We start from the raw sequence: 144,179 nt of genomic DNA, 5'->3' as shown, positions 1-144,179 counted from the left end.
CGGGTTGGGGGCAGAGGACAGGCTGAGGCCGCTGGCTCTGGCTGGCCACGTGGACAGAGGGTGGAGTCCTGGGTTGGTGGAATTCCTAGGCAAGTGCACGCAGTGACGCGGCTTCCTCCTCTGGCAGTTCCTGACGCCACCGTCTCCCTGCCCTGACCCCTCCTCTAAGCTCCAGACTTGTCTGTACGTCTAGTTGTCTGTCCGACGTAGCTACTTGGATGGGGTTTAATACACCCAAAGTACAACTGTTCCTCCTGACTATTAACAACCACCACAAACAACAACTACAACACCAAGAAATGAGCCCATACTCTCAAAATGTCATTCATTTACTGAACAAATGCTCCTCGAGAGCCCACCCAGTGCCAGCCAGTGGACTAATCTCTGGGTGCAGCAGTGGACGTGACGGGGATGGTCCCCTCACCATGGGGCTACGTGGACAGAAGCCAAGCGTCTGTAACAAGGAAGCTGACTGTGCTGCTCTCCGTGCACGGGTGAAAAAAACAAAAACAAGAAAACTTGGGGGTGTTGTGCTGGCTTCTGGTACATGTTTGAGAAGGGCTATTGTGAAATTATGACACTTCCAGCAGAGAGGGATCAGGATGGTGGAGGGGCTCAAGACCATGAGACGCAGAGAACAATTTGGGTCTTGGTTTGGCAAGATTTGGTCTCAAGAAAAGATGTGCCCATGTGCATGCGTGTGTGTGTGTGTGTGTGCGCGCGCGCGTGTGTATGTGTGCTGGGGCCTGATAGGTGCAGCGTGATGGCATTCCTCAACTGTCTGAGGCCGGTCCTGAGTGTGGAGGAGGATGGACTAATGAGGTATGGACCCAGAGGCAGATCTGGTTGCAGGAGGATCAATGTGGAGAGGGCCATTTACGGGTGTGACGTCCCAGCGTGCAGTGAGTCGCCTCCGGAGAGGTGAATCGTCTTTCACTGGAGGGATTCCGGCTGGATGAACCTTGGCGGGGAAATTGTAGAGAGAATTCTATCACATAATGGGACATTGAATTTCCTCCCACCCTAAGGTTCTAGGAACTGGCAGATGGGTGACATGGAGACCCAACGCGAGTGCATTTACTGTGACCCGCCTGGTGCCAGCGGGCTCTCAGCACCTCTGAGGTCTGTTCCTTAGTGTCCTGTAGATGAGGAGACTCTCGATTCCATAACATTGCGCTGATTCAAAGAGAGGAGCAGCCGGATCTGAGGGCCCCCGGTGGTGAGGCTGAGCCGGAGCTCTGCTCAGACCGATGTGTTAGTTTATTGGTGCAGTCTTGCCTCCTCGGTCCCCACCTTGGTCTACCTCCACCACCTGACCGATGTTGCCAGGCCCGAGCACACCTGGCAGGGGCTGCCGTGTCATCCTGATCTCGGATGGCACATTCACTTTACTGCCCTACTCCCTCCTGATGAGACCCTTAGCTGCCAATTTCTTGGGTTCTCTCCTTGGTAGACAACCTATTTGGAAGAGATTTTAACAGAAGTTTTAAGAAACAAAGTGTGTGTGACTAGGCCGTCCTTAGTCCCCATCTGGTGAGGCCCCGGGGTTACAGGGGTTTGGGCTGCTGTTCAGAGTGTAAGGAGGAGCAGGCCACGCAGGCCCTGGGGTTCCGGGTGGGCCCGGAGGTCATGAGGGACGCCTCTCCCCGTTTTGTCCTTCCCGCTCTCCTCCCTTCCACCACGCGCTTCCTTCCTCTGTTTCCCCTGCATCACCTTAGGCCCAGGGACTAGGACCCCTGCCCGTAGTAAGCCTCTCTCCCTCCCTCAAGCCCCTCTGGCTTTGGAATGCTTTCCTCTAAAGTCCTCGTGTTCAAATCCCTCCCTGGGGCCGGGACGAGTGGGGCTGGCGATGCCCTCGGGCAGGGTGTCCGGAGGCTCATGGGGTTGTCCTGTGGCCGGTGGCCAGGCCCTGGTTCCAGGAGGGACCTGTCTGGTGAGCAGATCACTCCTGGGGCCCATGTGGTTTATTCCTCCTTTTTGTTTTTGTGAGCAATTGGACCTCCAGAAAGGACATGGTCATTTGGAGTGACTCAGATTGTTTACACAGACAGGGGCCCCGCACACCCTGGGGGTGGCTCTGATACCCTCCTCCCCCAAGCCCTGTCTGTGTCCCAAAGCTCCTCCCCAGAGGCAACTTCAAGTGCACCTGAGAGCCTCCGGCCACCCTCGGGATGAGCATCGCTTCCACCCTCGGTTTTAGAAGGATGCAGCTGGAGGGGAGGGTCTGATCTGGGCTTTTCAAGCACCACATGCTGAAATGCTGCTGCCCGGGAACCCCACGTCCGCCCCCTCTGGCCTTTGCCGCCGCAGGGGAGATTGGTATGTGCTGTTTCATCTTACGGTCTAAGGCAGGAAATTTCAGAAATTATGTACCTAGATCTCTGACTCAGCAAAAGAATCCTTTTCATACCTTCAGGAAAGAAACCTGAAACATTCCCAAATGTTACTTTTGCCGTAAATCAGGCCCATGTCACTAACTAATAATAGAGATAGTTAACAATTACTGAGCTGTAACTTCCGTCAGACGTGTTCTTTGCTTTCCATACACTATTTCCTTTAATTTGTAAAACACCCGACGAGGGGCACTGGCATCAGTGCTGTTTCACAGCCAATGGAGCTGAGGCAGGGCGGGTGATGTGCCCTCGGACATAGCTGGCGTCCCAGCCCACGGAACCCAGGCCGTGTCTTGCTCACCTTGATGTTTAATGCTGCAATGGTATAATAATGACGGCAAAGGGGGTGCTCACTCTCCGACGGGCCGCACGCCGTGAGTTTTATGTGTATTGGCTCAGTCAACACTCAGAATAACAAGTATTACTGTTATCCCCGTTTATCTGTGGGGAAACCTCGCCTCGGGAAGGGGAGGGAATCTTCCCCAGCAGGGTGGAGCTTGGATTTGCACCCACGCAATTGAGCCCAAAAGCTCACCTTGTTACCTTATGTTCAGGGACTTCTCCCCTTGACGAAGACTGATCATGCCACGTTTGAAGTTTGGTTTTTCAGTGGAACATAAAGTAAAAACAGGAGCTCTCCCTGCCTTCCACCTCGGCACGCTGTGGACCTCGGAAGACTTGGTTCATCTCCCGTAATCTTCGCCACGGACCAGCAGAAGCACATGCCGTCTGCGGAAAGCTCATCGGACAGGTGTGCTCCTGGCGCCCAGCCGGCATCGAGTCCTGGGTGCGGGTGGCATGGGGGCTGCACGAGCCCCATCTGCTCTGTTTGATTCCTGGAGGGACGGGATTGTGCATCAGCAGCGTTGAAATTCTACATGTCGCCACCACCTCTGGACAGCTCTGGATCTTAGGAGCTGTGTTTGTATCCAAATCTGACGGTGTGTTTAACGGGGTAACTACAGATCGGGGTTTGCGAAAGCCGTGCTTGGGTGTGGCGTTGACCTTCTTGGCCTCAGGTCACAGAGGCCAGGCAGCCGCAGCGTCTGCTCCGGCAGCTGGGGGCCGGTCCGCACGGATGCCGGTGGACGGCCGAGGGGGAGGGTCATTTCTAGTCGGGCTTCCTACTCTTGCTTCTCACACTCCCCGGGCTCCTCCCACAGGCCCTGTGAGTGTCCCCTGAAGGATATTCTGAGGACAGAGACTCTGGACTTGATGTCCACTGAACCTGAAGCCAGTGCCCGTCGGAGAGAGGACCCACGAAGGCGGGAGCGTTCTCGCCTCTGTGTCTGGTGTCTCTCCTGTCATTCGGTCTTTTACCAGCTCCTGGTCCCTTATGGCTTCTAGAGGTTTTATTTCCCGAGCAGTGAGTGGGTTTGCGCCTCTTCCCGGCCTCTCTCCCCACGCCGACAGGGTTCACCCCCTCCAGCTGTTTCTCCTCCTCCACTGTCTGACTCGCCCTTTCCTTAGGAGAGGAGCTGGCTTTTAAAAATTACACATCCTGTCATCTCCCTCCCCTGCGGAGTGCCCCTGTCATTCAGTGCTCCGAGCCACTTGCTGTGGAGCTGACACAGAGTGACTGATGGACCTGAGGTTGATGGCTGGAAACGGCAGGAGGCCCTGCTGCCCCACCGGCTGCCCGACCGTGGCAAGAACAACCAGCCTGCCAGGAATTATGAGCAGCAGCTGTGGCTGCGCAACCCGAGGGCAGAGGCTCGAGCTACCCGAGTGGGGACGACACAGAAAAGACATGCTGTTCCTGGTTCTCTGAGATCTGACGTCCCTGCAAGGCCTGCTGCCAGGAGGGCCTGGTCAAGTGAGGTTGGTGAGGGCCCGGAGTCTATGTGTCTCCAATGATGGGCACTGTCATCGAGCCAGGGAGAACGCTGAGATGGTACAGTGCACCAGAGAGGCAGCTCAGACAGAGGAAAGAATGCGGCTTAACAGGTCTGGGTGGTCGCGTGGCGCTGCTGGGAGGTTATAGCAGTAAGTAGAAAGATGATCTGAGAACTTTAGCTTTGCATCTTCTTATTCTTTCCCTCTTTGAAGAGTTTAGGGAACTCACAGAGGTTGAGGTCTCCATGGAGCTGGTGATGCTTCTATAAAAGAATTGCAAACTCAAGATACCCACCAGGGTCAAGCAGGCCACACCTGAGTGAAGCAGGCCCATGTGGGATGATAGGGAGTGGTGGAGACTATGGTAAATTGGAGGATCCTGGCCAGGCAGGAGCTATCAGAAAATCAGAATCAGACTACCAGCCACCAGTTTCCCACTGCAGACCAAAGTTGTATATTTAACTTTGTCTCAGACTGCTAAGCAAAGGAACTTGTTGGTAAACATTATTCTGCTTGATGTGGAAAAAAAAGAAAGACAAAAAACCAGATTCGGTAAAATTGCTTTAAGTGCGTCTACCATTGCACTTTTCCTTCATGGAAACTGGTTCTTCCAGATGCCTCGTTTTCCACCCTTGGGTGATGAACACCTCACCCCTGTGACCTTAGGCGGGTCAGGGCCGAAAGTCTCACGTGCCGAGGAACTTGGTAGAGTGAGACTTAGCACTGGAAAGCTCTTAGGAAGGTGCCGTGTTCCTCTCTCAGGACGTCTGTGTGCCCGGATGCTAGACATTGTGCGGGATTTTCAGTTGAGCTGCAGCGGAAATGCTCAGCTCGTGTTGCAGAGCCGACTTGGAGAAATTCTGGGGCCGTGACTTCAGGAACCAGACTCCCTCTCAGCACACCAGCACTGAGGCTGGTGGAGGGGGGTCAGCTCTTCTATTTCCCACTCCCCTCGAGGCCCCGTGCTCCCCGGGGAGGAGGTGGAAGCGAGGGGGTCTTTCTTTACTCACCTATGCAGTGCTTCTCTGTCCTTTGCCAAGCTCACGTGGTTGAAGTCGTGCAGGTCACACACACTTTTGTGACTCCGGTGTTCTGAAGGCTGTGCCTGTATCCCTCACGTGCACAAAGACAGGGACGTGGTGGATCCACGGCCGTGTTCAGGCACCAAACCAGCTCTGACTGATGGCAGAGCACCGTCCTACGTTCTACCCAAGAGTTAGCTGTTCCGGGGAAGGAATGCGGGGAGCAGGTGTCCCTGTGGCGGGGTTCACAGAGGGCTGGCTCTAGGCTGGGCCGGCTTCCGGGAAACGGTCCATCTGCCTCCTGGTTCACCTGCAGACCCGACTGGAATCGCAGCCCAGCCCCTTGTCAGCTCTGTGAGGTCTCTACACTGTCTCACTCCCCTGAACTCAGGTCCCTCCTCTGTGAGATGGACGTGACGACAGCTCGCAGTTTGTCACGGGAACGAAACGTGATAACGTATGTGCAGCTCTGACACCAACAGAGAGTCACTAGGTGCCGGGTCCCCACCCGACGTCCAGGGCTGAGTCAGTGGAGCTGGTCGACTGGTTAGTGACCGACTGCTACTCCGTCAGGCTCTGCACTCAGAGATTTCTCCCCTGTCCCAGCTCAGCATTTGTTGGAGGCAGTGAGAACAGTAGAATCAGCAGTGACCTAAGAGACCCGGGTTCAAATCCCAGACGGACATCTAACTGTGGCGAAACCTTCAACAAGTCAGTCAACTTCTCTTTTCCTCCTGTACACTGGGTGAAGTACCCTGCGAGCGCCGACTGAAGTGATGTGTGGAACACCTGGCACACCCCAGAACCCAGCAGGTGTTATTCTCCCCTCCCCACCCCACTGCCTTTTTGTTCTTTCTGCCATTTGGGTCCATTTTCTCAACATTCATCATATCCGTTTCTTCCTTCCTCTCCTATGTGCAGAATCTCCAGAAATGTTATTGGAACCAGCATTTGAGAGGGGCCTTAACTCATTTAGTCTAACCTCTCATTTTAGAGCTCAGCAAGATGAAGCCCAGAGAGTTCAAGTAACTTGGTGTAGGCCACACAGCTAAGGTTGTGGTCACATTTGATCGAGATTTCCTGGTCTCCTAACTTTGGATCTAGATCTAATTTGCTTTATTCTTTCTTCCTTCCCTTCTTTCTTTCAAGCATTCATCATCTAATATTCTTTTGAGACGTGTCAGGCACTGTCCTAAGCACAGGGGATATGCTGGTTGCACAGGACAGTGAATGAGCTTCACCCCAGCGGGAAGGTCGTGGCTGCCTCCTGGCACAGGAGGGCGTGTGCCCTGCCCCACTGTGCCTACCTACCCTCACAGCTGATCCTGGACTTGCCTCCTTGGCAGAGCAGCAGGGGCACGTAGCCTCTGACCCGGGGCCTGGAGGAGCAAACAGCCTGAAGGAGGTGAATGTGCTATTGCCTGTGTTCTCTCCTTCTTTAGTGATGAAAGTAATCAAAATCCACTTTTACTGGAAAAAATATGACTGATCCCTTGTTTGAAAGTGTTTTCTAATCTTTTTTTTTTGTGAGGAAGATCACCCCTGAACTAACATCTGCCATCCCCCTCTTTTTGCTGAGGAAGACTGGCCCTGGGCTAACATCCGTGCCCATCTTCCTCCACTTATATGGGACGCCGCCACAGCATGGCCTGACAAGTGGTGCGTTGGTGCTCGCCCCGATCCGAACCTGTGAACCACGGGCCGCCGCGGCAGAGCACGCGCACATAACCACTACGACAGTGGGCCGGCCCCAAGTGTTTTCTAATCTTGGAAGTGCTTTCCTTCTGGAGTTTGTAGGGTCTGATGACCGTGTTGGATGAATAACCAGTTTATCATTCGTATCAAGGACGCAGCCCATTTCAGAAAGTGTTGTTTCTTGAGGAATAAAGGGAAGGTGAGATCAGTTCTCTTCCGAAACCACCACACTGTCCCAGCACGGCGGTCGACACCTGACAGCCAGCGTCCTTGAGCACAGCCCGCAGAGTCAGGATGGTGGGAAAGACCAAAGGCCCGGGGCAGGTGTCGGGGGCAAGAACAGCCATGCTGGCCTCCCGGTGTGACGGCTCCCCCGGTGCAGATCCTGGGCCTGAATATGTGTTGAAGGTGGACCCCCCCTCCGGGTTCAGCTCTGCCTTCCTCTGAGTGTTGCGGGGTCCCGAGCTACCCCGTAACAAACACCGTCACCGTTTGTTCTGAGCGAGAGCTCCGTGTGCGTCAGGCTTTCCTCCTGCGGGTTAGTCTCGGCCTGACCAGAGAGGTGGGCTTGTGTGCACGGATGTGTAACAGTGTGCACACACTCCAGGCACCGAAGGGGGACAATCGCCTGTGGGGAGACAACAGGCAGGACGCGCTGTGGAGGGAGTTTGTGTTCAGCGGGAGGAGCTCGAGTCTGTGAGGTCAGGGCTCAGCCTTCTTTCTTCCACTCACACTACCCTACCTTTCACTCCTCTCAAATGCTGTTTTGTTTCACCCCAGTGCATCTGATTTGCAGAAATACAAGGAACTTACAAACTGGTCATTTAGTAGGAGGTTCTGGGGGGGAAACTGGCTCATTCTAAGGAGAAAAATAAACCCGGATGCCTACCCAACATTGTAAAGATAGAAAGAATGTGGAGAATATCGTGACATAGGGGTGGGGAAGGATGTCGTGTTCAAAATTTCAGAAGCATAAAACAAAAAATTGATGAACTTGATTACATAAAAATTAAGGATTTCTATTCAACAAACAACATGATAGACTATTTTAACAGACACATAAAGGGTTGGAAAATTCTGTTGCAATGTCCAAAGCCAACAAGGGTCTACTCTCATTCTAGAATACGGGAGGAACTCATGAAAATCAATAAGAAAAATATAGAGACCCCTTTAGATAAAAGGGCAAAGAATTTTCAGAAGTCAATTTTCAGAAGAAGAGTCCCAAAAGGATTAACAGGTATATGAAAAGATAATGTCATTAGTAAATCAGGTAAATGTCATACAGAAATCGGTAATGTTTAATTGGCAGGTGAATGCCAATTAAACAACAATTAGGTGTCACTTTGCGTCTGTTAGACTGGAAAAATTGGAAATGGAAGTGATGCCCACCTGGGCAGGGTGGGGGATGCCAGTTGGTGCTGTTATTCTGGAGCGCCACCTGGCGATGTGTAGTCGGGTTAAATACGCAGACCCTGTGACGCAGAGTGTGCACCCACAGAAACTCTCCCACCCGGCCTAGAGGAGCACGGGAGGGTGCTCGCTGTGGAGGGGCGGAGGCAGCGGGGGAGGAGGTAAGAGGCTACAAGACACCCTAGATGTGTAGCAGGCAGAGAGTGGACTGGATGTGCGCAGGGAACTTGGGAGGATCTTCAAAACATGGCACCGAGAGGAAAACAGACAGACAGATGAGACCCGTAATATAGAAAGATTTACACAAGTTAAAAACACCGCACACAAAATAGTAATACACATTTTGTAAGAATGTTTACTAACAGAGCTTTACAGGAAACAAATGAAAATAGTTGGGAGGGGACAGGATGGGGGATGAAAGGAAACAAACATCCTGAACCACAGAGGACACTGTCCTCTCCTGGGCCTGCAGAGAGTGACAGGCCATGACAGAGGGTGGAGGGGTCGCACGTCCGCCCCCCCACCCAGCTTTAGCTGAATGCATGACACTCAGCAGTTGCTTAATGTTTCATGAAGGTCTATGAGTATGGGTCCGACTGGTGACCTCACCCGGGCTTCCCCTGTCCCCTGATGTTATTCTCCCGGGAAAGTGGGATCCACGAGCTTGCTTGGCCCCTGGGAGGAGGTAGACTCATCCCACCCATTGTAAGCACGTATTTTCTACTCAAAAATAAAACGCCAAATTGTCTGCCTGGAAGAGGTGGTTTATTTGTTTGGTCCTATGTAAGACGTATACAAAGGCTGATGCTGGATTGGCGTCTCTCCACAGTCTGGCAGTTTATTGGCACAAATTCTTCTATAATATTTGGTATGATGTATTGTTGCCACCCTTTCTGTAAGCTACACTCTCAGAAAATTACAGTCCTGCCAGAGATGGCATTTGACTTCTCTTATGTAAGGGTCACTCAAGGCATTCTCTGCGGGTGAACCTCAGGGTTTGCACCCAGTTTTTCTACTTTTGACAGGTCAGCTCCTTCAGCATCGAGAGAGATATGGCAACTAGCTCACAGCCTGTACCCAGAATAGGAATTGAGCCAGCTGCTGGTTCATCTGCTCTCTGCTAATTCTCTTTCTTTCTCATCTCTCTTCATTAATCCCCTTGGTGGTCGTCTCATTTTTGCCTTCCTGTTGGCCTAAACCAGGTTTCCCAGCTTCAGTATTTGGGCCCGATGGTTGTGTGGGGCCGTCCTGTGCACTGTAGGGTGTTGAGCAGCATCCCCGGCCTCGACCCACCAGATGGCAGGAGCGTGACAACCCAAAAGTGTCTCCAGACACTGCCCACTGCCTCCCGGGCTCAAAATCGCCTGGGTGAGAACCATTGGCCTAGACAGGAATGTGGGACACACCAGCATTTCTGCACAAAACGATGTTAGAAATGTTCTTATTCGTTTTCAGGATACGAGATACAACATGCCATTTGCTGCCTCTCTTGGTAAATGTCTAAAATGAGGAGCCCCAGGAAGATCATTCCAGGCAACTGTCTGTCCAAGTCTACCTGTGGACAAGGGAACTCAGGCCCATTTTCTGAATTAATTCAGAAACAAAACAAAACACAGACTGAACCTCCAGGCTGAGTTAACTGCGTAACTGGGCTCACGTGGTTTCTGTGCCCCTGTTTTCCTCGGCCGTGAGTGGGGAGAGGGGGCTGCACACAGGGTGCTGAAGGGAGAGTGGTGGAGGCCATGCTGCTGGGGTCTGTCTCTCAAGCTTTGCCGTGGGTCGGGATCCTCCTCCTGGGTTTTCTAAGATTTCCAGTAGGAGAACAATGCTGGGATTCTTGAATTGGTTCCTTCTGTTCAGTGGCCATTTCAGTGGAAGAGACTGTCCTCACAATTAGGGTTCCTTGAACTAAGGCAAACGGAAAGTGTGCGAGAGGAAGGAGGGTCTTCCCGAGACGCTGACAGACGACTGAGGATAGTCCTCGGGTGTGGCTGTTACGCCGCGCTCAGCAGAAGGCGCGGTGCGTCGGGGGATGAGGACAGTGGAGAGGGAGGGGCGGGGGAGTCAGATCCTAACTCGGCTCTCGCGTGGCAGTTTTCACAGTTGGAGTCATTATTCCCACTGAACGATCCAGGACCAGCTCTGGGGAGATTGGGTGCCCTCAGGGGTCCTCCACCTTGGAACCAGGGTGCCCAATCCTCCAGCATTACAGTGGAAAAAGAACAAGGGCAATTAATTGTTCTCAGGTCCACCTGAGGGGAATGACACACTTAATGGGTCGGAGGAGGAAGTCACAGCTGGTGACGAGGCCGGGGTCATGGTGGGAGGTGGAGGGACAATGACAAACACTGGAGAGAAGGAAGGCATGGGCGGCGTGGGGAAGCATACGAGAGAAAAAAAGAAGTCGGAAGAGAAATCACGAGCTTCCTGATGAAAGAGGATAGGATCCCGGAGGATAAGGGGTCCTGACCAGACTGGGGGAGACGTCCTTTATTCTGCGGTTGGCGGTGAATCCACGGGGGCTTCAGTCCCCTCACGCCCTCCATCCCCCGGGCTGCCCGGGCTCCAGCCTTCACACACAAACTCCCTCGACTCCTCACAATGGCCAGCGAGACAGTGCAGAGAAGAGCCCGTTTCACAGAAGAGAATGTGAGATTCAGAAGGACGGGCCCTTCAAATTCATAGAGCTACTCAGGGGGAGTTACTGGCAGGCGGTTTTTGCGTCCTCCTTCCCTTCCACCACATGGCAGACCACGGGGGCGACAGGGCCGGGGTTCTCCCCGGAGGGCAGGGAGAGGGCAGCAAAAGGGTTCTGCCGCACTGGCCTCACTGCCCTCTCTGCCCTCTGTGTGCGACAGTTAACGCAGAGCAGAGCCGCCTGTTCTTGGAATGGATGAGCCAGAAAGACTAAGCCACCAGGCCACGTGACCCTCAAGGGGGGTGGGGAATTGGGGTGGGGGGAACCGAGGGGGGTGCGGGGTGGTGGTTTCCAGAGCTCAGGAGAAAATGGGCTGGTAGGCAAAGAAATCAGGCGCCTGAGAAGACAGAGTTTTATTTTTGCAACTTTGTCTGTGTTGGGTAAAAATTCGTTTTAAAATGAAAAGAGAATTTCTTCCTCTGATCTGGGCAATTGTTGGCTTGAGTTCATAGCGGAATTCAACCACACGGGCTTGTTGAAGGAGTCATTATTCAGTTTCTATTCAAGGAGGAAATGGGCGCCACCTCGGATTTTGATGAAATATTGAGGAAATTAAGTAATTCTCTGGACAAAGGTGCATAAGGGAACAGATGAAGCAGAGACACTGGACACTCTCCTAGTCCTCCACAAAGTGTATGATTCCATTTGTGTATAGTTTATCACCGTGGATTTGGGAACAAAAATAGGTTATATTTCAAAAGCAGCTGAGTAGAAACTTATTTGAATTTGAGCAACGGACAGAGCCAAAGAGAGGAGACTAGAGGGACATTAGGAGGCTGGCGACTGAGGAGGCGAGGGTCCCACCTCTCAGCTGTGTTCGGGAGACGTGGTCCCACGTCTCTACCCCGTGCTCTGGGGATGCAGGTGCCTTCCCGGGCGCGGGCACCATCCAGCAACAAAGAGAGGCATCAGAACACAGCATTTCTCTCAATATTGTTTCCTTTCAGTCCTCTGAGAAAAGCCAGTTAAAGTGAATGTCACTGCTGCTGTGCAGCTGGGTGGCCTGGTGGGATGTGATGTTTTCCTGATTATAGCTCAGCACATCGGGAGGAACTGGGGAGCGAAGCGAAGCTCTTGCCAACTGTCCTCTGTCATTACAGTGGGGCGGAGCCTGGCTGGGCTGGGACGCGGAGCCCCGCCCTTCCGCATGCACACACAAGGACGCAGGTGGACTGATGCAGGGAGGACCAGAGAGGCCTCTGAGGCTGGACAGACGGAGGCGCAGCTGCCCTGGGGCAGCCTCTGGAGTTCTGGGCACACTGCTGGCAGACTCGGGGCCTCACAGACAGCCCGGCCCAGGAGGGAGCGCTGGCAAGGTGGGCTCCCAAGTCAGACAAAGCTGGGCTTGGTCCAGCCCTGCCTGCTCCTGGCCACGTGGTTTCAGTCACGTTACTTCTCCAAAGCTCTGTCTCCTCCATCTTTACAATGGAGCTGACAGGGCCTCCACTCACAGGAGTCCCGTGAGCACTGGTGAGGTCTCTACAGAGCACCCAGGGAGGGGAGCTTTCAGGGTCATTTTATTTCTGGAGCTGTGTGTAGTCAAGCTTCGTCGTGTGACAGACACAGCGAGAGCAGCACTAGGATGTGGCCTTTCAGCCCAGCTGGGAGCCCCACAAGCAGCCCTCCAGGAGCTCCTTGGAGGGAGTTAGTCAGGGTCCCATCCCTCCCCCTGCAGTTCTGGACCCTTAACCTCCCAGCTCCCGTATCCCACCTCGGCCCAAACAACCCGGCAGACACGGTCAGTGGTCCCACGTGGCGACGGGACTGGGATTTCTGCTTGAGGAGTATGAGTTACAGACTCGAGCCTGGTTGGTCTCTGGTCCCACAGCGTTCGGTTGGGCATGTTTACGTCCTCTTGGCTTCAGTTGCCTCCCGTGTTCAAGACCAAAGAGCGGAAGCACAAAGCACTGGCCGTGTCTGCGGAGGGTGGGTGGGGTCCCGTCAACTCCCACACCCTCTCGTCCTCCCTCGCCCTCCCACGCCCTCCTGGCCCTTCCCACTATGCACGTGGAAGGTGTCAGGTGGGCCTTGTCGACATCCTTGATTATTCTGTAAGGAGGCTTTGCCCGTGCCTCCTACTGTGAAAACCACGGCCAGAAGTGAGCCACAGAGCCGGCAAGAGAGAATGCCATCACCCAGAGGTGGGACAGGCTGGAGGCACTAGAGAAGGAGAAGGACCAGGGAGAAGGGAAGGACAAGAGGTGAGAGAATAGAGGGGGAAGAGAGACAAGAAGTCCTGAGAGTCGGCAAGGAGACTGAAGAGAGATGAAGCTTTCTGATGCCGACCAGGCTTAGGGATCAGGAAGTGATAACAGTTTAGAAAGTGGGTGTGAAATGGTTAGAAAGCCTCAAATGAAGAATCGTAATTAGAAAGCAGCTTTTGAGGCATTATATGATCCACCTCCTTGTCTTTATGATTGAAGAAAAGAATCAAAAAAAGGGGAAAGAAATAGAGAATCCTTCGTCTCCCTACTGGCAAAACTAGGGGACTGGACTATTGTCTGCAGGCCCTCTCCAAATGATCTACGAGTTTATAGGTCATTCATATATATTTTAAGGTTCCTTATTTGGTTGAGATACGGCCCTGTGGTCCGTGTAACTTCCAGGAAAGCCACGCGGCAATGGATGATGTGAGTGTGCCTGGTTTTCTCAGTTCTCAGAAAGTCAGGATCACAATGCCCTTCAGAGCCTAAGCAGCTTATACAGTGCGACTGTTTTTTAAAAACTGACCAGCCCCCAGGTATGTTCTGGAACCAATGCCGAAGTTTTGGGAAGTAGGGATCTAGGCTAGAACCAGGTCCTGGAACTTCCCGGCATTCCTTTGGGTGATTCCTCCGTCTGCTCATTGTTAAATTCTATGATGTCTGTTTCCTTGGTGTCCAGGTTTTCCACTAAATACAGCACGTCAGGAGACAGCTGAGGGCCAGCCGCCACGTTGACCCCACTGGTCTCTGAGGACGTTTCCGTGTCAATCAGAAGAGCCGGCTCAGGGCTCTCGGGGTCTGGCCTGCGACCCGCCATGGAGGTGCGCCCGGACTCCAGGCTCCCCGGGAAGCTCCACCTTTTCAGGATCTGGTCATTCTCATCAGGGGCTTCCTGAGAGGCCAACCTGGGGACGTTTCTCTCAGACTTGGCTGAGACAGTCTGGGGACTGTGGCCTGCAGGAGGTGTCCCCTTCTCTGAGGGGGACAGGCTCAGTCCCAGGGGCTCCTCCCGCGGCCCAGGCCCGCTTGGCTGCAGCCCGGTAAAGCCGGCGCTCTGGATGGAGGCAGTGGAGTCCCGGTGGTGGCCCTCTGCCCTGGGCCCTGGCGCTGTGAGCGGGACGTCGGGGGCGGGGGGCATCTTGCTGGGGGAGGCCCTCACACTGGCCTGCGGGGTCAGGCTCTGTGAGGTGCTGGTCCGGCTGGTCTCTCTGATGGTGGGCAGCGCCCCTGGGCTGCAGAACAGCTTGGGGCTCCCCTCTGGGGAGCACGACTTCTTCCGGGCGGCCGAGGCGCGGTGGGGGCTCCCGGAGAGCACGTCTAGCAGATCCCTGGTTGGGCTGAGGTCGCTGGGGGGGAGGAACATGGAGCTGTCACTGGCCTGCCTCCCCCAGTGTCTCCTCCGGGGGCTGGGGGGGTGCTCGTGGGCACTCAGGAACCGCTTGACTCTCCTAATCACAGAGCGGCGATGGCTGGGCTCCTCGTAATCCCAGAGCCACTCCTCGCTGGGAAAGTCGGACCCGTTCAACCTGAAACACACAAGGACTACATGAAGGCAGGCAGCCTCAGGGGCCTGGTTCTGGGGGTGGAGTCTCAGCGTGAAGACGAGTTGGCATTTCCACATTCCAGATTTGGAAACGGGGTGGGGAGGGGGACGTGACTCGAGATAGTTGAGCAGAAGTTCTCAGACTCTTTGGTCACAGGACCCTTTTAAACTCTTAAAAATTATTGAATACCCCAAGAGATGTGTCTATGTGGATGACAGCTACTGCTATTCACTGTCTTAGAAATGATAACTGAGGAATATAAAAAACACAAGAATGTGCAAACCACATTCCCTCAACTGTTAAGTGATAACATCATCATGTAGTGTGTAGTCTCTGGAAAATTCCACTGCACACTCATGAAAGATGGGAATGAAAAAGGCAAATAACATTCTAGTGCCATTACAAAAATAGTTTTGACCTTAAGGACTTGGGTCTTGGGGATCTGCAGGGGTCCCCAGACCACACTTTGAGAATCACTGATCTAGAGACTTGGACATTAAGAAAAAAGGTATAGTGTGTCTTCTTTCTCCCTTATTACAGGTGAACTAAGGTCATGGTTTCCCAGGACCCAGAAAACCCCCAAAACGATGGCTCATAGCTGAATTCACGACAGTGGACACAACAGCTTAACATTTAGTGACAAAGCCCCTCCCACACATTCATTCATCTAATCACTGGTGTAATCGTGTGAGTTGGTATTGTTATTATTATCCACACTTTACGGATGGGGAAACTGAGGCCCCGAGAGATTCCGGAAGGCTGTGTAGCTGCAGAGGCCAAGGCCAGAGATCAGACTCCAAAGCCTTTGTTCTCAGTCCCTTCCACATAAAGTCGGCTCAAAGGTGTCAGTGGTGAGCTAGAGCCGGGAGGAATGAGGGATCCAATGCAGCCCTTGCCCGGAGTAACTGTAGACATTCCCGGCCCACCTCTGTGCTTCTGTGCTCTCACTCAGGGCTAAGGAGGCAGCACTGTGACCCTGTGGGTAGTAACCTCCATGGAGGTGGTGTGGACTCGCACATGGTTGGGCTCCCCTTGGGATTAAGTTTGTTGGATTTGCTAGGCTAGGAATTCCCTGTAGAATTTCTCACATTTAAGACACAAACCAAATAATCCTACCATTTTTAATCTTCCCCTTCAAGGCTGAAATAAGATGGATAATTGAGATGACGGTAAGAGCTACTGAGCCGTCAGGCCTCCTCCTGCCTCAGATCGAACGGTCACCAGTCTCACACTCTGTGGACTTACGGTCTGAATGAGGCCGGAAGAAGGACTACTTACAGCCCGGCCTTCCACTACAATGCTCGCGCTGGCTCTGGTGGCAGCAGTGACCGACTGTCTGGTCCAGTGTTTGTACCAACATCCATGGTAACAGGATGCTCTAACCGTACAGGTGCATTGTATGTGACATACAGAAAAGTTGGGACAGCATGACATCAGTGTGACCTGGAGGGGCAGAGTGAGCAGCCACAGAAAACGTTGTTCCTCGTGTTTATGAATAAATGATGGATGACTGAGACGATTAACCAGCTAAATGTCCTGGGATGGTGTCCATTTACAACCTGGTGTAGATATCCTAAAGCCCCAGCAGTGCCCTTGGCTACCAGACGGGCTCCTGGCCACCTGCACGGTGCGCGGCTCGGGCTCTGTTACACTGACGTGAGGAGTGCAGATTCGTGCTTCAGCGGCAGCAGTGACCCTGCTGGTGGATTCCCTCAGGCCAGGTCTCTGGTCACACTTCAGGGATCCGGTTAGGTAGGTAGGACACCGGAGGGGCGCCAGCCCAGCGGTTCACTGAGATGGTGTGCTGAGTCTCCTGGAATCTGAGGTGGACTGGCTGTCTCTCTTTATAGGACAGGCCTCTGTCCTCCATTTGGGATCTTGACTTTTTATTTGGGATTTGTTTTCCTTAGCTACGTCTAGACCACACAACTTTGTAAGAATGACAAAATCTTCTAGGAAAAAATGTTGGTATTATTATGACTTCACAACTTCGTGAATCCTAAGGGAAAAACCGACACCATGCTCTGATGTGGTGGATATGTACCTTCGGGGGGGACAAGAGGATTAAGGCCCGGGGTCACAAATTGGAGAAAAACGGACCAGTTGCAAAGACCAAACTGCAGAAAGGCCCATGTTGCTGCCGATGTCCTCCTGGCCCCCATCTGACCCCGGGCAGGGCTGCCAACGAGACCTCCTGTACCTGCCTGCCTCTAGGGACTGCGGTGTGGACACACGAGATTTATCCCCTTACCCGACTAAGTTTACTGAGCACCCGCCGTGAACAAATGTGCTGCATTAAGTACTGTATGACGTAATGTAAAAGGATGGAGAAGACGTGTGTACAAACAGGTAAATTTGGGGCAAAGTAAGTTTTGAGCTGGCCTTTGACACGGAGTGGGACTCGGACAGGCAGGAGAGACAGAGAATTCCAGGTGGAAGGAGTGACTCGAGCAAATAAGGCCACAGGGAAGTTGAGGGTGTTTGTGAGGAACGGGAAATACTCTAGTCTGTGTGAGACACGCCAACTGGCGTTGGGCGTAGAGCTGGGAGGTGGCCTTGGACTGCGCTATGAAGAGTCTCACACGCTGGGTGGAGGGATTCGGACTTCATCCCAGAGGCCGAGGGCAGCTGGGACTGTCTGTGCGAATGGGGAGCGTAACTAGAGTTGTGCCATTTGGTAGCCGTGTCCAAGCTGGAAAAGCTCCATGGAAAGCGGCACTGGTCAGTCTTGTCCTCCAGAAAAGCTTTGGATAGGAACGTGACTGGGGACCTTCCACACCGTTGTCAGAAAGTGGGTCTTTGGAGCCCTGGGTGGTCTGTGACCTGGGGGCTGTTCCATGAATCTCACCCTGAAGCGATGAAGGAAGCCCCCAGGTCTTTATCAAAGAGTGGGTGAACCCCCACGGGATGAACCTAATGAACTTTCTTCCGAATGTTTCCGTGATGGAAGGTCTCATCGCCCACACACAATGCCATCTCCCTCCTCTGACAGTCATGCTCCCAATATGATAGCAGAATCTGTGGTTTAAGAACGAAATGGTTTAAAGCGTAGAGCGTGCAGAATAGAACACTTGAAAAGATTCTTTCCCAGTCAGGAGGCGTGGATGCACCTTTTAGGTCCTTTTAGGCTTTCTGATTCTCCTCATTTGATTTTCAAAGCGTACCCTTAGTACAGGGTCAGTACAGTCCTGAGGCCCAAATGCAATACCACGTCACATGCCCCAAACACTTACAGCAGAAACATTATACGATGGGACGTAAGCACCCTCATTATATTCCCATGTATTAGAGAAGGGCAGCTGAAAAGCCTGGGTCTTATGTTCTGGAATTCACTCGGACTGAGAGAGGCAGGTAATTAGACATGGGAGGACATTCATGGAAAGTGCCACGCAGCCATTAGTGTCTGCGAGAATTGCCTCTGTGGTAAGGAAAGTGATTTATTTTGGGAGCTTGCAGAGCCAGGATTGCTTCAGCCCAGGCTGACACCAACTAGCTGTGTGACCTTAGGAGACCCACTTAACCTCTCTGTGACTTAGCATAATACTTGGCAAACTGGTGACAAGTTTACCTTACTCTGCCTGCCTTGCAGGTTGTCTGGGAGTTCAAAAGGAGCCGTATAGACGTGGACAAGCTTTGAAGAGCAGAAGATATAAAAAGGACTCTGCCGATGAGTGGCAAACTTGCAGAGGCAGTCTCCGAATCCTCACTGACGTCTTGCACATGGTTGGAGGACATGATAGGGTCTGCCTGGAGGTCACTCCTTCTCTCCTTCAAGTGTCCTTTAGGAAATGTCGCTACACCTCAGAGCTGCCGCCTAACAGTGAACACGTTAGAAAGGGTGACTTACCAGCCATTTGATGGTGAGACTAGGGACTGGGTGAATGGAGAGGAAATGTGAGGACGGGAGGAAGCTGGCTTACTCGAGGGAAGGAAGATCCGGGGGTGAGCCTGCCCTGACTTTGCCTCTCAATACTGTGTTTTGTGACTTTGGCAGATATTGCCAAATCCTGCAAGGTGCATTTATTGCACAGTGTAAACCATCAATACAAGAATTTAGGAAAAATGAGGATGAGGAAGTGGTGCCATGTGGGGCTACCCTCCAGAGGGAGGAGGAGGGTAGGCGGGGGAGAGAGCAGGTATGTGAAGCCATCACATAGTTGGTTCTAGCTGAGTCTAGAAGGTGGGAGAGTGTGCATTATTTCTACAGGTCGGACTGATGTCAGGATTTGGGTGTGTTCTTATTTTAATCTCAAGTGTTAAAAAAACCCCAACACCCCAAATTTTCGAAATATCTATTGAGCACCTACACAGCCATCAGCCCCCCAGTCTCCCTTGCCAATGACAGATGTCTGAGGGCACGAGCAGCAGTGGTTTAGGTAAGGGCTGCTGAAGAGAGAGATGCTCGGGGGGTCGGGGTGCAGCAGGGCTGTAACAGAGAGGCAGGAGGCAGGACAGGCCTGCTTTCCTGGGGTGTGGCTGACAGGGAAAGACCAGAAGAGCCCTGAGGACGTGAAAGAGTTAATGCGTTTGTTTTTTTTTTTTTTTTTTTTTGCAAAGCAACCCCATTCTCAATAGGATGATCAGGAAAAGAAGAGCTTCAAAAGATTGAAGGATAAAACTGGATGACGTTTGCCTTGCTTTCTCTGTTCAACTTCTGAAGTGGTATTTTGACAATTTAAATTCAAATAATACCAGGTCATCTTAACAGACCTGAAATGAGGGATTTAGGAAGATGATATTTAATATGACGAGTTCTATTTCTCACGATTTCTCAGATTTATTCTCCTCAAATTGCTGGTGTACTCAAAGGCAGGCGGCTGCCTGGGAGGGGCCGATAATTTGCCTGGAAATCTATCTGGGCAGAGGCTCGTGAGGAGGAGCATTTATTCACGGACAGAGCAAAATGTGCTCTTCAGACCCATTAGAGGAGAATGCTGTTATTTTTAACCTTCTGTGTTGCAGAATCATCGTCAAAGCTGTAGTCAGGATTTATAAGACGGGCAAGGTGGCCTCACGCTGAGCTGGGGGGTGCCGGGCAAGTGTTGTGAGGAAAATCCAGTGGCCGGAGGTTGTCCCCCCAGCCCTCCTTTCTGCTCCCTTTCTGGGGACAGTTTCAAGCAGGGAGCCTCACGGAGGTGTGCTAGCCCAGAGCTGCACGCAGAGCTGGCAAACTCCCGCTGCCTCAGTGGCCTCTCTGCTAGTTTGGACCAAGAATTACGGCAAATCAGTTAAAGAACAGGCCATCCAGGCTCACATTCCCATGCTGGTTATGCTCACCCAGCCTCTGCTGGCTGATACACAAGAAAACCATGGCCCAAAGTGGAGGTTCACTTAAGCCCCCTGCCTTTCAATACTGTTAGGTTCTATAGGAGTTTTGTTAGAAAAGGAAATTAAGCGTCTAGACCTCATACGGTTTAGAAGGTCAAAATTGAGCACCAGTGGTGACCCCTGTTGGCACATAGAAGAATCCCCGAGTAAGTTCTAAAATTATAGACTTAATGCACATGCATTTCCTCAGGAGCCTCTGTCCCTTCCTTTCTGGTACGTTAAGTGAAAAGTGTTCCAAGAATACATTTTTGTTGAAGTTAGTGATTCAGAATTTGAGACTTTTGGTTGTTTATAGCACAAGCACGCAATAGTACATATCAGACTATGTATTTTCCTGTAAAGCTAAAATATTTGAATATCATTAGCTAAGAAAGGATTACTGAAGAAAACACCTATATAGAAGTATATTAAACCACACTTTAATAAAATGTTTGCTTGCTAACACACATATTTTGGTATATTTGAACTAATATCACTAAGAATACTTCTGACTTATTGTACAATCCTAAATGCTTTGTGCACATTGAATACGTATATGTTTAAATGCAGAAAAAGCAATTATTTTATTATTATATGTTCTTAGAAATTTTGGAATGAAGATAGGTAAGTAAAAGTTATTATTTCTGGCTAAGTGGTTGTAGTTTCGCAGTACAAAGTAGATCTTAGATAAATTCCTCAACTCCTAACCAGAAGGAACTCTCACAAACTTGGAATATTTCTCCTCTTTCCTAGGAGGATCCTTAATTGACTTCACAGACCCCTTCCTTAAGATCACTACAAACGTAAAAAGTTTTGACACATTATTTGAATCATGGCGGAAAGATGCTCTTTAAACGAGATTACAGTCAGCAGCCTAAGGTTCACAGGCTGCTCTCAGGTGACAGGACAGTCAGAGCGACCACAGTCCACACCCTTCACGACCACTGGAGTGACCCGTTTCATGAGCAGCGACGGCCTCTCTTCTCTAGAACTTTAACCCTTTAGCTGCTATGGATGGATACTTTTTTAGGGTTTTCCAGGGCGCTTAAGGGATTATTCCCTCTCTACCGTGGGCTGTTTTGGTTTCCACGACAGGATTAAAGGCAGTTGTGAGTCTTCAGGTCTTTAATTTCCGTGTGTTCCATTCCTCAGAGACTCAAAAATTTGTGCTAATGGATAATACCAAGTATTTAAAAAATAATAAGAATTTTGGAGTGCCTCATGATGGTATAATGTGAAGACAAGCATTTTACCCCAAGTTAGCTGTGGTGGGCTAGGCCTGAACCTTATTTTGTGTTCATTTGTTTTAAAAAGAAATTTATTTCCAGCAACGCTGGCTTGAGTTTAAGCGTTCGAGGTTTGTTTGGTCGTCAGGCTTGGCAAGCACAAGTGTTCACTATTGATTCTCTCTGTGGGGCGCGGGTGTGCTTTCCTGTTGTGTGTCTTATGGACAACTCTTCTTTTGGCTGCTTGTGGGTGTTTTCTTAATCTTGGTTGATAGTGTCTCCATGGTGAAGCTAATGAAAAGATGCCTTAATTAAAAACAGCAGCTCGCAAGGTGTACCATATTATGACAACAGAACAAACTAATCAGATTCAACTGAAGTCATCTCAGGTGTGATCATGGGAAAGCTCAAACAGGGAAGATATTTTTCATTGCTCAGTTACTTCTTAGGAGGGTTTATTAAGAGGAGACTACTGGCCATACAGTAACTAGCACTATTTATTAAATGCTCAAGACAGGTGTATCTATGAAAGCTTTTCTATTTTGGGGCTCAGTTCAGATTTTCAGCTGGCCTTTCTTCATTCAAAGTGGTCATTCTGAGGTTGATTTTTAACATGCCCCACACAAAGATTGGGAGGGGGATCTTCAGCTCTCATTTGGTGTTAGAAATTATAAAACACAGTTTTAAAACAGAAGCTCCTTGGTCTCAGATGGGACAGAGAAAGATGGGCCTTCTTAATTAAAACTTCCTTTGGAGAAGACGTGATGGTGATTGAATGGGGCGAGAACGCTGGTTCCTGCTTCACTGGCTGCACAGGCGCTGTCTTCCCTCGCACCCCTGACCACGTCCATGCTCTGCTCTTCCTCCAGCTCAGGCTCGGAGGGTCCTTCCTCTGACAGCCCCAGCCCCTGCCTCCCATGTCTTCTCTAGGCCTTGCTCTGTCAACCCCCCCAGCTCCTGGGTCTTCCCTCCCCTCCAGTGGGCTCCTTTCACTCAGCCCTGTTTCCTTCCTTTTTCAGAGCAAGAAGAATATTACTTGTTTCTCTATTACATCTTGTTTCATCTTATAAAGGATTCGAGGTGGCTTATAAAAATACATACAACGGAATAATGTGTAAAATTAGGCTAGTATATAGATCTAGAATAAGGAACACTAACAAGATGAGACCACCAGACACAGTACCTAGAAATACATACCAAAAAATCCCACAGACTTACTAAGGTGAGCTGCAAATTTGATTTTCAGCTTTCAGCAGCCAAAATGAAAAGGAGACCATGATCAATTATAAAATTCACGCTCCGTAAGGTAAACAGTGTAAGAGTTGCCTGGAAGATGCAAAGCTTTCTTTTTTCCCACTGATATCTGAGATGAATCTTTTCCCGTGGGTCCTCTGTTAAAAGGGACGCTAAATCATGCAGTGGATAGTACTATGGTAACTACCCCAGGGAATCCTAATGGATCTGTCCAGACAAGATCGGGGCACAACGATGAATCCAGTAGAAACGGTTCAAGTAATTCCAGGCCTGGTGCAGGGTGGAGGGGGCAGGCTTCCCTTTCCCTCAAGCCTCACCCATCCTAAAATGCAGTAAAACAAGTGAAAAAACATGTCATTCTCCTCAACTCCAAGTCTCCTTCTGGAGACTGTCTGGTCTATCCCCTCCCCCCAGTCCAGACTTCTCAAAAAAGTAGTCCATAGATAGTAAACAAATTAAGGAATTGTGAGTTTTTGTTTTATTTTTAGGCATGAGAGGGGTTTTGTGGTTATATTTGCCTCACACTGATGCGACGGCTGGAGGGGCAGCGAGGGTGGGAGTGTGGATGAACAAGACTGGCCGTGACCTGAGGACTGAAGGCGGGTGATGGGTATGTGAGGTTTATCAGAGTTTGTTCTCTACTTTTGTATCTGTTTGAACTTTTCCATAGTGAAATTATTTTTAAAAATAGTTTACCCCGGCAGTCTGGGTCTCCCTACCTCCCAACCACTCCTCAACTCACTGCAATTTAGCTTCTGCCCCAACGCTCGCACTGAAGTCTCCAATGACCTTAAATGCAAATGCCTGCCATGTTTTTCAGACTGAATGTTGAAACTTGCATCCTTGGCCTCTAGGACAGGGCGTTCTCCAGTTCTTCTCCTGCCTTTGCACTGACCGTCCCTCCTCTGACTCTTTCAAGGACTCCTTTTCCTTTGGCCGGCGGCGTTTAAGTGGTAGTACTCTACCCTACGCACTTGATAGCATTCCTGGGTGCCCCCCCCACTCCTGTGGTGTAACACACCCCTGTATTGATAAGAGTTAAATGCATCCCCTCACCTGGAAGCTGTCCCTGCGCTCTCTGCCTGCTGGCCGTCTCCAGGTCCTTGCCCACACATGCCTCAAATCCAACGCATGCAAAAGGGAGCTCATGCCCTGTCCTCAGAGCAGCTCCTACCTCCTCCTGTCATCCTTGGTGCCTCACCATCCGCCCATTCTTAGCGCCTTCTCCTTTCTTGAACTGTCTCTTCTGCCATCTCCACTGCCTACACCCCTTAAAAGGCACCCTAGTTCAGGCCCTTATCCTCTCCTGTCTACACTCCACCCACAGCTGCCAACTGGTCTCTCTGGCTCTAGCCTGTTCCCCAGCAACCCATCTTTCAGCAGCTGCTAGGCTAACCGATCTAGGACACAGATGTGACTGTGTCACTTAACAACTTTGGAAAAGGCTGAGGCTCTTTACCTAGACTATGAAACCCTCCATCACTCTCCCTCTCCAGATTCATTTCTCGGCTCATCTGCATATCAAATTGTTACCTAAATATGCTACCACTCTGTTCTGTCTTTGCTCACATTGGCCTAGAACATACCCTCTGCTGATTCCCTCTGCTCCTATCTGTGTGTTGGCTTTGAATTCATTTTTTTTTTTTTTTGTGAGGAAGATCAGCCCTGAGCTAACATCCGTGCTAATCCTCCTCTTTTTACTGAGGAAGACAGGCTCTGAGCTAACGTCTATTGCCAATCCTCCTCCTTTTTTCCCCCAAAGCCCCAGCAGATAGTTGTACGTCATAGTTGCACATGCTTCTAGTTGCTGTATGTGGGACGCGGCCTCAGCATGGCCGGAGAAGCGGCGCGTCGGTGCGTGCCCAGGATCCGAACCCCGGCCGCCAGTAGCGGAGTGCGCGCACTTAACCACTAAGCCACGGGGCCGGCCCCTGAATTCATTCTTAAAGATGCATGTGAGATGCCCCAACTCCAAGAAGCCTTCTCTGATTCACTAGGCTGGAGGAGGCATATTTTCACTGCATTCCCAGAAGACTAAGCATTTCTCTATCGCTGCATTTACCGCATTGTGTTACAACTTGTCTCCTCGTTATGTCTGAGTTTAAGAGGTGGGCTTGTTTGTTGGTTTGTTTGATTTTTTCCTCTCTCTAGCATCTGGTGTAGAACCTACCGTATAGTAAGCCCTGAAAAAAGTTTACCTGAATAAATCAATGAGTGCATCCCACATACGAAGATACAAGGGAAAACATGATATTTTAAGTTCATACTTGAGATAAAAAAGGGAAAAAACTTACTTTATTTCAGTAATATATATTTGGTAAATGCATAGAAAATAGGGCAATATTTTGAACATGTTTCTGAATATAGAGAATAAAGGAATTTTCTCCAAGGAGTTTCCTTTTCATGTGGAAATCAGTGGTGTGCTGAATGTGAAAGGGAATACAAAGCAGAATAATTTCTTGGGTTGCCCTTGAATGGGACTTTTGCTCAATTATCGAAGGGTGTTGCCTTGACTGCAGAATTTCTGGGTCATGGGAATTGTGATTACAAACCTAAAACGTTGATATGAAAAGAAGGGAAACGTGATTTCTGAATTAAATATGCTGGGAACATACACCTTCAACAGAATAAGAAAATAAAAACGTACTCCTCCAGGAAAGGACTCTATATGCTCATCAAGCAGCAAACACTTTTCTGAAATGTCTGCGTCCACACCTGGTCTCCACCCCAGTGCGAAGAGCTCAGTGGCTCAGTCATCGAGAACCACCTGTGCTACGATAGTCCTCACTTCTGCTGCCCCTTTTCCCTGGGCCTGGGTCAGATGGCTCACATGATATTGGCCTTGTATTTGGTGAGTGAACAATTCAATGCTTAGGGAATTATCTTTTACGATTTTAGAGGACATCTATAGGTTTTGCCAGCCCAATAAACCATTCACCTTTCTCCTGGTAATAGCACCCTGGTTTTTCTTGAGACATCACCTATTCCCTAAGGCTGGTTGGTGCTGATCACAGCCCTTGGTCCAAAGATGGACACGTGAACCAGCCTTAGCTAATCAAAATATTGTGTCTCCCTGTTGATAGTGATTGGTTCAGGAACGGGCACGTCAGCCACGCCCAGCCAATCATAGCAAATCCAGCACTTAAGAGTTGGAAAAGAGATGTACTCTTTCCACAGGATTTGCTGAGAACATAGGTTGTACTCCTGGAGCAGCTGGCTGTCATCTTGCCATTTTGCCATTGGGAGGAGAGAGCTTGCCTGAAATCTGAGCCAGCGGAGAGGAGAGAAGAACTGAGAGAGAGAGAGGGCAATGGTGAGGCCTGGAGATGTTTGAGCCTCTGGATCCAGCCACACCCAGAGCTAGGCTGGTCTCTGGATGTGACCCAAGGAAACCCTTTTTGCTTAAGTTAGAGTTTGATTTTTCTGTCACAGGCGACCAGAAACACCGTGTCTAGTAGCACAATCGTGGAAAGAATACACGCTAATGGATCCAAGAGGGCATTCCTGGGAACGCTGGCTTCCAGAGCCCATCTTCCTGAACCATGAGGCTCCTCTTCAATGGTCTTCATTCACGCAGAAAATCAAGATCAGCTGGGCTTCTGCCTGCTGGTTCCTTTAATCAGTTGTTTCCAGTAGAGTCCAGTTAATGTCTCACAACCTCCCCTACGGACTCCAGCCTTGCCCATCCCTGTCCTCGTCGTGCTAGTAGACAGGCCGTCCTCACAGAGGAGGTCTCTCGGACAGCTGATGACTTTTTGCTACATTCTGAAATACCGCATCTCTCGGTTTTCTCTCAAGCATTTTATTTTCTGTCCCAAATTTCCAGGGTTAATTTAATATGAAAAATAGCTTAGATTCATTTCATCTTTCTGTGCCTCAGTTTGACATCCACCAATAAGAAATCTGAACTAGTTGATAATAATAGTCCTTTCTATGTCATATCTAGAGTGTTTTTATGTTTACATCTCCTTTAATCTTCCCAATAAGCATTTGGGGTAGGTATTTTCTCCAAGGTCTTGTAAATCTCTAATTCTGTATTTCTATATTTAGAAATCGGAGAAATACGTAATACTTTCTAAAGAATATGGACACTTACATAGGAAAGTAAAATTAGGACGATTAGGATGAATACGTAGATCAAGATAAAACTCTTGGGACAAAAAAAAAATCATCTTAACCATCATGCAAAAACAACTAAACAGACATTAGGGATGGAGAGCAAGTAGCGAGTATGGTCCAAATGGACCACCACAATGACCCCTGACCCTGTCGATGGAGCCAGTCTCTTCTTTTACAAGTTAGATCTTCAAATACTTCAGATTAATCAGTGATGCGAGTGGAGGCGAAGGTTAAAGCATATTTAATTACCTAAAAACAAACTCACAGAAAAACATCTTCTATTAATTTTCAAAATTGAGAAGGTTGCTGTCATCCATGGAACCATCCACGGAAGGCGGAGAAGAGCAGACATCAGGGCATCAGCTTCGGTGGAGCCTGAGCAGTCGGCTGGGGGAGGGATGAGCCTGGAAGAACCGTGGGAGGAGGGCCCAGGTTTAGCAGCTCTGGGAGCAGAGCGAGGCTAGCCTGGAGCAGGCGGCCTTCTCCAAGGTATGCCCTGAGGGCAGCACGGCACGTCTCCTGGCTCCCAAATCCTCTCATTTTTTGCCACAAGTCCTGAAATTCCACTTCCAGTCATCCTTTTCCTCGGGTCATGAAGGGCTTTCAGCCCCGCAGGCTCCTTTGGAGTAGGAACGCCCCAAACCATTATTTGTGAGGATCAGGAGACGTTTGGCTAAGACTAAAGCCTCGTAGGAATAGGATTGAAGAGATCCTCACAGTGTGTTAAAGACAAGACAATAGGCCCAAAATGGAGTTGCTTGTGCTAAGCCCCATGTCACCAAACTGAGACTTAATTCCAGTTTCAGCTCTGCCAGAAGTGGAATCTTAAACCAGTCCCTCAGGAACTGCCTGGTCAGCACTGGTGAGGTCACCTGCCTGACAGATCCTGCCACCCTCAAAGGACAGCGACCTTGCAGTAACCAACCCGACCTTTGCTTAGAATAACTGCCTGTCCTGCTGCCTTCTACCTATAAGAGTCCTTCATCTGTACAGCTCCTTGGAGCTCCTTTCTCTCTGCTGGATGAGGTGCTGCCTGACGCATGCATCGTTGAATAAAGCCAATAAGATCTTTAAAACTTACTCCATTGAATTTTCAACAGCAGGGAAGGAGCGCCGATCGCTGGGCAAGGAGGGAGAGGAAGGGTCACAGGTGGGGCAGCTACAGGACAGAACTCTTCACAGATCTGCTCAGAGCTGGCCTCAGGGACAAAGAGCCATAGTTTTGCCAAAAGTTATAAGAAAAATTCTGCAAAAGTTTTCCCTTTTTGCAGAACAATTTTTTGGAGGAGTTCTTCTTACTTTTCTAAATTTGTCCACACTCTTCAAGTTACTTGGAAACAGTGGCATCTGCCTTCAGCAAACGAACTGCCCCCACATTCACACATTTCTCCAACATCAAATACACGGTCAGGTTTAATAAAACTGTTCAAGAGCCACGCACGATTTACTCCCGGCCTCAGTCCATTTATTTAAAGCTCACAGTGCACAGGACAGATCAGTATGTTAAAACCACTGAAAAACATAGACTGAATTACAATCTCAGAGAAAACTTTGGATAAAATTTATCTCATTCCTTAAGACTCGCTTGTCTCAAAATAGTCTAACACAGTGCTGCACAGGGCAGATGCTCAAGAAATACTCTTTAAAGGTACATTTAATTATGATAGTCACAATTAAATAATAAATGACTACATAATTAAAGTGCTCTTCAAATTGGAAGTAAAAAAAGAGGATAATTTCACAACTATTGGAAAGTTTGCTGTGGTACAAAAGCAAGGGAAAGTGCAAATTACCCCCCCCCACACACATGCACACATGTACACACACATGCACACATGCGTGCACACACACACCATGTTTAAACCAGAAACTACAGTCTCTTCACTCTCTAACTCTTTTGGGCATAGTAATTATAATCTGAAATTTTGAAAAGGCCACCATTATAAGATATTAATAATTGAGGGTTGTCATGAAAGTGATTTCAAGATGAGAGTATAAAAAATCAGAACAGTGACCTACTTATTTTCTAAATGTTGATGATTAAAAAAAGCACTTACCCCATTTGGATTGTGGACCCCAGAAACGAAGGTATGCAGTAGTCGGCAGCTGCCAGTGTGTACGGTGGCCGAGCAGCAGAATCATCCCAGTAAATGTCCCTCTTCATCTTGGGTAGGCTCATGTGCATCTCATCCACAGCTAGAAGAGAGACCTGCAATCATCGTCACACGGTTAGAATAACTCAGGTGTGAGTTGTATAGAGAAAGAGAACGTGTTCTGGTGGGTGGGTGGGACTTGGAGTGAATGAGTGAATACACGATGTCTATGGTTTGTATTTGCTGCACCTGGGCTGCGGCAGAGAGCAGCACACGTTGTTCACTGCACAAGAGGACTTGGCTTTGGGGGTGAGTGGGCGATAAAAGTGCCCACACTGGGTGGTCAGGCCACGTGCCCTGGGCAGAGCTGCATCCCCCCTGGAGGCAGGAGGGGCACTTTCTCCTCTTTGCTCACAGCTGTTGTGTTGCCTAGTGGCTCTGCTGACAGCAGCCTCATAGTCCCGGATGTTACCGGGAGGTGAGGATTCTCCACACCCCGTTCTGCTGATCCCATAAACACGTTTATACTTGATATCACTGCTCTAGTGCCCTGAGTTTTGGTTTGTCTGTTTGGACAAGTCTGTCAACGAGCCTCTCCTGCTTGGGGCTGCAGTGGTCTCTCCTCTTGACTCTGATAAACTGATGTGCGGATGAATTATTAATCCTCTGGGAGCCCAATCTTTACAGAGAGTGAGTGCCCAGGCATTACTCCTCCTCTCTAACAGACCAAAAGTGTGATTGCTGGAGGCGGTCATCGAGAGGACGTGACTGTTGGCTGACCCTCGAGCAATGGGAGGCTCCTCACCCCGTCCCCTGTCCTTGGGCTGTACGTCCTGCCCACCGTTCCCACAGTGGGAGCCAGGTTTGAGGATGCAGCCTTGAGAGAATAAGATGAGACCACCTGGATGGTCTATGTGGCTGAGCCCGTTGAGGCCTCTGTATAAACTCTTTTTGGGGAGGGTGGTTATTTTATTTATTTATTTATTTATTTTTTCTGTGAGGAAGATCAGCCCTGAGCTAACATCCAATGCCAATCCTCCTCTTGTTGCTGAGGAAGACTGGCCCTGGGCTAACATCCGTGCCCATCTTCCTCTACTTTATATGGGACGCCGCCACAGCATGGCCTGACAAGCGGTGCGTCGGTGCGCGCCCAGGGTTCCGAGTTCTCGAACCCCGGGCTGCCGAAGCAGTGTGCGCACACTTAACTGCTGTGCCACCAGGCCGGCCCCTGTGTAAACTCTTCACATTCTGGTGGGCAGGTGTCGAGATCTACTCATCTTGCAGCTGCTCAAGACAAGCCTCGTAAGTAAGTTCCTTTGCACCTGTCACCTACCAGTCTGGAGCAGCCGGCCTCTTTCTTCAACCTCTCCTGGCTCTCTGTGTATGGGGGCTGGTTTGCTAACCAACAGTGGTCTACGGTGAAGTGCTTGAACCCATTTAAGTGCTGAGTAAAGGCTTGAAACAAGTTGAAGGCCTTTTGTCAGTCTGTGGTTCTCTGGGTAGAGAACAGTCTGGGGAGAGTCTTCCCTAAGAGGGAAATTCTCTCATGCTGGTTCTTCATGAAAAAGCTCTCTGGAATAATGCTTCAGGGTGAGGGCACGGGGGTCCATTTGGGGCGATTCAGGCAGATTTGAGACATAGGCCGGTGGTTGCCCCATGCTTCCCATGTCCCGCTGCTGCGTGTCTGACTGCAGGGAACTCACATCCGATTGTGTCTCGCTGCCATTTTATGTCACTGTTAATCTCTCTGGGTGGCAACAGAAAACAGATTAAAGAACAAATTAAAATATTGTTCTGAACTGAGATGGAAGCCAGCCCTGGTGGTCTAGTGGTTAAGATCTGGTGATCTCACTGACATGGCCTGGGTTCCTGTCCTGGTCAGGGAACCACCCCACCATCTGTCAGTTGTCACACTGTGACAGCTGTGTGTTGCTGTGATGCCGAAAGCTATGCCACCAGGATTTCAAATACCAGCGGGGCCACCCATGGTGGACAGGTTTTAGTGGAGCTTCCAGACTAAGACAGACAGGAAGGACCTGGCCACCCACTTCTGAAAAAATTGGCCATGAAAACCCTATGAATAGCTGTGTAGCATTGTCTGATATAGCACTGGAAGTTGAGAGGATGATGCAAAAAGACCAGGCAGGGCAGGCCTGGTGGCTTGGCGGTTGGGTGCGCACACTCCACTATGGGCTGCCCGGGTTCCGATCCCGGGCGCGCACCGACGCACCACTTCTCCGGCCATGCTGAGGCTGTGTCCCACGTACAGCAACTAGAAGGATGTGCAACTATGACATACAACAATCTACTGGGGCTTTGGGGAAGAAAAAAAGGAGGAGGATTGGCAATAGATGTTAGCTCAGAGCCGGTCTTCCTCAGCAAGAAGAGGAGAATTAGCATGGATGTTAGCTCAGGGCTGATCTTCCTCAAAAGAAAAAAAAAAAAAAAAAAAGACCAGGCAGGGTTCTGCTCTGCTGTCCACGGGGTCTCTAGGAGTTGGAATCTGCTCCACGGAACGAACAACAACAAAAACTGAGACAGAAGAGGCTGTGTAAAACTAACAAAGAAGCTTAAAAAGAAAACTGGCTTGAAATTCTATTTAAAAGGGACTAAATTTCACTGGAACTGAGATCCAGGACCTGTGAGGTTCCAGAAGGACCTGAGACAAGACACTGAATAGCCAAACCTCTTTCATTTGTGGTTAAAGCTCTGAAGTTAAGGGGCCCGTGTTCAGAGTCTGTTTAGATTTGAACATCACAAGTGATTTATTATTAATGTTTGTAAAGGAAAGAAAAACTCCTCTAACCTGCAGATTTCTGTCAATGCACCAGTTAGTTTCAAAATCATCATCATCTTCTCCAAAAGGGTTGATGAGCTGCTCAGCTACCTGCAGAGGAGAATGTAGAATAAGTCCATCACGATACTTGTGAAGACTAGAATGCCTGTTTCATGCTCCGTTTTATTCCCCCCGAGAAATACTTGCCCTGCGCTAACATCTGTTGCCAGTCTCCCTCTATTTTGTATGTGAGCTGCCACCACAGCATGGCCATTGACAGATGAGTGGTGTAGGTCTGCACCCAGGAACCAAACCCAGGCCGCAGAAGCGGAGTGCACAGAACTTAACCTCTAGGCCACCAGGGCCAGTCCCTATGATCTGTTTTCGTTTGTCATCTTCATAACATGAACCCTAGAGGGGGGTGGGTTGTTCTACGTGCACAGATGTTTATCAGCAAGCGAGACTCAACTCTCAGACTGTGAGTGAGGCACCTGCATGGGTGTGCTCTCCAGTGGCTCTGACTGTGCCAGGAGATGCCACATGCTGTTTAGGAGCCAAGTGATGGGTTTTCAGGGTAAAACCCAACCAGCGAAATTTGAAGGAGCACTGACAATGTGCAATGCGCCGTGCTAGGCACTACGAGGGAGGTCGCCTGTGCTCTTACAGGATTTACAAAGGCCCAGGTGACGAGACAAATGCAAACAGGGAGGTTTAAACAGCAAAGAAAGACTTAAAGAACAATTGAAGGGAATAATACAAGGAGTTTTCACAATTATTGGACATAACTGCCAGATGAATGAGTCAGAGAGCTAGTAAATCATAAAGCTAGAATTTGTGTCTTACTTAGTTTTACCCTAAAGAGTTTACTGTTATCTGGTAAGTTAGTTTTCTCACTGGGAAAATTTCAGGTAGCTTCTTATCACACATCTTCTAACAGTTGGTCAACATGAAATGTTCTTACCGTGTTCCTGAATTGAATAGCCTTTTTGATGAGAGATTTATATGCCAAATATGACTCACCTGTTATTCTCCTTTTTGAATAATTCTTTTGATTTTTACTATCTGGGCGTGTGTGTGTATGTGTATGTGTGCACACGCGCGTGTGTGTGATTTTTTCATTGGGCCTAGATGGGAAAAACTTACAAGTGTATAAAATAAAGGCACCATTGATTCATTGACCGTCTAGGTTCTGACACTATTTGGTAGAAAATCTACCTACTTATTTCTTAGGATTTAAGTCTAACCACTTAGAGCAGTTGTCCTCAACTTCGGTTGAACATCAAAACCACTTGGGGAGCTTTTTAAAAAAAATGATGCCTGGGTCCCTCCCTCAGAGGTTCTGATTTAGAGGGTGTGAGGTTGAGCCCAGGCATCAGAATTGGGTAAACTCCCAGGAGGTTTTAATGTGTGGCCAGGGTGGAGAACCACTGACTTCGAGAAGCGCATCTCCCTTGTATAAGGGACAGCCCTAGGCAGAGCCTGTGCCCTGAATCAGCCAGCCTCAGCAACGTCCACATCAAATCCTTCATTGCAATTCCCGAGGGGCTATCTACCCTTTCTTCCCTGGGGTTTTCCTTAAATTAAATGGGCCACTGGATGGGTCTTGAAAATATTTTTGTTATGTCCAGAATTTCACTTTCATGAGATCACTCCTGCATATAGTATTAGAGTCTACATTTAAATACCAAAATGATATCTATGTTTCTGAATTGACTATTGCACAAAAATATCCCTTTCTGTTTTGGAGGCTCCATTTCCAGCAAATAACCGAGTAATGTACTGTTCATAAGGTCAAGGTGGTTCCTCTACACTTTGAAAAGATTCCTACGTATTAGAACGGTCAAGATGGAACAGCTGTTCAGAAATTGAGACACAGCCCATTGGGCAGAAAAGCTCACTTCTCTTGGGGTCTCCTGTCTCTTAACGGAGCTAAGATTGTCTTTTTATATTTTGCCTTTAAAAATGTTTTATAAAGGAAAAGGATGTTAACGTTTCAGAGAGCATGTCAGAGGAGGAACTGCTAACTTCCTCACAGGCTGGCCAACCTGGGCCACAAGGCAAAGGATTAAAAGCTCAGCACATCTCAGAGGAGACACAATAAAAGGCCAGGTACTTTGTGTTTATAAAAGCAGAGTCTACTTTTTCTCTAATGGGAAATGAGAGTCGATTTGTCTCTCTTGCTCTTTTTCTGTATTAAATGGTAAAAGTAATTAAGAATCACTGCCATTGTTTACAAAAACATTGTAAAAATGTTTTTGCCATTGGTAAAGGACATGGCTTTACTCTTTGGAGTGTAATCTGAAATGACAACATATTTATTTTTCCTGGTTAAGACTCAAATCAGTGAAAGTGAGGGCATCTGCAGGGAAAATGCTGCCGCAACCTGGACAGCCTTGACGGTGCCCGTCAGCACGTGGCCGTTTGGAAGGTCAAACGTTTGAAAATCCTATTTCATTAAAGTCATCTTCAAACTGTCATTAGATTTCAGTTAGCTTAATTAGCCATCGATGTTTTTTTCCATCACATACTTCTCCTTTGGAAGTTCACAAAAGAGATGGAAGAATCAGCCCTCTGATATTCACACATACATCTGGGGAGCGGGGCGGGGTGGTGGTGAAGGGAACAGATACATTCCACTCTATGACTGGATAAGTAGATCTCACTATTCTGACCTGTTTTTAATTTCCTGGCAAACCAAATGTCGTCATTAGTGCTGGTGTTTCTGGTTTTGATTCTCATGAATTCTTTTCTGGGTCTCGGTTCTGGTTTTGAAAATGGGATGCATGTAACATTGTGGGACAGCTAGGGAATTTCAGGGAGCCACAGCTAATTATTTAGAGAGTTGAGCAGAACCAAGATAATAACACCATGTTAATGCTTACGTACACTACACAAGGCTTCTTATTTACCCTTTTGCTCTGCTGAGTTGCTTACTGTGGTATAAATACCAATGCAGGTGCAGTTATTACTTTACTTACATTATTGTAATCCTAAGGGCAGCAAAGGCTCAAAAAGATCAATAGCCGTAAACGAGTAGCCTTTCGATCTCTTTGCATAAACAAGCTGCTTTGGACCCACTGCAGGACAGTACTCACCACAGCCCTGTGGCTTTAATCCCTGCTGAAAAGTGATAACAGCTCTGAGCTATTAAATGTGAAATCTACCTTTGACTCACTCATGCGTGAGCGACTCAGTAAAGGATCAGCGTGCAGAGTGTGGAACATGACGGCGATTACAGAGCGAGTCTCAGGCACTGAGCCTGTGGGCTACCTTGAGCCACCCTGCGTAGAAGAAGAACTGTAGGAGAGTAAACACCGGAATGTACAGATCTAAGTCGTGCCCCGCATAGCCTCTGGTGGGATCCAAAAACTGGCGTCCGATCAGGCATGCAAAGAAGAAGGTGTAGACAGCCAGAGTGACGACCTGGGAGAGAGAGAAACCCGAGTGAGCACAGCTGGCCGCCCACAGCAAGCCAGGCCAAGGTGGGCCGACAGAAGCAGAATCACGCGCACAGGATCTGATACCTGGGTGTAGACCAGCGGGATCCCGACCCAGTCGTAGCCGAATAGGAGGCTGCACCAGGAGCGGTAGCGGTTCATTTCCTGAGCCAGAAACAGATAAAACATGATTCACTAAAATGGCGGGTGTGGTAATAAATATTTACTAGGATTCAGATTGTGGCCATGAATTTTATGAGTATGTCTGCAATATGATGGGACCGACTTTGCAAGGTTGGTAAATTGATTCTGAAGGCCGCTCCAAAAGGAAAATTCTGAAAATGACAAGCAGTGAACATCATTCAACAATGTACAAAAAGGATGAGTACGTTTGGACTTTTTTTTTAATGTTAAGATAAATCAGGACTTTATACAAACACTCCCTACTCTATTGAATCCATAATTTCCAACATGTATATTGGCCCAAAGTGGTGATGGGAAGGCAGTGGTTAATATTTTAAATGTCATGTCTAGGCATTTTGGCAAATTATGTGGAGAGCAAATTATTTTTCTCTATCTCTTGAAAACATGACTACTATAGATCTTAGAAAAAAGAAGTAAATACATCCTAACCCTCCCCCCACAAATGAGGATGCTTATATTGACAGAAAATCTCTCTCTGTTTGGAGCAGGAAGGACTGGGTTCCATTGATTTTTTTTCTCCGCTGCACATAAGTTATTATCTAAGATTGGGAAGAGGAGTTCACGTTAATTTGGGAGCTATCTTTAAATTATTCGCTCCTTTTAGCCTAATCCAGGCAGAAGACTGTCATCGTCACACAAATCTATCTAAACAAACATAAATTTGTTTTTCAGATGAATTCAGAGTTATTTCACCGAATAAAAACACAATTTTGTTTCCTGGAGCATCCGAAAAGCTGGCTTAACCTCAGGATATTCCAATCTTGGGAAGTTGACTGGGGAGGTTTATTTCTACTCCAGATTTATTCTAGGATCCTGGAGCTGGGATGGCAAATATGCTGTGTGGGCACCAGATTCTTCAGAGCCCTTGGCAGATATCGCTAAGCAATCAAGGGACACTTTCTTACAGAGCAAATTACAAAGCCTAATTCTTTTTAAAACAGAGCTTCCAAGCAACACTGCCAATCCGTGTGAGTCAAGCCTGTGTCCCACCCCTGTCCTGCATGTGGAGGGTTCTGATTCTAGCCCAGTCTTGGTGGTTGCTCTGGAACCAGAAATGAACAAAGTGGATTTGTCCTGGTCCGACCTGTAACATCCAGCTCCCTCTTGGTCTCTGATGAGCATCCTTTACTGACGGTTTACGACGTACTTACAGTCATCAGTGATTGCAGATCAATGCTGTCTCTGATTCTACCTTCCTTCCGGGCTTTAGCTGCGAGATTTCCAAACCAGATGAACGGAACCCAGTATTTCAGATGAGGAGATTTGAGGTGGTCGAATAATTTTCTTTCATCTGATGTCATAAAACCTTCACACAAAATAAAAGTAGCCAGATTATACAGAGTTAGTTTAGCATGAATATATTACCATAAATATTCAGTGTCTACTACGTGAGCATAAATGGAGAGATATTAAAGAAATATAAAATAGAGTTTCCTGTCTCAGGTAGTTTACACTTGAATTAGAGATAAGGAATGTGCACGCCTGAGCACAGACACACGCATGTGCATGCACACACAGGTTATGTATCAGTATATGAGGCGATGCGTGCTGGCGACCCCTAAGAGAGACGGCTTGTAGGAAGTAAGACGACGTTAAGTATGGACTAGAGCATCTGGGGAAGGTTTCTTCTTTAGGTTTTGGTTTATTCATCTGAAATTGGGAAGAAGAATACTTACTTAGAACTGTTAGGATTGTGAGAATAGAGGGTGATAATGCACACGGAGCGCTTAGTACCGTGCGGTACTCGAGAATCACATGACTTCTGACCGCTTCCTACAAGCCCAACTAAACGGCGCCTCTTCTGTGAAGCCTTCCGGATCCCGTCCTTCTCCCCCCAGGGATTCCCCCTTCCAGCTCCCGCCGTGGACTCTCCTGCCTCGTAGTGTGGTGATGTCACACACAGTGTTTCCCCTCCCAAGACCCTTCAGAAGGGTAATGAGCATCTTATTTTCACAATTCTCATGGCATTTTGCACTTTAAACCTGCTGCTTTAACTGTGTGTGTGAGTGTGTAACACAATTTCCCTGAGCTTGCAGTGACCTGTCTCAGCCCATTTCTCACGTGAAGAGAGATGATAACGTCCACCTCACAGGGCTGTTGTGGAGTTACCTGAGATGCTGAGAGAGGCTAACACCTTGTATGGAGAGGCTAACACGACGCTCAGCACAGACACAGCCCTCAGTGAGTGTCAGGACACAGCATATCACGTGCAACACACAGCCCTCAGTGAGTGTCAGGACACAGCATATCACGTGCAACACACAGCCCTCGGTGAGTGTCAGGACACAGCATATCACGTGCAACACACAGCCCTCAGTGAGTGTCAGGACACAGCATATCACGTGCAACACACAGCCCTCAGTGAGTGTCAGGACACAGCATATCACGTGCAGCACACAGCCCTCAGTGAGTGTCAGGACACAGCATATCACGTGAAGCCGCAGCCGTCTACCCTGCCCTCCCGCCCACACGCCCAGGGGAGAAGACTTGAGTGACTCGAGAGGAGGAATAAGGGAGTAGGTTTATTTAACAAACATTTATTGAATGTCTACTGTGTACCAGGGTTTGTTCATAGAAAGATGGACTTAAAAAGCTTCCAGTTTACACTTGACCTTTCGTTTTTTTAAAAATTCGATTGAGTCATTCAAATGGTACAAAAATCCAAAAGGGCCAAAGGAATATTAATGGGGAAACTGAGTCTCACAGTCCTAGACACATAGTTTTTCATACAGACCTAATTCTTAAAAACACACATGGTTTTATACTACATAGGTATCTGCCATTTGTTTCTATTTTTCAGTTATATATTTTATAATATATATTTATATTATATTTATCTAATATATTTATATTATATGTTATATATTTATATATATTAGTTAATATATAGAGAACAGCATCATTCTTTTTAATAGCTGCATACTAGTTAATTGTATACAATATTTTAACTAGTCCTCCTCTGAATAGATATTTAAGTTGTTTTTAATCTCTTGCTGTTAAGAATTATGCTGCAATGACTATCCTGGGACTTAGCCCTTGACTTTTTCTCTTTTTTTCTTTTTTTTAATGTTGCTGTACAAAGCTCAAATTGACAGCTTCCTAATTTTTTTTTTTTTTAAGGAAGAGTGGCCCTGAGCTAATATCTGTTGCCAATCTTCCTCTTTTCCTTTTTTCTCCCCAAGGTCCCAGTACATAGCTGTGTATCATAGTTGTAGAGTTGTAGCTCTTCTATGAGGAACGCTGCCTCAGCATGGCTTGATGAGTGGTGTGTAGGTCCATGCCCAGGATCCGAACCAGCAAGCCCCAGGGCTGCCGAATCGGAATGTGCGAACTTAACCACTATGCCGCCGGGCTGGCCCCCTGACTTTTTATCTTAAGTGGACTTTTAAATGTTAATTACGATTTAGTATCAATAATGTTTTCTGAGTTAAACCCTATTCCTAAAACTGGTTTTTGTTAGATATTAATTTTGAGTTACATTTGTCTCAGAAATGTAATCATTTGCATATGAAATTCTGATAACACCTTCAGAAGAGCATCAACTCTGGCCTTAACACAGTTTACATCCTTAACCACCTGTAGTCAGTTTAGGAATCTGGTTATCCTGTTTAAAGAATCCTCCCTCCTCACCGTGTGGACTGAGTTCTAGTTAAGAAGTGTTGCTGTAACAGAAAAGATGTCAGAGAAGAGGTGAGATGTGCCTGTTCTGAGAGTCACTGATTCATGGAGCTTCAGAGTTACCTAGATCTTGACATGACCCAGGCCAGTGCTTCCGAGAATAGGGTCCACGGATCTTGGGCATCGGAATTGCTCGTGACACCTGGTAAACACGCAGAGGGCTAGGCCCCACCCTCACCTACCGAATGGGACTCGATAGGGTGGGAGATCTCAAGCCATGTCTGCACCTTACAGTCTCGCATGGGTACTTGTAGAAAATGCCCAGGCCTGGGCCTCATCCCAAAGAATCTGATTCCCTTGGTCTAGAGGGAGGTCCAGGCATCACCCCTTTAAATCTTCCCACGTGATTGGATGGACGGAATTGGGTCCAGGCAGTTGTACGTTCAGGAAACTCTGCAGGAAATTCTGACATACGGCAATGTTTGCAAGTCACTGCCCCACCGAAGGAAGATTCTGTTTATTCAGTATTTGAAATAAAGAGTAACAACTACAGAGCCAATATTTACCAACAGGAGACCAGTTTTAGGTAATACTCAGGTGATTTATGTTAGCTGAGAAGAGTTCTGCCCAGGCCTGGAGAACTGGACTCTCTCTGGAGTCAAAAACAAAGATGAGCCTGATAATTCTTTTCTTGTTTCTCAGTGCCTCTCCAAGTTGTTGCTCAATCCAGATAATCTGTTTTGTTTTTTAAAGACTTGTAGAGCATGATTAAATCTTATTACAGGAAGTTAATAGATACACGTGACCCGTCCTGGCTCTATGCTGAAAGACTGCCTGTGGCCATTCATCCTTTACCTGGAAGCCCACTCGCAGGCGTTTCATATCAATCATCTAACAGCTATATTCTTGTGCAATTTTCAAAAATGACCCCACTTACATACTGGCTGTATTCTCTCTGATTTGGCCAAAGAATGACTTTACCTCTGGTTATTTTTCATTCAGGAGTATGGATCGAATTGTGCTGGCAAGTCCTTTCTTGGCTTCTTAGCAGAAAGCAAGTGCAGAGTCAGGGTGTGTTTAGTGCAGACACTGAAACAGGATGACTCCCCCGTGTAGCCCACCCACCGACTGGAAGGGCACGTGTGGAGCAAGGACAGTTGCTGATCTTAAATTTTCAGCCCAAATCTACTGAGTCCTTTGCTAGGTGCTGTGAAAGATGAATCATCAACCAGACAGTAATGTGTCCTCCAAGAGCTTACGGGCAGAATTATTTTTATTATTCCCTGCAGGATCGCACATTTCATCCAAAGTAACCTCATCTTCGGAAATTGAGCTATTGGTCAGTTGAAGAAATCTCTAGATTGTTGGTCAAATCAATTCAAAGAGCGTTTGTGATGAAATGGAAAGTTACCCTCCTCAGCACTTGATGCCATTTTAACCAGAGACAGATGATCTTTTTCCAAGTGTGGTCATCACCTTCCTCTCGAAGGCGATGTTAACCGCAGGCGTTGGTTTGCTGGTTTGGCAGCGCTGTCAGCCGGCGGGTCCTCACACTCCCCCGTCTTCTCGAACATCTCTCTCCACGCCACACTCTGAACCGTCTCCACCCTCCTGACGTCGCTGTTTCATCCTGCCCATGCGTCTGCCTGGAGTTTCTCCTGCTCTCTCTTTTCCTTCTGGCTTTCTGGCTGGTTCAGCTCTGCTCAGTAATTTTCATAGTGCTTATCACAAAGAACCCTCCTTAATATTTCAAATCAGAGTAAAGAAAAAATATATATACACACACACATACATATATATGTTTGTATTTACTTGCGACTTGCGATCGTGGTTTGATGGAGTAGGATCTGCCACTTTAGGGCAAAATTTTATCTCCCTCAAGCTGAAGGACCAATTAAGCCCACTGATAAACAATATTCCAGTTATTGTGGATTTTGTCTGCTGTACAGTTGGTCTGTTTTCCTCTGCTGAAACTGAGGCAGGTGTCTTTGCCTTTAAAGCAGAGTGTGCAAAGGAGGCTCTATTAGCAGGAGAACTAAAAGCTCTGCATCTGGAAGGCAGGATGGGGTTGTTGCCAGTCCTTTCTGGGAGAGAAAGTTGTGCATTCAGCATCTGAGCCCATCTCAGAGATGACGTTTTCAGGAAGATTGCAATGCACCTGGCTCATTTTCATCTCTGTATTTCCCAAATGAATGGAACAAAGCCACCAGATTCAACGACAGCTATCCTTTAAATTCACTGGTTATTGTTGTTGGTGCCGTCGAGTGGATCCCAGCTCCTGGAGACCCTGTGGATAGCAGAGGGAACCCTGGCTGGTCTTTTTCTACCATCCTCTCACCTTGTGGCACTCTATCAGACAATGCTCCACTGCTATTCACAGGGTTTTCATGGCCAATTTTTTCGGAAGTGGGTGGCCAGGTCCTTCTTCTGAGTCTGTCTCAGTCTGAAGGCTCTGCTGAATCCTGTCCACCATGGGTGACCCTGCTGGTATTTGAAATCCTGGTGGCAGAGCTTTCAGCATCACAGCAACATGCAGCCACCAGATTGTGACAACTGACAGGTGGGTGGTGTGGTTCTCTGACCGGGAAAGGGACCCAGGTTGTGGCGGTGAGAGTGTCAGATCTTAACCACCAGACCACCAGGGCTGGCTAAGTTCAGTAGTAGAGATTTAGAAATCCCTGTCACACAGGAAAATCAAGGGGACAAAATGAGATTGAGAGGGAGATGGAGTGTGTAGGGAAGTATGTCAGACATTTTTTACCGTGAACCACAGTAAGATGAGTGGTTCCTAAAACAATTATTGGCTCTTCTACGTTATGTGCTCTCTGATTTTCCTGTTCTGTTCCATTCCATTCCATTCCATTAAAAAATGCTTGTTGCAAGCCATTAAAATGATTTCAGAACCCAACAATGAGTTACAACCCCCAGTTTGAAAAGCTTGAAATAGGATATGATGGAGTAAAATCAGTTTCTGGGGGAGCAACGCTGAACAGAGACAGAACCCCCTCCATTTTCTTGATGTGAGCAAAACACCTCCCAGCAGCCGTATCCCTGTCCCACTACCGTTTGGTAGTTCCCTGCCTTCTACAGGGGACACACAGGAACAACATACACAAGATCGGTGTTCCCAACGCCTCACCTGTCCAGGTGGCCCGGGATTTCATTTGCCTGGGTGAACAGATCTGAGGCGATTTGCAGATAAAGTTGGAGGAGTTGAGAGAGGCTCCCTGCTGCCGTGGTCTCTAAACTTTGCTGCCTTTGGAAGGGTCTGGGAGCTTTAACAACTCCCGATGCCCAGGTTGCTCCGTATACCTATTGAGTCCTGATGTCCAGAGTGGGAGCCAGACATCAGGATTTTTAAAAGATCCTAGTGATTCCCACCTGCAACAAAGTTTGGGAACAACCACCCCAGTGCACAGGATCTTAGAGCAAGTGGGCCGTTTCGGCGTTCTGGGTCTGGTCCAACGTCCTGCAGTGCTCCTGCAGAACTTGTTTAGAACGGGGACGCCCAGGTCCTAAGCGCCAGAGACTCTGACCCCTAGGTTGCCCGGCCACCTGCAATTTAAATAAGTTCCCTTGATAATTCAGTGAATGTGGTCTATGATCATGCTTTGAGAAACATGGAGTGGATCTCCTTGATTAACTCCTGAAACAGAACTGTGGGGAACCTTCACACATTGCCCAGCTGATTGCCCATGCGTGGCATTAATCCAAGGAGAGCTGGTTCTCTGTGCACCTTCTCCCCTGTGTAGAGCAGGTGCACACAGGTGACTCAGCTTCATTCACAGGAGGACGTTCTGTCTGTGCTGGGCTCCTCACGGGAGACCATAGGGGTAACTGACCAGCCTGTGAAAGTTCAGCCAAGGAAACCAGGCAGAGCTGTGAATACCACTGCCCCCTGTACCATCTCTCCTGAACCACAGAGCACCTGGAGATTTCAGAGACCAAGGAATGTCAGGAGAAACTTGAACAGCAACCATAGGGCAGAAAGTCGATGTTATACACAACCCATTTGATTTTACTTAGTGAGAGAAGGGTAGAGACGAATCACCTAAGTACGGGGCTCGCCTTCCAGCCAGTGCATCTAAAGTTAGAACTCCTATCTCAACAGCCACTTGCCCGTTGGGAGCTTGCTTCGTTGTATTCCTGTCTGTGAACCATAAGTGTCATTAAAAACTCCCATGAGGTCTCCTCAGGCTCTCTTGTCATGGAAGCAGCTGAAGGACTTCACATTAAGACTCCAGGGCTTTAAGAAAACCAAGATGCCCTTCCTCAGATTTCACTGTCTTCCAACCCTTCTTGCAGGTTACCAATCACAGAAGGAAACTATTTCAGAGAAGGAGAAATGCAGCGTAGGGAGATGAGGTTTAGCTGTAAACACATTTGTGCTCATCTCTGAAAACGACTCGTGGAAGAAAGACGTGCAGTAATTTTTGCCGATCCTTGAGGACAGGGGCTGTGTCAGCTCTTGCTCACAGCTGTGCCCAATGCCAGCACGGTGCCTGGCATGTAGTACACGCGCGGTAAACCTCTGTTAAATGGACGAATGCGCGACATTTAGCAACAGCTTTAGAAATGTTTCTTTTGGAGGATTATATATCATGCCCTATGACCTATTTTTGTGCTTCTGGTGAATAATTTTGAAGAGAAATATTTTCTTCTCCTGATCACTGTGAAACACTAAATAAAATGTTTTGCATCAGTCTCATACCGTAATGTAAGCACCCAATTAAGGCTGTCACTTGAATCAGCAAAGTTCTGGATCTGCGCACCTGCCTTGAGTGACATCTTCCAGGGCAGGTGACTGGAATGGCTGGAATTTTCCAGGGCAGGTTTGCAGCCAATAGGAAAATAACAAAGACTCTTCTGTTATGTTCCTCTGGTAAAGAGCTGTTTGATAACAGACCAGTTCAGGGAATTGTCCGCATAACAGTTATTATTTTGCATTCAGTTGTGATATTTCTATTTTCATGTGAGTAGAAATAAAAAACTTTTTATTTTGACATTGAGAAATCTAACCTGTAACATGAAAGCATGTGTGCTTCCCCAGCAGCGTGTGTTTTTGTCCTCTTAATTTTCCAGAATAATATAACTTGACTGTCCAACCTAGAAGCGAGGAGAGTTCAGGGGCTAGCAGGCCAACAGCCAGTGAAGCCATCGCTGGATGCTTCAGAAGGAGAAGCTGTCTCTCTCTCCGCCCTCCCACCATCTTCTCCCCGCCAGCCCCGAGTCCTTGCGCAGAGGCCCTCCCAGAAGGAGGCGAAGAGGTTGGAGGGAAAAGCCCACTGTTTCTCAGAGTGTGATCTGGCGAGCCCCTGCCTCCAAGTCTCCAGGGACATGTTAAATGCACTCATTCCTCCTGAATCAGAGTCTCCGGCGGGGGCACGGGGAGATATTGGGATCTGCATTTTTAGCAATACTGATTTTTAACAGAAGCTAACTCATGCACTGAAGTTTGAGAGCGTGTGCTTTTCCCGACAGGCGACTTTACGGAGATGAGTCCCCTGGAGAGATTTCCCACATTGCCTCCCGCCTGTGCCCCCACCCCTCCTGGTCCCTGCGCTTCACTTGCCAGCCCTCTCTGCCCTCCGGCAGAGCAGGTGCCCTGGCTCTGGGCTCAGAGCATCTGCCAAACATTTTCTGCCAGCCCTGAACTTTCTGTTCTTCCCAGAAATGTTGGCACAGGCCGAGGACGGTCCGAGAGTGGCGGAGGCAAGTGCCCAGTTGGGAGAGCTGGGAAACTGACCCCACATGCGACTGAGTCAGCCCTGTCTGCTGGGAAAGGAACGTACCGTCTGTGAGTCAGTGCTGCCCGGTGACAGACAGGCTGCCGGCCCATGAGGGTACCCACACATGGGGCTGGCCCTGGGGCAGCTGGGAAGGACCGCACCTCTGAAGTGTGCAACCAGCTTGGAGGGCAATGGCTCAGAACCCTTGCCCGGCCACCTAACACACAAACCTTCTGTTCCTGTGGGCACAAGCTGCTCCAGTACCCCTTGTCTGCCTTTCCAGAAGAGATTTAGGAATGAAAGAGTGGTAGGAGGGACCTTTTTACTGTGATAATCAGTGACAGCCCCAGAGGCACTTGCAAAGGTTTGAGCCCTCTCCACCTCCCTCGGTTCTCTTCCTCCTCAGCCACTCCACACAAACCAACAAAATAACTGAGGTCAGAACGATGCTCGTTATGTCCAATCGAGTCTAACTGAAGTCTCCTAGACAGTGGCCTCTGCCCAGACTGCTATCCAGAGCCCGTCTATAATGCTGGAGCTCTAGCCCGGCCAAAACTCTGAATCCACCCTCTCTGCCAGTCCTTGCTGCTTGTTAATAGTAATGGATTACCCGGTGGGGGCCACGGTAATCCCCAGGGGAGAGAAAGAGGTCTAAGAAAAGAGCATCGCACAAAGGACTTAGTGCTTCTCGGACTTCAGCGCATCAACAGGCCTGGGAGCCTGTGAAATGCAGTTTTCCTGGGCCTCACATCTAGTGTTCTGACTCAGTAGGTCTGAGGTGAGGCCCAGGAATATGCATTTTAAATAAACAACTCAAGTTACTGCAGAGGAAAAGGGCCGGTGAGTCTGCGGATCACACCTTGAGACACACCTGTTTAAACGCACATCAAGGAGCGAAGGGTTTCCAGATTCCCTTGGAGAGGTTGGGGTTTCGGTAGTTGGGGGGAGAGAAGTGTTTCAATATCCCAAACACCGTGGAAAGGGAAAAAAGGGTGTCCGCAGGCGCACGACAGGCATTTGCACACGTCTGACGCGGAGTACTGGGATTATAAAAATACACCTGAAGGAGACAAAGTCGGCATTCTCCTGTCTGTCTCGCCGTCTCCACTGGCCCTCAGACCCGAGCACAGCTCGGCCCTCGTTGAGCTCAGGCCTGAGTGCAGGCCCTACAGGCCTCTCCGTCGCTGGCCGGCCTGGCTTCCTGCCCGTGTGCTTTTAATATGAAGGTGATGCTAAGAGGATGAGATTTGCCTTGAGAATCGGGCCCAGCATCCGGTTCTTGTCAGAATGCACTCACTTCCTCCCAAGGATGGGTCAGGACTGGAGAAATGTCACCTTTCCTCGTCCAAGTCAGCTTCAGCTCTCACTCCTCAGTTTGGCACCCATCAAATGTTTGTTTTAGGACTTTCTTCAGAGGTGGGAATTCTTATTGCATTTGATCCTTTAGACATTACGGTAAGAAAATTAAGTTATCAAGTGGCATTTTCAACCCGGTCATTCTGAAGCAGTATTCCACTTTTAAATTTGGAGGAGGTGCCGGCTAATTTTCACTCTGAGTCCCTGCTGGTTTTACATCACAATCCACCTGTGCGTTTGCCTGGGCATTTGCACCCTTCGTCTGAAGCCCCCACCGCTCCTCCCTCCATTGCGTTCTCACATCTCACTCTGCACCCTAACAACATCCTCTCACTCCTCCTTCCTTATTTCTATCTGACTTTCACAACCTCCTGGTCATAGTAGATCAAGAAGACCTGGGATGTCACATCAGACGAGTCTTCTAAAGGGACCGGGGGGCTGTGAGATGCTGCTGTAGTAGATGGTTTCATTATTAACAGACGACCTCATGTGACACCATGTGTCAGGGACGCTCTAAGCACTTTGCAAATATTAACTAATTTAATCTTCCCACGAGCCTATGCGGCATGTGCAATGGTGGTGGTGTAAATTTCTACAAGCTCATTTTGTGGGTGGGGAAACTGAAGGGTAGGAAGGTGGCGTAACCCACACGAGGTCGAGTAGCTTGTCAGTGGTGGAGTGAGTCTTCAAACTCCTGCTCCGAGTTCTTAGTCACTCTCTCTACTGCCCAGCTAAGAAGGCAAAACCAAACCAAATAAAGCCAAAAAAACTCCAAAAACAAACAAGTAATACTATTTTTAAAACAAAATATCTATTTTCAAGGACATTTCAGAGAAGGAGACTAGACACAGCAACCTAATTTGAGTGTACTCAATATAAAGGCAGAATCATCTCATGGTTCCTATAGCATCTATATATTCATTAATACTTTCCAACACACTATCAGAGCTATGAGCAACAACCCAGCGCAGCAGTCAACATTTACTCAGCACGTGCCAGGGATTGTATCATTTAATCCTCACCCCACTGATGGCTGGCTTAATAGCTTCTTTGCTAAATATTAACATGCCAAAGAGAACCCTCCTTCAGACATGACTTGTTCTCAGCATGCTGTGTCCGAGAGCCCGAGGGCAGAGCAGGAGAGATGAGAGACCCGCACTGAGGCTGCCTTTACTGCCACCGCTGAGGTCTGCCGAGATGAAGACGCCCATCGCTGGTTCCTACGGGAATCTGTTTATGCTTCAGGAAAACCACGAACTTGGGAGTTCCAAGCCTGAACTGTAACTCTGGCTCTCCCGCTAATAAGCGTTGTGATCCGGGGCAGGTCAGAACCTCTGTGTTTCCTGCCTTCCTCATGATTTTCTGAGGTCCAAATGAAAAAACATCTGCGAAAGTGGATAGGATATAAAGTGCTAGAAAAATGTAAGGTAATATTGCAGATGGTTTTAATAAATATGATCATATTGTATTTACCTAAAGGCCACGCAACTGTCTGCAAGCTAATTTGAGGTTCACTGTCTGCCGCTTCTCCTTCGCCCCTCAAAGAAGCTTTCCGAGGGCAGGAACCATGTCTTACTCACCTTTGCCTCTTAAGACTGTTTCTGGCACATAGTAGGTAATCAATAAATGTTTCTTGAAGGAATCAATCAGTAAAGAAATTTTGGAGGTCCTCCTCCAGGTTGAGAGGATGCATGGAAGGAAAAGCCACTGGCAATACCTGCTTCCACCACATGGTCCATCGTCGGAAACCGCTTGTACACGGCGGTGCTCACGGAGCGGAAGATGAGCAGGGATGTGAGATTGACGTAGCGCATCAGGGTCCTCCTGAGCAGACGCCCATGCTCGTCCCTCCCATGGACGCTGCTGGAGATGAGGAACATCAGCCTGTCCGGCCAGGGCAGGTTCACAAACTGGTTCCACCAGCGGTTCACCACCAGAGTGACGTAAAACCCTGTGGGACAACAGGGCCCTATAAAGCAGCTTCTTACCACAGACACGTGGTGGGCGCTGATGCTTTTGGCAGAATTTTAGTCTTTTTAGGGTTTGGGGTGTAAAACCATGTTGTTATCCATACCGTAGGATTTTGCCCTCCAGAAAAAATGTAGTTTGTGCCCAGCAGTGCCGTAGCACCCAGGAAGCAGGCATTAGAACTCAAATATTGACGGCAAAGATGGAGAGTTAGTGAGGAGAAAGCTTAACTGCCCAAGAGCAGATTATTGCCTCAAACTTGTTTGCTGTTAATTAGGCGAAAGCAGCCCTGAAGGCAAACCTCACGGATGATTCTGGTTCTTTCGCAAGCGCTGGTTTTCAGGCCTGCCTTTCAGCTTGGAAGCACGCCCATGCAGAGTCATCGCGTCATCCCAGCGGAGACAGCTGTGTGGCTGCACTCTGCGGGTGACCTATACTTACCAAGCACAAAGGTTACTGGAATTTGCTCAGCATATCTGTCACAGTAAATTGATAATTTTTCAAAGTAACGTTTTTGGGCTCCTGTAAGTAACAATCTGGAGCAAAAATAAAATGCACAGCCCTTTATGATGTTATTTATACTTCTGCACCTGCTTTGCAAGCAACATTCAGTGCAAACAATTAAGCACAAATAATCTTAATTTTTTTTAAGCAGCGATAACGTTTTCTTTTCCAACTAAGCTGATGTATCTCAAAAGTTTTTAAATTGCTAAATGTTTCAAGTACTAAAGTTTTTAGTACATAAATGTTGTTGGCCATTAAATAGTGGGATTTATTAACCATTTTATTTTAAAATACTCTATATTTTTAAACTTTTATACAATATTGCATTGGATTTGGAGCAAGATACCTCATAAAAGAGTCCACTTTTCAATTATTCATCAGGTACACTTAAAAAAAAGAGTGTCTTGATTAAGTGGATTAGGGTTGTTAAGTAATTATTTAATGATAATCCTGAATTTGATATCTTGATCTCACTTTCTCTTGAATACGCTACTTAGCACATTGTTAATTGTACTTGTTGTTCTTCAAGTGGTATTACAACTGTTTATTTTAAAGCCTACAATTATTTAAAATACAAAATAACAGATTTAACAGAAGTGAAAATTTTTATGATTATATTTGCTGGGTTTATATTTATATAATAGAAATATAAACATTGATATTATAGATCTGACCCAAACCCATTTTCTGGTGTTAAACATGAATTCATTTAATGGAACTATTATTGTTCTTTATGTTGTAGGGGATTCAGAGTCAGCAGAAATGTCTCAGGTCAGGTAATAGTTGTGATCAAAATCCAGGAAGAGAAGCAACACAGATGGATCTGCATTAACAGGTGAGTGTAGCTGTTTCAAGGGAGGGAGGAGTTCCCAGGAAAGATCCGTTATAACATGTCGGAGGCCGTTTGGGTCAGTGGAACTTTGATAAAGGAGGAGGAGGGATAGTGAGGTAGCAGAGAGCTACCGCTCAGAGCGCAGCTGGAGAACTGCTGGGAGCCCGTGTTGACCAAGAAGGTGTGGGTAGGAGTGGACTCTGGAGGAGAGGCCAGAGATTCCGAAGTCGGGAAAGGCTGACAGGAGAGGCAGCAACTGGCTGCACAGGCCTGTTAAGGTCATGCTGGTGACAAGTTCCAGCCAGAAGGTGTCTGATCCTCAAATGGAAATGGTCACAGAGGATTTAAATGCGGACGGCACGGACCAATAGGGCCAGACAAACCAGGCTTGCGTCCCAGATCTGCCACCTACAAATATTTTTAAATCTCTGTGAGCCTCAGTTTTCTTATTTGTAAATGGGGATAATAATACCTATGTATCAGGGTTAAAGAATATAATATCTATAAAACCACTTAACATATGGTGTCATACTTAATAATAAAGTGGTTGTTACTATTAATACTTGGGCAAAGGAAAAAATATTTAGTTAATAGACACACAGAAATTTTACTAGCTGGAAAGTACTACAGTGATAATTTTGTCAAGTCCATCCAAAAATAGGAAAAGATATAATCAAACTAATGAATTCTGGTTCTGTCATATGATTTTTGCTAAGTGTGATTATTTGCTTATAATAGGATTAAAAAACTTAGGGTCATTAGAAGACATGAGAATGAAATTATGTCTATATTTTCCTACAGATGTGTTTGAATTTCTTGACAAATTTAGCCTATAATTCTTGGTATATCTTTGATCCAGATATAAGGGTCTGTTTCAACATACTTTTACTGTTGAACTTTAAAACATGAAGGATGACTTGAACTAATGATTATTGTTATAAATGTAAGCATTCTTTGGTCTTTAGAAAAAATACATGCATACAATTTTGTGGGGTATAAATAAGATATTGGAGCAAATGTTAAGGCCCAGGGAGCATTTCTGGCTACATCACAACTGTTCTAAGGGCCATTCTATTCTAAGCAGCGGTAGCAGCAATAAATTCACATTAGTAAAAATAAACTAATGAGACAATTATCCTAAAGCATCAGGTGTCTTCCACCATTTCATATTCTGAAGGATTAGGTGACACATGAAGAGTCAAGATAATATCATATTATTTAAGACATATCTGAAAAGGCACTAGTGTTTTTAAATAAAAATTTCCCTTTAGATATTTTGCCAAAATGTATACCAATATATACATTTATTTGGAATGGTAGTTTTGATGCGTAGCAAAATAGCTGTTCCTATTTTACTTTTGATAATTATCAGCCAGCCAAATTCATACCCCTCTTCTTCAAATGGGTCCTGTTGCTGCAAGGAAGAACGTGGTTGAGAGTAAGAATACACAAATTTGTTCATCTGCATGCAGAAGAAAATAACAACCTGAGGTACATATAAAAGGTGGCAATACAGCCTCACAAACCTTTAGCTTTTCTATTTTAAGTTTTAGCTTCTCCTGGAGAAGAAACGTGTGCAATCAATTTTAATTAAAAAAACTCACAAGGTTTCTCTTTTATAATACTGATAAAATTTTATTAAGACTATAATTTGTAGGCATAAAAGTATTTCCTGGGGGCCGGCCCCGTGGCTTAGCGGTTGGGTGCTCGTGCTCGGCTGCCGGCGGCCTGGGTTCGGATCCCGGGCGCGCCCCGACGCACCACTTCTCTGGCCATGCTGAGGCTGCATCCCACATACAGCAACTATCGGGATGTGCAACTGTGACATACAACTATCTACTGGGGCTTTGGGGAGGAAAAAAGGAGGAGGATTGGCAATAGATGTTAGCTCAGAGCTGGTCTTCCTCAGCAAAAAGAGGAGGATTAGCATAGATATTAGCTCAGGGCTCATCTTCCTCAAAAAAAAAAAAAAAAGTATTTCTTGGACATGATATTGCTCAAATTTTCTGCCAATAAGACAGACATAGGTTGTGATGTTATAAAAAATAAACATCTCCTTTTGTGAATATAATGTGCCACAAACTCAGAAGATACAAAGAAAACAAGTTAGTTTTTAGGTCTTTTCTTTAGCTGAGGTATTGGTAAGGCTGGCAGGCACAACCTGGACAAGATCTCGTCGTTCTAGACAAAGGAAGGAAGCTTCTACACCAGGTGTACATGCCCGATATACACTCTGGCAACCATGTTAACTACTCGAGTAGTTGCTACAAGCTGTCAAATTACAGGGTCAAGGCATGAGTGATGTAGTTGAGAGAGGCATGAATAATTATTCGTCTGTGGACTTTGCCATTCCAAATCATCACGTAGTGAGGATCTACATCTAAATCTTCCATTTTATGCCTATAGCAACATTCTTGAAGCACGACTAATATTTCACTGTGATCAGTTAATGTGGGGCTGGGGTGAGAACCACCAGCACATGATGGTTAGAGTCTACGTAACATCCTGAAAATAGTTAGGTGTGGATGAAATGCCCCGTCCCGAGGGAAGAAGGCGCCAGAGAGGATCATGCAAAGGAAGGGGTTACACGATGCAAAAGTCACAGCCACCAAGGGGCCGGGTTTCTGAGGCTGTATTCTCACATGGTACTCGATGGCCATTTAAAGAGACGTGCAAAGGGAAGTACCTGTACACCACACTTATTGCTGTGTAAAAAACAGCAAAAACAATGAATTCCCTGTACAGCAGTTTGTAGATGCTGCCTCTCCACTTGCAGAGCAACCTATGAAATCCAAAAAAAGTCGCATTTGCTACTTTACTGGAGTAAGTGACAGTCATCTTGGGTAGTTTTTTCTAGAAGAGCAAGAAGACAAAACACAAGTAAGAAGCGGTGTTTAAGACGGAGCATAAATCTGTATCTCAAGGAAACCCAAGCCAGTAGCTGGTCAGCTCTCTCCCCTTTTTGTTTCTCCCATCGTACAGTTTGGAATTTGGAGATGACCCCATTTCGGTGCTAAATTGTTTACTAGAAAAGAGAAGGAAAGCATCTCTGGAAAGAGTTGTATTAGAAATCTTAAGCTCGCCTTAATCTCTAAATATTATTTTCAGATTGTATAGCCATTGCTCAAAAAATATTTGAATGAATAAATGAGATATTTATTTAGGGTATTGATACGCTATATTAATTGACATTTTCAAAAGCGGTGGCCAAACTTATTGTTTGGGCCTTTATTTGCTAAAGTATGTAAAGAGGTATTTATTTCGCCCTTAAATCTCCTAAGGAGCTGTTACAGCTGTCCTCTTAGAGGTCAGGAGACACTGTTGGGACGGAGCAAGCTCCTTGTGGGAATTTAACTGATGGTTCCTTTTGTGGTTTTAGTTGGATGTGGGTGTCTTTCTAGCGGAGCTCCGAGTGCATTGTCAGTCAGCACCTCAAAAGGGAGAAGAACGCCAGCCGCCCTGATACTGAGAGGTGCTTGCCCCTTGAGAGGCTCGAGCAAAATGCCTAGAGGTGGTTCACTTTCTGTTGGGAGCTGAACAAATCCAGCCGTTATTAGGACTCTTTCCACTTGGATCTGTTCCGTGAATGTGGGGAGGATGAGAACTAGGCCCCAAAGCCTAATTTTCAGTGAATTCTCTGGAATTCCACTGCTTTTCACCAAAATAGTAAACATTCAAGCTTTGAGAAGATGGCCCAAGCCTAATCTTTCTTTGAAAATCCTGCTCAACTACTCTTGAACATGGAGCGTGCACAGATAAAATGAGATTTCTTTGAAATCTTGTGGTTTCCTCAAAAGGATCTGTGAGGATAGTCTTACAGAGCTACTTAGACTGAAATTATGGAGATTTTAGGTAGACTTGAACTAGACACAAGAAATACATCCTACAGCCGATTTCTCATATAAAGTAGCCTACAGCACATTGTACTATAGATAAGAAATTTTTCTGTCTTTATTCAGGACTGAGAAAACAACCCAACTCTAATTTGCCTAATTTCGCTAAGGAAATGAAACTCTGGGGCTACACTCACAGTATTTTTTTGTAACCACAAACTTAAGCCTTCAACATTACTAATTTTAACGAAGAAACCGGGGCTTTTCGGCATAAGTAAGCGGCAGTAGGAAAGGATGGGACTCACCACAAAACCGGTTTCCTTTTTCCATCTTTACCTTGTCTGTTTGTCTAATGTGAATACAGCCAAAATTGGGAGAGGAGCAGAATAAATTCAGCCCATTTCATAATTTGTTCACATGGCCATAGTTTTAAATAACGGTCCTCAGATAACTTTCTTTCATTTAACAGTTCACCCTTCTATTTACTATGTCAGAAAAACCGAGATCAGATGGAGCGGAGGTCAGAATTCCATGCATAGGCGTACTCTGTGCACTAACCTATTTGGAGTCTCCGACAGAGAGAAGAGTCTTCAGGCTCCCCGTGAAGAGGTGCCCACAGGTCGGTGTGGCGCTCTCGGGCTCACCCTTCGCTCATGCACAGATTTTCTTTCTGTGCTCTGGCCACTGAGGGGACCCAGAGTGTGACGAGCACGGGGGTAAATGTTTTTCCACTAGTGGAGGCCTGTTTATGCCAATTTGCCCACTGATGAGAGACAGCCGGGGACAAACAGAAGCAACAGCTGCTGGTGTTGCTTTTTTCTAGTCTATAATTATAACTCCATCTACCGCCAAAGTACCCCTGTGAATGAGGAGTCAGAGGTGACGTGAAGGAGGCTGGGCCCTTTAAGTCTGTTATTTTCATCCTGACTCTGCCCTGGGATCAAGGAAGAAAGATCCTTTTCCCCCTAAAGGGTTCTGAAGAGGCTCCACCAGCCAAAAAAGGGAATTAGGACAGTCTGTGTGTCCTTAAAACGAAGAATAAATTCTTGTGAAGCCATAAACGGGGGCAGAAGGAATATAAACAGGATTCTGACTCATTTGAGTGGTTTTGAGAAGGCTCTTCTGTTAAAAGCACCAAGCACGTATGTTTGTGAGTGCGTATATGTGTGTGCATTTCAGAAGGGCATAGAGAGTTATTCTGTGTGATGGCTTAGTGTAGTGGAAAATGATAACACAAATCATTGCATTTGTCATCCTTCCATGGTCGGCTAGGAAAAGTTTTTAATTATTCAAAATGTTTTCCTCTTAGTTTGATTACTCCTCCATATTTTCCTTCTTGAAAGAGACAGTTCAACAGTGTTCTTTAAATAATGACATAATTTCTGGGTCAATTCCTAGGACGTTTCCAGCCTCCTAAAGCAACATGTACACCAAGCATTGCACCTTAAGCTTAAATGACTACAAAAAAACCACTTATTTTTGAGGAGAAAGATGTAGAAAAAAAGCTCATTCTAAAATCGGGAATATATACACAAACACACAAGTTTTCTACAGTATTCTTAAGTTTCCCATGCGTGAAATGGGTTTCTTTGTCAAACTCTAAGTCCCTTAGAGCAGACAGAGTGGCGGGTGTCTGAATTCCTGCCCCGTGCCTATGCATCGTTCCAGCATGGAGCCCGTGCAGGATGCATGTTCAATATGCATTTGTTGTTTGATTATCACCTGATCGTCACTGTGATGCTTCTGTTAGTACATTTGGGGGAACTCGTCAGCATTTTAAAAATATACATACAATGCCGCACATTTTATACTTGGGATGCCACGAAAAGTGGTCTGACAGACCTGATGTTGCCTTTATAAAGGTTTGCAAGACTGAGCAATGTTGTAGAATTTGAGCAAATCTAAACCCAAGTGCTTATGAATAGAAACGTTGGAGGTATTTTTTGTTTTAGTTTTCCCTCTCATGTCTCCTCTTGGATGTACGGTGCCCTGAAGGTGGCACGATTCCCAGCAGTGATGAGTGCACGACCGGGGTCCCCTCCTCTGCTGGACACTGCAGGCTGGTCTCATTTTTAAACAAGGGTGATTGTGTTCCTCTCTCCTGTCGGGCTGTTTTGAGGGATGACTAATTAATGGTTGAGACAATATTCTAAATGCAAATTAGTCAATAATGCTTAGAGGGAATGGACAAACTCCAGTTGCTGAGCCCTGAGTCTGGTGGCTTTCTGTAACAGGCACTGAAAGATCCCGTTCAGAAATTAGCTCATTAGAGAGGACAACCCACTACCGCTTATTTCAAAATATCCAACAAACAACAAATGGCAAGTTAACTGTTCATATCATTTCTTGAAGAAAATTTTAAAGTTTATTGTTTAAAATAGACATATTTTTTCCAGATTCTAAAAGTAACATATGCTTATTAAAAAATAAAAAGTAAAACAACATATAAAGAACAGAGTCTAACCTAATAGGTTATCCAGAGACCAGATATTTGAGGAGTCGTCACTACTTTCCTTGCATAGAGTAACTGCCAACTCAACAAAACAGAAATGCATTGGTTCAAATTTGAAGGTCATCTTTTTCTAATGGAAGGTGCAGAAACTTTGTTCTATTTTAGGAATGAAAGCTTGGAGTCTAGAAGATTATTACTATGGTGCTTAACGTGTATCCTGTACTCTATAATCAATGACATTTCTTAAATGGATGGTACCGCTTAGCTCAGGTGTATTTCAGATTGCTAAAGAAAAAAATTGCTAAATTAAAAATCAGTTTAATTTCACACAAAAAGGCATGTAAATCCAAGTATATTGTTTATACCAAACAGCTGTGAAATTCTGTTACTTCATCACCAAAACGATAGAAGGTGGCCATTCTGGAAATTATATTACTGTGTGAGTAAAGGAAGGATATAGTTAAACAGGAACAATTCTATGCATAAATACTTGGACAACTCTAAAACCTCTTTTCTTATGTGGTAAAATGCATGTGGAAATGAAAGACGATGCTTGCTTCTGCTTCTCTAAAACGAGGCATTGAGCATTCTGAAGACATCTTTTTAGTTTCTTAACACATAATAGCTCCTTCCTTGTGCTTACTGTTGGGGAGGGTAGTGGGTTTGGAGTAAGAGAGTGAGAGAAACTTCAGTTTTTGCTCCACATAATTTTGTATTTTTAAAATAATATCCACATTTTCATATTTAATCACATGCAATAAAAAATCTTACTTGATGCCCCTTCCAGATTTATACTCCAGCCCAGATCTTTCGCCCAACTCCAGACTTATCCTTGATTTTCTCATAAACATCTCAAGCCCAACATGCCCAAAACTGAACTCCTGCTCTCTCCCCTAAAGCATGCTCTACCTGCAACCTTTCCTCTACTTGGTGAAAATGCCTTCCTTCCACAAGGCCAGAAACCTCGGACTCACCTTCAGCTCCTCTTTCTCACACCACAGTCCAGTCTTTCAGCAAACCCTGTTGGCTCCACCTTCAAAACACACTCAGAATCTGTCACCTCGCACCCCTGTCTCTGCCACTCCCACCTTGTCAGAGCCACCACGCTCGCCCTCCAAGGGGTCTCCTTGCGTCTCCACTTGCTCCATTGGTCTGCTCTGACAAAAGGCCGAGCACTCTCATTAAAAGGTCAGTCCGAAGAGTCGTGCCACTCCTCTGCGGGGAACCCCTCCGTGGCTCCCTGTCCTCTGAGTAAATGCCCAAGTCCTGCAGTGGTCTGCAGTGGCCCACTTCCTTTCTGGGCTCACGTCCTATTACTCTCATCTGGCGTGTGGACCCTCTCCAGCCACACTCGTCTCCTTTCCTTCCTGGAACACGTCGGGTGTGGTCCCATCTTGAAGCCTTAGGAATGGCTCGTCTTCCTGCCGGGAATGCTTGTTCTCCAGGTATTTGAGGGGCTGTCTCCCTCACCTCTTCCCAGTCTTTGCTCCAGTATCTTCTCAAAGAGCTGGTCACCCTACCTAAAATTGCAAACCCACCCCGCACACTCCCCTCCGTGGCCCTCCTGATCCCCTCCCTGCTCCACTTCTGCTTTCATCGACGCCACTTGTCTCCTTGAATGCACCATGTAATTCCCTCGTTCCTTGTGTGCATTGTCTGTCTATCCCACTAGGCTGGACGTTTCCTGAGGGCAGGGAGCTGTCTGTTTTGTTCACTGGTAAAAACAAAGTGTCCCCAGTAGTGCCCAGTTCGATAAATACTTATTGAATGAATAAATCTAGAAAGAAGCTAGAGAGGCTTCCACCTTTCCTCATGACTGTAAATTTCAAGAGGATGGGTTCTATGACTATTTTGTTAATTGCTTTGTATCAATACCCAGAAAAGTGTCTGGCATCTGGCAAGCACCCAGTAAATGTTTGTGAAGTGGACAAGTGAACACATATTTCTATTCAGAGGTTTAGCCCATCTTTTTCATATAAATGGTTATTATAGAAGGAAAAAAAAGATTCAGTTTCACAGCGCTCCGGAAAGCTAAAGACAGATGTCATGTAGGGACCCTGAGTCCTGACTTTGCATTCTCCCTAGACTGTGGAACGCTGTGCCTGCATTCGTGTTCAAACTCTCCTCTGAGTTTCTGTGTCCTTAGCTAACTAACTCAGGAGTTTAGAGAGTAGGGGTGTGAATGGCCTCTTCCAGGCAATCCATCTGTAACAATGCCTCTCACTTGTTTTTTTTTACTGACCTCAAGTAGATTCAGACTAGGATACCACTACACATCAAATAGCAGCTAGGACAGAGGCAGAAATAAGCCGATTCCTTCTACTTCCCGTTGACTACTCCATAGCATCATTTTTGTTCCAGGCGTGGGACTGAGCGCTCATTTGGCTGATGGCAAGTGCACTGGATGCTCCTTAAGATGACAGTGTGAGGAAGGATAATAAGGTAAGTGTTCTCAGTGGTGGTGAGAGCATTCCTGTGGCTCGTAAGGTGCCTTGGGGATCTTGACCCTGGATGCCCTTCTAGGATAGGGCATATGATTCTTGGTGAAGATGCAATTATGAAAGTCCCTTAGTGGGATTTTAATGACTAAATCCCAACAGCAGAACAATGGTATACGAGAGATGTGGATATTCAGATCCACTGTTAAAGCGGCATCTCAGGGCATACTCTGATATATTTTAATATTTCTGTGACATAAAAATTGCAATAAATTGATAATTAAATACACCTTCTCTCTTCACTCTGTACCACCCCTATACCCTGGTAGTTTGGGGATGACTCATGTTCTCTCTCCTCCTGTTTTTCACACAGATTCATAATTATATTAAATTAAAAACACAAAAACGAGTGGTGTACAAGCACACTCACAAGACTCAGCTTCTACTAGACCTCATGGCATCTGATAAAAACATAAGTCCTGTCTTTAGGAACATGGGGTATGTTTGTGTGCTGACAAGACAACCTTCCCTTAGCACAGCATTATCTTGTTACAAGAAGATAAGAGAAAAAGGTGAGTTATAAACAAGTTTCCTTTCCTGCATGATAAAACTAGCTGGTTGTTTCTTCCTCTTGAGCTTCCCTTCTGCAAACCCTTTTAGGAAAAGTTTAATTTTTGTATTTATCATTAGACTATTTAAGAGAACCAGGATTGTTCCTTGCTAATCTCAATAATATCTAATAAAATTACATAGGAATTTACCTTTTGGCCCAGCAATCGCATTTCCTAGAATCCACCCTGAAGGAGGCCTCCAATAATACAAAAATACATACATACAAAGTGATGAGTTGCAGCATTATTTGCATTTATGAAACGTTAGAAAGAATCTAAATGCTCATACATAGGCAAGTGGTTGAATAAACTACAGTAATCCACAAAATGGAGTACTATGCAGGCACAAAAAGGAGTAAGAATGATCTTTATGAATTGATATGGGGTGATTTCCAGAAGTATTGGGTAAAAAAACAAAATGCAAATGAGTAGCTGTAGCAAACAAGCATGAAAAGATGCTCAACATCATTAGTGATTGGGAAAACACAAATCAAAACCTCAAGGAGACACCACTTCACACCCTCTATAATTGAAAAAAGAAACAAACATGGAAAATAGCAAGTGTTGGCGAGGATGTGGAGAACTTGGAACGCTTGTGCATTGCTGGTGGGAATGTAAAATGGTGCAGCTGCTGTGGAAAACAGTTTGATGGTTCCTCAAAAAGTTAAACTTAAAATTACCATAGTACCCATACAATTATATTCCTAAATATATATCCCAAAATATTGAAAGCAGATATTCAAACAAGTGTTTGTACATGAATGTTCACAGCAGCACTATTCACAACAGCCAAAGGTGGAAATAACCCAAATGTCCATCAACTGATGGATGGATAAACAAATGTGGTATATTCATACAATGGAATATTACTCAGCCATAGAGAAGAATGAAGTACTGATACATGTTAGAATGTGGATGAGCCTTGAAAACATTATGCTAAGTGAAAGAAGCCAGATAAAATTGTCACACATATAGTATGATTCCATTCATATTAAAAATCTAGAATAAGTAAATCCATAGAGACAGGAAACAGGTTAGTCATTACCAGGGGCTACGGGGAGGGGGAAATGGGGAGTACCTTCTCAAGGGCTATGGGGATTCCTTTCGGGGTGATGAAAATATTGTGGAACTGAGTAGAGATGGTGATTGTACAAGTGAACGTACTACATACCAGTGAATTGTACTTTTTAAAATGGTCAATTTTATGTGATGTGAATCATACATCAATAATAAAAACAGACTACCTACAGTGTGCCTCCTTTCATGAAACAAAAACAGGGAGATACCACAATATACATGTATCTGTTTGAGCAAAAGGAACACAAGAAGGATTAAACCTAATGAGAGTGGCTTCTCAGGGGTGGGTGGAGTGGGGTGGGAAGAGTGAGGAAGTGGGATGGGATGGTGGGGAGGGGGGTGACATGTATCTGATATTCCTTTTTGTATTTTTGTATGGCTCTGACTCTTAGAACCATGGTCATGTATCCCATATCCCAAAATACATAATTAAAATGAACCAGGACGTGGGGAGATCCCAAATTAGAATAGAGAGTAACCAATGGCTGTAACTGCATTACTCATGAATATCGTAACCACACTGAAGGAGGTGGGGAAGAACCAGCTAACTCTGGAAAAAAGTATTTTGACTGTATAATGCAAGACTAAAGACAGAACTGTGTGCAAATATTATACTCTAGTTAGCCAATTTTTTTCCTCAGGGGTATGGGTTAGCAATCCTGAAACTACTTTATATGTGTACTAGGACTGAGCAAATAAGTAAAGGGTTTCTTGGAGAAACGATTGATTTCAGGGAAAATATAAGATGAGCCTGGAACATTTTGTGGTGCCAGAAAGTAAAGAAGTTCTCAAAGGGATGGGGTGTGTGAAAATGATACAGGAACCAACTTGAAGGAGCTCCTAATGAAAGCTAGGATAAACTGAACTAAAAAATAAATAATGATAGTAATAGATTATAACCCAGAAAATAAAATAAATATCCCTGAGTCCATATTGATACAAATAAATAACTGAATAAATAAATGAATGGAGAGAAGGAACAGTTCTTCTTTAATAAATATAGAAAGAATGACAGAAATAGAAAGTCATCATAAGGCAAAAACAAGAATCATTAATGGACACTAAAAGTAGTAAAGGTAAGAATGTTGAGAAATAGGATATTTGCACTGTCTCCAAGTATCTCCCCACAAGATAATTTTAGTTACAAAGAGAAAAGTGGTAACTTTACAGAGATAAACCTGGCCAACACTGTTTAAGCCAGTGATCAAAGTCAAATTCACCAGTAATAGGTCATATCAGGACCCTTAAGACGATGCACTGAGAAGGGCACAACCTCACTCCTAGGATATACTTGCCCAAAATGCATAGCCACAATCTGAGCACGAGACAGCATCAGAGAAACATAAACTGAGGGACATTCTACAGAATAACTGACCAGTGCTCTTCAAAAGTGTCAAGGTCATGAAAGGCAAAGAAGATTGAGGAACTGTCAGAGACCGGAGGGGACTAAGGAGACGTGGATCAGAAAAGGACTTGAGTGAGACAACAGGTGAAATTCAGGTAAAATGGCAGTGGCTAACAGCACCGTGTCAGCGTAACTTCCCGGCGTTGATCCCTGTGCCAGGCTCGGCAAGAGGCTAACATCGGGGAAGCTGGTGAAGGGCACACAGGAACACTGCACTATTGCTGCAACTTTTCTCTGAGGCTAAACTTTTTTTTTTTTTTTTTTTGTGAGGAAGATCAGCCCTGAGCTAACATCCATGCTAATCCTCCTCTTTTTGCTGAGGAAGACTGGCTCTGAGCTAACATCTATTGCCAATCCCCCGCCTTTTTTTTCCCCCCAAAGCCCCAGTGGATAGTTGTAAGTCATAGCTGCACATCCTTCTAGTTGCTGTATGTGGGACGCGGCCTCAGCATGGCTGGAGAAGCGGTGCGTCTGTGTGCGCCCGGGATCTGAACCTGGACCGCCAGCAGCGGAGCGCGCACACTTAACCGCTAAGCCACGGGGCCGGCCCTGAACTTTTTCAAAATAGTAAGTTAAAAACAAAGAACGTCTTTCACTTCTGTTTTTGTTTATTTTGTTTGCTTTCACTTTTAGCTTGGCCAAGATTTTGAAAATATGTTTAAAGGACCATCATTAACTTTCCCTTTCAAAAACCTTTTTAAAGGATTAAGGAAGGAAATTGAGGATATTGAATTGAGTTGCCTCTGGTCCCTCTCCCTTCCTAGAGGAAAGATTCAACCTAAACAGGAAAGTGGTGGGGCAGGAGGTGCAGGGGAACTGGTAGGATGGAATGATCTGGGAAAATGCCCAAGACTGAGTGAGGGGTCGGAGGGAGAAGTTAGTGGAACCCAAAGGGGCAGCTGAATGAAAAGAACGCTGGATAGGAGTGGCGGCCTTCCGGGACAGCACACAACAAACCCACAGTAACAGAGCAGGGGAGCCAGGTGAATAATGGTCCAACCTTGCTCCCCCTCTGCCTCCCCAGCTCCTGCCAGCGCCTCCCATTGGCTGAACCCAGCCAGAAGCCAAAGGTCAGGGTGGCCCAGTGATGCAGCTTAATCATGGCCACCTCCAGGGGCCCAGAGCAGAGTGGAGAGGTTGGGACAGCGGATCAGGAGGAAGAAAGGAGTGGTATCTAGCATGGAGATCAACTGGTCTAAGCATCTCATTTTGCAGATGAGAAAAGCAAGCCTCAAAGAGGGAAAAGATTTATCCAAGGTCACCATAAAAGGCAGTGTGGTAGAGCTAAGACCCTCTGGTCTGCAAGGTGGAAGACCTAGCTGCTAGTCCTGGCTTGGCCACTGCTCTGGGCTTCGGTGTCCACATCTGTGAATAAATGAGGTGGACTAAAGCAGTGGTCTTCAAACTGGGGTACACATACCCCTGGGTATACATAAGAGTTTCCAGGGGGTTTGTGGGCCTGGATAGTTTTAAGTGAATCATTTTCCAGAACTTCCTGATGAATACTCTCTCCTAAGAGCAATCTGCTTTCTCTTTTACAATTGTCCTCCCACTCAACAAAAGAAGGCGTTCCTGTCACCCGTCTCAGATATTCCTATAGTCAACACTCCAGGATGTGAACATCTGGGGGCATCAAACAAAGGGACATTTTGAGAATGCACAGCTGTTGAGGTGGATTCCTGTGACCGCGAACCAGAGAGCTTCAATGAGAAACATTGGAAGGGGCAGCGCTTACTCACAGCAAATGTGCATCAGCACTTAGCCTTTCTGAGACGGGCTTGAATCTCCCAGATGAACGTTTCCTGTTTCAAACGTGAGGTTGAAAGTGAGTCTTTGTCTACCGAGGAGGAAAGAAGGTTCTAATCTGATTCAGATGCTGGGCTCTTCCAGGAACTTGTCCCGCCACATACCGCCTGTGAGAAGATGCAATGATCTCTGCCTCTCACACACATGGTTTTACCCTAGTATGGAGCTCTTGTGTCTTCCCAGAAAAACTAGTTCACGGTGAGCTAGATGTAGCCAGGGGCTTCCAAGATGAGTTGTCACTTCCCTCTGAATACGCTTAAACTGGAACACAGGAATTGCCACGCCAGGCCAGCCTCAGGGTTCACCCGCTCTGCTGCCTGCTGGGAGCAGCAGTGACCTCTTTGATGCCAACTTTAAGGTTAATGATTTCCAGGTTTCTATTAGTTGCCAATTACGGTTCTGTCTTTATTACATATCTCTAAATAATCCCTCCAATTTTTGAAAATAGTATTATTTTTTTATTACAATAACAATATGCTCATTATAAAAATTCAAACAATCAGAGTGTGTAAAAAGGAAGGACCAAAACACCCCAAATTCCACCAATTAACAACAACTGTTACCATTTGGTGACTGTCTTTCCAGATGCATTCTGTGCCTAGATACACAAGCATATTATTTTCCATAAATGAGACCATATTGTGCATGCCATGTGGTAATCTGCTCTTTCACTAAACAACATGCTGCACTATGTGTGCTGTATATCACGTATGTCTTATATATCTGCTCAACACTCCCTTATTGAAGTCCATTTAGATTGTTTCCAATTTTTCACTTTCAAACAATGCCGTGATGAACATCCTTGTGCATATTTCTTTTCATGTTTCTGCAGGTGTCTCTGCATTAGTGGATTGTATTATTTTGGACCCTTTGAGAATCTAACGGACGCTATGGATCACCTCCCTTGCAAAATGCACATATTCATACATGCTCACAGCTTCCAATCCTTGGAATTTCCTGAGCAATGGGAGCATCTTTTTTTATAATATTTGGTCTCTTGTCCACAGTTCCTGAACAACTTCAGGGCCATGAAGGTGAAATGGGCATCTTGTTTATGTTAATAAAGATGACTTTTAGAACCCACACAAGGACGGGGGCTGGTTGCCAGGAGAACCAGCCATGTGATCAGAGGAATGGAACTTCGAGGCCCACCCCCTGGTTTCTGGGGAGGGGCGGGGAGCTTGGGGTTGAATCAATTGCCAGTGGCTAATGACTCAGTCAATCACGACTCTGTAATGAAGCCTCCTTAAAAACCCAAAAGGACACCTCATTGGCCCTTTTGCGGAGAGCTGCCAGGCACCAGAACGTTTCCACGTGCCGCATGCCGGGCCCCAAGCTCCAGCAGGACAGGAGCTCCTTCGCTCAGGACCTTGCCCTCTGTATCTCTTCATCTCACTGTTGATTCTTATCCTTTAATATCCCTTGTAATACATCAGTAATTTAGTGAGTAAACGTGTTTTCTTGAGTTTTGTGAGCCCTTCTAGCAAATTAATGGAACCCTGAGGAGGGGGTCTTTGGAACCTCCAGTTTGTAGCTGGTGGGTCAGAAGCACAGGTCACCGCCTGGGCTGGCGGCTGGCGTCCGAAGGGGAGGGCGGTCTAGTGGGACTAGCCCTTCACCTCTAGAATCTGATTCTGTCTGCCGGCAGACAGCGTCAGAAGTGAGTTGAATTCTTGGGCACCCTGCTGGTGTCCAGGAACCCCTTGTCAGTGTGGGGGAGCCGCATACACGTAAGGGAATTGTGTCTGGGAACCCTTTGCTGGCCCTTTGAAATAAACCATTTCATTTGTCTCCATCACAGCCTAGGGATCTCTTCAGTAGCTCGATTTCCTTTTGAAATAAGTGACTCTTACTTAAGTGCTCTGGCTTTCATGCCATTTTGGTCCTCTGTCTACGTCCATTCCTCTCATTTTCTCCCCAGGCCTGTGTTTTTCCTCTTTTCTCGCTATCCACCATCTCTCTCTAGGCTTCTCATATTTAGGTTGCCATTTGTTGGTAAATGCTTCTAGGTCTCCACACTTACAATAGTCTTCAGCCCTTGCTTACCTGTCTCCCTGAGCTGGGCCGGGGGTTCCCAGGGCAGGGCAGAGACCACCCTCAGCTAAGGTCTCCCTACGTTGGCGAAAGAGGAGGAAGAAGATGAGTGCAAGTGTGTCCCCAGGGTTGCATTTCCTAAGGACGGCGCTCATGAGGATACTGCAGTCGTGTCGACCTCCCCTAGGGTTAGGACGTATGGCTGTTCTCAGGATAAAGACCGACTGTTTAGAAAAGCGTTTCGGTGTGTGGCACTTTTCTTTCAAAATGAAAGTATATGTTGATGCACAACATATGTTTTTAATACATTTATTATTTACAAATATGAATCATAAGCGTCTGAAACCAAGCCCTCAAGCCTATTGAGAAGAGAAGGAGTGGAACTTAAACAGAACAGAGGAGACAGCACGTCTGTCAGCGCCCCTGTCACTCCTCGGGGTCAGCCTGTCCTTTTGCTAAGACTTCATGATATGAAGAAAACCATTTACAAATCTCTACAACATTTCCTGCACATTCAATGTTGATAAAAAAGCTTTATGTGAGTGTCTAATGTTACTTAATTTTGTTTTCAGTATAAATGTAACTCACTTCTCTTAACTTTTTACATTTCATTGATGTGAAAACACACTGTATTGAGTTTTTCAAATCTGGTTCACACCTACAGCCAGGGGTCCTGTTTCAGATTTCAACAGCGTCTTGTAAGATGCTTTTATGATTAGTATAACTTCTCTGTCTTCTCATCAGTAAAAGGGGGACCACAGTAGGGTTGTCCTGAGTTTAAATGAATTAACACATACAATGACGCAACAGCTAACACGGCTTGAGAACTCTCCGTGCCAGGCACCACTAAAGGGCTTTCCCTCTGTGCGATCATTCACCCTCCCCACAACTCCATGTGGTCAGTACTATTATTATCATCCCCCCGCCTTATTTTACAATGGAGGAAACTGAGGGCACTGAGCACCTGAGTGATGTTCCCGGCTGACCAGGTGGAGACGGCAAAGCTGGGACGGATGTCAGAGCCCCCACTCTGTCCACTGCGCTATGCTGCCTTTCAGGTGAGACAGGACCCAAAAGTAGATAAGTAGGTGTTGTAAGAGGTTCGGTGGATTCGAGTGGAGACGTAAAAAGAAACTTTCCAACCCAAACGAATGGACTGAATACACACTTTATTATATAGGGAAGGGGAAAGGGGAAAGTTAGCAAATAGATATGGAGAATACAGGAAGTACCTACATACAAAAAAATATCAGACTGGGTACTTATAATATACAAATAAGTCAATAAAAAGAGGAAACAACATCAGATCGATCGAAAAAGAGAAATATCAGATCGATTGTGAGAGAAACATCAGATCGGGTACTTAGAACATCCACGCCCTTACACCAGGGAGAGTCCCTTTAACTGACACGACTAGGTGGGAGTGCCGATCGAAAGAGGTCCTGGGCAAGGCATCCCCCTCACAGGCAAGACTCTCATCAGGCCTCAGTTTCCAGCAGCTTATATAGTATGAGTAATCTCCAGAGTAAGCATTTGGTGTTCTCATGCACAAATGGTTATCAGTTGTGTACATGCATTGAGCTCCTTGGTTATCGTCCTAGCTTGGCACAGATGACCAGTCCGTCGTGGGCTGTGATGCCCAAAGAGTCTTGTAATCTTACAAATTGCAACTATCCTGTGGGAGAAGGGCCAGTTCCCACCACACAGAAAGCCGCTTTATATTTCTTTGTGTGCTGGTGGCTGTAGGTTCATGGAACAGCCAAACACGGCTGTACGCATGTCAAGACACTGGGATTTTTTCGTAAGAATAGAAAAGTATAATCTCATGCAAGTGAGATGAATGCTTTCACGTCACTGATGCTCAGTGTAGTGGGGCCAAGGCATCTCTAATACTTAATGGCTGCTTTTTGCGATTTTAGTCAATTTTTCAGGTCCCTTGCTTCCTCATTTTCCTGAACACTTTTAAACATCTGACTTCAGGTAAAAGCATGTTCATGGAAAGAACGTGGAGTTTTGAGTCAGAAAGGGTTCCACTCCTTCTCTCCTAGCTGTGTGACCTTGAGCAAGTCACATGTCTCTCTGAACCCTTGTTTGCTTATCTGTAAAGATGGCAGTAATATCTGCTTCACCTTCCATAGGGGGGAGGCATGACATGATCAAACATTCAAACAGCAGAGGAAGACAGCCAGGAAACTAGGATATGAACAGAGAATGTGACTCACGATGACCAGGACTCAGAACATTGTCTTGAGCCTCCCAGCTCAAGGTTTTGCCAATTCTTGATGAAGATGCAAATTAATATCAGGATCTCACTAAATATCACTATTTTGTTGCTATATACATATGCTTTAAATTCTCTCTATAGAAAATTGTATATTGCTCTTATTCCATAATCCATGTGATAATTCATAGTGGATCTTTTTGTTATTTTACTTATTTTTTTTGGTAAGGAAGATTGTGTCTGAGCTAACATCCATGCCAATCTTCCTCTATTTTTGTATGTGGGATGCCTGCCACAGCATGGTTTGATGAGTGGTGTGTAGGTCTGCGCCCAGGATCCGAACCTGCAAACCCCGGGCCACCAAAGTGGAGCTCAAGAACATAACCGCTACGCCACCAGGCCAGCCCCTTTTTGTTATTTTTATCAAGTTTGAACATAAAGAAGTTTTTAAGGTATGCTATGTATATTTCTAATTATAGTAGTGATTTTAGTAAAAATTCTGGTGTACAAATGATATGAATAAACAATTCATGGAATTGAAAATATAATTAGTTAGCAAGTATATGGGAAACAGCTCAGTCTGTCTAGAAATCAAAGAAATGCAAAACAAAAAAACATATATCATGTTTCACAAATGAAGATATTCCGTGCTGGTGAGGGTCATAGTCGATGGGTATATAAACTGGATAAAAACCTGTTGGAAGGTATTTTGTAACATGTAACAAGAATCTTAAAATATACGAATATATTTATACAAAGATAATTCCAGTTTCTGGGATCTAGCTTTAAGAACTAAAGTAAACAACAGAAAAAGCTTTTAGTATGAAGTGTTCATTGTGGCATTATTTATAAGAAGAAGTTGGAAACAAACTAAATGCCCTACAAGCCGGGAATAGCTAAGTAAACAAGATGTTCCCACATAAAAGATTATTGTGCAGTTATTTTGAATTATGCTTATAAAAATTTATAATAACATGGGGAAATACATGTAATATAATTTAAGTGAAAAGCAAAATATAGTTAATATAGAGTACGATGACAACCAAGTGAAAAAACAAGTTGTATAAATACAAATACTGGGAAATAAATCGACCAGAATGTTGCTTGTGAGGTATCATAGGTAGTTTGTTTTCTGCTCACCTGTTTATATTTTTCTATTTTGTTCACAATAAGCACGCTATTTTTACAATATGAAAGCACAAAGCAAAGGCTGTATGAGTGAAGATTTTGTTGCTCAATGGGCAGTAGCCTGTGCCCCAGCACCATGAACAAAGCAGTGTCCCATCCAGGTGCCCCGTCTGGGTGTGCTCCACATCGCGCTGCCCACAGGGTTTCTGTGAGGACTAAATGTCCCATGGGGAACAGTGGCCAGTACAGATTACTATCTAGTAAGAAACTCTTATAGAACGTTTAAATGTTACAACCTTACATAAGAGATTAGAAGGTGTTATGAAAGGATTTTTTTACATTTCCAAAGAATTCACAAGTTTCCTTAACTGGCTAGCTTTCCTATGCATTTGAAATTTCATTTATGTAACATGCAACTTCTCAGGAAGATTTTCTGAGATGTGGGGAGGTGGGGAGAGTGAGAGTTCTTCTTAGGGAAGGAAGACAATTCACAGGTAGGTTAAAAGGAGTGAACATTTGGAAAACAAGTGTTTGGCCACACAGAAACAGGAGAACACAGAGGGGAGCCCAACAAACAGGCTTTTCTAGGTTCCTCCCCATCTACCACCTAGTTCACGCTATGCTAAGGTGACAGCTCGATTCCTGAGACAGGTTTTTTTAATCTCAAGATAAAAAATCTCAGTTAAGGGGGAGGTGACAAGAAAAACTTTCTGAGTCTTTTGTTTCTTAAAAATAATCAGCCTAAAGTAATCCTCATGTTAAAAAGACACATTTTAGGGTGGCAAATTTTGTTCCTCTTCAGTGCACTCTACGATGTTTGCACAACGATGAAATCACCTGAGGATGCATTCCTCAGAACTATCCCCCTCGTTAAGCGACCCATATTTGTAGTTTAATTAAGAAGGGCAAATAGGAACAACGTTACCTGTGTTTTTGCATATTAAAAACTCTTTGTCTGTAGTCTTTATACTTGAGAGACAGTTTGGCTAGACATAGAGTCTTTGTGTCTACTTTCTATATTTGAGAACCTTGTGTATGTTGCTCCAGTGTCTTCTTGTAAGGAATGTTGCTGTGCAGAAATCCGAGGCCAGCCCGGTATTTCCCCTTTATATGCAACCTGATTATTTGCAACCTCCCCAAAAGGATTCTTTCTGTAGTCAGTAGTTATACCAGGTAAAATGTCCCTGACATATAACACATTCTTCTAATAAAGAGAAGCAAGTTTCCTTTGAACTGAGCAAAGTTTTCTTCAGTTATATCTTTAAGTGTTTGTTTTGTTCCATTATTTTGAGTCTCTTACTTGGGGGCACCAGTTATAAGTTTTTTAAAAATCTCCTTTGCCTGTTTTCTGAATCTATTATTTTGTTTCTAATCTTTTTAACTCTAGTTTTCATTTCATTTTGCTTGTTTTTCTCATTTCTTTTCTCTACATTATCTTTTCTTGTTTCTTTTCTTTCTTACTTTCCTTCTAATTTTGACTTCATTTCTGTGAGGTTTTTGTTTTTTTCTACTGCTTCTTTTCTGAATTATCTCACATTTCACCACCTACTGTTATCTCACTATATCTTCCTTGAATTCCTGCATTTCTGCTTTATGAGTTTGTTTGTTTTTTGGTTTTGTTTTTATAGGAGTGATTGCCTCATTTTTTTTTTTCTAATTCAGGGAAAGATATTTTTCAAAAAGTTTATCTGCCCTAGCATCAGTTTGCTGGTAAAGTTTGCTTCGTGTGTTAAGTCTTGCTCCTTTCCCCCAGTTCTCTGGCTGCCATTTCTCCGCGTTGGTGCTGTGCTGCTTTCCTTCTTCTTTCTCCTCGTCGAGTGACGTGAGCTTTCTGGACCAGCTCCATGCAGGAGTTTCCGGTTTGGGTGGGAGTAAGGTGGGAAGGAGCTGGTGTGCACAGTGCAGGCTCTCTCCTCTGCCGCCCAGTGACCAGACTGCTTCCCGCAAATGTGGCGGATCTGTGATCCTTCGTGCCGCTTCACTCGCACAGTCTTCCAGAATCAAATGGGGGACGGGGTCTTTTGCTGCCAGCCTGGCTTGCTGCAGTTTTCACACCCTCTTGTGCAGACAAAGGATTAACCCAGGTGTGTCCCTTACCTTCAGGACTCGCACTTTTTCCAGCAACGTCCAGCTGGGCCTTCTTGCTGTTGAGGTTGACTCTGAGTTTTTTCTCTCTACTTCCTCCCACACGATTTCTGCTCAATCTCAGCTGCTTTTGGCAACTTTTATCCATGTTTTAGAACTTGGGCAGTATACTTGTGCCCTCATTTGTAAAAGAAAAAATGGTTTGGGGATTGGCAGGGTATAGGTTATGTTTTTATCCTTGTAGCTCTTAAATGATTTCCAAAGATAGAAGGAGAAAATACCAGTATAGCTGGTCATATCCACATCAGAAGTCCTCTCTGATTCTTGAGAAGAGTGATATCCACATTTTATGGGTAATCAGAAACTCATATGTGTGTAGCCTGAATTCTCTCCTAGTGATATTCAAAGTTATGGGCCTTTAGGATAATATAAAAAGAGTCCCTCAAAGTTATTTAGTCAACTATTAATAAAAATAAACATGCAGCCTAGCAAAATTAGGGATGACTCATATCTCTTGGCTAGGCCTTACTCGAAGCCTCATAATTACAATATGCTGGAAATTTCAAGACCCCAAGAGACAGACTAACTAAGAGTCTGCATTGTTTATTTACTCCTTATCTAATACTCTGCTAAGCAATACTCAGATCTTTTTCCACATTGCTTCCAGTTCTTTGCCTCAAGGTCAGATTCTACAGTTATCTGAATCATCTGGGCCTTGAGCTGGCATTGCTGGCATTGAATTGGGGACAGATGCCCATTCCTTGCAGCCAGAAGAATATGCCCATCTGGCAAGATTTCACATGGGGATGATGTCAGAGTATTTCTGGTCCTGAAAGATATTTACCTACAGCAAAAACTCAGTTAATTTTGATGAGGCCAGTGACAATACAGTCATGTGTGCAGCGGAACAATTCGGGAGCTGTCTGGACTGTACTCAAGCAGCGTGTAGTTGAATTTCTACTCCAAATTTTTGTTCCTGATAGTTGCCATCAGCCTGGATTTCAGCAGTTTCATGAAAGAGAGCCATGCAGACAGAAATGTAGGACAATTTTGCAATTCATATGTCACTTCTCAAATTCTAATTAAATTGTGTCTTTTTTGATAGCATAGTTTCCTTTCAGGTCTGTGGAATTAGACTCCTCTTCAGCCAAGTCGCAGAGAGGAGAGACGTTCGGTAATTCAAGCAAATCTTGAGGTTTGCACACCAAAATCAGCTGCAGAAGTGTAAAGTCTGGTTCATATTCATCAGAATATGTGTCTTCTGAAATCTGGCTTTATTTCTACCAAACCAGTACAGCAACTCCTCAAAATCTGTGCTTCCGTTAAGCTCAGGGCACTTGCCATGAGCTCAGTGCACACGCCTGATTTGAGCCTGAGATCTTCACTCCCTGAAACAAAAGCCCTTCCGTCCCCTGCGGTTTCAGCTCAGCACACTCAGCACACTGTTTCATCAGGCCAGCAGGAGAGTGCAATCTCCTGGGCCCCTGCGTGTTGAGTAAGTTGGGCCTCTGAGAGAGCTTTCATTCCCCCAAGTCCTTGACCTCAAAACATTTCTTCAACAAGTACCTATCACCTAGCCATCTGACTGCATTAAAATAAACCTAAACGGCACACACCACTCTGGTGACGGTTAAGGGCACAGGCAGGAAAAATGCTGACTACCAAGGATAACTTCCATTCTTACACCAGGAAACAAGTCTCTCTCACACAGCTCAGATCACATACTTGCCTGATGAATAATTCAAGGAGCACCAGGACTTCTCTTTTGTCTTGAATTAGTATTGAAGCATCACCCCTCGCCACTGCATTGCAAGTACCCCACCTACAGTAAACGTCCATGTTTATACCAGACTTCTCAGATTCCTTGCTGGCAGAGATAGACCTTGAAAGTTTCCATGTTGTAGCTAATCAGAGTCCGTTAGGTCACCTACTGGGGGCACCTACTGGGTACTGCGGCTTTATAGCATCCCATTCCATACATTTGGCACATGGACTGAATGTCTTAAAATAAAATAAATACTTTTACATTCTTGTTTAGGGGTGTGTGTGTCACAGTGATTTTCAAACATTTTTTGTTTTTTCACATCTGGAATTCAATATGTAAAGGAAATAAAAGAGAACCAGCTGTACTAAGAGGGGGCTGAGGATAAAGGAGCATTCCCTCGCCTATGAGACACAAAATCCTCAGGCCTGGGGGAAGCACATTTTGATGCATAGTTCATTTTTATGAACAGTCCATGGGTATACAAAGAGAAGATATATTCTTATTCTCTATTTATATAAATTTATAAATATATAAATGTATGTATATAATCTACCTTATAAATTATGCTATTTAGGTCTTCTCTAGCCTTACTTATTTTATTATTTCTGACCACTTGAGCTGTTTTGTGTGAGAGGTAAATTAATTAGTCATGTTTTCTGTTGATTTCCCCTTGAATTTGCTGTAGTTTTTGCTTTATGAATTTAAATGTTATGTTATTTGGTAGATGGATGTTTGTAAGTGTGAGACCTTTATTGTTATAAAGTACCTGTCTTTGTCTCATCTAATGCTTTTTCCCTGAATTGAACTTTGTTGGAGACAAAATTTTTATCTTGGCTTCATTTTCTTGGTGTGCCTTTGTCTATCCTTTTATTTTCGTTCTAAATCACTTCATTTTTATTATCTTACGTATGTGGCGTGTAGTTGGGGTTTGATCTGATATTCTATCTGAGAAAAATTTTCAGTTAATTGGTAAGTTTAACCTTTTTACATTTATCCAAATGAGAGTTACATTTTATTTTACTTCACTTATCATTTTTTGTTATGCTTTAGTTTATGTTGCTCATTTAATTTTTTGTCACTATATGGCCTGTATATTCTTTGTGTATGTGTGTTTTTTGAACTTGAAAGGCATGTATTTTTGTTCCAGTGGGTATCTTAATAACTTTATAACTATCACTATTTTTAAGATATTGCTCAAAGTGGTGAGCAGTGTATTTCCTGTTCCTCCTTCTCCATTCCTTAGTTATTTTTTGTAATGTTTACCTTATTTCTTTTCTCTCTCCACTTCCGTTGGTTGTTTCCTTGCCATATTGTCAGGATTTATAACATTTACTCTCTGTACTATGAACACAATTCTCACATTTGTTTTAGACTTAATTCTACAAATAAATGGATTCAATGATCACTGCCAGTTCTTTTTTTTCTAAATTCATTTCTTGGTTGGCTGAAGTTCATCCTCTACTAATACCCTATAAAAGGGCTCATGAAAACCATATTGCCTCCACATTCAAAAATGTTGTCTATTACATTTGTACTTGAACAAGTTTCTTTGGTATAAAATTCTTGGGTATAAAGTCCTTTGGGTTACATTTCTATTTTTTTCCCCTTATAGATGTCTTGATCATTTTTATCGAGATATCCAAAAGATTTTCATTAGCTTTGAAATCTGGTAGCTTTACTAGAATAGGTCTTAGTTTGACTATTCTTTTTTTTTTTAATGAGAAAAATATATGCCCTTTCTATCTATAAATTTAGGTCTTCTTTTATTTCTGGAGTCTCTCAAAATATTTATCTAAGCTTTCTTTTTTTTCTCTGTTCCAGTATCTAGATTCTTTTCTTGGTTGTCTTTCTTGATTATGCATACATTAGATTTCTTTTGACTCTCTCCATTTACATAATTTTCTCTCTAGTTCCTTTAAACAGTTTGTTCATTTACATTTCATTTCACTTACTTTCCTCAATCTGGTATTCCATGACTCTTTGAGAATATTTTATTTTGGTTTTCGTTTTTTCCTTAACAAGTATTTATTCTCTTTTGTGCTATTTCCAAGCCTGCCTTCATTTTTGAGACAGTTTAATTTTCTTCTCTCTCACTGCTTTCAGTTCATGTTTAAGCTTCTTTTGTATTTTTACTTCATTTTTAAAAATTTCAAGTGAAGAGAATTAAAAAAGTTGAGTTAATCATACTTATCAGTTCACGCCACATTATCATAATTAACTTGTGCATGTCTAGCTTTACTTATTTATTCCTTTTTATTCCTATGCCTATTCCCCCCCATAGGCAACCATTCAGATGTGTTAAATGTGTATCTTTTTATGCATTTTTGTAAAATGTGCATTGTTTTTATGTATCACATTTAATGTACATGGTATTTACTGATCATGTATCCAATTTTTTTCACTCAGCACGATGTTTGGAAGATCCGTCCATGTGGCTTTATGGCCCTCTGATCAGATGCTCATCACTGTGCACAATACTCCATGACTTGCACCTGCTACTTCCTACCTGTTCCCACTCCTAGTGACGGCCACCCCAAGTGCTTCCCACTCCCTGCCACCAGAATGACCCTGCTGTCTTAGTCTGTTCAGGCTGCTAGGACAGAATACCATAGTTGGGGTGGCTTATGAACAAGAGAAATTTGTTTCTCTCAGTTCTGGAGGCTGGAAGTCGCAGATCACTTGCTGGCATGGTTGGGCTCTTGAAGGCAGTCTTCTGGGCCGCAGGCAGACTTCCAGGTGTGTCCTCGCGTGGTGAGAGGGGAGAGGAGCTCCCCAGGGCCTCTTTTGTATAACAGCACAAGTCCCATTCACGACGGCGGAGCCCTCATGACCTAGTTATCGCCAAGGCCCCTCCTTCCACCTCATACCATCGCTTTGAGGGTTAGGTTTCAACATACGAAATCTGGGGCGACATGTTCAAACCATAGCACCTAGATGAATCTGTATGAGAATTTATTTGAGATACGTACCCAGGAGCAGAGATTCCGGGTCATAGGATATGCAAAAACTTAATTTACTAAGTTTATACCCTCCCCCCAGCAATGGTCGAGTGAGTGCCAGAGTCCTGCAGCCCCAGACACCTGACATCACTGGCGAGTCTGAGCATTTCTTCGTCTGCTTGCTAATATTCTGGATTTTCTCTACCTGAATTTTCTGTTCCTTTGCCAGTTTTTCTGTTGGGGTTCCTTTCTCTTTCTTCTTGATTTGAAAAGTCACTTTTATATGCTAGAAATTAATCTCTGGTCAGTTTTCGACACAGTAATTGTCTTCTTCCAACTTTGCCATGCCACATGCTTTAGTATCTGCTCTGTGCTCCTGTTTTAAAAGCAACAATTGCACCCTTAATTTTTAAACTTTAAGGCTATATGTTTGATTAAAAATTTCTTTTGCTTAATGGCAACATTTTTTTGATAAGAATTTTAATTTGCCACTTTTTCCTATTCTCTTTTTCCTTTTTTCTTATGATATCTTTGTATGCTGGCTCCTTTTCAATTGATTACTCATCTTTGAAGGAAGAGGGGTTTTCCAAGATATGCTACTTGCAGAAGGTTTGTGCTGAGGGGTCAGGACTATGTTCCAGCCTGACAGGAATTCTCCTCTTGACACAGAGGTCGTGAGGATGCGTTCCTCTAACTTCCACTTCTAACCAAGAGACACTGGCACTGGCAGGGCTGCTCACATTGCAGAGTGCTTCACTGACAGAAAGCTTCCCTCTTTCCCCGTGCCTCACCTCCTTCCGTCTGTAACAAACCAGAGTGAGTGAGGCACAGCTGCAAACCTGCGTACGAGATTCCCACGTTTCAGACGAGGGCTCCTTGGTTTTGCCCCTAAGGTAAATCACTTAATTGTGTGCAGTGCGCTTTGTGGATGTTTTCTGAGCTCTGTTGCTGTCGACACCTGTTACAGGGTCTTCCTGCCTTTCACGGGACTTCCGAGTATGCCTGCAGCTCAGGGTTTCAGCTGTCTCTTGTTCTCAGTGAAAACGGATTTTGCATTTTCCCGATACTGGGTGAATTCTGAGAGGGGGAGGATAGCGGTTGCTATATTTACTCCACCATTTTTTGTTTCTTTTGTGATCGGCCCTGAGCAAACATCTGTTGCCAATCCTCCTCTTTTTGCTGAGGAAGACTGGCCCTGGGCTAACATTCGTGCCCATCTTCCTCCACTTTATATGGGACGCTGCCACAGCATGGCTTGATGAGTGGTGCGTCAGTCCACGCCTGGGATCCGATCCTGCGAAATCTGGGCTGCTGATGCGGAGCGCACAAACTTAACCACGTAACTGGGCAGGCCTCTTACTCCACCATTTTAATTCTGGAAGTTTCTCCAGAGTACATTTTAAAGATCACTGTTGTGTGTATATATTATGTTATCTCAACTAGATTGCAGTTTGGGGACTTTTACTTTCCTTATATCCTTTACTGTTGATTCTTAAAGTCTAATATCTTAAGAATTGTTTCCAACGTTCGTTAGAAACATCAGCAGTTAGTCCCAGTCCTCAAAGCTTCTGATTTGTAAGGCCTGGGTAACACAAGCATCTCAGATGCTGGTGGTTCACCCCCTGCCCCTTGTAGGCAGCCACCCAGGAATACCAATGGACTGGTCTGCAAGGGCATGGGTATTCGCATGAGAACTCCTGGCATTTGCAATGGAATAGATAATGTTTTTATAAAGAAGACTGGCTGAGATAACATATGTAGCAACAGAGAAGGTACTGAGGCAGGGATGTTTTCCTTGGAGAATGGAGAAAGGTGTTTGTTTCTGTCTCAGAAACACTCTGTGATCTGTTCAATTGAGTGGCGTTTAGCACACTAATGAGACAGGACAAATACTGATGAAGGACAACATCAGAGTAGGGCAACGTTCAATAGACAAAAAGTCTCAGAATCCCCACAAGTGGCCCAAGGAACACAAGTTCTCTGGATTTTCATGTGACTAACCAGGCAAGCACACCCTTGGGTCCACTTAACCATCAGGTGGGTTGTCTGTCAATGTGTGGAGGTCTCAGATGCGGCGTGACCAACAACTTCTCCCCTCACTCTCCCGCAGCACCCTTCATGGCCTTTGCTTGCGGCCATTCTTCCCATCCAGGGACCGCATTTCCCGGGCTTTCTTGTAGCCATGCTGGCCGTGTGACCAAGTTCTCATGAAGCAATGAGTCCTGCTTTAGTGCTCTCCAGAGCAGCATCACTACTTCACGTATATACACGTCCATCCCTGTGTTAAGTCTCCTCCACTAGAGTGTAAGAGCACAAAGCAGGCCCTGTCCTATGCTCTGTCATATCCCCAGCCTCTAAGTCAGCATTTGGCATGGAAGGTACACTCAATAAACAAGGGAATGGAAGCATGAAGAATTGTTGCAAAGGGACTAACGGGGACTATTAGATATCACAGTACATGTGGGTCCCGGTATTTCCACAGTGAGGATGAATAACAGGCCTCGTGAAGGGGAGCTTATCCTGGTTGTGTTGAGCCTGAAGGACCAGCCTCTCTGTGCACACTGTGCATTCATATTTTCAGAGAGAGGGGAACTGACTGGGTTGATTTCATTAACAGAATGGAGGGTCCCATTGTGGAGAGCTTCATGCCACTGCAGAAGGTTGACCTTCCTCGTCGCCAGTCTAATCACATAGGGCTGCTTTTGGCTCAGGTTTCTATCCAGGTCTAGTTATCAGGGGTCAACTCAGCATGGGTAGTTCCCTTAAAATACACTGACATGAGTCAGGGCAACATTGTACAGGAAGACCATCCATCCTGATGAGAATGTGGTGAACACTGCTGGCATCCATGCTTCCAAAATGAATCTTGTCCTCTCTTGTCCTCAAAACAGTCGCTTCATGGAAAGTTGTCTGTGTTTTTTATCACAGGTATTTCAAATGTATTTGAAAACACTTGTAGACGTCCTGTTTTGAAGAGTAGAATGATACCATGGAAACATACAGACTTGTATTAAGGCCCAGTCAAGACCACACATCTGAGCTCTGTGACTGGATACATCACCTCATCTTTCAGGGTCTCAGTTTCCTCAGTGAAGACAGGTGGTGAGGTCGGGTGACTTAAGGGTCTCCTCCAGCTCCAATAGTTCATGACTCTGTAATTACTTTCAGAGCTTTCATAGAATAATTGTGAACATTCCCAATTATACTAACCCCCCTTCTTTGAAGGGAGATTTGATTTTTTGGAATGGATAAAATTATTCAGAGACAAGTCTATTAATACTATGTATGACAAAGGTAGACGATACTGTTTTTAAAGCTTGGAATTATCATTGACACCTTCCTCACCATTATTTCTGTCTATTCAGTTGCTACTGGCAGCAAACCCAACACAAACTGGCTTAAGCAAAGGGAAAACTCTGGCTCATGTAACTAAAAAGTTCAGAGTCTCCAACTTCAGTCACAGCTTGATCCAGGAAATCCAGTAATGTCAGCAGGACTCACACTTGGTTTTCTTATCTCTCAGATCTGCCTTCTCCCTGTTAGGTGGCAAGATGGCTACCAGCAGCTTCAGGGTCACATTCAAATTTCTCAAGAATCCTCATAAAGATTCACTTTTCCCAGCGATTTCCCAAAAGACCCAGAATTGCTTCTTATTGGCTCTGCTTGAATCATTTGCTTATCACAAGCCAACCACAGAGACCAGGAGGATTCTCTGGATGGTTATGCCTGGGTCACAGGCTCACCCCTGAAGCAGGAGGAATTCAGTTCCACTTGAATCATACTGACTGAACATGGTGGGAGGGCAGGTCCCCGAATAAAATCACTGTGGTGATCTCAAGAAGGTATAAGGGATGCAAAGAATAAAAAAAAAAAAGAGGGAGAGAGAGAGGACACGGAATCAGCTGTTGCCTGCCACATACCCACCCTTGGAGACGTTTCCCCTGCCCTGTTTCATTGTGGTAAAGGCACTCCTGTCTCGTGCGAGCCTCCTGTCTGACTCCTTCCCTCTGGTCAGCCCCTCCAGTGGGCACTGCCACCACGTCCCTCCTCCTCAAGCACTGTCACAGTCATTTCACTCTCCAGCTCAAAGTCTTCTGGGGGTTCACCTCTGACGACCAGATCCCACAGCCTCCCTCTGGCGTCTATGATCTTCCAGTCTGCTCCCACTCTCTTCCCTGGCTTCTCTGTCTGCCTGCGCTCACTCATTCCACGTGCCCACTGCTCTGCATCGCTCACCATCACTGAGCGCCTCGAGTGTTTCCTTACAAGCCTTTGCTTGGTTTCTATGTTCTACCCCATCACCACTTCCCTCTTCCTGGGTCTAATCTCGTGGTGACCAGGGACTGCCCGTTGTCTCCAGTATCTGTTCTTCCCTTCTTCTTTGGTTTCAGAACCATTGACTTTTAGCTGGGCCTACGGCCACACAGTCGAGACTACGTGTTTCAACATCGCTTATAGTTAAGTCCTGACTAACAAGGTGAAAGTGTAGGATGTAGACAACTTCTGCAGTGTCCTCACAAAGAGTGGTGTGTTCTTTTCTGCCCCCACCTCCTTTCTGCTGGCTGGAACAAGGACGTGGTGCTGGAGCTTCAGCAGCCATCACGGACCATAAAGCAGAAGCTGCATGTTTAGGACGGTGAAGCCACATGATAGAAGGAGGCTGAGTCCGTGTTGATAAGAGAGCCACCATACCGACCCTGGACTGCCCGCACTTACCTGAGAGGAACAAGTTTTATTTTACGTAAGCTACTGTTATTTTGAGTTTTTAACTGCTACAGGAACCAATCCCTCCATGAAAATACATTGTTCAGGATAATTTTCTGGTGGTCAGTAGCAGGAATCCATTCAAAATCGAAGCAAAGTGGGGGAATTATTTTAAGGATTCAAGGATTTCTCACAGAACCTCTGGGCAGGGATGAAGGAAGCCTCAGGAATAGACTGGAACCTGGGACTGAAACACTGCGGGGAAGCCAGAAGGCCCTCCCATTGTGTCTCATCTCTCCTCTCTTCCCTCTTACCGCTGATTATTTATGGACCTGGCACAGAGAAGCAGTGAATAAGTCTCTGTTTAATGGACGGCAACGGGTGCATCTGTGAGGTTTGCTGGGTCAGCAGCCAATTACCCAAACATTTCCTTATACATACGTAGCTTGTTCCAGGGACTCTTCTGAAGGGAACTGTACTTTTTAGAGTCCATGCTCTTCTGTTAACCCTTTCTCTCAACCCTCCGATTTTTTCAGGTGCTTATTCCAACATCGGAAAAACGGCCTGAAATGCAGCATTGTCCAAATGGATCTAATGAAAGACAGAGACAGCTCTGCTTTTATACAGGAGTTGCAGAGGCCAATTTTTATGGGAATACAAGCACTGGCCCACAAATAACTGTTTTGCTAGAGAGGGAAATGATAGATTATTTTTGGTACATGTTTCCCTATAACCAGCTTTTAAATTTTTTTTTTTTTTTTGCATTTTGCATTGTTATTATTTACTGTCTGGGTTTCTGCTTTTATGTAGTTTTTGCCCTTGAGGGTTTCTTTTGTTCTTGTCAGCTTATTAACATGTTTGATAAGATATTTGATATATTTTTTCCAGCACTTTGAGCTTTTGGTGGGAGAATCAGCCAGTCTCTAGTCAGCCACACCGCTGGGCAGGGAAGTCCAGTATGCTTTTTAAAGAGTTTTAACTCCATTTGTGTGTAAGGTATTACCCTACATTCTGAAGACCAGGGATCTGTGGTCCACAGTCCCCATCTGTAAAGACGAAGACTAACTACCTTTCCACCTGTGTCAAATTGGTTTTTGTAAAGGACTCATGAGGTAACTAATGTGAAGTCAGTTTGAAACTGGAAAGTACCATGTAAACATACAACATTTTCTGCACTTTGAAAACAAAACAGAGGAAAACAAGCAATTAAAGTTATAACTAAGGACAACAACCTTAGAAAGATTCGTTCAACTTTAAATTTCTAGATATTTGCACTCATCTCCTTTGTTTTCTGGCCCCAGGTATGGATGGGAAAGTTTTAAGATTTTTTAAAAATAGAATATTATTCTATATGTTGTATTTGACATTAATTATACAATTTATTTTTTAATTAAAGAGAAAGAATGCAAACGAGCACACTACAAAATCTGTCATCACGTTTTTAAAGTTTGTTAAGTGTCCATCCCTTTAACACACGGGAGAGCAATCTGATGTAGGATGCTCACAACACTTGATACATTTCACAGGCTGAGGTGCTGACATTCTGTGAGGTATCTTGGTCTCCGTGATGCAAGGACACTGGAGTGTTATCATAGGAAACTACTCACACAGCTCTTTTCATCCTCAACCTCTGCCAGCAGGTTAAGTATGTGAGAGGAAACACCACTGAGTTCATTCCAAAGAGCCTGGTTGGTGGCAGGTGATTGCAAACAGACCAGCATGGGACTCAGGCATATGGCTACTGCTTACTCTTTCCTATAGATGCAGGACGTCTTAGGTCCTATGTGGAACATGTCATAGGGCCTGTCCTCTCAACATTTATAGACCAAGACAGTGCATCTGCATATATGTCGTCCACTCAACTGCATGTACTTGAGACAGTCCTACTATACGTCAGATCTTGAGCCTAGTCTCAAGAAGCTCATAGTAACTAGGAATATAGAAAAACTACAATTACTTTTCTATGTGACAAGTGCTAGAAGGAGATAAGGCGCTATGGGAGCACAGGTAAGGGCACCTAACCCATATTGGGTGGGGTAGGGCTGGGTGGCAGCAACAGGGAAGGGTTCACAGTGGCGGTGATGCCTGAGCTGATACTGAAGCATAAGGAGGAATCAGCTAGGAAATGAAAAGGTGGAGAGTCAGGAGGTGACAAGAAAACCAGCAGCATACCTAAAGATGGGATGGATGAGGGAGGATGGCAAGACCAGAGAACCCAAGTAGTTTGCTGCATGTTGAGTTTACCCACTCCACTGGTTATTGACGTGCCTGTCTCCCTACATTTGAGTGCTTGTGGTGTAGATCATGTGTAATGGTTTCTCTGTCCCCAGACCCAGCAGTAGGCACGTTGATGGGGCGCAGTGAATGTCTGATGGATGAATGGCATCATCATGACATGATGTGAATGACAGGGTGGAAGAGAGAAACACTGGGAGTCCATCAATGAGGAAGGTCCTGTCTAGTGGCAGTGAATACCAGATGGGATAGATTCAAGAACTATTTGGGAATTAGAATGGATATGACTTGTGATATTGGAGATGGAGTATAAAAGTAAACAATGACTTTGCAGGTTTCTCTTTGGATTATAGGTGGATGACAACAGTAACACTGTTATTAATAATAATAGCTAATATTCATTAGGCACTCTGTCATGCAGTACACTGTTTCACGTGCATTAAACCATTTAATCTCTCACTGACACAACCAGGTAGGTACTCTTACCATCCCTCTTTACTGATGAGGAAATTGGGACAATTAGAGATCAGTCACCCAGAGTCACACAGCTAGTAGGCAGCAGATTCAGCCCCAGGAATTCTGACTCCTACAGCCGCACATGCCACCTACTCTGCTTTATTGCCTCTAGCAGACGTGATCAAGATACACATGATGGTCCTGTTCAATGGGTATCACAAATTGCACGTCTCTCTTTTACTGAACATAGACACACCCTGCGATCGCCTCTTTTTGATGAGATTTTGGGAGCTTGGTTCTCTGTATTCTCACTTTTCCTCCCTGGAGGACCTAGAATGGGGTGGAAGTTTGACAAGAGTTGACACACAAGATGAGAGAAGGCAGGTACAGAAATGACGTTCTCGAATGTGCTAGCAGCCGCTGGAATGTTGGGGTCTGGGTTCTATTCGATTCCCCACCCCCGACGGACGCGAGTCTCAGTTGGTTCTATCAGTCCTCAACTCACATCGAACGTTCCCGTCCCGACTCCGGACGAGCCCCCCACGCTCGGAGCGAACCGAGGCCGCCCGCGCCGGCGAACCAGCTGCGCGCCGGCTCCGGGGCCCCCGCCCGCGCACCTGCGCCCCGCCGCGCCCGCCAAGAACCCGCCGGGCGCCAGGGGGCGCCGGAGCGCGCGGTCCCCTCGGGCCCCGCCCCTCGCCCCTCGCCTTCCGTCCGCCGGGACGGGCGCTCGCGCGCTTGGCCCCGCCCCGCCCCGCAGGCCCCCGCGGCCCCGCCCGGCCCCGGCGCAGGCGCAGTCCGGGCCGCGGCCCCCGCGCAGCGCGCCCGGCGGGCGGGGTGGAGCGGCGTGCCCGCGTCCTCCCGCCCTCTCGCGGCCCCGGGCGCGGCGGCGGCTCTGCGGGCGCTTGAGCGGGCGGCGGCCGCCGGCCTTGGTGAGGTGAGCCGGCGGCGGGAGGGCGGGAGGGCGGCCGGCGGCTCGCGGCGCGGCCGAGGCGGGCCCGGGACCTGCGCGGGCGTGGGGGTCTGAGTTCCCGCTCGGGCCGGGGCCTGCGGCCGCCGCGGGCTCGGGGCGCGTCCAGCCGGCGGGCTCCGGAGTCGGGACGCGCCGCGCGGCGGACGCGGTCATAGCCCGGCGGCCCCGCCCGGGCCGGACGCCGCAGGTGCGGCGGCAGGTGCGGCGGGGGCGGGGGCGGGGCCGGGGCCGCCGTCCCGGAGCCGGGCGCCCCGTGGTCTCCCGGAGCGATTACATAAGTGCCGAGAGGCCGGTAAGAGGATTAAAACAAAACTGCTCTGCTGGAAATCTGCCGAGACCCGCTGTGTGTTCTCTATCCTCGTTCTTATTTTGTTGTACGTGCAGTTTTTTGGAAAAGAAAAGGTGAACGACAAATGGAGGAGAAAAGAGGCGGAATGGATCTGTAGACCCATCGTAGTCAATATTTGATACTGTTAAATATTCCACCGGTTTTTATGGGGCCTTGTTCTGGTAAATTTGTTATTTATTTACCAGTACTGTGCGTTTTGATAGGACTTTTCGTGTTCCGACAGACATTGTATCATCCCAGATACGGTTTATGCGATCTAGTCCTAAAGCCCTTGTGGAATTTATAGAAATGAACAGCAGTTACACAGTGTTACTACAATGGTGCATGTCTTACTATTAGAAGAAAAGCCTTTTAATTTTTTTCTTTTTCCACTACAGTCAAGTTATGTATTAGTGCACACCCTTGTGAACCAAAGTGGATACATTTAATGGAACTCTTCCTTGTGTGTTTGGCACGCAACTCATCTGTGGCATCGAATGCCTCTAACCTGTCCAGGATGGATGTTTGATGTTCAGCTGCCTGGGGGTTTCTGATTAGTGGGGTTTCTAATTAGATCCAGGTGTACCTTTTGAATTAGTGTAGTTATGCATATACTTCCTTTAATATTTTTTTCTCTAATTTTTCCTAAACCCTCATCCCCCAACACACACAGACGTTCCACAAATAATTCTTAAAGTTGAAAGATTCTTAGAAATCTAGGTCCCCATCACTTTTCAATCTGGCAGAACAAGAGCTTGCAGGTACAGTAGTTTTACATGTATTATGGTGGTTACTTCTTGAGCAGCACTCATTGAACCAATTAGTTTAAGCTGGCCAAGTGGCCTGGGGGTTTCATTCATTGAGCATCTTCTCTGCAAGTCACGGTGGGGGTTAAAGGAGAGTGTTCCCAAGGGGTCTGGGAGGTGGGCCACATAATCATGCCCATGTCTTCTGTAAGTTCTTCAAGATTTAGAAGGCACTTTTCACATGTACATGTATGTATAGTAGTACTTTTAGTGAGTGCCGACTAAGCCAGTGCTGGAATGGTTGGGAGTGCGGAGGAAGGCCGAGCAGCGGTTAAGACATTTGTGTGATGAGGGAAAGCTCTGAGGATCTTCTTAGGGAGTATACTTGTTCCGACGAAACCTTTGTCCAGTATAGTTCTGTTTAAGACACAGTTCAACAAAGGGTAGTAAATTGGTTACTAAGTTAATTATTTAAATACACTTGATTTCCTAAAAGTAAAATATTTGAGCTTTTGAAAACTCTCTTCTAGCTCGTTTCTCCTTTTCTGTACTGCTGTCCTTATCTGTGCCAGGTACATTTTTTTTCCTTTAATGCTTCCAAAGCACCAAGTACCTGCCTCTGTTTTGGTGCTCATTGGTTTTGATATTTACAGTGTAGTTGTAAATGTGTGTTGACAAGGAGGTCCCTTCCTCCAGTGTACTTGTGCTCTGAGGGCAGGGTTCAAGTCCTCACCTGGGGTCAGAGGCTTAGTGTTGGGCCTGGAACCTGGGAGGTGCTGTGTTTGGGGATACAGGGTCAGTGGAAGAATGTTGGGGTGTGTTGGAATTGATCCAGCAGTAGAAATGGGAATGAGTGCTCAGAGTGAGAATTGAAGGGACTGAGGGGGAGAGGGATACCTAGAGAAGGTAGCGTTGATTGCTAGCTCTGTTTTTCCCTTCTTTCTCTTTCAGCTTACAACTACATGAGGTCGTTGCATAAGCTTAAGTTGTATGTATTCAGCGTTAGGGAAAAATGAGAAAGTAATCTTGATTTATCTTAGGGTATCAGCAGCACTAGATTAAATAGCTTTAGCCGTAAGCTAAGATTACTTAGATCAGAGGAAAAAGAATGAAAATTATTGAAATAGTTCAAATTTATGAGAGATTTGTTGCTTGTCGTTAACAACAGGGTTGTAAATGTGAGCATCATGGAAGTTGATGAAATTCTACATAAAGGATATGAAATGACAGTCTAGTACTGTAAGGGAACTTGGTTCGAGAGAGAGGGGCCTAGAAGCATCAAGGAGCGTGCAGATGATAGCTTAGAACAAATTAAATGAGTGAATTGTAATTTGGTGTGTCTAGAGAAGAGTAATGGTATTGAGTATTTGTCTTGTGGCACCTGTTGACAGAAAGGGATTACACTGAAAGAACAACCAGAGCGAGTCTGGAAACAGTAAGTAAGTGTTTTAATTAATTTCCTGTTGGGAAGAGCATTATGTTTGAACTCAGAGAAGTGGGTGACGTGCCCAAGTTCACACAGCCGGCAGTGACTGAGCCAGAGGGAAGGCTCTGAGGCTGGTTGGGTGAGATGCTCAGGTCTCCCCAGACTTGAATGACTGTTTTTCCAATCTTGGTGCTCCCTCAGGGTGCTTACTGTTTTCTCTCTTTTTTTCAACAAAGGCAGCTGGACTCACTCTCTCCGCTCTTCACTGCTTTGCTGCTCATTCCCTCTAAAGCCTCTCATTGCTTGTTTCTTTACCCAGTCGCTGTGCGCCTCATTGCCCACTGAACGCTCAGGTGACACACGTTCTTGCCTGTACAAGACAAGGAGGCTTCCACTGTTCAGAAAAAGAAACCAGCCAAACTATTGTTTTATATTTCTGTCCCAGGCATTTATAATTAAATACTATATTAGTAACCCATTAAGTTCTGAGCATTTTCTGAAACCCTTCATTTAAGAATTTCAGTACCTAACATCTCTAAATGTGTCAGGTTGTACATTTAAATCCTGTGGAATTAGTAAATGGAAATTAATTTGTGGTCTGTTTTAATAAGAGTGGGAAGATTGTGTAGGTTCATTGACCATCTGACTAATTTTTCCCTTGGGTTATTAATTAAATTCACACTTATAAAATGCTTCTTAAAATGTAAATATGAATTTTTTTTGTTACAATCCAAATTTTAGCTTGGAAAACCAACTTTAAGATTATAATGAAAGTTAATGAGAAAATGATTTTATATATATATACTTTTTTGTTTTGTTTTCTCCTTTATTTATACAGTATTGAATAAATCTCAAAGCTTTCTAATTATGGAGAACTTCGAATAAGTAGACTCAAAAGTATACTGAACCTCAGAGTTCCCATCATCTAGTCCCACTAACCATCTACAGTGGTCAGTCCTATCTCGTCTACTTCTCCCCTCCTGTGTTATTCTGAGCAAATTCCTACAGTGGTCAGTCCTGTCTCGTCTACTTCTCCCCCTCCTGTGTTATTTTGAGCAAATTCCAAGCATTGTATAATTTCATCTGTAAGTATTTCAGTATGGATTTCTAAAAGAGAAGGAAGTCAGCTGCTATTACACACTTCAAAAAATTAACACTAATTCCTTAGCATCATACATCCACACTCGTTCTGAATAAACAGGATAAGGCCACTGTGGTAAAGTCAGGCTTCTGTTTATTTTTATTTATATGCTATTTTTTTTCCTCCAAGTCCTAAAAGGGGATGAAAAAGTGTTTTAAATCCCAGCATAGCAGCAAAATAGAGGAGGAAGTGATGATGCAAAGAGGATATGGGGGAAAAGAGTAGAAGGAACACAAAGCAATAACAACACTCATTTCAATAGCAGAGCGTTAGAGGAACCTTCATTTTCTCTTTCTGAAAGTAAGATGAGAGTTCAGAGGTTAAGCAGCATTCTTCTGCTGGCGTTGTTCACTTATAGTTGGGTGAGAGCTGCCTTAGAGATCCTCTGCCTTGATCTCACCTTTATCTGAGTACCCCCTCCCTCCCCAATCAGTTTTACCTTTTAAGTGATTCTTAGATGTAGGGGAGTCAGGGGTTGGAGTCAGACGCACCAGGGTTTGAGTCCCAGCTGTTGTTTATTGACTGTTTGACCTTGATGAAGTTGGTTAATCCCTGAGCCTCAGTTTCTGTATCTGTAAAATAGAGATAAGCATTTCAAAGGGTTGCTGAGGAGTAACTAGTATGATGTGTATGATGTATATATATGTGTGTCACACACACAGAATGTAATCATGTAATGTATGTTTGTGTGTGTAGGTATAAATACAAATGAAGCTGTTCTTTTTTGTGTGTGTGTGAGGAGGACCAGCCCTGAGCTAACATCCAAGGCCAATCCTCCTCTTTTTTTCTGAGTAAGACTGGCCCTGGGCTAACATCCGTGCCCATTTTCCTCTGCTTCATATGGGACGCCGCCACAGCATGGCTTAACAAGCGGTGTGTCAGTGCTTGCCCAGGATCCGAACCGGCGAACCCCGGGCCGAGGCAGTGGAGCATGTGCACCCAACCGCTTGCGCCACCGGGCCGGCCTCAAATGAAGCTGTTGTGAATGCTTTTCATTTATATATGTCTCCATCCCCTCCATTCCCAATGCGTGACCCAGGCATTACATCAGACCTTCGTAATCTCTTGCCTAGCCTGTGCAGTCATCTCTTAACCAGTTGCCTCTAGTCTCTTCTCTCTAGTTAAAGTCCTTGTTGCTTTGGGAGTCATTTTTCTAATGACATCACGGTACATCTGCACTTTCTAAAATGTAGATCTGACCATTTCTTCAGGATAAACTCCAAGCAACATTTTCTTTTTTTTTTTTTTTTGAGGAAGATCATCCCTGAGCTAACATCCACGCCAATCCTCCTCTTTTTGCTGAGGAAGATTGGCCCTGGGCTAACGTCTGTGCCCGTCTTCCTCCACTTTATGTGGGACGCCACCACAGCATGGCTCGACAAGTGGTGCATTGGTGTGCACCAGGGATCCGAACTTGCGAATCCCGGGCCGCTGCAGGGGAATGTGTGCGCTTAACCGCTGCGCCACTGGGCTGGCCCCAACATTTTCCTTGTTAAATGAAGATTTTGATGATCTGTCACATGTCTGCCTCTCCAGCCTGGTTTTCTATCACTCTTTCCTTTGTTAGTGTCATTAGTGCCAAACCCTTATTCCCTGACTGTGCTGTCCTGTTTCCCTGCCCGCCTATTGGACTCCTGTTCAGCATTTAAAGTCTAACTGATATTTTACTTCTCTTTGAAACATTCTGCTGTCCCTTCTTCCCTCTCCACACCCTCAGGGTCATCATTTAGTGGCTCATAATAGGTTGTGTGCCATCTTTTTAGTCCGTTTTCATACCTGTATTCTTAGAACTTAGTGCCAGGATTTGCCCTGAGGAATTGAAGCTGGCAATCATCTTTCCGTTCCAACAAATATAGTTGATAAAAAAATTTATTAAATTTATTTTATACCAATATTATAATATATGTATAAAAGGTATTTATATATTTTAAATGTTGAAGATTTTTAAGGAAATAAATTAATTGATGGATTTTGTAACACTTTAATTCATTATACACTATTGAAGCAACAGTCTAATTTTTAATGACAGAAGCTGTTTCTTCCATAATTCATACTAAATTAAGAAGTCATTTGGGAATTAAAAAAAGCATCTGGAGCTTTCTCCCTGCCCTCCATCCCCCAGCAGTCTGTCAATAAATTGAAAGAGGAAAATAATATATAATCCTTAAACTTTTTCCTTTGACCTTGAAATATTAAATTTCTATTATGATAATAAAAACAAATTTCATATCTACAGTATAATATATAGATAGTTGCTTTGTTGAGGAAGAACATTCAGAACAATAAACTTTTAATTTTTAATAATAAATTTAAACCAACAAAATAACTGTTGTTTTTTGTTCTCCTTGATGATGATGTTTGTGCTGTTACAGTGTAACAGAAATATTTGGCAAGTATTAGTCAGAAAACACCTTAGCGACATTATGATTAGTAATAACTGCTTTTAATTGGTAAGTGGCAGATATGGTGCTAAGCCCTTTACGTGTATTGTCCGACTTAATTCTCACGGCAACCTTATGAGATAGGTACAGTTGTTGCTTCTGTTTTTCAGATGAGAAGTTTAGACCTAGAACTCTGAGGTCACATTATTAGTAACTGTTCAGCTGCATTTGAGCCTGATGCCAGAGTACAGGCTTGTTGGTGAGGTGGCGGATACTGATTAATTTTTCTCATTGGGAGGTCAAGCCCTGGCCTTCCTTCTAACAGATGGGTACACTCTCCACTTCACGACCTGGATCACTGGTCCAGTTCCGTCACTGAACAGGTGAAAATATTTGGGCTCAGAGAAGTTGAATCACCCGCCCAGGTCTGCAGGTGTAACTTCGCACTTGGTCAAGCCTGGAGCAGCAGGTTCCTGTTCGGGGGCGGAGTTTCTCCTCTCCTCTGATGCTGGACACCCTCCTGTGTGGGAGATGAGGGACTTTCCAAAGTGTCGTGCTTTGAGGAATTGTAGTAAATACAGAGTTAAAATTATTTAATTTTCAGATGCTAAATTGATATGAAAAAATAAAAATCACAGCTTTAAAATGTTTTTTTTCTGCACGTGAATCTTTTGTTTTCCACTTGTCAAGGTAAGTCAGATAAGGGAAATGTGCTGTCTGTGGGAAAGTGGATTTTGTTCTTTTGGACTGCTGATATAAATGGAGTTCCTCAGTTTCATTTAAATGATGTATATGCATTTTATCCATGTCCTTCAGATGTTTAATTGAAAGTTATTTTACCGGTAATTTGTCTTAATTTTTTGAGTTATCCTAGGGATGCCTTTTGTTTTCAATTAGAAAATTCATTTTAATTAGAAAAAATAATTTTTAGAACTAGGATTTTTCTAGGCATTCCTTAAGTGAGTTAATACGTGTGAAATTCTTAGCAGCTCGTAGTTAACTTTCAGTAAATATTGGCTGCTGTTTTTGCTGTGATAATACTTCTGGAAAGAAGAAATAACGTGAAATGCATATTAGGGATCAGAAACAAATGGACTCACTTTTCCTTTTGATTGGAAATCAGCTTTATCACTCGAAACTGAATCATAGTAAAGCCAGCCAAGCCATGTTGGCAGTTCACCCGTAAGAATTGAGTGCCTTTGTCCTCACGTGTTGGTAGTCATCCTTGACAGGGTTGGTTTATGAACTGGGGTAATCTCCAGTTGCAGTTTTTAAATCACTCATTACTTAATGCAGAGTACTACTGCTTAAGAGGAGCAGTTTATTTTACTCATTTAAGCACTTTGACTATAAAATCTTAAAGCTTCCATATATTTGGCTTTTTTAGCCAAAGCTTTTTGGACCGGTGTGATTGGCAGCTCATTATCAGCGAAATTACATTGTATGGAAATTTCATGTGCTTGAAAAAGGGACTACATTTAATCTTAAAATACCTTTTCAGAAGTGGCTTGCGTTTAAGTAGTATTGAAATGTTCCCGCAGAGTGGAAGCACCGTAGGCAGGGACACTGCTCAGCCATGCTCTTGCAAGTGCTGCGTGCATTCTCTCTAGTTCTTGTCCTGTGAGGTGGATGGAAGCCTGGGCACAGATGTCCGGGTGAGAGAACCTGGACACAGATTGGCAGTAACTTGACAGAAGCCAGGTCCAGACTTGCCTCTCTGAGGCTTGTCTCATGTTCATGGCCTGTGCTCCAGTTTCTGGGATATTTGTATTTTCATAAATGCTTTGCTTTCATGCCTTAGACAGGCCTGGAAAGCCCTTCCAAGGGCTTTGTCCTTCTCACTGTTTCCTGCTTGTTCCTTGGGTCTTTTCTTCAGCTTTGGTTTTTTGGGATGTCCTTTCCCTCTGATTTATCTGCCCTCCTGTGTGCTCTCTCGGTGCCTTTGCATCCCCTGTGGCGTCTGTCACACTGTGTCCTCGCCTCTAATTGTCAGTCTCTTCTGCTCTGTTGATACTGTTTGGGAGCAGAGGCAGTTTTTCATCTTCTTTCCCCAGAGCCTGGCACATAGGAGGCCCTCAGTAAATACTTGTTGAAGGAATAGCTGAAATGTTATGTTTATGTATGGGAAAAATAGGGTGGATGTTGCAGGGACGGTGGGTTTTAATTCAGCACAAGGAGAAACGTTTTCATTAGAACCATCCAACAGTGGAACGGCAGAGCAGTGCCAGTGGCTAGTGTGTCGTGGTGGTGCAGAGCCAGGACCCTGGAGTCTGACAGCCATGGGATTTCATCCTGGCCGCCCTCAGCTGCAGTTTCCTCAGCTGTAAATGCGCTGGAACGAGTCCTGGTGTTTAGTAAATGCTCGGTAAACGTTAGCTGCTGTGATGGAGACGCTGCCCTGGAGTCCTCTGAGCTTGGGACTCGTGGTTGGATGGCTCAGCATCCCCCCCCCCCCCCACCCCCCAGAGTTACTTTGAAGCAAATCCAGGTAATCTTGTTTCATCTATAAATACTTTAGTGTGTGTCTCTAAAAGATAAGGATTTCTTTTTCCATAACCACAATGCCATTATTATCCCTAAAAATTGACAGTAATTCATAATTACATCAGTAATATCCAGTGTTAGTTTCCCTTGATTGTCTCCTAATATTTGTGTTTCTAGCTGGCTTATTCACATAAGAATCCAGACAAGGTCCACACATTGTATTTAGTTATATCTCTTGTCTCTGTTTAAATCTTTGAAACCCTTCTACCTCTTTTTTCCACTTTATTTATTGAAAAATCCATGTGGTTTCTTCAGTACAGTTCCCCAAAGTCTAGACTTTGTTATTTTCGTCTCAATGGTGTTATTTAATGTGTTCCTCTCTCTGTATTTCCTATGAATTGATGAAGACCTAGGGGCTTGATTGGATTGGGGTCATTTTCTTTTTCTTGAGGGGGCAGGAATGCTTCATGGATGGGTGTTCATTTTCTGTTTTACCACACAATCCTCGTAATGTCTGACTTTCTCTCTTTTTGTGATGAAATGTCATCAGTGAGTTCTGGTACTGTCGTTCTGACCCGTGAACTATAAAGTTCCCCAGATGGACTTTTACCTTAGGGTTTTAATAGCTGCTGATATTATTGCTTAGACCCGTGATTTCATTAGGATGGCAGTTATATTTATTAAGTGGAACTCTTTTAAAAGAAAGGACTTTTTCTCATAAACTCTTTAGTTCCTCGGTATACAGGAAAGGCAGGATAAATACTTTATTTTACTAGTTTTCAAAATAATGAACTGGTTCCATAGCACCAATCAGAAGGGACCAGTGAGATTTTGTTTTTGTCTTATTTTTAGTATCATCACGAAGTCGTGGATTTAAAAATGTATTTGTCTTAATTCTTTTCAGGCATTGTCTTTTTTTGGTGTTCAGATGGTCCCAGCTTGGATTAGTGATGGTGCTCTGGTGGTCTTGGATGGCTTTCTTGCCATGGTCCGTTTGTCTGTCCCTGCCCTGGCTGCAGCCATTTTCCAAGGAGCTCTTGTTCTTTTTTTTGCAGGAAATGCTGTTGCTCTGGGCGCAGGGGGCGCGCGTCAATTCTGAGTTGGTTGCTGCTGTCATACCTTTTCAGTGGATAAAGTTAGAAACTTTTTTTTTTAATAGAAAATTTTTTTCTGATTCAAATTTAGGACTTCAGAGTTTTGACTTCTTTGTGTTTATATCTCTTTTCGTATGCTGAAAATCTTAGTTCCAAATGATATTAACATAACTTATTTGCTTAATCTTATTGTGTATAATAGTTTCAGAATAGCAATATCAGAATTACTACCGCTGTGATTACTGAGAAGTGTGTATAATTTCTTTCATTTCCTTTGTCCTTAGAATATGTTCCACTAGGGATGTGCAATTTTATTGCTATGTTTTAAATCATTTGCAGTAGCTCTTTGTTGTGTGGGTAAGCTACCATCTCAATACAAAGCTAGGTTCATTTGTTTCATTTTTAGGGATTCTTTTCTAAAATTTAATTTTATCACTTATGTGGTTCCAAGCTCAAATTCAAACCTACAAGGCACGATCCATTTGGAAGAGTCTAGTTTCATGCCTGTCCCCTCTTCCTATAGGTAACCATTTTTATTAGTTTTTGGCTTATCCTTCCACTTTTAGAGTATATGTACATAAAAATATATATACATGTTATATATACATATAAATACATTTGTATTTTCCCTTTTCTTAGATAAAAGGTGGATTACTATACACAGTTACTTGTGTTTTAACTTGTCAGTATCTCCTCCACGTGACTTTGCCGCAGAGTGTAGATGTGGGTCCTGTCTTTTACAGCTGCCTGGTGCTTCATCATGAGGGTGTGCGCTGGTCTGTTCAGTCAGTCTTTTGCTAATGCTGCTAGCCTTATGCATGTATCTTTATTTTGCCGGTTTATCTTTGGGATGAAGCTCTAAAAGTGAGCATGCTGGGTCATAGGTTTAATGAGTATATCATTTTGCCAGCAACTGTCACATTTCCCTCCATAGGATTTCTACCATTTTGCATTTCCAGAAATGCCGCTGCTTTCACAGTCTATGATTTGGTGAACCTCTAAGGTATAGAGAGGTGAATTAGAAGTACGTGGGATAGAAGGGAAGTATCATCAATAGTTACTGATACAACGTCAAAGTTTAACGGAAGCCTGGTGGTCTGGTGGTTAAGATCCGGCGCTCTCAACGCCGCGGCCCAGGTCCATTTCCTGGCCAGGGAGCCATACCACCCGCTTCTCAGTTGTCAGCTTCCTGTGGCTGTGATGCTGAAAGCTCTGCCACCACTGTTTCAGACACCAGCAGAGTCCCCCGTGGTGGACGGGTTTCAGGGGAGCTTCCAGACTGAGACAGACAGGAAGGACCTGGCCACCCAAGTCTGAAAAATTTGGCCGTGAAAACCCTGTGAATAGCAGTGGAGCATTGTCTGATAGAGCGCCGGAAGGTGAGAGGATGGCGCAGAGAGACCAGGCAGGGTTCTGCTCTGCTGTACACAGGGTCACTGGGAGTCAGAATCCACTTGTGACGGCACTAACAACAACAACAAAAACAAGAAAACATCTGTTGGATTTGGAGTTTGGTACTTGTAGATTTAGGAGTTACAGTTTTGATTGTTCAGTCTATGACATATGGCTGTCTGTAATTTTGAGAGAATATGTGAATATTTAGTTAACTCTGTTCTTTCCCAGCTTTACTGCAGCCTTTGTTGTTTTATTTGTCTTATTTTTAACACTTTTTACTAAGAGTATGAGAGAGTAAAATTGTTTAGTCAATTTAATGACCGAGGGTTTTTCTGTATTTTATGAAGAAATTTCATGCTATATTGGTGCTTGTGTTGGGGAATTTTGGGAAGTCCTGGGAAGGTATCTCTCACGATTGTCAGAGTACTATTATACGAAGAGAAAAATTGGGGAGAGAGGTTGGGTTCAGATCAAGGTCATAGAAGACCTTGATTTTCAGGCTAAGTTTGCACTTTATTTTGTGGACAGTGGGAAATTGATAAAGGATTTATAAGATTTCTTTTAGATTCTTCAAGTGAGAAACTTGAGTGGTACACTTTTTAGTTTTCCTGTAAACTTTGTGATGTAATTGAGTAGTTAGGTGAACTGTTTTTTGCTTATGGAGAAACTGAAGCTTACATGTTGTTAATGGCTGACTATGACAGATGTTTATTGAGGCCACACTGTGTGCCAGGGACTTTATGTGGATTATCTCCTTTCATCCTCACAGCACCCTGGGGAAGTAAAGGAATATTGTTATCCCAATTCTCATCCCAGCAGAGGAGAAATTTAAGGCTTAGAGAGATGTAATACATTTTCCTGGATTGGATCCTGGACTTGTAAAGGACACTGTTAGGACAGTCAGTGAAATTTGATTAGGGTCTGTTGATTAGATGGTAATGTTAATCAGTGTTAACTCCCTGATTTTGATGATGGCTTTGTGGTTAGATAGGAGACTGTCCTTGTGCTGAGGATGTATATATCCTGAGATATTAAGAGAGAATGGGCATCGTATCTGAAACCACTTCTCAAATGGTCCCAAAATGTTAACAATTTCATAATCTGGGTGAAAGATATACAAGAGCTCTGCAGCTCTTTGGTGAATTTGAAATTATTTCAAAATAAAGAGGAGAAAACACTGACTTATCCAGAGTCACATAGCCAGGATGAGGCAGAAGAAAACAGGTAGATGGACTTGGGTCTGCCTTGTTCTGAGTACGCAGGTATCTTTACTGCCTCTTCTACTACTCCAGCCAACGTCACCTGTGACGGCAAGATTGAAAATACCAAGCAAGTTTTTATTCATTCCTCATTGTTACTTGTTGATTGCACTCACTTTAGCAGGGTTAGGTCACTTGCAAGTTTATTCCAAGTCAGATTGTTTGCCTTTTGTAGTATTTATACATTTAATAAATGTTAAGTGATTGTAGTTTTTTTCTTTGCTATCTCTTTTATTGTACATTTATACTTTATAATGGACTCCTAAATGCATTTTATAATTTATATATCTTAATTTAATGTTAAATGTCACTATCTCAAAATAATTACCTGCTTTTTGTTTTAACATAGGTTATCTTATGATGAGGTGTTGCTATGGCTAATGACCCTTTAGAAGGCTTCCATGAAGTAAACCTTGCTTCACCTACTTCTCCAGACCTTCTTGGTGTATGTGAACCAGGAACTCAAGAGCAGACTACCTCACCAAGTGTCATCTACCGGCCACACCCGTCAGCTCTGTGCTCTGCCCCAATCCAGGCTAATGCCTTAGATGTTTCCGACCTTCCTACACAACCTGTGTATTCATCCCCCAGACGTTTAAATTGTGCGGAAACATCCAGTGTCAGGTAAGAGATCATCAAACCGATTACTCGGAGTATCATATTAAACAATGGACAGCTTGCTTGGTTACCTTATTTTAAGTTTATTATTTTAGAAAATTTGAATAATGTAAGCTTGTCCATGAAGAGCAGTGCATGTCAGTGTTCAAGAGCAGGGGTCACAAATCTTTTATGTAAAGGGCCAGATAGTAAATGTTTTAGGGCCATACAGCCTCTGTGGCAGCCATTCAGCTCTGCTGGTAAAGTGTGAAAGAGCCACAGACATTACGTAGATGAATAAGCTCCAACAAAACTTTATATGTGGACACTGAATTTTGAATTTCATATAATTTTCTTGTGTCACAAAATATTTTTATTTTTTTCAACTATTTGAAAATGTAGAAATCGTCCTTGGCTTGGGGGCCTGGTGAACAATGGTGGCAGGCTGGGTTCACCTGTGTTTCGTTTGCCGACCCCTGTTCTAGATTAGTCCAGTAGAACTTTCTGTGCTTATATGATAGCCATCAGCCACATTGGCTGTTAAGGACTCGAAATGTGGTTGCTTTGACTGAGGACACGCTGTTAAGTATAGTGGCTACCACATTGGATACTGCACTTCCAGACCTGTATGTTTATGCCAGTTACGTGTGAGCATTTGCTGACGTCTTCTGAACTCTTCTTTACAGCGTCCATGTTACAGACCAGGTGCCTTGTTCTACCTCTGGAGTCACAGCGGGGTTAACTAAACTAACTTCGAGAAAGGACAGCTGTAATGCAGAGAGGGAGTTTTTACAGGGTGCGACTGTAACAGAGGCTTGCGATGGCAGTGAAGATATATTTGGGTTGAGTACTGGTAGTCTGTCTCGTTTACGAAGCCCGTCTGTTTTGGAAGTCAGAGAAAAGGGCTATGAGAGATTAAAAGAAGAACTTGCAAAAGCTCAGAGGGTAAGCAAAAAGACATTCTATTTAAAAAGACATTCTATTCTTCCATATATTCTGTTCAAATGTAATGTTTATCCTTGGAGTGGGACGACTCAAATGAGACGTTACAGTTCTCCGCTTAAACTTCGCATACGCACGGCCTCGGCTCCACTGGGGAGCATTTAGGAATCGGTGAAATTGAGAAGTAAAGAAGCTCATCCAAGAGTACTAACTGCAAAAATGAGATTCTGGAACTCTTTCTGTGCCCCAGGTTGCTCCCTGTCTCGCCTTGTCTGTAATGCAGGTTCGGGGGTTGTGCTGTGTGTGTGTGTGTGGGCTTTTCTCTCCTTATTTGCGGTTGACTTTAAGGTTGTTTACTTGAAGTCTTTCAGTCTCGGCCATCTTGTTTTGAGGAATTGTTTTAGTAATATTACCTTTGCCATTCAGCTGAGTTGAATGTTATCTGTACCTTACTTTGGAGAATTTCCTTTTCTTGGTAATGTGTTCTATTTCCCACTTGGTTGTCTTTAAAATTTCTGCTATTTATTCTGGAATTTCTGGCCACATCTTATTTTGTTTTTGAGACTGTAATTAAATTTCAGAGGGAAATTTATAGCACTATATATGCATACATTAGAAGAAAGGAAAAGTCTCAAATCAACAATCTAAGCTCCAGCTTTAAGAACCTAGAAAAGGAAGAGCAAAATAAAACCAGAGCAGGCAGAAGGAAGGAAATAATAAAGATAAGAGCAGAAATCAATGAAATTGACAACAGAAAAACTAGAAAAGATGAATGAAACAAAGTGCTGGCTCTTTAAAAAAAAAATAATAAAATTGACAAACCTCTAGCATGACTGACAAAGACAAAAAGATGGAAGGCATGGGGCCGGCCCGGTGGCGTAGTGCCTAAGTGCGTGAGCTCCAGTTTGGCGGCCCAGGTTCACAGGTTCGGATCCCTGGCGCACACTGACGCACTGCTTGTCAAGCTGTGCTATGGCGGCGTCCCATATAAAGTAGAGGAAGATGGGCACAGATGTTAGCTCAGGGCCAGTCTTCCTCAGCAAAAACAGGAGGATTGGCATTGGATGTTAGCTCAGGGCTGATCTTCCTCACAAAAAGAAGAAAAAAAGACGGAAGACAGATTATCAATAGCAGGATTGAAACAGGATATCACTACAGGCTCTGGAGACATCAGAAGTACAAGGAATATTGTGAACAACTCTACGTATACAAATTGACAGCTTAGGTGAAATGGGCCAATTCATATTTAGAAAATTGAGAAGATAAGGCAAACATTCTATAGGTGTAATTTCCAGCATCTTATGGCATTTCACAAACAGATATTCCCACCCTCTCCCTGCCAGACATGTCTCTCCAGAGCATAACATTGGTTTTTGTATCCCCAGTGCCTATACAGTACATATACAGTACAATGCCTGGCATGTATGTCTCTTTATAAATGCTTTAATGAATGGCTAATTGTTAAACAGCCATGCAGATATGTTAAAACATTTTTGGTTAAATGTATTTTATCAGAAAGAAAAATCGTAGGCTTTTTAATCTTTTCCTAAAGGGAAGGGGTGTGGTGATACGTGGTTGTGTTGGGTTTCTACCTTCTGGCTCAGACTCTGTTGTCTTAATGCACAGTAGTGAGTGAAATCACAGCTTATATAGACGTAAACTATTGAGCATATGTATCCATCTTTGAGAGTACGTTGTGGTTACTTATTGATCAGAACAGATTGCTAATTTCTTAGCTCAAGTTGGGAATTTCTTTTGAAATCTTTTATTAGCTGTATTTAGAGGTACTGTTGAGGTAATTGAAATGATCATGATGTGTGAACACATACATAGGGTGAATTGTATTATGAAGAGTACAAGATAGGGTTAATACTTACTTAGAGCTCAAGGCTTGAAAAGAACTCCTGAAAATATTTCCTGAATTATGGCAACTTGTGAATCAGGATTATGTCAGCAGCCATTCTCTTTATTCTGATTATTCTCTTAAGAGAGGCCAGATAGTTACCATTTTAACATCCTTTTACTTTTAACCTATTTTTGTCTTCCTATTTAAAGTGGGTTTCTTGTTGGCAGCACATAGTTAGGTCTTGCTTTTCATTCTTTCTAATAATCTCTGCCTTTTAATTGGTGTGTTTAGACCATTTACATTTAATGTGAGATTGATATGGTTTGGTTTAAATCTGCCATGTTACTATTTGTTTTCTGTTTCTCTCTTCTGTTCCTTTTTCCTCCTTTTATGCCTTCTTTTGGATTAATTCCATGTTTTTATGATTTCATCTTATCTCCTTTGGCTCATTAACTATACATCTTTGTTATGCTAAGTTAGCGATTGCTTCAGGGTTTATGATATACATCTTTAATAACCACTGTCTACCTTCTGATGATATGATACTACTTCACATCTAGTGTAAGAACCTCACAAAAGTATGCTTCTGTCTTTCCCCTTCCAGCCTTTGGGCTGTGGTTGTCATACATTTTACTTCTTCATATGTTTTAAACTCCACAATGCATTGTTATAATTTTTGCATTAAACAGTTGATTATCTTTTAAAGGGATTTAAATAAGAAAGAATCTTTATATTTACCCATGTGGCTACCATTTCCAGTGCTCTTCATTCCTTCATGTGGACCCAGATTTCCATGTTATTGTTTTCTTTCTACTCGAAGGACATCCGTTAACATTTTTGTTGTGAGTGTTTGCTGGTGATAAATTACTTTTAGTTGTATATCTGAAAAGGTCTTTTTTTACCTTTGTTTTTGAAAGATATTTTCACTGGTTAAAAAATTTTAGGTTGATAGTTTTTTTCTTTTAGTACTTTAAAAATGTTGCTGCAGTGTCTTCTGGCTTGCGTCATTCCTCACAAGAAGTCAGCTGTGAGCCTTACCTTTATTCTTCTGTGTGTGATGTGTGATTCCTCTACCACTGCCTGTAAGCAACTTGAGTATGATGTGCCTGGGTGTAGTTTTTTTTAGGTTTCTTGTGCTTGGGATTTGTTGAGATTCTTGAATTTGTAGTTTGTTAGTTTTCATAGAGTTTGGGCCATTAGTTCTTCAAAAACTTTTGCATGCCTTGTTCTCTCTCCTTTCCTTTGGAGACAGCTTCAGGCTTCAGGTTGTCCCTCAGCTCACTGGGCTCTGTTCAGTTGTTTCTGTATCTTTTTTCTCTCTGTGTTTTATTGTGGATAGTTTCTATTGCTATGTCTTCAATATCATTACTCTTTTCTTCTGCAATATCTGATCTGTTCATCCTATACAATCTGTTTTTTATCTCAGACATTGTAGTTTTCATTTCTGAAAGTTTGATTTGGATCTTTTTAATATTTTCCTTGCTCTGTCTAGTCTTTCCTCTAGCTTCTTGAACATGAAGTACAAGTTAATAGCTGTTTTGATCCTCGTCTAGTAAAACATTCCTCTCTTCAGGTGATAAGCTACGGCAGATCATAGGACTCACCTTCTTTGTTTCCCATTTCTGGAGGATCACTGTCATTGCTTGATGCCCAGTGTCTTAAAAATCATTGTTTGTATATTTTTCCAGTTTTTTAATTGTGTCAGGCAGGGTGGTAAATGTGATCCCTGTTACTCTATCTTGATTGGGAGTGAAAGTTCTGCTTCTTTATGTTGATCATTTGCTCTGATGCATTCCAGTAACCCATCACAGAAAGCTACACTTACACACACATGCTCCGATAACTTTGAGCTAAATGAGAATAAGGATCACATGTGTTTTGCTCATGATTCTGTCTTGAGCACATAATGGGCTCTCAATACATTTTGTTGATTAAATGAACACGTACAGGCATATGCAGTTACACTGTTATAAGAATGATACACATGAGTAGTCTTAGTTAGGGACATGCTAGCTCCTTGTAAGCAACTCCTAATTTTAGTGACTTACCTAATAGACGTTCATTTTTATTCATTTAACACTCCAAAGCAGATGTTCATAGTTGGAAGGCAGTTCTTTATGAAATAAGGCAGGGATCTGTGTTTCTTTGGTCTTGGGTCTTTGTGGTCTTTTAGAGCTTTATTGTTGTCTGTATCTTATCAGTGAGATGAAGGGGAAAGAAGGCTTGGAGGAGGCATTCCTGCTTCTAAAAAGCTTTGACTTAGAAGTGATCCCTGTCCTTTGCTCGCATTCCGTTGGTGTGAACCAGTCTCGTGCTGATGCTTAGATGTGTGGTGAGCTGGGACTTGTAGCCCCATGATCCTGGGTTTTCAGGTGCAGAGATGCCAGGGGTAGTGGTCCTTCAGACGCGGTCCTTCATGTGCTTGGCCTTCCATAGGCCGTTGCTGAAGAACAGCTTTTGGTGGAATTCTGAGGCAGAAGTTGGGTTTTAATACCTCTTTATTAAAGTGTGGCTTCCTGGTCTCTACCCCAGATTCTTCTGACACAGAATCTGCTTGTGTTGAGGTTTGAGGATGTGCATTTTCAGTAAACTCCCCTGTTGATTCTTATATCTGCTAAAAGAGTGGAGAAATCACTCAAAAACACATACTTTTGCCAAATCCATATTCAGCATGGCCCTACTAACTGTGGGCAAGGATGTTGGTAAACATTTACTGTGTTCTTTAACAAATATTTCTTGAGTAACCAGAGTACTCACAGCTTTGTGCTAGGCCCAGTAGGGGCAAAAATATATTAGATTTGACCCTGACCTTAAGGTGTTTACTAGTTGGGGAGAAAAGACATGTATAGATGGTAACATTTTATTGATTCTGAGTTGTACATTTTTTGCCATTTTAACATCTCTGAAATGAGTATGAGTTTTAAAATTGCCCTCAGCTAGGCAACAGTCATGACTGTTGTCATTGCCTACTTGTGCATGAACTTGGTCATAGCTGTTCATGTTGTAATTAATTCATGTTGTTAGGAATTACGTGAGTTGGATGCTGTATTTGTTGGTCTTAATTACTAGGTTAAATATCTTCAAAAGGATCTCACTGTGATATGACACTGAAACAGAAAGACAGGTACAAAAGAGTAGAATGACATGATAAAAATCTGTGTCCTTCAGTTTAAAGAGTTCTTTCTATAAGAATAAAATGAAAATTCTAAATGAAAAAGAAAGCATCGTGTCATAGTTTCATCGACAGCATTTTTTCTTTCTTGATGTATAAAATGTTCTCTTAAAAATAATGAAGCCTTAAATTTGATGAAACACATTTGATTGTCGAGTCCTGAGCTTCTGAGTTAAATATCTCTTGGCTTTCCTTTCTCCAGTGGTACCACTCCAGATCTCTGTCTCTTGCCTAAAATACTGCAGTAATCAACTGTTTTGCCTGTCTCTAGTCTTTTTTTTTAACCTAGCCACACTGTCCAAGTTACTGTTTTGCATTGTAAATCTGATTGGCACTATCCTGTTTAAAATCTTTCAGTGACCTCCCATTGCCTTGGAGATAATTTCCCCTTGCCTTTGAAGTAAATGCCAATTTCTTAACCAGGGTTTCTCAGGACTGGCCATAAACCTAGCTTTCTGGCATTGTCTTCTTGTGGCATCCACCCCTCCCCGGCTTTTGCTGCTGTAAGACATACTGTTTTACTCCTTCCTGTTTTGTGATAGGCAGACTCCTACTTTGTCTAGTATGTGCACATCACTACCATCCCTTATCAGATTGCCTGGGGAACCTGTTGGAAGATTGGCTGTCCTCAGTAGGCTATGACTTTGTGAAAGTCATGGCCTACGTCTCACTCCTTTTTTGTGTCTCCAGCACTTGGATGAATGCCTGATGCATCATTAACACAAAGTTAATGTTTGTTGAAGGGATGCATTTTGAATAACTATATTATAATAAAAGGTTCTGATAATGAAAAGTACAAATTAAATTCTAAAAAATATTCACATGAAATACAAATTTGACTTCATATGGGTAGAATAAGTTGGACCTTGAAGCATAAAGAGAAAGTAGTCAGACATTAATGGGGAAACAGTTTGTCCAGAGGGTGATCAGATTGGGGCGTGAAACAAGAATGTATCAGACCAGTTTAATTCCAGCTTTAGAGTCTGGATCAAGGTAGATCACTCTGAAAAGGGAAACTGAAAACTGAACACGTGTTGTAGAGGGTCTTTAGTATCAGGTGAGGTTTATGCCACTTGGGTAGATGGTCGGGAGCTAATCAGGAATTTTGCCTTCCTGAATGACGGGTGTTGCTCTGACGGCTCAGAAGCTTCTCAAGGGTGTATCTTGTTTTTGTATCCTGAGGGATTGCCGTAGTGCCTGCCTACATTTAGGTCTTTGTTTAGGTCCACTGGTGTATTTTTGTGTTTTGGAGTATTTTAAAGTTTTCGTTTTGTGTTGTAGTCTTTAGCATTATGAAGTTTCCTTTGTCGTCTTTAGTGATTTTTGCTCTGTATTCTACCTAGTATGATATCAAGATTGAGACCCCTATTTTGTTTTTATCTGTATTTTGTTTTTTAGTATACTTCTGCCCATCCTTTTATTTTTCATCTGTCTGACTCACTTTTGAGATGGATTTTGCTTTATTAGCCAACCTGAAAGTCATTTTTTAATAGGTGAGTTATGCGCACTTATATTTACTGATAAATGTGCCGCATCTGGGCCTGTTTCTGTCACGTGGCTTTCAGATGTCTGCTGTGTGTGTCCAAACCTTTTCGCTGCAGCCTCTGTGTTCTTCTGCCCCTCCTCCCTTTTTTCCTTGTTGGTATTTTGGAAGGTCTGGTTTCCATCCTAGTTGTTACCTGTAATCAAGATATTTCTCTCAGCCCTTCTTCAGACACTGCCTTTGTTTTCACCACAGCAACTCTAAAACTGTCTTTCCTTCTCCTCTGTCATTTGATGTTAGTGACAAGTGTTATCTTAATGTTAGTGTCTATGGTGTTAAGTATATTTAGGTTTATACTAATTGATTTGTGAGCCTCAAGTTGTATCCCTTTACTCCCAGTTAATATTTAAGAAGTTTGAGAATTTAGTTTCATCTGTTTTGTGTATGTGGGTTTTTTTTACATGTTATTTTTATGTTCCTAAAGCTTATAACATTTACATAACTCATCAGCTTGAACCTCATTTTTAAAAATGGACTTTATTTTTTAGAGCAGTTTTAGGTTCATGGCAAAATTGAGAGTAAAGTACAGAGAGTTCCCATGTATCCCTGTCCCCACATATGCACACAGTCTCCCCTACTGTCAACATCTGGCACCAGAGTGGGACATTTGTTACAGTCGATGAACCTACATTGACACATCATTATCCCTCCAAATCCAGAGTTTACATTAGGGTTCACTCTTGGTGTGTGTATTCCATAGGTTTGGACAACTCTATAATGACACATATCCATCATTATAGTATCATACAGAATAGTGTCACTGCCCTGAAAATCCTCTGTGCTCTGCCAGTTCGTCCCTCCTTATCCCCCAAGCCCTGGCAACCACTGACCCTTTTACCGTCTCCACAGCTTTCTCTTTTCCAAAACGTCATGTAGTTGGACTCATGCAGTACGCAGCCTTTTCAGGTTGGCTTCTTTCACTTAGTCGTATGCATTTGTTTTCCTCCATGTCTTTTCAGGGCTTGAGAGCTCATTTCCTTTTAGTGCCAAGTAACGTTCCGTTGTCTGGATGTGCCAGAGTTTCTTTACCCATTCACCTACTGAAGGGCACTTCGGTTGCTTCCAAGTTTTGGCAATTATGAATGTATAAACCTGTGTGTGTGAGTTTTTGTGTAGACGTAAGTTTCAACTCCTTTGGGTAAATACCAAGGAGTGAGCTTGCTGATCACGTGGTAAGAGTATGTTTAGTTTCATAAAAACTGTCAAATTGTTTTCCAAAGTGGATGTTCCATTTTACATTCCACCAGCAATGACTGGATGTTCCATTTTACATTCCACCAGCAATGACTGAGAGTTCCTGTTGCTCCCCATCCTTGTCAGCATTTGGTGCTGTCGGTGCTCTGGATTTTGGCCATTCTCATAGGTGTGATGGTGTCTCATTGTTGCTTTAACTTGCAGTTCCCTGATAACGTATAAAATGGAGCATCTTTTCGTGTGCTTCTTTGCCATCTGTATCTTCTTTGGTGAGGTGTCTGTTCAGGTCTTCTGCCCATTTTTTAATCAGGTTGTTCATTTTCTTATTGTTGAATTTTTAAGAGTTCTTTGAATATTTTGGGTAACAGTCCTATATCAGGTGTGTCTTTTGCAAATATTTTTTCCCATCTGTGGCTTGTCTTTTCATTGTTCTGACGTTCCCATCTTTTGGTTGTAATTCTACAGTTAAATTATTTGCTTCTCACCCTAGTCCTTAATGTTAAACCTCCAGTTTTTATCTTGATTATGTGAAACCCATTCTCTCCTTGATCACTCAGGCGGGCTCTGGGGAGGTGTTCTCTAGAGGTTTACAGGTTTATAACTCTTTGCCTCTGGTCTCACACTGAAGGATACTCTGGCTGGATGTAAAATCCTCAGCTCACGTTTTTTTCCCATGAGTATCTTAAAAACGTGCCTCTGTTGTTTTCCAGTGTAAAACGCTGTTGACATTTTGATACCTGTCTGATTTTCTTTCCCTTATGGTGGCGTGGCTGTGTGTTTAACTTTATTATGATAACTTCACTTGTTTTTTGTTGGTTTGTTTTCTGTGTTTAAATGGGTTGGGTTTCCCGGGACTGTTAGGGAGAGGCTCCCTTGAAGGAGTGAGGTAAACCGGGGTAGCTTTCTCAGGTTTACCTTGCAAGGCTTCCCTTCTGTTCTCGTGGTGTGTCGGTGTGGCCGCTTCTGTCTCAGAGGTGAGCCTCACCCAAGGAGGTTTTCTCCTTCAGCTCGGTGTCTCTGCGAGCTTCATAGGCTCAGTGTTACATCGTAAGATACTTATTTTTTTATTTTTTTCTGATAGTACTTTCTCTGGTCTGTTTCCTTTGGAACCCTGCCGTGCCTGCCTCCTTTGACATCTGAACCTTCTCTGTCTGTCTCCATTATTCCCATCCTGCACTTTAGTTTCAGAACCCAGGAGTTTTTCCCTAGGGGGCTCTGTCCTGGCAGGTTCTCTCCTGGGTGCTGTGTGCCTCCCGGTCGTTGGAGCCTCACAGCACCGTCAGCTCCTCAGGACTGCGCTCACTGCTCTTCGGAGCCCGGGAAGCCTTTCCCTTTGTCTCCGTTTCTTCTCAGATTCGTCCTCCCAGTTTCTACCAAGGGTCGAGTCCTCTCCTTTGAGGTGTGTGTCATGATTTTGGGGTTCTGTAGGGTACCTCTGCAGTCCCTTCCGCTTCTTGCAGTGTTGGCAGTGTAGCCACGTCCCCCATAGTCTAAGATTTGTGGGGATTCTTTCACCTGATTTTGTAGAAGACATAGTTGTTGGGTTCTTCTGACATCCCAGTTGGTATATTTGGTTTCCAAGAGTTGTCCTTGAAGGATTCAAAAACTATGCTGCCACCACAATTACAACACAACTAACCCGTTATTTTATTAGTGTAATTATGACCAGTATGTAATTATGACCAGAGAGAGCTTGGATTTTTTTATCTCTAAGTTTAGCAGATTAATTTAGGGCTACATATAAAATTGTATATTTTTAACATCTTCATAAAGGACTTTTTTAACATCTGTTTGTGGCCTGTTGAAGAGTCATGTATAAATTTGGATGTGATTTTTATTGTTAACCTTCTCCTTGATTTTAAATGCGAGTATGTATTATTTGCCTCTGGTTGCAGTGTTAAATAGGTATGGTCTCCTAAGGGAAATTTTAGACTAATGCAGTTTGGTACATAAAGTTATCTACAAGTAAACACTTTTTAAAGGAAATGTGGAAAAAAGCCACTGAACTTTTATGCAAATGAATAAATGTAATTGAAGAAATTCCTTGCTTGATGGAAATAAATATGTTCAGAGAAAAGTTAAGGGAAAAAAGAATGAAGTCATTTAATTGTTTATTTTCACATGTAATATAATCGTATTTAATCTTTGGATGTTTTATGAAAGAAACATGAAAATTTAATATGTGATATATAATTCCATTTGTAATTTTAGATTTGCCTGAGGGTCTTCCACATGGCAAGTGCCAACTAAACATTTTCAATGTGAACGTTGTAGGAGGGGACAGAGTTAATATTTTGTAATTTTACTAGTAAAGAGTATAGAGTCTGCTGAATCTAACTTCGAACTATGGAAATCCAAAATAAAATGATCGATTTCTCACAGGAGCTGAAGTTAAAGGATGAAGAGTGTGAGAGGCTTTCTAAAGTGCGAGACCAACTGGGCCAGGAGCTGGAGGAGCTCACAGCCAGTCTCTTTGAGGTTGGTGCCTTCGCGTCTCAGCCGAGAGCAATGTCTTGCTTTTTGTGTATTGACAGAACTACCTTCTGAGGGAATCTTGAAAAAGATATGTTTCTCTTCACGCATATTTATAAATTCTCTAAGAAAAAGTAAAATCTTTAATAAATGTAGAGTCTGCAACTTAGAATGATGTAAAAGGGAAAGAACGCTATGGGCACCAGTGTCAGGTGGTTTAAGAATGCATATGTGGAAAGAAGAGAGGTGAATTTTAATTCCACTTTTACCAAGTATTTAGGGGCTGCTTTAGAATAACTTTATGTGACCCCACAGCAAAGATGGCGAACTACGAAAATGTAGTTATCTGGTGTGGGAGGATCTGAGGAGTCTTAGAAGGCACATCTTGTTAGAAGTCACTCTTCTTTATCTCCAGCCTGCCACCAGGACCACGATTTCCACCCACCCCAGCAGTGATTCTCAACAGGGTGCCGTTGGCATCGCAGGCCGCTTACCATCGTGGCGTTTTAGTCAGGGTCCTCCAAGAAACAGAACCAATAGGATGTGTGTGTGCATATATCCACATACATGTATGTATATTCAGAGAGAAACTTAGATAAAGAATTGACTCATGCGAATATAGAGGCTGGCAAGTCTGGAGATTTTCAGAGTGAGTTGGCCAGCTGGAGACCCAGAAGAGCCAATGGTGTAGTCCAGACCAGTCCAAAGGCCTGAGGACCTGGAGAGCTGACGGTGCAGTTCTGGTCCTGAGGACGACAGCCTCCAGACCCGGGAAGAGCTGATGTTCAATTCAAGTCTGAAGGCAGGAAGAGTTCTCTCTGACTCTGGGGGCATCAGCCTTTTTGTTCTGTTCAGGCCTTTAACTAATTGAGTGAGGCCCACCCACATTATAGAGGGCAATCTGCTTTACTCAGTTTACCAATTTAAATGTTAGTCTCTTTCAGAAACACCCTCACAGAATCACCTAGAATAATGTTTGACCAAATATCTGGGCACCCCGTGGCTCAGTCAAGTTGACACACGAAATTAACCGTCACACTTAGCTTTGCCCAAAAAATGCTAGTAATACTCCCTGATCATTTTGACAGCTTACAAATATCCCTGGGGGTTGGGGAAGAGGATAGTACTTCCTTGGTTAAGAAACACTGCCGTGGAGCACCTCCTGTAGGTTAAGAGCTTTATCCTTCAGGAGTTCCTTATCAAAAATGTTGATGTGTTACTGGAATGATTAATGTCATCATCACTCACCAGTGTTTTCTTTTTTTCCCTAAAATTTGTTCTTAAAACTTTTAATGTAATAAGATTTTAGGGGAAAAATTCCTTTACCTTTTGTTATTTGTATTTATACAGCATCTTTTTCAGTTTTAGGTATGCATATTTGCTTACATAGTGGTAATCCTAATATATTTTGTACATTTTTTTTCAAATAACATCTTTTCATGTTATGACAGTCAGCATAATGATAGTCAGACTCTCAAGTGCATATTCCACAACTTTTATCATTACAAGTAACATTGCAGTGTGTATCTTCAGACATGGGCCCTCTGTGCCCTCTGCTCACACCCCTTTGCCCTCTCTTCTTTTGGGGGGTCATTTCTTTCATGAACATTTTAAAACTAATTTATTTTTTGTTTAGTTAGCTAGTCATCAGAGATGAGAGGAAGGTAAATTTAAGGATGGAAGAGTGAGACTTGAAGATCTGGGACAGGAACTGTGTGACACTACGTTTCTATATGCAGAAGGGGTATTCAGAAACGTAAGACTTTTTCTTCCAATATTGTGGGACCGGGAGAAAATTTTACAATGATGTGTGGATACTGGATATGGAAGCAAACATGTTACGCTGTGTGTGTTAATTGGGTTTCCTGCCTCCTGCCTGGAGTTTAGCCCTGCTGCTTTCTATGCTCTGTACTTAGGCGTGGATGTTCCGTCAGGGGAGGTGGAAGGAAGACAGACAGGAAGGAGCTTTTCCCTCTCTACAGCAGGGGAAGGACCGGAAATAATGGAAGAGGAGATCTAAGAATCATAGTTTTGGAGTCCCTAACCTATCCCTAACCCAATATAGCTAATAGCCTTGACACTGTGTATTCTTGCTGGAAAAGAAGTTACATTGATTAAACATGATTTCAGCAATGAAGAAAGTAGTATTCAAACTAATGAATTTGTGAGTTTTGAAGAAAAGTGCTAAAAGTTTTTCTGTGGTCTTAATTGTGCCTTCATGATCTCAGTTATACCATTGTCTTATGAAAAGATTTTTTTGCTTGTGTTTTATGTATATACATGTATGTATAGTTTTAAGAATTAAAGATTATTCTGAATAAACTCAGTTTGCACAGTTTTGGTACTTAACATGTAAATTCAAATTAGTTTATTATCTATGATGCATAGTCTTGACTATAATTATACTTTGTATGTAGCAAAGTTGAGTCTTAAAAATATCAAATACAGAAACTCCAAAGTTTTACATATATTTTTTTTCCTCCTAGTATCTAAGATTTTGAGATAATATAAAATGAAATCAGTTGAAAGGATGCTTCATAAAGTAGTCTACATTTAATGTGGAAAAAAAAGATAGCTAGTCTTGAGATGTTTTTTACATTTTGTCAGCCGGTTTTAGTAAATTTCAAAGATATGCCCAGTTTTCTCTCCATGATGCTATGAGGCATATAGGTGCAGATTATCATCACTTATATGTGAAGGAAATGAGGCATAAAAGGCTAAGGAGGAGTGCTGGGGCTCAAATTCAGGACCCTTACCCTTGCTTTAAGTACTGTGAAAATCATCAGTCTCACTTCCCTTGGTCTCAGGCCACAGAAAAGGGGTCATGGTCGAGGCCCCTCCCCTCTCTCCCACATTCGAGCTGTCAGTGAAGTCTGCTGACACTACCTCCAGACAGTGAGGCAGATCCGTCTCCTTTCTGTTTTTTTTGTTTTTGTGAGGAAGATCAGCCGTGAGTTAACATCCATGCCAATCCTCCTCTTTTTGCTGAGGAAGACTGGCCCTGAGCTAACATCTATTGCCAATCCTCCTCCTTTTTTTCCCTTTTTCTCCCCAAAGCCCCAGTAGATAGTTGTATGTCATAGTTGCACATCCGTCTAGTTGCTGCATGTGGGACGCCGCCTCAGCATGGCTGGACAGGCGGCCCGTCGGTGCGCACCCGGGATCCGAACCCAGGCCGCCAGTAGTGGAGCGTGCGCACTTATCCACTAAGCCACAGGGCCGGCCCCTTTTTTCTGTTTTGATAATCGCTAACACCATCTTCCAGGCAACCTGGATTTCTTAGCTGGACCTGTAGATGCCAGACTTCCTGATTGTGTATCCAGCCTGTAAGAGAAACGTTAGAGCAGGTACCTTCATTGTGATGAAGAGACCTCATGTTTATTGAGATGGGCACTGTTCTCAGAGCATTTATACTTCCTTATAAATTATATATGTACACCAGCCTACATAATGACGTGTTACTTAAGTTATAAAACAAGAGTTTTAGAAAAAGAACGAGACAATAATAAAAATGCTTAAAATTTTTAATAATAGTACAAAAATATTTTATTCTCACTAAAACATATCATATGTCTGTGTATTTACTTATTTAGTGAGAGGAAAGTGATTGAATATGTTGCCTTGTTTTTGAACATCTTGTTTTAACAATTGATGATTCTAATGAAGGTCTGGTCTAAGTTTCATTTTTTAAATTAGATGTAATGCTGCTCATAATGCACAGATATATTGATCCAAATGGAAGAAGTACATCTTTCCCTGTGTTAAATCATTATACTAAATTTTCAGGTCCATAGCCATTTATGTGAAGATTTTTCCAGAAAATTCTCTAGTGAATTTCTGACTTCTCTAATACCAACAAATTATCTTTGCAAATTAATCAGAAGATGTTAAATTTAAACATTATTTTAAACAAAGAGAAAAAATACCTTCTTCATTTGAATTACTGCTAACCAGATAGGAAAAAAATTCTGTTTTCAAAGCTAGTAAGTGTGTAGTCATGAATGTTTGTATAGATCAGAAGTCTGCAAACTGCATCCTGCAGGACAAGACTAGCCTGTGTCCACTTTTGTACAGCCCTGTGAGCTAAGATCGGTTTTTACATTTTAAATGGTTGGGGAAAGAAATCAAAAGAAGACTGTTTTGTGACGTAAGAAAGCTAGATGAAATTTGGATTCAGTGCCCGTGCACTGTATTGAAATGGCCACGCTCTCTCGTGTAGTGTCTGTGTCTGCTCTTGCCACAGCAGAGCCGAGCACTTGCAGCAGAGATGCACGCTCGCAGAGCCCACCGCCCGCTCTGTGGCCCTCTGTGGAAAGTTTGCCGGCTCCGGGTACAGATGACGCTTCTGTCACTTTCAGCTTCAGAATGACAGACTGATAGAACCATTTTCTAACTTCTTTTGAATCTATCTTTTGATGTCTTTTGTCAGTTTGCGAAATCCTCTGCGTGATCTTCTTAGATGCTGCTTCTGCCTCCTCCTGGCTCTTGTTTCCTCTTGGGCTCCAGTTACGTGATGTTATACCTTCTCACTGTCCTTCCATCTCCAGGGGAAGGGTCACCCCAGGTTCCAGCCCGCTTTTCTGGGTTTACTTCTCCTCCTGATCTTGGAGCCTAATTCTTCACTGTTTCGTTAGCTCTGTAATACCTTCACTTAAAAAAAATGTTGTGCAGCTCTTCTAATTGTTCTTCATGGGGGCTTTGGTCCAGGTTGCGTAGTGCACTGTTACTGAAAACGGAGTCCATTTCTGAACGTGTAAACAAGAATCTTTTCATAGCGTGAGTTACTTTTGCATTTATAGTTAAAATGTCACTTATCCTGAAGGGTCAGATTAGATATGTTTATTATTTTGAAAATATCTGCCAAATAGTGGTCTGTTGACAGCCTCTAGTCATCACAGAAAAATTCAGCAAATCTGAAACATTTGTTATTTTTAAAAGAAAACTGCTTACCTCACTATTAAATTTGATAGCTCGTAAGGACTTTGATACAAGATAACCAGCATAATTGTGCATGTAAGATCTTCACGGTTAATCTCATCTCACTGTAGAGCGTTGGTAGTAAAGCTTCTCTTATTTAAACTCACGTGACCTGTAAATTCACATTCCTGGGCACACGCAAACTGCAATTCATCACAGTAGGTGAAAGCAGATGAACCCATGGCAGCGCCATGTGAGCCCAGCGTGGAGCTTCCGCTCTCCCACTGCGTGTCCACAGACCTTTCCTTACGTACCTTTGAAGCTGGTTTCCTCCCTCCCTGCCTTCTTCCTTCCCTTCCTTCCCAAACACCGTAAACTGAAGTTCTGAAATATATGTTCTTACGTCCCAGGGATTATCTCGAGCTCTCTACTGTTCCAGTCCGTCCTTACTCCTTTGTAGGGATTATTCCATACAGTAGAGTAATCTTTTTAAAATGTAAGATCCTGTCACTCTCTTCCTTAAAAAACCCTAAGGCTTCATATTGCACTTAGAATAAAATCCAGAATTCTTATTCAGGTACCTTATCTGATGATTAGAGTGGAAGCTCCTTAAGAGCAGGGACCATGTCGCTTTCGCAGTGTATCAGTGACTCGGAAGGAGATGTCATGAGTGAGTGAGTGATGAAAAAGGAATTCAATACCTAGAGTTTCATACTTGTGGTGCTAAAAAGTTAAGACTTTATTAAAGGGTAACCTCTGATTTGCCTTTTTAGATTTTTCTGCGCAAAATTGTCACTTAGTATCATTTTGTGAATGTCTTCATTGGAAGCTCCAAGGCCTCTAGCTGTCGTTCCTGTAAACGGCAACATTATTGACGTGTTAATATTTTCACTTGTCCCTTCTGTCTTTGCTATGACTAATAATATGAATAGATATATTGTGACCAAGTTACAGTAACCTAACTACAAAGGAGTTGGGTTTGAGGTGTGGGCCGTATATTTTCCTTCGTCACATTCACAGTCTTGACACAGCGTTGATCAGACTGCTGGATCCGCCTGGCTGCCTCAGGGTGTGAGGACCAAAGGGAGCTGCCGGTCCTGTTCCTGCTGTGTCTGATGACAGCTGCGGTTGCAGTGGTTGACACTGAATACTTATTTTCAGGCTAAATTTTGGTAGTGTATCTTTGTTTCGGTTATAGACACTTGGTGAAAGGGAAAACAAATGCTAAGTACTTTGTTTCCAAAATTTGAGATTTTACCTTTTCCAGGAAGCTCACAAGATGGTGAGAGAAGCAAACGTCAAGCAAGCAACAGCAGAAAAACAGCTGAAAGAAGCACAGGGAAAAGTAAGTTTTTGCTGCTTTAATAGTATAAAATTTAAAGAAGTTTGTGGTTACTGCTATAAAGATACTTTCACGTTGATTGGATTTGTTCCCATTGTAGAAATAGTGCTTATTTTAGAAGATCTAGAAACTATTAAAGAAGAAAATAGCTGCCATGTAGATACAGTTAGTAGTGACCTTTTAGTGTCTGTCTGTATCAGAACCGAAGGACTCAAAGCCTTTTGTGAATCACATGCATTATCAAAAGGATTATATAATCACATTTTAAAGTTAATAACATTTATTATCTTAATTCCCTGAAAAAAGTTACCAAAATGTTATCAGATTTGACTATTTTAGGAATGAACTACAACTAACCATAAGCTGTTATATTTTGAAGATTTTGAAAATTCACATAAATTAAATGTTAGACATTATGATAATTTAAAAAATTTCTTTGACATTGTGAATAGCGGCTGAATCCAGACCATATGGAAACATCAAAAAACTCAGTTTTAATTTCCTTCTGTTACTCCACAGGAAATACAAATTAAACTTGTATTTCATTTTTGAAAGGAAAGTGTTTCAACCAAATTGCTAATGTTTAGCCGCGTCTGTCGTAAGCACAGTGAGTGTGCGCGGCGTGTTGATTTCTTTTCCAGATCGATGTACTTCAGGCTGAAGTGGCTGCCTTGAAGACACTCGTGTTGTCCAGCTCGCCCACGTCGCCCACGCAGGAGCCTCTGCCCGGCGGAAAGACGCCCTTTAAAAAGGGACACGTGAGAAACAAAAGCACGAGCAGCGCCATGGGCTCCAGCCACCAGGACCTCAGCGTGGTGCAGCCCATCGTGAAGGACTGCAGAGAGGTAACTTGGCCTCGCCACCTGGCGCCACCCACACTCATGCATTCTCACCTCCGAGGGTCCCTTAGGGGTTGGCCAGCAACATTGTGAGTACTAAGTGTACGATGTTAGTGTGGGGGAGGCTTCATCCAGGGCTGGCTGCTTCTGGGGCTCTTCAGTTCCGTTCTCTGCCTGCCTGACCTCGGGGGACCCGCCGCTTCGCTGTTCCCTTCAGGGAGCAAGCTGTCACGTCGTATTAAGGAGAGTGGGTGCTCTAACAATACGGATATAAGAACTATGTGGAAATAAGGTGATTTTCTTAGAGAACAGTGTGTTGCTTTTGCTTAAATTCTGAGAGAAGTAGAATTTTGTATCACTAAGGGAGTCCTAGAGTTAATTCAGATAATTAAGCAATGAAAATAGAATAATGGTGTCCTTATCATTTTAAAAGATATGTTATAAAGGTAACTGATCTAAAGTGGAACTATTTTGAGCTGTTTTGAGTAAGAATTGTATTATTGTAAATTATTGTTTTACTTAATCATTGCCTGTGATGAGAACACATTCCCAAGGGGATTGATCAATAATTCATGGAGTGGCCCTCCCCTGTTTTGTCTTAGAAGCTGTATTTTATGTTGTCTGTTGAATTCAAGTCCATCACTGACTTTGAAGAAGCTGTGTGTGCTTATTCAGTTAAACTTTTGCATGGAAGCTAGGAGTTTATTAAACTGAATAACCAAGGTTGTTACCTATTTTAACTGAATTGCATTTTGTTTAGTTATTATAAAAAGATGCTAGTGAGACAGAGTTTAATACTTGGCCAAATCTGAATGTGACAAAATTAAAATTCACACTGGTTCCTGTTAAATATTTAAGAAACTTTTTTTAATCATAACTTTAATTCTAATTTCTCTGAATTTAAATAGCATTTTTAGTTGCTTGGCACAACTTGTATTTTTGCTGCAGTTTCTCTGTGTGTGTAATTATGTACCTTTTTTCTGTTGTTTACACTAACAAAATTTAAATTTTTTTTGTATGGATCCTTTCAAAGTTTTGTTTTAATTTATGAAATCACTTAAAATATGAACAGGCAGCATATAACTTCAAATAACTTTTTGCTTTCCAGATCTGTCCTATATTCTAATGTTTTGTGAAAAACTTGTCAAAAAGTTTTATTAGACAAAGGAAACACACAAATTTGACCTGTGTAAGTCTTAGAAAAAGATAGAACAATCTGAAAGAAAATGAAACACGTCCGTGTTTCTGTAGACAGTGTGATGGGGCAGTGTCGTGACATTGGCAACATTGGAAACACGTGCATGCGCCCGTGCGTTGTGCAGGCTGTGAGATCAGTCACCAGGATGTGAATTTGGACTTTTCCTTGTTTCTTGCTCTGTGGCCTTGGGCAAGTTACTTTCCCCCTACTTTCTCTTTCTGAGCCCTGGTTTCCCTGTCTATAAAAATGACCATCTTTTGCAGCCATGAGGATTAAATGTTTATGATGTGCTCATCGTAGTTCTGGCAGAGTCAGTTCTTAAAAAATAGTTTAAATTACTGCCTTTAAGCTAGAATCTTTCCTTAGAACACCACTTATCTGCTCTGGAGTTTATGTCCATTAAAGAGTAAATTTTACAAAGAAAAGGAATTTGAAAATGTATGTACAAAGTATCTGCTAATGCTTTTATCCTTTTGCCTTTAGCTTTGACTCAGGGAATTGGTGGGTTCTCACTGAGATTGCCTTTGTACACCTTAGGCGAAGGTCAGTGGGAAGGTTGGGCACACTCGGCCTTTGTGACTCTCGGTAGCCTCCCTGACATGCCACGGGGCTGAGCTAGAGGCACAGCTGTGGTTGGTGCTCGGTGCTTCCGGACAAGAGTGCTTAGCACTGCAGGAGGGTGAGGGCCGGTGCTCGGGGTGGGTGGCCGGGTAGGGGCACCTTCTTGTGTTGATGGTGGTGTTCAGCGGGGGCAGAGGGAGTCCCTCGTAGGGAAGAGTACTTGAGGAAAGTTATTACAAGGGGGTGTGGAGAGGGACCCTGGAAGAGTGAAGAGGACGGCAGTGCCGGCCTGGCTTGTGGTTGACGATTCCGAGGGCAGTTGCTGGATTGTCCATGTGGCCACACACGTCTAAATAAATGGTATCTTTTAAGCTGGCCAGTTGAGGAGGCTGTCGGTGTGCTGCTTTTAGTCATGCTGCTTATGCAGTGAACACTTTGGAAATTCTTTTGGAAGTGGCTTCAGAACAATAGTGTCATTTTTGACCCCAAACTAGGTTTCACAATTTAGTCAGGCTCAGTTTATTCAGATACTTTATTTGATTAACGTGGGTCCAGATTACTTTTTTTTTTTTTTTTTTTTTTTTTTTTTGTGAGGAGATCAGCCCTGAGCTAACATCCGCCAATCCTCCTCCTTTTTTGCTGAGGAAGACGGCCCTGGGCTAACATCGGTGCCTATCTTCCTCCACTTTATATGGGACGCCGCCACAGCATGGCTTACCAAGCAGTGCGTCGGTGCACGCCCAGGATCCGAACCAGCGAACCCCGGGCGGCCGCAGCGGAGCGCGCGCACTTAACCGCTTGCGCCACCGGGCCGGCCCCGGGTCCAGATTACTTTTTGATTATTTTCAGAAAAGACTTGTCATCATTGTATATTCACAGCAGTGTGCATGTGTTGTAAGAGGAGCTCCAAAGTATGGTTTTGGGGGTGGGACAGTGGTAGCCTCCTTGCACACATGGTGGATACATTGAAAAGGGCCAGCTACTCATTCAGGAGTTTGGATTTTAAAAAGAAAAGTTGCTCCCCATGTATTACAACTAATCAAGAACGATTCAATTCATTATTTTAAATGCAGAGTATTTCTTTTTCAGTCATGTTTAATTAGGTTTTGGTTTTATAAAGTGATTTTATGTTTGTACTTTTTAAAAAGTGATTTGTGTTTTCTTTTGATTTGTTTGTCAGGCTGACTTGTCTCTGTATAATGAATTCAGATCTTGGAAGGACGAGCCCACAATGGACAGAACATGTCCTTTCCTAGACAAAATCTACCAGGAAGATGTCTTTCCATGTTTAACATTCTCAAAAAGTGAGGTAATTTTTAAAAAATTTTAATAGGAATGCATTAGAGTTGTTCCTGTACCTTTTAATAAATCATGTTATGTATTTTGATATCTCCTACATAAATAAGTCATTATAAAATGTTGTGTTCTACCGTTTTCTCCACTCCACATTGGGAGCATCATAATTTCGTCTTAATTTCCTTCTTTGAGCAGAGGGTCGTTCATACTGCGGTGTGTGTTGTGCTGAGTGAAATATTAAATATGTGCTGGGTGGGGCTTGGTCTTGATTCTCAGCTCGAGGGTCAGCGTCCGGGAGGTTCTGGATGCTCTGAGGTGTTGGCTGGGTTCAACCATGCGTGGTAAAAATCATATTTAGTTTCTTCATCTTTAAAACTAGAAAAAATGCCTTACTTGCCTGTGTCACAGGGTTAAGAGGATAAAATGAAGTGAATTACGTAGATGCATTTGGGTAGTGCCTTATATTTTTTAAAAGTTTTTCTAAGGTCATAATTTTAATTTGTTCTTACGTCTGGAAGGTTTGTCTACAAGTATCCTGTCATTCAACATTTAGGATATTTAACCTGCGAGTCTTACGTTGAGTCCTCAGAGGATTTGGTCGTAACCTAGCTCGTGGGGAGGATTAGGGTGAGCAGTGGGCACTTGGGGTGTGGACGTGTGTTCACCGCGGCTCCGCCCGGTTCAGGCCTTTCGGAACCGGTCGTCCTGCCAGACTGAAGTGGTGTACTTCATCTTCATCTTCTCATCTGTTGTTTATTGTTGCTTCTAGCTCTGTCTGGGCATTTAATATTGGATAATGCAGTTAATTAGTTAATTCTTCTGTAGACTCACTCTTGTGCACATAAATATGAGTTCAGAAAATGTATAGTTATAATTAATATACTTTTGTGTTATGAATGACCAGTATTAGAGACATTGCATGCGTTTAGCAAAGTAAAGCTTTAGGATATTTATCTCTTAGTGGCATTAACAGTGGATGTTAATTGTGGGTAAGGGATAGGCAGAGACTGGAATTAATGCCTCTAATCTTCTTCCAGACAAGGATAAAAGTTATTTAGCTGTAACTGAATTGCCTTTCATAACAATGTTTGAATTATGAAAGAACTCAAACTGAGATTATGTGGTTTCTTTCTTTTTTGTTAGCTAAGGCCAAGCTAGTGGAACTTGGAGAAAGAATAACTTTAAAAATCAGTTTACTGTAGAATACAAGTTTGATATTTTTCTGCCAGCCTAGTGTCTAATGCTTTTCATTTTTGTGCAGTTGGCTTCGGCCGTCTTGGAGGCTGTGGAAAACAACACTCTGAGCATTGAGCCGGTGGGCTTACAGCCCGTTCGATTCGTGAAAGCCTCTGCCGTCGAGTGTGGAGGCCCAAAGTGAGTCTTCAGAACCGAGTCTTGTGGAGGAAACTGAGTTTATAAAATTTTGTGTTGTAGTCATTTGTCTTTCTAGTTTTAAATGTGGTTAACTATCTTGTTAGTTTTCTATTTAGAGCCTCGGCAGCCCAGACAGTGTGGGATATAGCATTTCAAATTAGCACCAAAGGAGAGCCCTTTTAATTACAAAAACATACATATGTGTTAGGGATCCAGGGAGACCAGGTGTAGAAACGTGTTTTTTCTTTAACCACGTGTCGTGACCCACCAGTTGATCATGAATCACGTTAGTGAGTCATAAGCAGACTTTTTGTGTTGCATACATGTATACAGCTGTGTGTCCTGGGTTTCCTCCTGAGGGTTCTGCCAGAAACAGTTTGGGGAGACAGAGAATGAGACCAGTTCTTGTCAGGGGTGATTGGTCCTCTCCTCTCATCCTGACATTGTGAAATGTTCTCACTTTGGTGAATAGTCAGTTCTGTCTTCCGTATGTGAGAGAGGTTCGGCAATTATAAGCCTTCAGTGATCAGACTCCCACATTTCATAGCAGGACAGGCTTTTTTCCATCCAGTCCTAGGAGGAGGAAAAACTGAAACCCACAGTACCTACAACCTTTGGCATGGCTGTTTGAAAAGTGACTTGGAAAGATTTTGAGGAAGTTGCTCAGTTGGCGGTTAAGAACTAGATCAATATAGGGGACTGGAAAGCCCGAGAGAGCCCGTGGGAGGCAGTAGGGGACAGGCAGGGTCCTCCTGAAGACAGAATAGGAGAGGGCTGGTTGAGATGAACCAGTAGGTCTGTGTGAAAGCCTGTGAGGAGGTAGGGTCGTTCCTATTTCCTGTTGTACACATTGCTTTCTCAGCAGGCTCACACAGCGCTGGTATTTGGTGACCATTTGTGGAGGTGACTTAGTTCTGTGTTTGCTCGTGAGCCACACGCCCACTGAGAGCTGTGTCCTGCTTTACACTCCTTTTGTGCCACACCTGTAGCATGTGGCCTCTGAATTTTGGAGAAGGGATTGACATTCCTAAATTCTATGCCTTCAACAAACACCTGAGTATTTTTATCCTGATCATTAAATTAGCAGTTTTCATACTTTGTGTTATATCTTATTTTAAATATAGCATATGGCACTTTTTATTGGAGGATTTTAAATTCGTGCTCGCATTACATATCACACATATTATACATGTGCAAATATCATCAACTGATGACAAATGAGGATATCAGTTAAAGTGGATTTATGTAGTATTTTAGTAAAATGATTATATAGATGAGGTTTAAGGATATTGTGCTTGTGGGAATGGGGCCAGAAGCCAGGGTGTTTGTGGTACATGTTGTGTGGAGAAAATTTAAGGACGATGTTGTCTTCTTTCGTGAGATGTGAATATGGCCCTGGCCCAGGCTCCTGTGGACGAGGTTATGAAGTAATCGTGAAATGAATGGCACAGTGCCGTGGGAGTTTTGAGGAAGACGAGATCAGTCCAGTGGTGGTGGCCACGGGCTGTCCTTGGTGGGCGGGGGAGGTGTGATCTGGGTTTTTGAAGCACAGGTGGAATTTGGATAGGTGAAGGACAGCGCGTGTGACTGAAGTGTGTTCAGAGGACGTGAGTGTGGAGAGGGGAGATATGACAAGTCTTAGGAAAGAAAAGTTAGGAGAAGATTAGATTCGATGGGAAATGGTGAAAGAGAAGGGGGTTAGAGGTGACTGACTGGAAGAGTGATGTGACGTTGTGGAACTGAGTAGGAAGGCTCTGGTTTGGGGGCGATGATGGGTCTAGATTTAGAAATGTTGACATCCCCAAGTGGAAATGACAAGCAAGGATTTGAAGTCCTGGTACTAGAGCTGCTGAGAGGGGTTGGGGGAGGGTAGCATGTAAAAAAACAAAACAACGGAGTTAGAGGTCAGAAGACTCGGCGTTGAGTCGTAGGTCCAATGAAAACACTTTGGGTGTGACAGTTATAATGGCTTTAGAAATGAGATAACTTACACACTTTTTATTAGTGTAACAGCTGACACTTGAAACCACTTCAGCAGAGCCCTTTCAAAATTAGACAGAATTCCAGCCAGAAAGCTCTCCTACCAAGTTTTAGGTTTTACAGTGTGCAGAGAGGAAGGGTAGTGTGTCTAAATGTAGTGACTCCTTCATATAATAGCTAGGGTTCAGTCTTTTTGTAAGCTGGCTTATTCTTTTGTGTTGCTCAGGCCGAGGTGCCACCTTATTAATATGCATAGAAATCAACCACACACACCGGAAAGTACCCCACCTGGAAGCTGTTGTCCTGCGTGCTATCAGTAACATGTTTTGAGACTTGAACAACCATCATTAGGTTTTTTCTCAGCTGAGAAAGAAGTTAAGTCCTGACTGAGCTGAGCTGAGCTGCCCTGCAGCTGATTATGCGTGGTTGCGTTAGCTCCAGGATGGGACATACTGAGAACATCAGCGTCTCTTTCTAGAACCATGGTTAAGGTTGTGCTGTTAGGCTTATCCTAGGATGTCAGCCCCGAAGGGCAGGGGCCTTGTCTTTGTCAGCACTGTGGCCCAACATCTAGACAGACCCGGGACATGCTTCTCCACCTGTTTTCTTACCGAATGGATATATGCTTTGTACAGAAGGGAGGGCAAATGCTTCTAATTTAAAAAAACTAAATTTTATCATTATTTTACAGAAAATGTGCTCTCACTGGCCAGAGTAAGTCCTGTAAACACAGAATTAAGTTAGGGGACTCAAGCAGCTATTATTATATTTCTCCTTTTTGCAGATACAGGGTAAGTAGCTTAACTGGATTCTGATAAAGCTCGCTCTGATATGAGGCGTTGAACTCATATTGATGACATGTTTTCCTTTTGGCCTAGATCGCTTCTGTGTGTAACTTTTTTACGTACATTCGATATATTCAGCAGGGACTCGTGAAACAGCAGGATGGTGAGTGTTCTTGATTTATAAAATATTTACATAAAAGTTTAGAGCATAGTAGTGATGCTCAAATAAAGTTGATTATTGGTACATTTACATTGAATCTCTTTTAAAGTTCTGATAAAATGTGTGGAGAATTTGGGAGCAAATATCTCTTTTAAAACATATTGTATTTAGTCCTTATATTTGCCTCATTTACTCTAATTTTGATTTTTAAGCAGGGTCACTTTTAACTCTTCAGGGGTATGTGATAAACCAGATGGTAAATGTGAGGGGAGAACAAAGCTCGTTGGATTTACTCCTTAAGAAATAAAAGTGAGCAAGCTCTAGGCGTGGCCAGATTTATTCTAATTGGTGGAAACCATGGGGAGCTAACAATAAGTTTTTTTCTGTATTTTCTACTTTGACCTGTGAATTAATGAAGCAGTCATGAGGATAATTCTGAGTGGAATAAAGATTGCTATATTCTAAATCTAAATTACTGTATTCTAAATCAACAGATGATATACCCAGGAGAGCCAGCCTCATGCAACTGTTTTGATAATTTTCGTATTGTGTGATTACTGATGGTTTTATAGCAAATGTCATAAATACCAGGCACGAGGTGAATGTGGCCTCACAGTGCTGGAGCGTCTTGAGGACGCGTGCTTGTTCTGAACCAGAAACCACATGTCCTGGGCTAGGGACAAGTCCTCGCCAATTTCCTGTTTGAAGTTGTGGAAAATTTCCTGTTGATAGTCTTTTTTTAGGCACTGAAAATACTCATACTTACAAGCTAGTGGAAGCTGCTGTCTTTCAGTCGTGTAAACCAGTAAGTCTTAAATCTGCGGAAAAAGGAGTCATGCTGATGAAAACTTAATTTAGCATTTCTCAAGCACTGTTATGTTGAAAATGGTCATATTTACCTAGAATCCCATATGATTAGATTTTAGTGCCTGAAAGAATGGGGATGAAACTTGTCTCTAATTAATGTTGAATTTCAAAAGGCCATGTAGCTAAAAGGAGTCTTTAAACTGTACAGTGCTTTCTGTGACTTTAGTAAAACTGAAATCTTTGAATACCTGTCAGTGAGTAATAGGATTTTAGCTGGAGAACAGGTGATTTATGTTAGGTTACATTGTCAAGCATGTTTTTCTCCTTGTTAAAATAAGAAATTTTGTAGGGAAGACTGAAAGATAATTTACTTTATGAAAATAGGGAGAAATTGTCATGAGTGTAGAACTGGTGATCAAGTGGCGTCTTCTCTGGTTTCTGTCCCTCTTCCACTTCACAGTACTTGATACACATCATATACCGTGTGGGTTTGTAGTAAATAAATATTACTAATTTTAAAATCTGTTTATTATCTGTGCCTTGTGCCAACAAGGATTTAGGGCAGCTGAATCTAAAACAGGTTTCTCAGCCGTGGTGCTGTTGGCACTTTGAACTGGATAATTCTTCGTTGTGGGGGCTTTGTGCATCGTGAGATGCTTCACAGCATCCCTGGGCTCTACTCAGTAGATGCCAGAATGAAAAGTGTGTCCAGATGTTGCCAGATGTACCCTTGGGAACAGAATCTCCCCCGGTTGAGAACCACTGATATAAATCAATCTAATCTGATCAGATGTCAGAGGAAGACCTTTTATTGTCTGACATATAGAGCCAACTTTTCCCTCTTATTGAGGGCTTGTAAAAGTAAAGATAATTAAAATTTACAGGTCATCCTCTACATTTATTTTTAAATTAGAAATCTAATTTGCGCCACACACAAAACCTTTCTCTGTTATTACAAAGAATGTTACTGAGTTCCTGGACTGTCTCTTCTTTTCATTTTTTTCCTGTTTACTCTCTGTTAGTGTTCATTAAGAGTGAAAGGTGAAGATGTAGCAAACTAGAGCAAGAAGATCTGTAAGTTAGATAATAACTCTTGAGTAATTGAACATTGAGTGAAATTACTTATGAAGGCAACAGCATTGCCATTTACCCAGGACACTGAAATGTGTAGCTTCTGTTGGGCTAAAGTGATAATCACTGATGTACCTAACAACACAGTCATGCGCCACATAGTGGTGTTTTGGTCAGCAGTGGACCACATATGTGATGGTGGTCCCATAAGATTAGTACCATACAGCCTAGGTGTAGGCTGTACCATCTATGGTTGTGTAAGTACACCCTGTGATGTTCGCACAACAACGAAATCGCCTAACAATGCATTTCTCAGAAGGTCTCCCCATTGTTAAGTGATGCCTGACTGTAGTTGTGGCAAAACTGGTGAATATTGCCTGTTTACTGATAAAACTGGGATCCACACAAATACATGAAAAAGTTTGTGTGAAATAGCAATAGAATGTGGAGACATTACATACATCATTAGGAAATGTCCAAGTGGCATTTCAGCTAATCTTAAATTTTCAGTGAAACAGATTAAAAATAAGATGGTATTTTATGATTTATGCATCTCTTTTTTTTGTTTTTATAGTTGATCAGATGTTTTGGGAAGTTATGCAATTGAGAAAAGAGATGTCATTGGCAAAGCTGGGGTATTTCAAAGAGGAACTCTGATGCTCTGCCTGGGACCATGCATGAACCTCCTCGAATATCTGGAAAATGGCTGAATCTTTTTATGGTTACTTGATATTTGTTTCCAAGGAGTGGGCCCAAGACTTTTTCCCTCTTTTGCTAATTACACTAAGAAGTACTGTGATTTCTTTTAAATTGACCTATGCTGTGTTTGCTTATTCTTTAGTTGAGCACACTATCAAGAACTACAGGTAATTACTAGTGATTGTAATTTATAGTTGCAAAAAAAAGCTAAATAAATAAATGAATGTTTGAGTGTGTTTGGCTTTCTCTTCTAGCTCCAACATGGCAAATAGGGTCCAGCTGAGTGTTTGGAATTGTAGTTTTCAACCTGCATAGCATCCCGAGAGAGGCAAGGAAGAAGGCTGAGTGGATGGGGTCAGCTTCCATCCCCACTAGAATGGCTCTCTTGTTGTCTTTTTTATATATTGGGCTTCAAAAACATTTTTATTTAAAACAAGCAAAAAGGAGAAATGAGAAACTGCTTCAATCTCTGCATCTGGAGAAAGCTGCTGTTAATAACTTTTGAAAAATAGCCTTTCAGCTTTCAGATATTTTCTACCTACATATGCATATTTCTGAAAAAAAATGTAGACTTTTTTAACTTAAATATTTTTCTACACATCTTAATCACTTCAAGGTTTTGACTATAGGATGTTAACATTATACTAATTGTGTTTGGAGATGAGGTTGTTTTACATTTTTTTACATCATAATGCTGGGTCAGTATCCTTGTGCGTACTTCTCTGAACATTGTTGGGTTATTTCCTTCATATAGATGCCTAGAAGTAAAGTTGTTGGGTCAAGCGACGTATATGAGTGTTTTAAACTATTTGATCTACGTTGCCAAATTGCCCCCTAGAAAAGTTGAACCAATTTATTTTCACAGCAGCAGTGTCTGAGAGGGCTGGTTTTCTGAAGATGGCAGGTTTTCAATCCTGTCTCAAAGGTTTGGTCAACCTTATGTGTAGAAGACTCAGTCACCAGGATCGGTGGGAGTTCATGTACAGTGGACATTTGAGAATGGTGTGGTGTGGTGTGGTGGAAACTGTCGTTACCATGCCCAGCTCGAGAATCTGAAATGGAACATGAAAAGAACTTTGAAACTAGAGTTTTATGTCCTGATAGGTAGTTATTCTAATGTGAGGGCTTAATAAAAAATATTCTCAGACTTTCAAAGCTTCAGAAGATTTTCCACACAAAGATGCAAATTAAAAACACTTTTAGAGAAGCACTTAAATAAAAAGAGAAATCTAGGAGATGTTGTGAGAGATTTGGGAAGAATGATCACATACTTAGGGAAAATTTGTTGATCACTTTAAAAGAAAAAAAGGAAGGCTAAAGAAAGTAACAAAGTGTATCCACAATAATCTAGAACTAAAGTTCTTTACAATATCAACACAGTGGGAGTGGGAAGAGACTGGAGAGCACAGGATACATTAAAGTTCGTGTCTTGTTAGAGGGGATGGAGAGATATCAATTAAAAGTGAAAACAGGAAAAAAAAATAAATAGTGTGATACGGAATTAAAACAGTAAGATGAGAGAAACTCACCAGTGAAAAGATAGTCAAATTGGATTAAAATTTACAATATTTATATACAAACATAAGGGCATGGGAAGGGTGAAGTAAAAGACAGGAAAAAAGATACCAGAAAAATACCAAAAGAAAGCCAGTGTGGTTATACTAGTATCAGACAAAACAGACATTAAGACAAAAACATTGTTAGGGATAGAGATGGGTACTATGTATGCAAAAAATTGAGTTCAAGAAAACTTAAGATAAAAAAAATAGAAATAATTGAAGTTTTAAAATACTAAAGGCTGACTAATGATAAATATTCAAACTCATAAGGATGCAGAGAAAGTAGTGCTTCAAGAGAAATTTTATAGCTTTAAATCCTTATTTATATTTTTTAAATGAGCTCAGGGCCCGATTGGAGGTGTCACAGAAGAACAAGGTACAGGAGGAGGTCGAGTGGAAATAGAAATCAAGAATGCACTAGAGGATCAGCAAGCTGTTAGTTGACTGAAAAGATGAATGAATAGACAAATTTTTGTCAAGTTTATCATGGGGAGAAAGAAAATGCACAAGTAACCCATTTTGGGAATGAAAAGGGTTTGTCACTACAGATACTGCAGATATTAAGTACACTAATATTAAAAATACTGCAATACATTTGAAAATTTAGGGAAAAGGGAAAAATTCCTAGAAAAATGTTTTATTTTAAGAAGAAATCAGAAGCCTGAGCAGTACTATTAATATTAAAGGAAAGGGAACAGTTAAAAATTCAAGCTCTAGGCATACATAGATAGTTTCACCAAACTGTTTAAAGAATGGGTTATTCTAATCTTGTATAAATTCTTCCAGGGAATAGAATAAGGTATGTCTCCTACATCAAAACCCCATATAATGTGGATAGTAAAACCAGACAGGGACCATACAGGAAGGGAAGACTATAGGCCTGTGGTGTCGTGAACATGTGTGTAAAAGCAAGCTGGTGCTCACATGATGAGTGGTGCTCATCCCAGGAGTGTAAAAATGGTTGTAGCAAATTTGTAAATCTCGTTCACCACATTGACAGAACAAAAGCAAAAAACTGATAAATAGATGCAGAAAAACATTTGATAAAGATACCCATTAGTGATAACTTTTAGTAATCTATAAGTGGAAGAGTACTTTGCAACTTGATAAAGAATATCTTTAAAAATCCTGTAATAAATACCATCCTAAGGGGAGAAACATCAGAAGTGTTCTCTTTAAAATCAACAATGGGACAAAGATGATCACTGTCCTCACTTTTATTCAAGATCGTACTATAAATGTTAGGCAGTGCAGCAAGATGAGAGAATGATGTATAATGATTGGAAAGGAGAAAGACCATCATTATTTGCAGGTGATGTCAGTATCTACATAGGAAATCCAAAAACGCCTTCCAGCAAATATTAGACACAATTGGAGAGTTTAGTAAGCTAAATATAGGATCAGTATATAATTGTGAATTGCACTTATATACAGACACAATTAGAAAGTAGAATTTTAAAAAGATGCCAAACAATTGCAAAAGCAATTCTCAAGTGCCTAGTAATCTAACCAAAGATGTGCCAGACCTATATGCAGAAAGTTATAAAACTTTACTAAAAGACATTGAAGAGGATTAGAGTGATCCTACGTTCATGAGTAGAAAGACAATAAAAGAAATGTCACTTCTCTCCACCTAGATACATAGATTTAGTGCATCTCCAAACTGAGTGTTTCTCCTGGAACTGACAAACTGATTGAAATTTATGTGGCAGAATAAAGGATGAAGAATGACTAAGGCTCTTCTGAAGAAAAAGAAAGGAGGGAGAATTTATCCTACCGGGAGGACTTTTTATGATACTGAAGTATTTAAGAGAGTATGACATTAGTGCAGAAATAGACAAAATGGCCAATGGGATAAAACAGCCCCAAAGCAGGCCTGCACATAATATGTAAATTTCATATTGTCAGGGAAGGCATGGTAGATCAATGATAGAAAGGACTAAGTTCATGGAGCCAACAAAAAAAGAGAAAGGAAAATATAAAATTGGATCTCTTCCTCACACAATATGCAAAAAAAAACAACTGTTTTAAAGGTCCTGAAACTTGGGAACTTTTGATGTAGAAAATGTAGTTGAAATTATAAGTGAAATATTTTTCAAAAACATAGGTATCTTCTCTGATCCTGCTTTAAGAACTTCTTGGAGGAGGTGACGTCAGCATCATAGTGGAGTGAGCTGTTCCCTTTGTCTCTCCCCTCTAAGTTAAAACTAAACAGACATTCGTTAACCAAGAGGATTCTCACACAGTACGACAGGATGCCTGAGAGATCCAGGCAGCCGTGCATCTGGAGGTAGGGGGACTGGATCTCTGGGAAGCAGTGGAACTAGGTGAGCCCACCCTTCCTCTTCCCCAGCAACAGCAAACCAGGTCATGGAGCCTCACACAGCAGCTGGTGTGACAGTATGAGGAGGCGAGGGCGGCCCGGCCTGCGCTCATAAGCGCTTTTGGAGTGGTAGCCCGGCCCGTGGGAGTGCCCACTGTGCCATGGTGGCCCCTCCCATGGAAATGCTCCCCACAGAGTGGTGACTGGTGGCAGCTCAGCCCCTGTGAAGCTGCCCAACCCACCAAGGGCAGTGACTCATCCAAACCACCCACGAGCACAGTGATGGCCTGTGTGGGCACAACCTGCCTGCTGAGCACAGAGGCCCTGCTTCCATGAGAGTGACCCACCAAGGGGCTGCAACCAGCCCACGCCAATGCAGCTGTACCCACACAACTTTGAGCAGAAGGGGCGGGGTCAGAAACAACTCTTGCTCCCCCCCCAGTGGTGGCAGGTGGAATCTGCAACCTGATACTACCACAGATGTGCTGGCAAAGGATCAGTGCATCAAACACCAGGAAGAACTACAGTAACACCTCAGGGCAGAAGGAAAAGGACAAGTCTCCAGAAACCAATCCTGAAGTCACCGAGATTTACAACCTAAATGACAGAGGATTTAAAATAGTTGTCATTGGGCCGGCCCCGTGGCTTAGTGGTTAAGTGCGTGCGCTCTGCTGCTGGCGGCCCGGGTTGGGATCCCGGGCGCGCACCAATGCACCACTTCTCTGGCCATGCTGAGGCCGTGTCCCACATACAGCAACTAGAAGGATGTGCAACTACGACATACAACTATCTACTGGGGCTTTGGGGGAAAAAAATAAATAAAAAATTATAAAAAATAAAATAAAATAGTTGTCATAAAGAAACTCAATGAGTCACAAGAAAACTCAGAGTGCCGTGAGCTCAGGAATAAAATTAATGAGCAGAAGGATTCACCAGAGAGATTGAAGCCCTTAAAAAAAGAATTATACAGAAATTCTGGATTTGAAGGACACAGATAAAATAATCTAGAAACCATAAAAAATAGAGCTGATGTTATGGAGGACAGAATTAGTGAATTAGAGGACAGGAATCTAGAAATGCTTCAGGTGGAGGAAGAGAGAACTAGGATTTTTTAAAAATGAAGAAATTCTTTGAGAAATATCTTGACTCAATTAGGAAAATCAACATAAGGATTATAGGTATTCCAGAAGGAGAAGAGAGGGAGAAAGGAGCAGAGAGCTTGTACAACGAAATAATAACTGAGAACTTCCCAAACCTGGGAAAGAACTGCACTTACAAGTATACAAAGCCAATAGAACTCCTGATTACATCAATGCAAAAGGACCTTCTCCAAGGGATATAATAGTAAAACTAGCAAAAGTCAATGATGAAGAAAAAATATTAAGGGCAGCAAGGCAGAAGAAAATAACCTACAAAGGAACCCCTATCAAGCTTTCAGCAGATTTCTCAGCAGAAACCTTACAGGCTAGGAGAGAATGGAATGATATATTAAAAAACTGAAAGACAAACACTTTCAGCCAAGAATACTCTATCCAGTAAAACTATCCTTCAGATACAATGGAGAAATAAAAACTTTCTCAGATAGATAAAAGCTGAGGGAGTTCATCACCACTAGACCTCCTTTACAAGAAATGATGAAGTCCTCTTACCTGAAACAAAAAGGCAAAGGTTGCTCCTTTGAGCAAGGAGATAGACAGACAAAATCAGAAAACTGCAGCTCTGTATCAGAACAGGTGAGCAAGCACTTGATTATAACATGAAAGATAAAGGGAAGGAAAGCATCAAAAATAACTATAAACACTTCAATTTAGTCACAAACTCACAACACGAGAATAATTTGTGATGACAATAACTCAGATGGGGAAGAGGAAAGAGATGGAATCTCCTTAGGCTATTGGAGATAAGAGGCTGTCAGAAAATGGACTATCTGACCTATGAGATCCTTTATACAAACCTCATGGTAACCACTAAATGAAAAATCAGCAGAGCCACAAATCATAAATAAAGAGAAAACTGATAAAACCATCACAGAAAACTACCAAACTGAAATGGCAGTCAGAAATACAAGGGAAGAGAAACAAGGGAAATATAGAACAACCAGAAAACAAGAGATAAAATGGCAGTATTAAGCCCTCACATTTCAATAATCACTCTAAATCAGTCTAAATGGATTGAATTCTCCAATCAAAAGATGCAGAGTGGCTGGATGGGTTAAAAAACAAGACCCAACAATATGCTGCCTCCAGGAAACACAGCTCTAAAGGCAGACATAGGCTCAGAGTGAAGGGGTGGAAGACGATACTCCAAGCAAATGGCAAGCAAAAGAAAGTGAGTATAGCCATATTTATATCAGACAAAGCAGACTTCAAGATAAAAAAGACAATGAGAGACAGGAGGGACAGTATATAATGATAAAAGGGACATTCCACTGAGAGGACATAACACTTATGAATATATATACACCTAACTCGGGAGCACCAAAGTATGTAAAGCAACTATTAACAGACCTAAAGGGAGAAATTAACAGCAACACAATAATAGTAGGGACTTCAGCACCCGACTTACATCAATGGATAGATTATCCAGAAAATCATCAAGGAAACAGCGGCCTTAAATGAGACACTAGATGAGATGGACTTATTAGATATATACAGAACATTCTATCCAAAACCAGCAGAATACACATTATTCTCAAGTGCACATGAAACATTCTCAAAGATAGACCATATGTTCGGAAACAAGGCAAGCCTCAATAAATTTAAGAATATTCAAATCATATCAAGCATCTTTTCTGATCATAATGCTATGAAACTAGAAATCAACTACAAAAAAAAGCTGGAATCTGTGTGGAGACTAAACAACATGCTACTGAACAACCAATGGGCCACTGAAGAAATTAAAGGAGAAATCAAAAAATATCTGGAGACAAATGAAAATGAAGATACACCATACCAACTCATATCGGATGCAGCAAAAGCAGTCCTAAGAGGGAAATTCATAGTAATACAGGCCCACCTTAACAAACAAGAAAAATCTCAAATAAGCAATCTTAAATTACACCTAACAGAATTAGAAAAAGAAGAACAAAGCCTAAAGTCAGCAGAAGGAGGGAAATTATAAAAATTAGAGCAGAAATAAATTATATTGAAACCAAAAATACAGTAGAATGCATCAATGAAACTGAGAGCTGGTTCTTTGAGAAGATAAACAAAATTGACAAACCCTTAGCCAGACTCACTAAGAAAAAAAGAGAGAAGGTCAAATAAATAAAATTAGAAATGAAAGAGGAGAAATTACAGCAGATACCACAGAAATACAAAGGATTATAAGAGAATACTATGAAAAACTATATGCCAACAAATTGGACAATCTAGAAGAAATGGATCAATTCTTAGACTCATACAACCTCCCAAAACTGAATCAAGAAGAAATAGAGAATCTGAATAGACCAATCACAAGTAAAGAGATTAAAACAGTAATGAAAAACCTCTCCAAAAATAAAAGTCCATGACCAGATGGCTTCTCTGGAGAATTCTACCAAACATTCAAAGAAGATTTAATACCTATCCTTCTCAAACTATTGCAAAAAATTGAAGAAGATGGAATGCTTCATAACTCATTCTATGAGAGCAACATTACCCTGATATCAAAACCAGACAAAGACAACACAAAACAGGAAAATTACAGGCCAATATTACTGATGAACACAGATTCAAAAATCCTCAACAAAATATTGGCAAAGCAAATACAGCAATATGTTAAAAGGATCATACACTGTGATCAAGTGGGGTTTATACCAGGGACACAGGGATGGTTCAATATCCACAAACCAATCAAGGTGATACACCACATTAACAAAATGAGGAATAAAAGAAACATGATCATCTGAATAGATGCAGAGAAAGCATTTGACAAGATCCAACATCTATTTATGATAAAAACTCTCAATAAAATGGGTATATAAAGAAAGCACCTCAACATAATAAAGGCCGTATATGACAAACCCAGAGCCAACATCATACTTAACAGTGAAAGACTGAAAGCCATTCCTCTGAGAACAGGAACAAGACAGTGGTGCCCACTCTTGCCACTCCTATTCAACATAGTACTGGAGGTTTTGGCCAGAACAACTAGGCAAGAAAAAGAATAAAAGGTATATAAATTGGAAAGGAAGAAGTGAAACTCTCACTATTTGTGGACGACATCATTCTATATGTAGAAAACCCTAAAGAATCCACTGGAAAAGTATTAGAAGTAATCAACAACTACAGCAAAGTTGCAGGGTCCAAAATGGACTTACAAAAATCGGTTGCATTTCTATACACTAAAACTGAGCTAGCAGAGAAGTCAAGAATACAATTCCATTTACAGTTGCAAGAAAAAGAATAAAATACCTAGGGGTAAATTTAACCAAGGAAGTGAAAGACCTGTACACTGAAAACTATAAGACATTATTGAAAGAAATTGAAGAAGACAAAGAAATGGAAAGATATTCCATGCTTGTGGATTAGAATAATAAACATAGTTAAAATGTCCATATTACCTAAAACAATCTACAGATTCAGTGCAATCCCAATCAGAATCCCGATGACATTCTTCATGGAAATAGAACAAAGCATTCAAAAATTTATGTGGAACAACAAAAGACCCTGAATAGCCAAACCAATCCTGAGAAAAAAGAGCAAAGCTGGAGGCATCACAATCCTTGACTTCAAAATATACTACAAAGCTATAGTAATCAACACAGCATGGTACTGGCATAAAAACAAACACATAGATCAATAGAACATTATGTAATGTGTAGAAAGCCCTGAAATAATACCACACATCTACAGACAGCTAATGTTTGACAAAGGAGCCAAGAATATACCATGGAGAAAGGAAAGTCTCTTCAATAAACGATGTTGGGAAAACTGGACATGCAAAAGATTGAAAGTAGACCATTATCTTACACCATACACAAAATTAACTCAAAGTAGATTAAAGACTTGAATGTAAGACTTAAAACCATGAAACTCCTAGAAGAAAATATAGGCAGTACACTCTTTGACATCGGCCTTAGCAGTATCTTTTCAGACACCATGTCCACTCAGGCAGGGGAAACGAGAAAAAAAACAAAAAACAAATGGGACTACATCAGACTAAAAAGCTTCTGCAAGGCAAAGGAAACCAGGAACAAAACAAAAAGACAATCCACCAACTGGGAGAAAATATTTGCAAATCATATATCCGACAAGGGGTTAATTTCCAAAATATGTAAAGAACTCATACAACCCAACAACAAAAAAAAACAGATCAAAAAATGGGCAGAGGATATGAACAGACATTTTTCCAAAGAAGATATACAGATGGCCAACAGGCACATGAAAAGATGTTCAACATCACTAATTATTAGGGAAATGCAAATCAAAACTACCATGAGACATCGCCTTACACCCATCAGAATGGCTATAATTACCAAGATAAAAAATAACTAATGTCGGAGAGGATGTAGAGAAAAGGGAACCCTTATGCACTGCTGGTGGGAATGCAAACTGGTGCAGCCACTATGGAAAACAGTATGGAGATTTCTCAAAAAATTAAAAATAGAAATACCATATGATCCAGCTATCCCACTACTGGCTATTGATCCAAAGAACATGAAATCAACAATCCAAAGAGATTTATGCCCCCCTACATTCATTGCAACATTATTCACAATAGCCAAGACATGGAAGCAACCTAAGTGCCCATCAATGGATGAGTGGGTAAAGAAGATGGGGTATATATATACATACAATGGAATACTACTCAGCCATAAAACAAGCAAAATCATCCCGTTTGCAACAACATGGATGAACCTTGAGGGTATTATATTAAGTAAGATAAGCCAGACAGGGAAAGACATGCTGTATGATTTCACTCATATGTGGAAGATAAACACGTGGATAAAGAGAATAGATTAGTGGTTACCAGAGGGGGACGGGGTGGAGGAGTGGGTGAAAGGGGTGAAGGGGCACATGTGTGTGGTGACGGATAAAAATTAGACTATTGGTGGCAAGCACGATGCAGTTTATGCAGAAACTGATATATAATCATGTATACCTGAAATTACACAATGTTATAAACCAATATGCCCTCAATAAAATAATTGGGAAAAAAAAAAAAGAACTTCTTAAACTGGAAGCAAAGGAAACCATAAGAGATACTAACCATAAAAGAAAATGAGTTGTGCTGTATTATAAATTGTTAATTTAGAACTTCTGTCCATCAAAAGACATATTAAAACCAAACTACAAACTGTGAGAAGATATTTGCAAGATTCATAACCAATAATAAATTAGTATCAAGAATATATACAGAAATTCTACAAATCAACAATGAAATATACAACCTAACAGAAAAATGGGCAAAAGACTGAAACAGATCCTCCACAGAACTAGAAGTGCACATGGACCAATAAACATTTTAAGTGGTTTTCATTCTGTTAATAATCAGGAAAGCAAATCACACCACAGTGATGTTTTCAAATTCATCCAATAAGCACAAATTACGAAGCCCAACACAGTGAAGTTTTGGAGAGAATTTCAAGAGGATTACTCATAGCTTGTTGATGGGAGTGCCAACTGGTATCTACTGTGAAAAACCATTTGAACAGTTGAACACTGATATACTCATGGCCCAGCAATTCCCCTTGTAGGTGTAAACTTGAGAAATATTTGAACAAAGTACCCCGGAATACATACATGAGAATGTTCCAGAAAAAACCACATGTCCATCTACAGGAGGGTAAAGTGTTGTGTGCTCACATAATGGACTAAAACATGGCAGGAAAAAATGCATGAACATCAGCTGCGTGCAGCACAGCACCTTAATGTAACATAGATTGAGTGAAAAAGCAAAACTCTCAGAAGACTGCATATGATATAATACTTTTCCCAAAGTTCAAAAATGAAAACTGAACAATTGTTTAGGTGTATGTATAAGACATAACTATTAAAAAACTCTGAGGAGGTGATAAACCCAAATTTCAGGGTAGGATTACCTCTGGGTGTGGGGGAGGTAAGGGAGAGAACTGGGAGGAGCAGATACATAAGTCATTGTTAATGTTCTAGTCCCTGGTTGGATGATGGGTTCATTTGTCACTAAGAGTAAATCTGTGAATGACTGACTAGGAGAATCATGCACAGACCACTGGTGGTGTGTTACGAGCCAAGGATTATGATTAGTCCAATTATATGCTCCTGCATTCCAAAAACGAAAAAGGGATGACAGGACCTGTTGATGCATTGGATTTGGGAGAGAGGAAAGGAGAGAAATCAGGTCTGAATCCTGGGCTTTTGGCTTGAGCCATTGCTGCAATTTATTGAGATGCGGAAATCTGAGATAGATGCAAATTATGTATGTGTGGAATAGACCTAAAAATTCAGAGTTGGACACATTGTTTGAGATGCCCATTGAGCATCAAAGTGGAGAGGTTAAGTAGGTATTGGATATACAAGTCTAAATTCAATGATAAGGTCAGGCGAGGAGATAAATTTGGGAGTAGTTAGCTGTGGGATCAGACGAGAGCTTAAGGGAGACGGGAGACAGGGAGGTGTGGCACTGGGCTTGAGTTACTGTGATGAGAGAAGCAGCCTGCAGAGGACTGACTAGGAGGAGCTAGCAGGAACGGAGAGACAAGGGATAAGGAAGGAAAGAATCAGCGTAATGATTAATTCAGGTTCATTTAATTGCCCAAATTACCAATTCTAAAAAAGAGGGAAGGACTTCTTGATAAATTTCTGTAAATAGATTCAGAGCTGAGGAGAGAGGCTGGCCTGATGGAGAGAACTCCGATTAGGAGACCCACCTTCTCCACGCGTGGCTCCCAAACTGAGAAGGTAGGCAGGTCACCACTCCTCTGGCCTCATCCGTAGAGGCTGATGGGGTGATCTCTGGGGTCTCAGCTCTAAGATAATCCACAGCCATTGACTAAGCATTTACACGGGAAGAACAAAGAAGATTTGGTTTCTGAACATTGGGTCTCAGTTCTTAAAAGAACTAGCAGCTACTCACCTACCCACTTACCACCACCACCACTGGATCCTGTGTGTTTTTGTTTTGTGCATCCGAAGAGTCTAAAACATGTCCGCTTCTCTTCAGAAGCTTTTGTTCTTAAAAGTTTTCTTTGTTGTGTTTTTTGCTAGGTAAATTATTTTTTCCTGTAAGACACAATGTCTAAAACAAAGAGAGTTCAAAGCAATATGAGTTTGTATTTATGTTTAACTTTTGTGCTAGATAACAGTTCTTCATTTTTTTCACGGAATTCTGTACAATTACCATCTCAACAGACAACTAAGTTTCTTGTCTTTGATTTGTAGACAAATAAAGACCCACTAGTATCTGTAATTTTGTGTAGACCTTCCAGAAAGCGCGAATTTCTCCTCCTCGTTCACACACATTCGAGAGCCTGGTGTGTGCCAGGAGCTGTCGCAGGTGTGGAGACACGGCCGTGAGCAAGAAGGATGGGTCCCCGTTCTCATGAGCTCTGTCTACTGAGAAATGGACAAAAAGACAAATGTTAGAAGAGGGGGTAAGTGCTCTATAGATAGTTAAAATGGGGTCAAGTGAGAGAGGAGATGAATGGCTACTTCAGATTGGGAGGTCAGGAAAGGCCACATTTAGGAGGTGACATTTTTAAGCTGGGCCCTGAGGGGACCCAGCCTTGTGAAGGGAGAGCACTTGAAGCTGGTGTAAAGTCCCTGAGGAAGAAATGGACTTCGTGTCCTGGAAGCGCGGCGAGGAGACCTAGTGTCCCGCTGTGGTCGGAGGAGTGGTGAGGGAGGACTGCAGAGGTGGGCAGGGGTCAGACCCAGCACAGTTGGGAGTCTGGAGTTGTCTGTGACAGCTCTGGCCACAACTCTTGCTGGCACTGTCTTAGCTCAGCTTTTAAATACTGGAGTCCTCAGAGTTTTGCCCTGGGCCCCCTTCTCTTTATCTACATATTTCTTAGGTCGTCCCATCCAGGCCCCTGGCTTAAAAACTACCTGTGTATTAATTGCTGATAACTCGATATCGCCAGCCCTGAGGTTGTCCCTTCCTTAGCACCAGACCCCTGTGTGCCTGTGTCCACTCAGCCTCTCCACTTGGATTTCTAATGGGTGTCTCAGACCTAACATCGCTGAACACGTGCCCAGTTGCTTAAGCAACAATCTAGGACTTATTCTTGGTTTCTCCATTTCTGTCACCCACCCTCCCATCCCCCCAACCAATCCATCAGCAAGTACCATCAGCTCTCTCCCAAACACATCTCGAATCCGTCCACTTCCCTCCATGTCCACTACCACTCAGTCCAAGCCCGTGTCATCTTTCAGCTGGTCTCTTGCGGTCATCTCTTCCCTGGTGTCCGGGCTTCCACACCCTTCTACGATCACTGACACAGCAGCCAAAAATCAGATCATGTCACTTCTCTGCTTAAAGTCCTCTAGTGGCTTCCCATTGCACTTAGGAAAAAAAAATCCAAACTCAACGGAAATCTTCATCAAGTTTTCATAGTGGTAGTTGTTAACAGAGAAATAACAATAAAAATCAGCTTTGAAAACAATGCATGAATCTTATTCAAAGTAAAAAAAAAACTTACAGGACCATGGAAGAGGAGCAAACTTGCTGAAATCTGGAGAATAGAAACCCTTCCTACAGGCAGCTCTTGGGGAGGTGCAGGTCCACGTGCGGCCCAGCTCTAGAGGAGGGACTGTGGTGCAGGCTGGAATCCTGGAGCTGCCGGTCTCAGTCTGGAGAGACGAGGTTCCCATCGTTACACCCCCAGCTTTAACCACATCCCGGATCTCACCACAGCAGCTCAGCTTTTACCTGTTCATCTCATCTACTGGAGTTCTCCAGGAAATGTTGTACCAAAACCAGCCCAAGCCTTAGACCGACATTTAAAAGAACGAATCTCCACCGAATCTGTGCAAAATGGGGATGCCCAATAGAGTTAGAAAGTGTTAGAGATGTAAAGACCATCATCAAGGAAATAAGGGTGGTATTTGTTCTTCTCTGAGAGGGAGGAACTTCCACTGAAGTCCCAGTTGCCTCAGCTCTGTGCTCTGCACTCATTAATTAATACAGATATATTTTCCAGCCCTCCCAACAACTTTCCGCTAAATTCTCTTACTTTCCTCAAACCCTGTTTGTTGTTATAATTTTGCTTCTAACGCAGAGGTTGCACCCTGAAGGCCTGCAAGCTGAATCGTGTATTCATATGTGTGGATTTGTCCTTGACAGTGTTTTGGTTTATTTTTCTGTTTGTTTTGTTCTTTAAACAAATTGGTTGCAACATTTTAAAATGAGAAGATTTAACATTAAAATCTACATTTCCAGCTTCTCCTTTACAATTGGCCACGTGACAACGCTGAGCCCACATTCTTGGAGGAAGCTGGGTGGCTCCACCTTAGCAGGGCATGTGCTCCCTGCCATGCCCTCTGCCCCACCACCCCTGCCTGTCTCCCTGGCAGTAAGACTAAGGGTCAGCTGTCAGTTATCAGTGTGCTTGCAAGGTGGGTTTTTGCTTACTTGGACCCACTTTACTCACTTAGCTGCCTGGCCCTTTGAGTATGTAAACTGGGGAGCCCAGTTCTGACCTTTGCTTCTCAGCCCATTGGCTGGAATCTGGTCTTGTGCTCTGTGATGTTTGCCTCCTGTCACTCAGTACTCTGTTGCTGAGAACGTGAAGTCTCTGGGGAGTGTTGGACAGACCTGTGTCAGCACTTGGCGGTGGATGTGGTGTGATGACTTATATGACACTCTCCAGAAAACGGCCGGGATCACCTCACAGTCTAGGTTTAGCCATAGGCTGCATGTTTTAGGCATCTTAATTCATATTGCAACTAAAGGCATATAAATCCTTTCAAAAATCACATTTGACTTCTTTGTTGCACCCTGTGTCCAATCAGTAGCCAGTTCTTGGTTCTGTGTCATCTTCAGGCTTGATTACTGCCTACCTGGATTCTTGCAGTAGCTTCACTGGTCTGACTTGAGCTGCTGCCCTGACCAGCACATCCTAACACAGCCTTCTTTCTTTGTGTATGTGTCACTAGATCATTAATCACTTTTTAAATTTGCTTTATCTGATAAATTTGACATGTTACGATTTATAAATTTAAGGTGTATAGTGTGTTGCTTTGATACATTTATATGTTATGACTGCCATTGAAGCAGTATTTGTCACATTACATCATTATACTACAGTTATTGTTGACTATATTCATTATCCTGTGCATTAGATCTCTGTGGCTTATTACTACTCGTTACAGTTTGTGCCCTTAAACAACCTCACTCTTATCCCCCACCCCCAACCCCTGGTAACTACCATTTTGCTCTGTTTTTTTACAGGTCTGACTTTTTTAGATTCCACTTATAAGTGGTATCATACAGTATTTGTCTTTCTCTGTCTGACATCTCACTTAGCATAATTTGCTCAAGGTCCATCCATGTTGTTGCAGATGGCAGGATGTCGTCCTTTCTCATGGCTGAGTAATACTTCATTGTGTATAGGTACCACATCTTTTTATCCATTCATCTCCTGATGGACATTTCGGTTGTTTCCATATCTTGGCTATTGTGAATAATGCTGTGATAAACATGGGTGTGCATATATCTCATTGAAATCCTGTTTTAATTTCCTTTGGGTTTATACCCAGGAGTAACACAGCTATCTTTCTGGGTTAGATTTAATTTTATCATGCACCACAACTACCCAAATAGAAATCATCAATAGATGTACTTAGAATGAATATGCATGGAATCAAATTCAAGTTTAGCCTAATGTTCAAAATCTACCCAAATCCTTCTGCAGCCTCTTTCCCATCTTTTCTCTACTGTACCCAGCACACACTGTAACACTAGTCTCTGCACCTGTGCTATCTCCCCTCCAAGCCATGGCTCGTGTTTTCAAAGACATATCCATTGTTGAAGTCTCTTCAATTCCAGCTCTCCGTGACACCTTTCCAGACCCTCCCAGATTAAATTAATCTTTCCTCCCTCTGTAATCTTGGAAAGTTTTCCTGGCTCTTATCAGAGTCTGCCTTGACTTACAGTTACTTGTGTTTCTCATGCCCTAGACTTGACCCTATGGAGGGCAGGAACCATTATTTACTCATCTCTTTATTTCCTGCACCCAGCAGAGAGTGTAGCACAGGTTGAATTGAAACAAATAGAAAATTCATTTCTTTAAGCAACTTCATGCCTTGTCCTTAATGATCTGTGGCCCAATGTGACCTTCAAAATAGGATCCTAAGCCTCTTCTTTTCCAGGATAAAATTAGTTTTCTCGTTTTCAAGGAACAGTTTATATGTGCGAAATTTTAAAATACTTATTAGGAAGTGTACCACATCACCTATACTAATTCTAACAACAATGACAGAATCAGACAAATTCAGAATCTAGGACATTTTACAAGACGGTGGGCCTAGACTATTAAAAAATGTCCATGTCATAAACAGCCAACCAACCACCAACATGACAAGGAGAGTATCTGTGTTTTCAACAAGACATAACTAAAGGCAATGTGTGATCAGAAAACGAAAAGTCATAAAAGATATTTTGGGACAGTGGTGGAAATTATATGTGGGATATTAGTATTAAATTAATGTTACATTTCTTGGGTATAATAGTAAAATTGTGATTATGTGGGCGAATGTCCTTATTTGTTAGGAGACATACACAGAATTATTTCTGAGTGAACTTTTAAGATATCAGATGGCTCAGCCAAAAAAGTGTATTTATATATCAAGAGAGGAAAGGCAAGGGTGGGAAGATATGAGTAATTCTTAAATCTAGATGGAGAGTGTATGGATATTTCATTGTATTATCCTTTCAGTTTTTCTATATGTTAAAGACTTTTTCAACACAAAAGTTGGGGAGAAAGAGAAAAGGAAGAGGCTGAAAGATCTAGTTTAATTTCCTAATTGCAGTCTTAGGCTATAATTAAATAAATTAATAGCTAGGCAGTGAAAACAAAACATTTACTTGGGTCTGGTCTTACATTTGGGAGTGAAACCAGCTAGCAGTGAACCATTTACTTCGTTGTCAGAATTATTATATCAGAAATGCAGTTTTGTTGCTCGTTAGACAGACTTGTCCTACTTTACAGTTTATGCTTTCAAAGAAAATAAACTCTGGAGGAAATAGACTAGGTGTGTATCAAGGAGTGCAAGTTTTCACTGTGAATAAATTTGGAAATGTTTAACAAACCCTGACTTTTCATTATCACAAGGCTGTTTAAGTTATCTGCTATTCTTGTTCTCTATAAAAGTGCTTGTGTTGATTTGCCCCCTTTCTCTCGGTGAAAAAACAAACCCTGTGCCTTTGCTTGGTTGTAGCTAAACTGATCTGGTTGATAGAGGCTGAGAGAGTATATATTGGTGTAAAAGGACAAGTGAGAGATAAGACTATGTATTTATTGCCCATTTATGTAATTACATGTGTCACTGAGGACAAAGGTCCTTAAAACAAAGACAAAAGGTGGGGTAGAAACAGCTCCCTACAGTGATATAGATGGATTCGCAGTGACTTCCCTCTTTCTGAATTTTTTTCCGCACGGCTGCATATCCTTCTGGTTTTACAATCACTTTTGAGAGCTTGTCCGTCTTTCTGGGACAACTCGATGGCTGAAGACATGCTTCACTCCGGTACACAGAAAATGAAGGTTTTCAGGAGCAGTCCTCGGCTTGAGTTGAGAGGACAGCAGGTACCCGCGGGGTCTGACAGCCCATGTCTTGGGGGACGACTCTGGGACCCCAGCGCCATGGACGTGGTGGGCGAGGACGAGGCCCTGCAGCGGTTCTTTGAAGGTAAGAGACTGGTTCCCGACCTGGAGCCGCTGCTTCTGAGAAGGGTGCTGCTCACCCTCGCTGCTTCCCTTTGTGGAGTTCACCTGAGCCTGGCTTTGGGCCATGTGCTATCGTGCTACCTGTCCTGAAGTCAGAAGTGCAGCTTTATTTGTGACAAAATCAATGGTATAGGTAGTCACTTAGAAAAATACAGCATTTCCATCTTATCGCTTGGTTGTTAAAAGAATCAAGGAGTCATCTATGTCGCTAGTATTTGTCCCCGTCCTGGATTTTATTCCTTCTAATCTCCTATGTTTCAAAAATTATAGATTTGTCTTATCTCTAAAATTATTGAAGATAGCACAAGAAGAATGTAAGAGTCTGCTTAAGACAGGTTTTTTCTTAGTATAATTAAGTACAAAACAGCCTAAAACAGCAAGGAACACCTCTTCTCGCAATCTCATCTTCGTTTTCCACAACACTTACAAAATGTATAACTGCGTAATTATTTGTTTTTAAGTTAAATATCTTTCTTCCCAAGGGAGAGGCTACTACAGGACGTGGTTACACAGATTTTCTTTCTTCTAAAGACCTAACATGGCAGTACAGCTTCTCCTGTTCAGCTGGCTTGACATACTGACGTGGGTCTGTTTAAAATGTCAGCAAAGACTTGCCATCTTGTGGCATCTTTCCCTGTGCCATTCCCGGCGCGGCTGCATTTCCTTCTCAGGTAGCCCCGCTCAGACTTCCAAGGAAGGGAAATGTGGCCACAGCTCTTCCCATTTCAAGGTATTTCCCAGGAGGGAGTTCGAGAAGGGCCAAGGGCAGACCTGCTCACCCAGAGTCCAGACGTTGAGGGAGTGCTTGTGATTAGTAAAGTGTCCGACAAATACTAGATGTTTAAAGGTTGAATGGAATTGACCCAACACCAAACAGAGCTGCGCACTAAAGAGTGGTCATACCAAAGGAAGAGTGCGAGTGTAGGTCACTACAGAAGGAATCAGCACAATCCAGTAGTTTCTGTGGCTTGCATTTTGCATTTGGAATATAAGACCAAGAGAACTGCCGCGTATCTCAGCCCTGTGACCCATCTACCGCGTGTTCTGACTCTGACAGTGGCCAGGTCAAGGTGCCCACCTGGGTCATGCTTGGCACACAGTAGGTACATGTAACATTACTCGATTGTTGTTGCCTGATTTTACGTCCTGTGTAACTTTTATTTTGACAGTAGATAGTGAGCTCCAAGCTACAGTTAACAACTGCTTTATTTTAGAGAAACCACTAATTCTTTCTATAAATGCGAAAAATCCACTCAGTTTCTTTCCAGAGCTGGAGAAGGTCTGAAAGGTTAACCTGGTCTGCCTGCCGTTTGGGGAAGTGCAGGTGTACTAGGGTCCCTGTACTGTCCTTCTTTGTGTCTCTGGGAATGCCGTTTCCACAAATCCCCTATGTAGCTTGTCACAGTATCCGATCATTATAATAGCCTTTCTTAGTCCAAACCACACTCTGTGGCTCCATGAAGCCCTTTTCATGAGGGGGTCATTTCTCCATGGAAAGAGAATACAGTGGTCAGTGTTTCTCTTACGTTATCTTTGAATGATGGGTGGAGAAGGTGTAGACTGTAGAAATGAAACATGGAGGCACCAGTTCAGTGATCCTCCTCCTCTTGAAAATCATACGGCGAGTTGTCAATTTTTTATCACCTCCAGTATTCAGCAGATGTTGATCACCTACTGTGTGCGAAGTCCCACAAACACCTCTTTCAAATGGTAGCCTGTAGGGCTTTGCAGCTTTTCCCTTAGAGCATGACGACTTCCATTCTCAAATATTCCTTGGAATGAGGACATACAACTAGATGTGTGTCTAACGAGGGCCGGTTGTGTGTGCAGTGCTCACCTTTGTACGTCAGTTTCTAATTAAATGTGATCTTGTATAAAAAATCAAGATCTGAGAATCAAGAAGAGTTTTGGCAATTTGTTACCCATTTGAAAGCTGTTTTTCTCCATTTCCTCAGACTCTTCATTTGAAGAAACTAAGCCTTAAAGAATGTGTTTTTCCTTATGAATACTTC

The 144,179-nt window shown here is 43.5% G+C and overlaps 2 protein-coding genes across 4 annotated transcripts; one reads left to right on the top strand and one right to left on the bottom strand.

The window, feature by feature from the left end:
* Positions 1-13,841: 13,841 nt before the first annotated feature.
* Positions 13,842-52,063, bottom strand: BEST3 (bestrophin 3). 2 transcript variants are annotated; one of them, XM_058557441.1, is made up of 10 exons: positions 51,912-52,063; positions 48,331-48,425; positions 47,639-47,872; positions 36,370-36,524; positions 35,102-35,179; positions 34,848-35,000; positions 31,608-31,688; positions 28,766-28,917; positions 14,092-14,784; positions 13,842-14,061 (listed from the first exon to the last, which is right to left on the bottom strand). In XM_058557441.1, exons 1-10 carry the CDS (start codon positions 52,061-52,063, stop codon positions 13,842-13,844), a joined length of 2,013 nt encoding a protein of 670 aa, XP_058413424.1. The 2 variants fall into 2 exon arrangements, with proteins under 2 accessions (XP_058413424.1, XP_058413423.1); XM_058557440.1 differs by having other exon boundaries at positions 13,842-14,784.
* A 31,211-nt stretch (positions 52,064-83,274) lies between these two features.
* RAB3IP (RAB3A interacting protein) lies at positions 83,275-124,667 on the top strand. Of its 2 annotated transcripts, none has more exons than XM_058557639.1 (11): positions 83,275-83,351; positions 95,991-96,265; positions 96,925-97,183; positions 107,318-107,413; positions 113,592-113,669; positions 114,308-114,511; positions 117,445-117,573; positions 118,822-118,934; positions 121,606-121,705; positions 121,793-121,862; positions 124,312-124,667. In XM_058557639.1, exons 2-11 carry the CDS (start codon positions 96,015-96,017, stop codon positions 124,392-124,394), a joined length of 1,383 nt encoding a protein of 460 aa, XP_058413622.1. In that variant the 5' UTR covers positions 83,275-83,351; positions 95,991-96,014; the 3' UTR covers positions 124,395-124,667. The 2 variants fall into 2 exon arrangements, with proteins under 2 accessions (XP_058413622.1, XP_058413623.1); XM_058557640.1 differs by lacking the exon at positions 83,275-83,351 and adding an exon at positions 83,659-83,679.
* The last annotated feature ends 19,512 nt before the right edge of the window (positions 124,668-144,179 follow it).

The sequence above is a fragment of the Diceros bicornis genome, chromosome 17 (genome assembly GCF_020826845.1).
Source record: "Diceros bicornis minor isolate mBicDic1 chromosome 17, mDicBic1.mat.cur, whole genome shotgun sequence".
NCBI lineage: Eukaryota > Metazoa > Chordata > Mammalia > Perissodactyla > Rhinocerotidae > Diceros > Diceros bicornis.
This window is presented reverse-complemented; position numbering and strand designations above follow the sequence as displayed.

Excerpts from the sequence above, each read along its gene's own strand:
- BEST3 (XM_058557440.1), bottom strand. The coding sequence starts at position 52,063 with ATGACTGTCACTTACTCCAGTAAAGTAGCAAATGCGACTTTTTTTGGA. Across the intron at positions 35,001-35,101 it reads TCCCGCTGGTCTACACCCAG|GTCGTCACTCTGGCTGTCTA; the intron begins GTATCAGATCCT and ends TCTCTCTCCCAG. Across the intron at positions 28,918-31,607 it reads GCATTGACAGAAATCTGCAG|GTCTCTCTTCTAGCTGTGGA; the intron begins GTTAGAGGAGTT and ends CGATGATTGCAG.
- RAB3IP (XM_058557639.1), top strand. The coding sequence starts at position 96,015 with ATGGCTAATGACCCTTTAGAAGGCTTCCATGAAGTAAACCTTGCTTCA. Across the intron at positions 107,414-113,591 it reads TCACAGCCAGTCTCTTTGAG|GAAGCTCACAAGATGGTGAG; the intron begins GTTGGTGCCTTC and ends TACCTTTTCCAG. Across the intron at positions 121,863-124,311 it reads ACTCGTGAAACAGCAGGATG|TTGATCAGATGTTTTGGGAA; the intron begins GTGAGTGTTCTT and ends TTGTTTTTATAG.